This window comes from Azolla caroliniana, unplaced genomic scaffold, assembly GCF_043228905.1.
Source record: "Azolla caroliniana isolate FFs.n. ecotype wild unplaced genomic scaffold, voAzoCaro1.0.p SCAF_1, whole genome shotgun sequence".
Lineage (NCBI taxonomy): Eukaryota > Viridiplantae > Streptophyta > Polypodiopsida > Salviniales > Salviniaceae > Azolla > Azolla caroliniana.
The window spans coordinates 9,807,658-9,949,660 of record NW_028230436.1 but is presented as its reverse complement, the minus strand read 5'-3'; the positions used below and the strand labels follow the sequence as shown (position 1 = coordinate 9,949,660).

At 42.0% G+C, this 142,003-nt stretch overlaps 13 protein-coding genes and 1 pseudogene across 16 annotated transcripts in view; 5 read left to right on the top strand and 9 right to left on the bottom strand.

The window, feature by feature from the left end:
* Positions 1-3,393, bottom strand: part of LOC147868910 (nuclear receptor coactivator) — a 6,515-nt gene extending 3,122 nt beyond the window's left edge. The window contains exons 1-8 of the mRNA XM_087324581.1: positions 3,238-3,393; positions 2,342-2,442; positions 2,148-2,212; positions 1,980-2,060; positions 1,826-1,906; positions 1,517-1,696; positions 1,335-1,424; positions 63-1,234 (exon numbers count right to left, since the gene is read on the bottom strand). Of these exons, the coding sequence (XP_087180707.1) occupies positions 63-1,234; positions 1,335-1,424; positions 1,517-1,696; positions 1,826-1,906; positions 1,980-2,060; positions 2,148-2,212; positions 2,342-2,420 (1,748 nt within the window). The 5' untranslated portion in view covers positions 2,421-2,442; positions 3,238-3,393. The remainder of the gene's footprint in view (positions 1-62; positions 1,235-1,334; positions 1,425-1,516; positions 1,697-1,825; positions 1,907-1,979; positions 2,061-2,147; positions 2,213-2,341; positions 2,443-3,237) is intronic.
* A 4,303-nt stretch (positions 3,394-7,696) lies between these two features.
* LOC147868909 (phosphatidate phosphatase PAH1-like) lies at positions 7,697-12,658 on the bottom strand. The gene is made up of 10 exons (XM_087324575.1): positions 10,957-12,658; positions 10,798-10,871; positions 9,877-9,961; positions 9,450-9,536; positions 9,300-9,372; positions 8,793-8,836; positions 8,589-8,717; positions 8,403-8,501; positions 8,208-8,278; positions 7,697-8,132 (listed from the first exon to the last, which is right to left on the bottom strand). The coding sequence occupies exons 1-10, from the start codon at positions 12,514-12,516 to the stop codon at positions 8,096-8,098; spliced, it is 2,259 nt and encodes a 752-aa protein (XP_087180701.1). The 5' UTR covers positions 12,517-12,658; the 3' UTR covers positions 7,697-8,095.
* Positions 12,659-20,991: 8,333 nt separating this feature from the next.
* LOC147868908 (dynamin-2B-like) lies at positions 20,992-34,568 on the bottom strand. The gene is made up of 22 exons (XM_087324634.1): positions 34,379-34,568; positions 33,480-33,530; positions 33,219-33,339; positions 31,364-31,471; positions 30,967-31,028; positions 30,728-30,845; positions 30,313-30,655; positions 28,148-28,295; positions 26,352-26,453; positions 25,463-25,582; positions 24,351-24,434; positions 24,145-24,272; positions 23,240-23,324; positions 23,011-23,137; positions 22,792-22,868; positions 22,661-22,717; positions 22,402-22,564; positions 22,158-22,321; positions 21,873-21,986; positions 21,731-21,798; positions 21,498-21,655; positions 20,992-21,405 (listed from the first exon to the last, which is right to left on the bottom strand). Exons 1-22 carry the CDS (start codon positions 34,505-34,507, stop codon positions 21,176-21,178), a joined length of 2,757 nt encoding a protein of 918 aa, XP_087180760.1. The 5' UTR covers positions 34,508-34,568; the 3' UTR covers positions 20,992-21,175.
* A 4,303-nt stretch (positions 34,569-38,871) lies between these two features.
* Positions 38,872-40,657, top strand: LHCB3 (light-harvesting chlorophyll B-binding protein 3). Its single transcript, XM_087324565.1, has 3 exons — positions 38,872-39,076; positions 39,197-39,358; positions 39,960-40,657. Exons 1-3 carry the CDS (start codon positions 38,954-38,956, stop codon positions 40,467-40,469), a joined length of 795 nt encoding a protein of 264 aa, XP_087180691.1. The 5' UTR covers positions 38,872-38,953; the 3' UTR covers positions 40,470-40,657.
* A 1,384-nt stretch (positions 40,658-42,041) lies between these two features.
* On the top strand, positions 42,042-48,301 carry LOC147868906 (callose synthase 12 pseudogene; annotated as a pseudogene).
* Positions 48,302-49,186: 885 nt separating this feature from the next.
* Positions 49,187-50,920, bottom strand: LOC147868905 (pentatricopeptide repeat-containing protein At1g11290, chloroplastic-like). Its single transcript, XM_087318219.1, has one exon. The coding sequence runs from the start codon at positions 50,918-50,920 to the stop codon at positions 49,187-49,189; it is 1,734 nt and encodes a 577-aa protein (XP_087174345.1).
* Positions 50,921-51,903: 983 nt separating this feature from the next.
* On the bottom strand, positions 51,904-59,793 carry LOC147868904 (Major facilitator superfamily protein). 2 transcript variants are annotated; one of them, XM_087324560.1, is made up of 9 exons: positions 59,550-59,793; positions 55,889-56,136; positions 55,736-55,800; positions 55,500-55,662; positions 55,248-55,396; positions 54,377-54,649; positions 54,133-54,301; positions 53,957-54,049; positions 51,904-52,524 (listed from the first exon to the last, which is right to left on the bottom strand). In XM_087324560.1, exons 1-9 carry the CDS (start codon positions 59,776-59,778, stop codon positions 52,219-52,221), a joined length of 1,695 nt encoding a protein of 564 aa, XP_087180686.1. In that variant the 5' UTR covers positions 59,779-59,793; the 3' UTR covers positions 51,904-52,218. The 2 variants fall into 2 exon arrangements, with proteins under 2 accessions (XP_087180686.1, XP_087180688.1); XM_087324562.1 differs by having other exon boundaries at positions 55,736-55,793; positions 55,960-56,136.
* Positions 59,794-61,460: 1,667 nt separating this feature from the next.
* LOC147868903 (pentatricopeptide repeat-containing protein At3g26782, mitochondrial-like) lies at positions 61,461-64,141 on the bottom strand. The gene has a single exon (XM_087324552.1). It carries the CDS (start codon positions 64,026-64,028, stop codon positions 61,863-61,865), a length of 2,166 nt encoding a protein of 721 aa, XP_087180678.1. The 5' UTR covers positions 64,029-64,141; the 3' UTR covers positions 61,461-61,862.
* A 4,187-nt stretch (positions 64,142-68,328) lies between these two features.
* Positions 68,329-70,984, top strand: HEME2 (Uroporphyrinogen decarboxylase). Its single transcript, XM_087324532.1, has 6 exons — positions 68,329-68,598; positions 69,027-69,154; positions 69,246-69,356; positions 69,479-69,667; positions 69,793-69,918; positions 70,008-70,984. Exons 1-6 carry the CDS (start codon positions 68,448-68,450, stop codon positions 70,527-70,529), a joined length of 1,227 nt encoding a protein of 408 aa, XP_087180658.1. The 5' UTR covers positions 68,329-68,447; the 3' UTR covers positions 70,530-70,984.
* A 992-nt stretch (positions 70,985-71,976) lies between these two features.
* Positions 71,977-74,261, bottom strand: LOC147868901 (autophagy-related protein 18a-like). The gene is made up of 4 exons (XM_087324521.1): positions 73,375-74,261; positions 72,581-72,776; positions 72,362-72,488; positions 71,977-72,263 (listed from the first exon to the last, which is right to left on the bottom strand). Exons 1-4 carry the CDS (start codon positions 74,176-74,178, stop codon positions 72,170-72,172), a joined length of 1,221 nt encoding a protein of 406 aa, XP_087180647.1. The 5' UTR covers positions 74,179-74,261; the 3' UTR covers positions 71,977-72,169.
* Positions 74,262-82,967: 8,706 nt separating this feature from the next.
* On the top strand, positions 82,968-85,334 carry LOC147868900 (ferritin-2, chloroplastic-like). The gene is made up of 8 exons (XM_087324509.1): positions 82,968-83,407; positions 83,657-83,740; positions 83,850-83,910; positions 84,053-84,143; positions 84,483-84,544; positions 84,647-84,712; positions 84,822-84,885; positions 84,975-85,334. The coding sequence occupies exons 1-8, from the start codon at positions 83,052-83,054 to the stop codon at positions 85,004-85,006; spliced, it is 816 nt and encodes a 271-aa protein (XP_087180635.1). The 5' UTR covers positions 82,968-83,051; the 3' UTR covers positions 85,007-85,334.
* A 1,920-nt stretch (positions 85,335-87,254) lies between these two features.
* LOC147868899 (SNF1-related protein kinase regulatory subunit beta-1-like) lies at positions 87,255-93,033 on the bottom strand. The gene is made up of 4 exons (XM_087324496.1): positions 92,488-93,033; positions 90,963-91,126; positions 90,723-90,885; positions 87,255-87,789 (listed from the first exon to the last, which is right to left on the bottom strand). Exons 1-4 carry the CDS (start codon positions 93,013-93,015, stop codon positions 87,442-87,444), a joined length of 1,203 nt encoding a protein of 400 aa, XP_087180622.1. The 5' UTR covers positions 93,016-93,033; the 3' UTR covers positions 87,255-87,441.
* A 2,981-nt stretch (positions 93,034-96,014) lies between these two features.
* LOC147868898 (putative protein S-acyltransferase 16) lies at positions 96,015-102,049 on the top strand. 2 transcript variants are annotated; one of them, XM_087324730.1, is made up of 7 exons: positions 96,117-96,525; positions 98,923-99,015; positions 99,245-99,346; positions 99,491-99,601; positions 99,683-99,781; positions 100,248-100,343; positions 101,587-102,049. In XM_087324730.1, exons 1-7 carry the CDS (start codon positions 96,199-96,201, stop codon positions 101,689-101,691), a joined length of 933 nt encoding a protein of 310 aa, XP_087180856.1. In that variant the 5' UTR covers positions 96,117-96,198; the 3' UTR covers positions 101,692-102,049. The 2 variants fall into 2 exon arrangements, with proteins under 2 accessions (XP_087180864.1, XP_087180856.1); XM_087324738.1 differs by lacking the exon at positions 98,923-99,015 and having other exon boundaries at positions 96,015-96,525.
* Positions 102,050-104,219: 2,170 nt separating this feature from the next.
* LOC147868897 (sulfite exporter TauE/SafE family protein 4-like) lies at positions 104,220-109,257 on the bottom strand. Of its 2 annotated transcripts, none has more exons than XM_087324476.1 (13): positions 109,168-109,257; positions 108,170-108,910; positions 107,818-107,977; positions 107,296-107,481; positions 107,021-107,088; positions 106,856-106,907; positions 106,670-106,716; positions 106,277-106,357; positions 106,106-106,156; positions 105,728-105,979; positions 105,167-105,260; positions 104,703-104,843; positions 104,220-104,612 (listed from the first exon to the last, which is right to left on the bottom strand). In XM_087324476.1, exons 2-13 carry the CDS (start codon positions 108,473-108,475, stop codon positions 104,530-104,532), a joined length of 1,521 nt encoding a protein of 506 aa, XP_087180602.1. In that variant the 5' UTR covers positions 108,476-108,910; positions 109,168-109,257; the 3' UTR covers positions 104,220-104,529. The 2 variants fall into 2 exon arrangements, with proteins under 2 accessions (XP_087180602.1, XP_087180610.1); XM_087324484.1 differs by having other exon boundaries at positions 106,670-106,711; positions 106,854-106,907; positions 109,168-109,256.
* Positions 109,258-142,003: the final 32,746 nt, after the last annotated feature.

Genomic DNA, 142,003 nt, shown 5'->3' with positions numbered 1-142,003 from the left:
TTTCATGAGCATACCCCTAGATAAGAAATAGGATAATCCAGAAAATGAACAGCATCAATTACCTCTGTGCAATAGAAATTAGTGACACAAAATTATCGACTGGCTCTTTCTTTTGCCCTGTTACCATCATGCCTTCAATCTTCACAGGAGCAATAGAAGGCATGCTTGCAGTGGAGGGACTATTGACATTTGTAACACCTCCAGAATTCACAGTGCTCCCTGGAGATGCGATCCCAGTAACATTTGCTGAATTTTTTTGAAGTGGGTTGGCCCTACGCCTTGCCATTTGCTGCATCTGCATCTGCATCATTGCATCTGAAGATAATCCAGCACTCACTGCACTTGAAGCCGGCAGTTGGTCTTTTGGGTGGAGGATGGTTGATGAGGATGATGCAACTGGATGATTAGTGGTTCCAGCCACTAGTGCAGAAACACTCTGTGACAGCCCTGATGTGGACAAGTCATATGGTTGCATGAATGGCCTGCTATCAGGTTTTTGCTGCGCAAGGGCAATTCTCTTCCTCTGTAACAAGGCATCTGGTGTGCTTTCTACAGGACTCAAGCCCTGCCATGACGCCTTACTGATATCTTGCTGCATCAGCCGTTGGGCTGCAATATGAGATTCACCATTATGCCGTCCACTTTCTATTCCAAAACCATTTTTGTCATCCCGTATTCTTGCACCATCCAGTTTCTGTTGGTCTGCATTCATTTTCATATCAAGCTTGGTCTGCTCTAGGGAACCCATTGACTTATTATCTTGTTCTTGATTCAATTTCTGGTCAAACCTAGGCAAACCATTATCTGCATGCACGTCTAGTCTTGGTGAATCCTGTTTAAATTTCTTTATATCAAGCTTAGGTCCATAATCTCTGCTATCCCTCTTGCCAAGCAAAGATGACTGTTTCTCAATGAGTCCAGGCTGATCATGCCACCCATTGTCACCCACCATGTTTGCTCTTGGTGAAGGAGGAAATTGTGATGCAGAAGCCATAGATCCTAATATCATTGGCTTGAAAGGGGCCATCTGTATGCCATCTGCACTAGTCCCAGAAGCCTCGACATTTGGATGAGTATACCTCTCTAGTCCTGACTCGGGACCAATCTTCTTACTGTTTGCTACAGTTCCTGCTTTGGCCATAGCCTTTGCTGATGCAGCTAATCGCCACCTCCGGCTCAATGGAGCTCCTTTGTTTGTTCTAACATGTTTGAAAATAGATTGACTGGATCGAAGCTTTTTGGTTGGCATAACATAACCATCAGAAAATTTTGTAAGACAAAGGTTAAATAAACAAGACAACATAGAAATGAAGCTGAGAAACCATGACACATACCATTGATTTCTTTTCTGTATTATTAGTGGTTGTCTTCGGATCAAGCTGCAATTCTGGCCATGCTGTCTTCAAGATTTTAGATTCCACTTCCTACAAAACAAAATCAAAAGGAAAGATAAAAGCAATTGAGCACAGATACAGCCATTACACAAAATAGATGTTTATCTTGAACAACAACGAACCATGAGGTCCTTGTAGGTCCACTTCTCATCTAGCATCGATGCAACATCTTTTACTATACTCTCTGTTGTAGGTTTGAGTGTGACTTTATAAATAACTGGTATAACCTCTGTTGAGGATTTAGGTGAGAGTACAGAACTGACATCACCAGAAGAGGGAGCATTGCCACAGTAATCGAGAACCTGTAAGCCAGAAACAGACCTTATTCGAGGACAACAAGAAAGAACTTATCCCTCGAGGGGGAACTATCTATCACAAATCGATTGCCTAATAAGGGAGGTTTGTCTCGTTGTACAGTTATGGAAGCATACCTCACATGATACACAGCCATTTACATATGTGCAAGGTACATCATCGAGTAAATCTGCTGGAATCCAACCTCCATCAAGAGCCTATTACAAGCAAAAATATCAGCAGAATAATCATGGTTTTTTCCATCAAGGGCTCCTATTAGTAAATGTTTACCCGCAAGAAGCTTTCACTGGTACGATTGTATGGATATAGACGATCCATTGCTTCATGAATTGGTGGAAGCCCTCTCTTTTTCTGAAGAAAAAAACCATTGTTTTTAAACAATTTGCATATTCTGTGCGGGTGATATGGTATTCACGTTTCACACACCCAAACATATACCTCTAAAGGTTTTCCTATTGAGAAGCACTTTGGAAACAACCTGATTGAAAACGATGCCTCCAGCTCTGCAACATACACAATCAGCATACCAGAACTCTCAAATACACAATCAACATATTGCAAGTAAATTTTTCAGTGCAATCAGAAGAATAACCTAGCAGTATAAATTCTGACACAAGGAATATCATACATACCATGTAATGTTTCACATTTATCATCAGGAAGTTTGAATCTTCCATTATCTGGAAGATTGTGAAGTATCTCCACACTCATGGTTTTAAATAGATCTGCAAAACTGTTATAGATAGACCAGTTAGATTCAGAAAGTTCAAAGCGTTAACAAAAAAGGAACATTTCTCATTAGTCATATCTTGTTGATCAAAAACCACCCTGCAGTACTTTATATTCATAAAGTGTAATAGTCAGAAAAAATACGGCATACACAAGAAGCTGCCAATGCAATGTTTGATATTTATACACTAATAGTTAAACAAGAACTTTAATAATGTTATAGAGAGAACAATGAATGATGAAGATTGGAATGCCCAATTCAGAGGTGAAAACAGAACTGTGCGGGTGAAAACAAACAATATATCAAAGAGAGAACACCCTCATCATGTGGTATTTTAGGTTCAGAAGCTGTAATTATCGAAAGGAAAAGGCGTATTCAAGAGGTTTGTAAACGGAAATGAAAACAGGGAGAGTGGGAGAGCAAAAGAAAGCATGGTTTCCTTTCACATTCATCCTCGAGAAGCTTGAATCCTCCATTATCCACACTCAGGATTCGAGATAGGCGTGTCAGACTGTTATAGAGAAGTTTCGAAGGTTCCATAAACGAAACAGTAAAAAAAAAAAAAAAAAAACAGAAGATCAAAGTGAGTAAAACAATCATGCGACAGTAGTTCAGATTCAAACCCTGTAATCGTCGAAAGAAAAATCGGCATTTGGAAAAGGTTGATTAAGAATAAACAAACATGGAGAGGATCAGGAAAAGAATAGGAGGAGGAGGATACAGGGGAGGGGAAAGCATGAGGTGGAAGAGAACAAACACAGAAAAATAGAAGTAGTAGCACAGATTGAGGGGGGGTACCTTCAAATCGAATCGAAATCTGCACACTGGAGAGAGAAACAGAGAGGATCTGCAGAGCTAGGGCCACGATCGTCGCCTGACAAACCCTAACATCGAAAGACAGGAACGCAGAGGGAATTTGTGAACAAGCAAACCAAAGAACGAGAAAAAAAAGAAGGCAGAGCAGTCGTATCTCGCAACCAAGTCCACAGACGGACGGACGGCGAGACTCTTCTGCGTTTCGGCTAATTACAGCCCGTGCCCCTGCTGCTGGTTTCTCACAAATCCTCCAATTTTCTAAATTACCCGAAATACCCCCGTCACATTTCTTCTTAACACCCATTACTACTAGCTAGCCTTTCTTTGGCCATTCTTTTACCGAACAAGTTTCTTCTCTAGCTCCATTTTGCCTGAGCATGCAGCTCTCGTTCGTCATATCCATTTATTTCCCCATCGATTGCCACCTGAAACAGTCAGGCCGAACGTCAAAGATGCACAATTTCTCTCTTCGATTGAGAGACAATGAACGGATTATGTATTTCCTTTCGTCTACTTCCGGCCAAAACAAGCCTATGCGTCAAAGTCGTGATGACAACTATGGGTGAATTCATTCTGTTTATTCACGGACAAAAAATGAAAGCTCTAGGTTTCCTAAAGGTACATGGAAATAATGTGTGTGGTGAAACAATTATGGATAATAGTTAAATAAGCATGACATGAAAAACTAACATGTAGCGATTGGGTGTCGGTGAGGAAAAATCATATCCTAGGTTGGTTATAGTGGAATGCGGTACGACGAACTTCACCAAGTGCAGATTGGACATGCCAAACAATGATCCTCGCAATCAAGTGATGGTATGGCCCATGTGCCTTATCCTAGTACTCACTTCTCGTCGTCATTCATTTATGAGCTCTATGGTGTGGATGTGTGGAAGATCATGGACTTACTCTTACATTTTTACAATCTTGGGTGCTTTTTTACCACAAAACCACCTAGTGCAATGGCATGATGTTATAGACATATATATCACCAACATAAAGAATAGTGAGAATAGTTGTACCAAGATGTTGATTCCCTCCTTGTTTGTTGTATGTCATGTCGTCTACCTCTTCCATGTAGAGTCCAGTGGGAGTCCTTGCTTCACACTAATGTTGGTTGTGGAAACATATAACAAGTGCCTTGGACAACTAACTCATCATAACTCTTGCTCATATAGTGCATATATTGCCCAAATCATGTCAAAGGGATTTCGAGTGCGGTGAATATACGTGAGAGATGTTCCTGTAATACAATATGAAAGGCATTTTGGATAGCTTCAATTCCGAATCCCACCCACGTGCAATATGTCAACTTAAGAAGTTGCTTGAGCAAGCACATTCCATACATAACCATAATTAATCATGAGATAGGTTTTCCATAATCTCATGGTAAGTATGTGTGGGTTGATTATCAAAGGAACAAAGGGTACGAGTTGAATATTACGTGCGTGTTTAAGTGTGAACACACCATGGCCTAGGGTTTTTGCTCATATGTGAGGCTAGCTTCCTTCTTATTAGGGGAGGCTTGTCTTATGATGAGAATATATCAGTGTAGGTATGCCTCTTGTTAGCTAAGCATGTGCTATCCTTGAAGAACCTAAGGTTTGACTCGCATCACCCCTTGATGGTATGGGACATCAAGGAGGTTTTGATTTGTCTCATGTCATCAATAGGGGGTGATAATGTGGTTTGGCATGTACCTCTTTCCTTTCTTTGGTCTATACTTCCTTATGCTTCGCTTAAATATAGTGGCAATTAAATATCACATAATCCCTCAATATTATCAGCTTTTGCATGGCCAAGTCAAACAACTTCATCTACTTACGATTTGACTCCTAGTTCAATGGTTTAGGAGTTACAACTATGTGGGAACTCTATCAAAGTGATCTCCTCTTGACATTGGTGATCAAACTTATAGATAACTCATGGCCTTCTCCAACCAAGTGTCACACCAAAATGAAAATACACACATTATTTTACAACCCGCCTCGTATGGTAGAGATTTACCAAAAATTGAGTTGTTCTTGATATTCATATTTTTAATAACTCTCTTATATGAAACAAGAGTAGATGGAAAAGACATGCGACCACATGTGGTGATGCTTATGAATCCCATGTGAGAAGATGTAAGGCTAGCTAAAAAATAACACATTTTTTTTCCACAAAAACTATACTCCATTGGTATTAAAATTAACAATGCCAAAGGCAATCTTCAATTTGTACATAATAGTTTCCACTCCACAAAGTGTCTATACAAAAGACCAAATATAAACGATGGCCTTTGGCAAGATAAGGCTAATTATGTCCATGAAACCTCTCTTAGCCTTTGCCAACAAGACCCATTCTCAACCTATAAACAAATTCCTGCGGTCCAAGAGAATACATATCTTTACATATCTTGGTGGTAATCCTAGTCAACATATCCCAACTGTCCACCCTGGCTAGTAGTCTAAAAACTCCATGTATGCCTTTGATTCTACTTATACTGGAGTTGTTCACCATCACCTGACTGTCCACTAGGGTGATGCTATTTGACAAATGTTTTGTACACAATAATTGAAGACACCAAAGTAGTCCATGATGCACCTGATGCTTGGGTAAAATGTGATGGGCCGCCTTGGATAGCCCCCATGTATCATCTCCCAAATCAAAACAACCATGTCCTTCATCTCCACAAAAATTGAAATGTACTTGTAATAATCTCCCTATAAACAAGATGAACTATGTCATCCACACTTCACAATTGCTTCAATCCCCACACTTAATGATGAATCCTCACTATGACAAACAAATCAAGGGCAAAGATTGAGAATAATGCCCAAGTTTGGCATTGTAGACCTTAGGGAGAACAACTTGGCATCTTCTATAATGGTAATACTCAAGAAAATGGCAAAATATGAATATTTGTCAACGTTAGAAAGGAAAACAAAGCCATGATTCACAATAAGTACACAATTCCCTATATAACACATATTTTAGAATAGATAGCAAGAAAAGAACCTTACAATTTTATTGATGAATTTTCTAGGTACAATCAAATAGTGGTTGCACCAACAAATCAATATAAAAACAACCTTTGTCGTTGAACTTGGTACATTTACTTGATAGGAAATCTCATTTGGAGTGCTTTCAATACTTATTAGAGGGGTGTTTATCATATATTTGAGTCCAAATTTAGGAAAGGAGACTACTCTTATGTAGAGAACCTATGTTGTAACTTGCCGTGGGATGAAAATATCACCCTCCATAGAGTTTCTTTTTGGAAGAGTTTATACATACCAATGGTCCTTGAGTCTACTCAAATGCATGTGTTGACAAGCATGTGTTGACAATTGGATACTTTGTGTCCAAGGATGCCATCTCTACCAACAAGGCTAAAGTCAAACTAATTATAGACGTGCCTCATCTAGCAAAGAAGAAATATTTACAAGGTTCACGGGTTACATTCATTAAGATGTTTGTGGAGAAGGTGAGACCACTATGTGGACTACTTATGGACTTCAAGTGAACAAATGATTGCGTAGTCATTTGAACTTGTCAAAGAAATGCTCTCTAGAAAACTAGTCATTTGATCACTAGATTGGGACAAATAGTTCAAAATCTATATAAATGCATCCACTTTTGCAACATAGAATTTTCGCATGATCCAAAGTGGAAAAGATGTACTTTCCAATAACACTCACCATTTGACAACTTAATTCACCCAAAGGAAACTACTCTACAACCGACAAAGATGCATTGGGCAATGATTTTACAATGTCAAAAACGTTCGACAGTACATTTTAGCTTGTTAAAAGGTCCAAGATTGAATAAAATTTCGATTGTGATGAACCAAAGTAATAAAGTTAAACATTACAACCTACTAATGAACATTGAATATCCCATTTCACTGATGTCACCTTCTGTGTTTTTGAAATCATCAAGCAATCCACAGTTTCATGTGAAACCATTCCAACTTGCAAAACCCTCACACAAACTACATTTGGAGATGTTTTGACAAGTTACACAATGATTATCAAGTGATAGATGACTGATGCACCTCTCGACGCCTCCATTGATTCAAGGATCACCACTCAATTTGTTTCCTTTCAATTTACTAAGGTTTACAAATGTATATTGTAGAGCCAATTTGTTTGACAAAACAATTTGATGTGTGTACATGTAAGTGCGTGTGAATAAATTATTGATTTGAGTATCATAATTGGAAATGTTCTTATGTAATAACTTCACAAAGATGAGCGACTCACATCATCAAACATAATAGCCTGGTTCGCATCGATGCTAGGATGTCATCCAGTTTCCATTTGCAAAGGACATGCGTATATAACCAATTAAAGCAAATCACTTATGATTATCAGTAGCAATAAATGAATAATCAATCACAATGTTGCAGTTTGTGTCATGATGGGATGGCAGAAAATCTCTATTTACAAAGGGGAGGTTTATATAACCAATTCATGTGACAAGCTTAGAATTATAGATAACAATCACAACTGCAATCTTCTACCCCTCTAAACATAGAGAAATATAAAGATGGATAGTCATAGAATCAGAAACCACTTTTTACATGGTGGAAATTAGCACTCATCAGAGGGATGCCCTTACAAATGACCTCATAATTTCACAGAATCAAATATTATGGCTCTCCTGCACACTCAAATTATGTATTAACAAATGTATCCGCGAATGTACTGTAACGTCTACTCATAGAGCCCAATTCCTCTGGATTCAAAGCACCATGAAGTAGACGTATAATTTCCAAAAGAATGTTGCATCCAACTCTTCCAAGGGGGATGAATGTGTATATTACACAAAGATGAAATGTTTACCTCAAAACCAATCATTTCTTTGAATTGTGGTCTTTTCTCTTTTTAGAACTGCCAAAGAATTATCATACTCAAGAGGATGCCATTGTAAAGAATGCAAGGTTAACATTGGAACAAAACAATTACCTTTTCTCATTGATCTCATCTATCAAGTGCGGAATGGGAAGCTTCCAAAAGTTCCATGAATTGAAATCCTCCTGCAGTAAAAACGTGTTAGAAAACGACAATTTCTAATATCTATCTATCTATAGATATAGGTATCTAGCATCAACAAACATCACACTTTCAGAACCAAAGTTTGTAAAGAAATTCCATAGTCACCTGTTCAGATGAGCAGACAGGTGGGAAGAATCCATCAACCAATGCATGAATGCTTGTGTATGTTTTAACATGAACATGATTATTAACCATGACCTCGCCCTGTATCAGTAATAAGAACAAATCTATAACGGCAAGAATTGTAAAATATGGGCAAATAGTAAGATCACTGGTATTAAGGTGATATACCTTTGGATTTATCATAAAGATCTTCCCCCTTGGAATACCTACTCTACGGTAGCTTATCTCATCCGTAATGCGATTTCCAAATCCAGCATAAAAGGGGTTCACATGCCTTGGGAAAAGGTTTTTAACTTCCTGGTACAATGATCCAATGTTTTAAAACTCGCATGTATGAAATAAAGTTCAAGGGATAAACTAAACAAGTACTACCTCTAAACAGGATATCTTGAACTCATGAGGAGTTCTCCTTATAACTGCACAAAGAAAGCATATTATTCAGCAGTTCATAAACTTTTCTAAGAAAAATTAGTTAGATGTGTAAATTTGCAAGGTTCTCTCAAAGCAAGATCTGTGTCTGAGAGAGAGAACAGTCGCGTTATCAACTCAGCTGGACATTAATTTCATGTCCTTTGACATTACCTAGCTATAAGTCACCTTTGGTACTTACATTTCATATAGAATTACAAAGAAACATCTAGCATTAATTTCAGTTATTGTCATACAAGACTTCTTAGCAACTCATAATTTAACCATGTTTATTTGCAAAACCACAAAATTGAACTTGCTAGCTTGTAGAATATCCCATGGATTGCCATGAATTTTTAATGCAGTGAATTTACAAGCTCTCTAGTTACACATGATAACTCTTTTGGTTTATATATTGTTCGGGAAAGAGTACTCCCAGAAAATGTTAATAAATATCCATTAATATATCACCTTCCCGATAGAGTGAAGGAAGCAATCCATCAGGAGAAATGAAAACCGGACCCTCAGGAAGTGTTGCTCCATCCTTCAAAAACAGGAAAGATTGTATTATATTCATGATTTGACATTCTCCATCACTTTTACAAATCATGGTAGTCATACTTGTCTTAAATTTCCGAGGAAGTGTCGCGTAAGATAGGATTGTGAAATAGCACGAGCACTTAAGAACAGTAATTCATATCCATTTTCCTGACATAGCCAAACAAAGACTGAAAATATGATTACAGGTGCCAGAAAATCTTTGTCAATAACATGCAAAGCATCTTCATTCGAATAGTCTCGACAGCACAAATCAAGGCTCTGTAGTTATATATTCCTCATAAAAACATGAATGAAATCTTTTTATATTTGTAAATGTGTTTATTAATTAACACAATCTGTGGAGAAATCACTAGTCAAAACACAGCCTAGCTCCTACACATTATCCCTAACATCGATGAGCTTCACAGGACAGGATCTAAATCCCAACAAAATATTTGTTAGTGAGTAGTAAATACTCCTGTACAATGTCAGAAGCATAAATGCCTACCTTGATAGCAGAGAAAAGGCGTGTAACTCCAGAATGACTCCAATCCTTCCCAACAAAGGGCATAACTTGGCCCAAAACATCAGATCTGTCCATTACAAACACAACCTATGAACTTTGTGATTCAAATAATACGAGATGCTTCCTACCTGAGATATAACTGACAACTTTAAACAACTGATGAAAAAATATACAATGTAACTCTGGCTTCCAATGTGTAGAGATTCTGGGCTCCTCCAGAACCCTCAAAAACGACGTTATCTCACTTGAAGTCGTGTTCTTTTGTACTTCTGATTCCACATTTGACAACGATTTGATCAATTGCTTTCTACCAATCTACAGTGACACTTCACATTTTACAGAGAAATAGTGTCACAGACGCCTATGCTGGCATTACCCTTCAGATCAAAGTCAAAGGAAACACAGGAGAAAACCAATCGTGCAGCTCCACCATAAAAGTTGTATCCATGGATGTGGGAATGCATGGTATCACCTTCTGAGATGGCACAATGTCCAGCAACAGCAAGGACAGGATGGTTATGGCCAGAAGGAAAAAATCAGGAACATTTATTTGTTCCTTAACTACTTTCTCCACTCATCTCTTCCCATTTGTTTTCTTCACTTTGAGATATTTTTTACTCCACTCAATGTGACCATTTATAGATGTTTTAAGGGAAAGTTTTCTACTAGGTTGTCATTCATCATACACAAACTAACGTATGGCTTTCTATTATTCCAGCATAATTTAATATTCAACTGCATAGGTGTTTTTTATCAGATCAATAAACGTTTCTTAATTTGGCAAACACTGGATTTCATATAAGGGTTCATCGGGTTTCATTAAGTATATATGTTTGGGAGTTTATTGGCACTTGTGGACATATCACCAATGCACGACAGCTTTGAATGAATATATATACTTACTTGGTAATTGTCCCATCAACATCAGAGACCACAATTCTTGTATTCCATTTCCATAAATAAATACTTGCGTCAACCTAATTTAGCACAAGAGTATCCAATCAGAGGACAATGTACCATAAGTAAAAACCGCAGATAATAAACAAAACAAGAGACAGATACCTGTGCTTTTCTACGAGCACTAGGGAAGGTGAAAGTAACCTTATTTGGACCCTCCTTTAGTTTTAGAGATGAGATCTGGTCTGAGGTTGGTAAATACGATAGCACTTTCCGCTTTGGAGACAACTTTTGGTGGACATCCTTCTTTAAGGTTTCCTTACTCAAAGGATTTCCAACAGTTACTTGACTGACTATTGAAGTTTCGTTTTTGTAGATGCCTGATTTAAGACTAGATGTCTTAGTGGCTGCTGATTTCTTAAATGATAGAGGCCACCATCTAGAGGGAGGAGGTACAGCGACCACTGGAACTGAAATATCTCTGCTTCCTTGCATTGAAACCACCTCCTCCACCTTAAAAATGGCATCTTTCTCTGAACATATGCTTACTGTGCATGAGTCTTTAGTGTGCTCCACTAAGCATTTATTACTTTCAGAGGCAATGTTACCATCTAACAAACCATCAGAAATTGAAACATAGCGACCAACCTGATCAGCATCAAGCATTGATCTGTCATTTTCATCTTCAGCATTTACAATCTTGTATTCATTCCAAAGGTGTTCATTTGTGATGGTTGTATCTGACACTGCAAGGAAATCTCTGTCCATATCTACAGTTGGGATCTCCTGCAATGCAAACCAATCTTCTGTAATTATTGTGTGCAACATCGTATCACCTTCCACAGTATCAGATGGCTGAATATTTGAAACAAGTTGAGCTTCTTGCACCATTTTAACATCCATCTCGTTTGTCACTGCAAAATTTGACCGGTTATCAACAATTTCTACAGCCTCCTCTAATAGACGGACATAGGGTGGTGCCTCTATGAGTTCATCTGCTTTTCCATCCTCAATCAAAACTCCGCAAACAGATTCAGAACAGCTCTCTGTTATTTCTTCCATTTGGGCGTCTTGTTCCATCACCCCAGACAGGTATGATTCTTGATGAGATGATATAAGCATGGAAACACGTGATTCACTTGCACTCTCCTTATGGTTGACATTAGAGAAGGTGACTGATGTCTCCAATAACTTCGCCGACTTTTCTGCTGGAAATAGTTCAGTATCAATGGCTCGTGTTCTTCTGATGCCCGAATCATTCTGCTGAAGTAAAGATTCTCCCTGTAGGATGGGCATTCGTTGGGTGTCTTGGAGAAGAGATCCTTGAGGTAATGTCAAAATTTCTCCATTATCTTGGGGTAGAGAAGCTTCTCCTAACGCCAGTGTTTCCATCGATCTCTGTACCCCATTTGTATCTTCTACAGGTGAATTAGCTGCAGTGCTTGTCAAAGCCCCAGGAGAAGCATCCTCTTCATTTTCAAACAAAGCTTCTCCTTTGCTGTTGAGGACCATAGAAAAGCTGGCTTTGACATCATTGACCCAGATGTCAACACCCTTCTCCCTCCTACTGCCTTGGGGGTCGTACCATCTGACGTACCAGGGAGAGCTCCTGAAAGAGTCATCATCTTGCTGCACCACCACTATGTCGACAGCGCCTTGAAATGGCCTTACTACTGCAGAGACGCTCTGTGACACGTAATTGCCAAGTTTTCCAATCGGAAACATAGTTGGCACCACATCAATCCAGCCACATGCATCTACCTACTTCTGAGTCCTATTTCTTAGTCTCAATATCTCTTTTCTGGGGCATCAATTCATTCCATGGTGACTGTTACAGAGCCGCCATTTTATGATGGCAGAGCAGCATAAGTAGGAAAAATTTGCAGAGAAGAACAGGACTTACTTGGAAGGCAGACCTTGGCGATGATGACTGGTGATGGTGATGGTGATGACGATGAATTCTGATGAGAAGAAATACTTTGAGTTATTATATGTAATTATATAGGCTGAGAGAATTTCCAAAATTGACCCTCGTGTATGCAGACAGACAGAGAGAGCCTCCTGGTCCCCAGAAATTATGCCTTCTTAACATCAAATGAATTACACATATCTCAGAGCCACCATATCCTCATTCCAAAACTTGCACTTGGGACTCACAATCAGTCATCCCTTACACAATCTAGAGACCCAATGTCGGGCTCGTGTCTATTCTGCATCAAATCATAAAGAGGGCTGGTGAGGGAATCGCGGCCACAGACGGTGTAGGTCGCTTAGAGGAAGGCGCGTGCGATCTGCACCGTCAGATTTCGATAAGGAAGAACGCGCGAAAAAAAAAGTTGTCAGAGGTCACCCAACTCTGAGTCGATGGTCGCCCAACCCTGTCAGAGGTCGCCCAACTTTGAGTCGTTGGTCGCCCAACTCTGACTGTTGCAAGTCGCCCAACCATTTTAGGTCACCCAACCCTGACATTTGCAGGTTGCCCAACCGATTGGTCGCCCAACCGTTGCAGGTCGCCCAACCAAATGTATCATTTCGACCAAAATCTTCAAATAAGCTTGTTCATTACCCTTAAAACTTACAATAACATATCAAACAATCACAAAATCCAACCTTAAATTATTCAAAATAGACGATCTTTACCATACTTATGTTAAAACAAATAATCATATTAAAACATAAAAGTTAAAAGTTAAAAAACTTAAAACTTAAAACAAAGAACGTAAATCCACTTTAAACACCGTAAACCCAAATCAAAGGATGACATACTTGAATAAGGAAACTTAAAACATAAATCAACATATGACATACTCCCAAATGCACTCATAAATCAACATAAATCCACTTGAAACATTGTAAACCCAAATGCATCGGTCCGCAAAACCACCCAAGCTATGTTTATGGCTCATCCAGAGATGATGGCAAGATGCGACCACAATTCTTGCAACAATCAACATTTGAGTCCCTTGATCTAAAGGTCAAGGCATCGCAATGCAAGCATCGCATCTTCTCTGTTGCACATATTGGCAACTGCCTCCTAGCTCGACTTGCGCCTCTTTGCATTTTTCCTGTGTGTGCCTTGCAAGTGTTTGGGGAGCTACCAATAAGATCTTGTGAAATGTTGATTGATGCTCCCCTTTTTGCACCAATTGCTTGCTTACGCCCTATGGATCCACGGTCTTCTTCATTGGTTGGTTTCGGTGCACCTAGGTGATACACCAGCGTCTGACCTATTTCTTCAATGGACTCCATACATGCCAAAATTGTTGCACGGTCGAGGGATCATAACCCTTGCCTAAGACATTGAATAGCCCCCTCAACCGTTTGTATTTTCGACTCCCATTCCTCCATTTGTGATGTTATAGGGTTTGTTTCCTCGACTGGTTCTAATTCTGTCTCCATTTCCGTCTCTGTGAAATGGTCATTGCGCATATGGGTTGCATGATCTATAAAAGGCAATGACCCAAATAGATGTGGCATGTGCCTCTCAATAATCATCCTGATGCCGAGTATATGCTTACATTTACTCGTAGGGTCTTGGCAATCACAATATGAACATTGGAGCGATACATTATACCATACATTCGGTTTTGTCAAGCTCAATATTTTAAACCAATATCGGGGCTCGTCCACAATATGCATTGTCGCATCATTAGTTTCATACCTCTCTAATAGCCTTTCGGCCTCTTTAAGTCATGTTGTTTGATCCCTACAATTTGCACGTGGTGCAAATCTACCACTCTCACATATTTCTTGTCGTTGCTTGTACCATTCAATAACAGTACCCCCGATGCAAGTGCCAGTTTGACTGTCCCTGATTAAAACATGCACAAGATTGGTAATTGATCGGTTTATCCTCCCTCTTAAGGCAGTATATTTGATAAATTGCCAATGTCTCTCCACGAGATTGGTAGTGTCAACATGTCCGTAGTTGAACATTCTACCAAATTTGGGCCACAGTTTCCTCCACACACATGTCAAGCCACACCATCCTCCTTCTATATATTGCCAAACACCTGGCTTGTTTGCATATTCTACCTTTAACTCCTCACATTGGGCATTGAATGTGGATTCCGTAATGCATTGCATGAGTTGGCACATCCGATTATAAAGATGGTTTCTCTCAGTTGCACTTACCTTTGGCAAGAAATTGTCCAACCATGCTTTTTTTGCGTGGAAGTGACACAACAAAAGTCGACAATGTGTTTGCGACCTTTGCCCATTTGTAACTATCCAAGATAATCGGTTTGTTGCAATCACATTACTTATGGCATTATATGATGTCCAACTTTTATCGATGACTATGGCATTTGGCATCACATTGGGCATCCGTGCAAATATGACTCTCAAGCAAGTTTCTAAAGCTACTTGCTCATGGTTAGACCCCTTATCAGAACTACATATCATGTACCATAATGGGATACCAACTCCCATGGCATTTGGGGCCACAGCTGCATATAATGGCAAGCCAAATTGGTTTGTTTTAAACGTGGAGTCGATTGCCCAAGAGTTGTTTATTGACAATCGCTCACACATCTCTAACATCCATTCATCTTGGAGCACCAAGATGAACGGTTGCCTTGCGGGAGATCCATATTCACCAGGCAAGTAGGGTTGGACATGAGCCACCTTCCCAAGATCTCGGAGGGCATAGGCATCTTGCATCATCAAAGACCAATCAACCCCTGACATGGCACTCCCAATTTTTAACTTGTTGGCCATGTTATTGACCTCCTTTGGTATCATAAAGAACCTATAACTCACAAGGTCTAATGGACTAGCCTTGGACTTATGATATGCTTCCTTACGCATGCTCATTTGTGCCACATGTCGTGCGCAACCAACATCAAAAAGGTCATCTCTACAACAACTTATAACATTTGGGGCCACTGGCAAATAGTACGCATCTGGTCTACTTCCTGGTACATGACCCGTATGAGGTCCATATATTGAAACGGTCACTGTCCCATGGTCAACCCCGCCATTCATTCGAGCGTTCACATGAAAAGTACACCCACATCGAGATGAATGCTTTCTACGTCGAGTGCATGGATATTGCTTGTTGGCCACACCGCATCGGTGACAATTATACCTAGTCACATGTGCACCCCTTGTGATCCCTGTACGGAAGCGTGTGTGATACCTCAATTGAACATCTATGAGCGTATCATCAACCCTATGTGCCTCTATCTTGATCACTTCTATGGGTCTAGACTTTTTATATTTCACGACACTTGTCCCCTCCATGTCAGATGGAGTTAACCTCGACACAACTTGACAACCACATTGGTCAATCACTGCTTTCACATACGCACTAGGGATCCCATGGTCACGAAGGTCATTGGACCAAAGTCTCTTTAACTCTGACAGAGTACTTGTCAAAGAACGGTGCGATGCGCCACAATGTGACGCCAATACTATCTCCCTCCATTTCTCTACGTGCGTAATCTGAAGATGAGGCGATGCCTTAAGGTGTATTGCATTCTCATTTCTAAGCGTGAGACGACTCTTCATGCGCCTCCATGCATGTAAATTAAGAGGTGCACCCCTTGCGAGTGTGCTTAATATTTCAAATGTTACCTTAACTTGACCCAATAAATCTTTAAGCATTAAATCGTACATACCTCTAGTGAACGCAAAATACCTCGCCAAACAATACATGAAGGGATCAACCTCCTCCGCCTCTTCTTCAGATGAAGCCGACTCATAGTCTTCGGATGTAGACGAATCCAAGTCTTCATCGATGGTTGCGGAGTATGGTGATGCATAACCATCCTCAGAATCATACAAGGACGTGATGAAATCTATTTCATTTTGATTCATCTCGACAACTTGGTTTTCTTGTAGTGATTAATCAGAGGTAATTTAAGCTAGAGAATGTGATAAAGTAAATTTGATTAAGATAGAGACGACAATTATAAGAATTTGATTAATTGAACCTAATTAAGCTAGAGAATGTGATTAAGTGAATTTGATTAAGACAGAGATTATGATTAAGATAGAGACGATGATTATAAGAATCTGATTAAGCTAGAGAATGTAATTAATTGAACCTAATTAAGATAGAGAATGGGATTATAAGAACGTGATTAAGACAGAGAATGTGATTAAGTCCTTTTTTTAGACATACACGAGGAAGGTTCTAGGAACGTTGCTAAAGTCAATTGAAAGTCTTTTAGGAACTAGGAGCTGTGTGAAATTAGAATTTACTAATAAGATAGAGAAAGGATTAAGTAGATGATTGGTTAAAAAGTCAAATCTATTGGAGATCACAACTTGAGAAACTTTTAAAACAACAAATCAACTTTAGATCACAACTTAGATTGGTTGAAAACAACAAATCACCTTTAGATCACAACTTGTGATTGGTTTAAAACAACAAATCAACTTGAGATAAACACTTGTTGTAAACAACATTTCCATTAATAAGTAATCGCGATATACAATGAGTCGATTCTCGCTATACAAAATTTGTGTGGATTCCAAAATATAGTTATAACATCAGCTATATAGCAAAATTTGTGCTGAAAACAACATTCACAAAATTTACAATATGGAGCCACCGGTCACAGGTGCAAATCCTAGTACCCTTCGTGCCCACTCGTCCATATGATTCCGAAGTGAATCCACTTCGTGTTTGGTGAACCACATCTTTGTGCCCTGTCACCAAATATGTATAAGAACACATCTATACACAATCCACATGAATAAGGCATTGCAATTACACTTACTAAAGTCGGAGATATCCATCCTTGTAAGAACTCCCCCACCAACATTTGGATAGTCTTCATGACGTAATCAAACATTTTTTGAATTTAATACTCAAACACACACAATATTAAGTTTAAGCAAGCAAATCATTAAACCCTAATCCCTCACTTCCAAATCTCCCCATATGTTATATCCTACTTATCATGTTCCAAATCCCTAATTAGAGGAGGAGGAATATAATGATGATGGTGGTGACCATCCCTGTATGTAAGGATTGTGTGCAAAACAACAGATGAAGGTTAAATGATTTAGTAAATGTGGTTTGTCCTAAAAGGAAAAGTCGAAAGATTAGAATGAGAATGCTTTTGGTAAAACGTGGATGATCTAAGAAAGAGAAAATGAATGAAAAATGAGACATCTTCAGTAAATATTGGTTGATTAAGAAGAAGAAATGAAGATGAAGATGTGTTGCAGTGAATGTGGTTGATGTGACCTCTAAGAAAAAAAGATGAGGATGGAACAATGACAATGCTTTAGTGCCATTGTTACACATTATTGATGACTAAAAAAATGAAGAAAAGAAAAGATGACAATGAGATTGTTACACATTGTTGATGACTAAAAAAATTTGATGATAATGATATGAATGACTTCAGGGTTAAATCAATGCCATTCTGAATCAACCAAGGATTGAGACAGTTTAAACATGGCACAGAGCTGTCTCTGGGGATTGACAATAAAAGAGAGTTAATTGAATCAAAGCCAGAGTCTCTGGTGTTGGTAAACTAGAGAGAGTACAGGATTAAAGAAGTAAGAAGGTTTATGAAGAGGGGGTAAGGCTATTGATGATGGTATGGAACCATGATTATGATGATGAGTGAATGTGTAATTGATAGAACATAAGATAGTTTTCCTTTCGTTATGTAGAGGTTGCTTGCATGCCGCTCAGCGAAAAGTGTTACACATTCTCGAAGAAGATTAAAAAAATGTGGTAATTGATGTGGATGATCTTAGGGGGAAGATTGAAATACCCCTTTTTGAATCAATCAAACCAAGGATTGAGACAATTCAAATGCAGCTTTGTGATTATTATTACTATTTTTTCCATTTGTTTTGGGGGGATAATAGTGATGGCATATCCATGTTTTGTACCTTAACTATGTAGTTAAAAGACTCAGGATGCAATATCGAATACTGCTACCTTATTCAATGCATAGATTTCATGTCTGAGGTAGAGCCTTCTACATGATTTTAGTAATGAATCCTTATCCTTGTAATCCCTCAACAAGAAACAAAATCCCTCAACTACTCCAAACCCTAATCCCTCAACTATTCCTACCACATGTAAAAAAAACAGAAAAAGTGATGTGATAGGGTTTAGTACATACCTGGGAATAGTGATGGAGGAGATTGATTGTTGTGTATGTTGATTGCAGGCCGCCTAACGCCCAACTCTTTCCCGGCAAAAGAAACCTGTCAATCTCGTTTGAAAAAATGAGAGATAATGACAGGTTTTAGGCTTTTATAGTCATCGGTTGGGCGACCTACATCTTTTATTGGGTTGGTTGGGTGACCAACTCAATATAAACCCTAAAGCAGTTGGGCAACCTGCTTCAACTTGTCACCCAACCGCTTTAAAAATAAACGGTTGGGCGACCTACATCTTTTATTGGGTTGGTTGGGTGATCAACTCAATATAAACCCTAAAGCAGTTGGGCAACCTGCTTCAACTAGTCACCCAACCGCTTTAAAAATAAACTGTTGGGCGACCTACATCTTTTATTGGGTTGGTTGGGTGACCAATTCAATATAAACCCTAAAGCAGTTGGGCAACTTGCTTAAACTAGCCACCCAACCGCTTTAAAAATAAACGGTTGGGTGACCTGCATCTTTTATGGAGTTGGTTGGGTGACCAACTCAATATAAGCCCTAAAGCAGTTGGGCAACCTGCTTAAACTGGTCACCCAACGGTTGGGCGACCTCTGCACAACTTTATTTTTCGCGCCTTCTTCATTATCGAAATTCGACGATGCAGATTGCACGCGCCTTCTCTGAGCAACCTGCGCCGTCTGTGGCCGCGATTCCCTCACCAGCCCTCTTTATGATTTGTGTCATAATAGACACATCGCAATGTCGGCCACGTTATATACATACATACATACATACATACATACATACATATATATAAGGCACAACTCGTGAATGTCAGGAGAAGATTGTGGAGTTCCATGTGAATGGATGATGCTTACCTAATAATAGGTTTTAATGTTGAGAACGGAACCCATGAGATCTTTTTTTCGTCATTTATTAAGTTCCCTGATTCCATGCACAATTGATATTCCTTGGATTCGCATACATATTATCCTCTAAGGATGATTGCAATAGTATCACATACTATGATATACAATGTGATAAATACAAATGATCATGTATCATATAATTGGAAGGTCAAGTCACACAAGCATCATTAGGCCTATTTAAAATCGCCTATGTTTAATTTAGTTGAGGTATCATGTTGACATCAAAATACATAGTTCACAAATATATAAATGGAGCATACTCAAGCTTCCACAAAATTCCACAACATATCCAATAAGGATATCCCACTCAATTGTCTCTAGATCCAATGACAACTATTCACATACTAAGAGGTAGTGCTTGCAATGGATCCTCTATCACTCATCCAAATGAACCATGTGCTCCTAACGTTTATTTTGAACCATGAACCATGGGCTATGATATGCTTTAACTAGTGATTTAACATAGATAAAAACTAGGGGTTTCTTCAACACACTTGTAATAATATATACCTCTAAAGTTTAGCATGAATTGAGGGTACAATTAAGCACATAACATCATACAAAGGTCTCAAACATCCTCTATATGAAGCATGTAGGAGGATTTTAGATTTCCACTGTATTTTTTACTCAATAATAAAGCCCCAAATTGCACAATAACAATGAAGCAGGTAGGTCACCTAAAGGGGGGGAGGGGAATTCCAGCATTGGATTTCTGTACATGTTTTTCCTATTATATCAGCATTTACTGAGCACAAACATCCTAGAAATATATATTCATCCGTGCAGACAAGAATGGTATTGATGTAGACCTTGGATCAAAGTCGAATATCCACCATAGAAGGGTAGGAAACACTAGGTCCAAAGGAGATGTATGAGGCATTTCATTACAACATTCTGACATTAGCACTGGATGATAGTTTAGGGTTACAAGTACATTGGTCTCATGACTAATTAACTATACATACAGTAACATTTAAATCGGTAAAGAGCTGGAAATGATAAACCACAATGCAACATGTGGCCTGACACAGCCTCCCTATATTCCAACTAAGCTACATATAATAACATTGTACCACAGTTGCTATAAACAAATAGTTTTTTTTTAGTTTAGAAAGTGAAGTTAAAAAGACCATAGTTACAACGTATTGCCATCAGCTTTCAGCGCCTACTGAAACCTTTATTTGTTCCTCAATTTTCAAAAACCTTATATGGCAGTTGATTAGCATTCCAAAAAATAATGCAGAGTACAGGTACAAGAATTGCCCCTATGGACACATAATTGCATTACAGAAATGTGGGGGATTGATACAGGAAATTACCCCCCATATATAACTCAAAATGACAGGGCATTTAAAGACTGTAACCCCTTTATGAGACTAATATCTATACATAGATCCCCCAGAGGAAGACGGTGGGACAGGTGGTAAACGAGAAGGCGTTCTTCTATTGGAACTTACATCGCCATTATCTTCTTGGTCACCAAACCTCCGACTATATCCTCCATTTGCATTTATCCTGTTCTGTTCTGAAGACCCTCGATAACTGTCATTTCCAGCATCTTCAAATGCAACACGCCAATCCTCGCCCCTCGTCATACCATCACTCCCTGATCATGGTCCAAGTCCAATCATCATAAACAATTAAACAAGTTGTAACCAACCAAATTTCTGACTAAAAGATTCTGCAAATTTCACTTACCACCACTGGTAGCAGCCCAGCCCGCACGAGCTTCATGCACGCTTAATTGCCCTGTTAAGCGGCTAAGCAATGAAGCTTGTAATCTAGCTCGTTCACGCCGTTTCTTAACATCTTTATCCTCTTCCAAAAGCTCCTGAATGACTTCATTTGATTTTGCGCTGCAATATTCAAAAAAGCCTCTAAACATCTAATTCTAAAACAAGAAATACGAAGTGTTCACATCAAGAAACTACCTGATAGAGCTATAGAGTTGATTGAGCATTGCATCTTTTGCTCTCTCAACTTGACACAGAACCACTGCCTGCAATGACAAAATTAAGATCAAACACTACATATTACGTTACACATGCAGAACTAGTCCCAATAAGCACTCACTTTTGGGATATTCGCTGCTAAACTGTTTAATACAGCTTCAACATAATCACGCACTTCTTGAGCCATCAGTTTCAGGTCTTCATCCGGATCAAGAGGTCTCCTGATAGCATTATCCTGCAGAAATTATCAGTGACATGTTATATTAAACAAACAGAATTTCAGAATTGATATCCAATCAGAAAATCTGAACCTGGATCCTAGATAATGATTTTCTCTCCTTTACATTTAATGGTAAAAGGAATAACATCATTTTGACTTCGTGTAAACAAATACGTAAGCACATACAAGAGAACCATCTGATAAGCTTGTCCTCAGTGTAGAATCTACATCATTTGAAGAACCTTTCACCGTAGCAGTTCCTTTTGATGCCTGAGCTTTAATGAGTAATTTGGCAATCCATTCTTTTCTGTCTGTAGCAGTCTCAGCCTTGAGTATTATTGTATGGTGTGCTGCAAACAACCATTTTTCCTTAGAATGCATGCAATGGCCTCAAACACATCAATGCTGTATAGCAAGTTCACAACCACACCTTTAACAACGGTCTTATATGATACTTTGTTGCTGATTTTGAAGCAGAAGCTATCACTGATATCTTGGGTGTTGACTTTGTCTTTCTTAGAGCTCTTAGATTTTGATGGTGGTTGTGCCTCATCACCTGTATCCTTTTCAGACCACTCATCGACAATACACTCCTATATGTAGATAGCACAGAGAACAAAAAGATGAGCATAAAGGCATCTCAAACTTCAACACACATAAGACAAAGAATCATTTAGCCACAATCTTACATCCAAGCTGATAACTCCTCTGAAAAGCTTTTCATCTGAACTTTTGGTATAGCCCAGCTGCAGATACAAAATCCAAGGGAGTTGGTTCTTCTTTCCAAAAGCAAGAGTGATGTAAATTCTAATTTGATTACCTTTCCATTCTTCTCGTTCAGAACGAACCATCGTTTCTTCCAAGCATTTGTCTTCGAGCTTTTTTTAAACAAATACCCTGTACAAGACATCATAATAACAGAACATATTTGATGTTAGTATCAATGTATGATATGTTCAAAACCTGCTGCCTTAATATGGCTCCATGTTTGAAACAAAATCACGCATTTCAACAATTACACTATACAAAAAAACCCAACCTGCTGTAAGCTCTCCAGCAGATCCAGCTGTTTGCAATGATGATGTCTCTTTTGTATCCTTTTCTGATGTTAACTTGTCTTTCAATGATTTTAAAGTACTACCTGTTTGTGGAGGAGGTGTGGACGCCTAGAAAAACACAATATGAAATGGGTTTTTAACAAATATCACCCATGTAAGCACAGAAACAGCGACCCTGACCTAAGAGAATCAGATAAATAGAAAACATACTCTATTCAATAGAGACTGCTCTGCTTCTTGAACTTTTTTAGATGTTTTTTGCCTTAATTCATCTTCCCTTCGTTGTCTGTCTATTCTGTACAAATAATCACACAACATTATTAACAGAAATAATACAAACCACGGTATATATACACAAATATTTATTAGTTCAAATTACTTTGATATTATCTAAGATTGTTAAGACACATTATATGGTATATATAACAATAGATAAATCTTGGTTTCAATAATATTTTGTGTGGATATATCCATTCTGTCAAATGATATAACCACACAACAGATTATTAACAGAAATAATAAAAATCGCAGTATATATACACAATTATTTATTAGCTCAAACTACTTTGATATTATCTAATATTGTTAGGACACATATTATATGGTATATTTAACAATAGATAAATCTTGGGTTCAATAAAATGTTGTGTGGATATATCTATTCTGTCAAATGATATAACCACATGACATATTATTAACAGAAATAATACAAACCACAGTATATATACAGAAATATTTATTAACTCAAACTACTTTGATATTATCTAATATTGTTGGGACACATTATATAGTATATTTAACAGTAGACAAATCTTGGGTTCAATGAGGTTGCCTTTTCCCAACACATGCATAATCACATGGTAGCAGGACTGAAAAGTATTGCAGTTACGGAAACAAGTTTCAAATACAGAAGATAATAGACATCACGAATGTCGAACAAGCAGACTGCTGTTTCTAGATCTGTTTGGGAATATATATCAGATTTTGAAATTTTCATTTACCTTTTTACCTATACCCCTTCCCATCAAAAACTTTTGGAGCATGCACAGAGGGCAGAATATTGCTAAACGAACATGACAGTATAATAGTATCTACATTCACCACTCCAGCCACACCTGCGTTGCACAAGCCGAATGAAGTGTTGAGGCGGTATAAAAGCTCTTTCCATATCCACTAGAGCAACAACCATCTTTCTTGACTCAGAACGGTAATCATCAAGTGCAGCACTCGCAATTGCCACAACCTATATCAATCAGCAACAGTTGAAGATTCTATATGCCTATAAGTTGCACATACTAACAGTAATACACACTGATTTTACCTCACGCTTGAAGGGAGGATATCTTCCCAAACCTGATGTTGATGATGCAGCTGATGAAACAATATCAACTAGGATATGATGAACCTAGAAATACTTAAAATATCAGCTCTACTTTCTATGCAACAATATTCTACACAATCATAAACTTTTCAAAAATAAACAGAAGAAACAAAGTATTTAGAACAACAAAAATACGAATGACAACAAATAAGTTATGAGGGGGTCAACCTAAGGATCATGAAATTCATTTTGCAGAAATAATATACTCATTTTCTGTCATCTAGTACCAGACTATTAAGCACCAAGATGTTCAGGGAATTTCACAGGCCACATCAAAATCCAAAGTAACAAAATTTCAATGTCAGAATTTTATGTTGATATCCATTTCCATCTGACTGGCATATCTGTGCACAACCAAGATCGTGCATCTTAGAAACCTGTGTCGAATTATCCTTAAATTGGAATCACTAAAAAATTGCATGAAACATTTCCAGCATGAAATTGTAGAAAGTGTGTCACTTCTTTCATTCAGGAAACAACATATTTCATAATGACAGATGTGGGTACAAGGCCAAATCAACTCCATCCTTGCAAAATTATCCTCATCGAATGTACTGTAGGCTATGAAAAATATGGAGGCTTGACTCAACAGATGGCTTGTGAACTGTATGATAATTTGCAATGATTTGTCATTGATTTTGGTGATAGTACTATGATCACCTGACGACCAAAATTAACCACCCCTCATCCTTGAAAATGAATATGCACACATTGTCTATCAACTTTCAGGAGTGGTAAGGATTGCATATAATGGAGACAGTCAAACAAAGATGACATTGTGTCTGTGTAGAATACTATTTTCACATCTAACCAGCATTTTCCTCTGAACATGATTACAATAAATTGATATTCTATTTCATGTATTCTTTTTCGCCATGCATATAATAAATTGATATTCTAAATATAAGAGAAGACAACGTAGACTATCAAATTTCCATATTGACTTGGGATCCTACGATAACAACCACATAATAAATCACACAGAGGCCTTTTTGAAAATATGCATGGCAGCCATAATATTTATCTTCACAATACAGAACAAATTGTCTCACCTCATCAACACATTGCCGAGCAGGCTCTTTAGCTAATTCCAAGACCTTGCGAACGAGTGCTCTAAGACCTTTCTCTGGAGATATAAGGTAAGGAAGATATCCATCTGCTTCCAGAACAATCTGATACATGCACAACATGTGATTAATTACAGGAGGTCATCATTTCACATGTGCAAAACGCAAAGTATGAGTGTAACCAGATAGGAGTTAGCATATACAAGAGTTATGCTTTAGAGAATTAGATTATGGATCATAAACTTCAATGGAGTCAGAGGTGGCAAAGATGCCTTAAACCAACTGATATATTTCGTTTAATATATTCAAAATGAAGATTGACGATTTCAACTTATGATGGATAGATTTAGCTGTCAACAACATTCAGTTCCTAGATCATGAACATGCAACTGCTGTCAACTCATCATGATCAGTAATTTGAAGTCTCATCTCTGAAATTGGTGTTAACTGTAGCATAGTGCTCCTAGTTTTCTCTCAACCTCACAAAATGTTAAGAGTAAATTACAAAAGCCTCAGTTCAAGACTATACAAAAACTTGCTGTATTTCAATGGAAAAAAATTTAAATTAGATCAAATTCCATCATTCATGATAGAATCAGATCTATTTATTCTTCTTACAGCATTAGAGAATGTATACTGAATTTAGATACGCAACTTATTGAGTTTCAATTCAATTATGTAATTATTACGAATTCTTTATCAATTAGTTCAATGGCTTACAAGAACGTATTAGGAGCATTTATAATCATTTACAACATTTGAATATTCACTTTTGAAATACAAAGAGTCTGACTTCCCCAAAGTTATAAAACCCTTCTACGCTATACATACGTTCTTAACATTGGAATGTAGATTATATTTTTGCATAAATTACCTTCTTAACATTGTTTAGATCAAACAGGTCATTCAAAGGAAGCTGTTTTATCCTGTTGGGAAGTGCTCCTTCAAAGCTTGTAACGACTTTCCAACTTCCACCCTGTCATACATATTTGATCCAATTACAGAATATTAAAATTCATACAACTCCAACACATAGGTTTTGAAAATGACTATAAACTGTGAATAATTATTCCATAAAAGTATAAAGATTTGTTTTCTAGCTCCCTCCAAAATATAATAAATTCAAATCATGCAGATCTAGTTAGAGATGGAAACATTAGAGCATGCATTAGCAAAGCTCAATTCAGAAAATTTGGTTGAACAAATTCTTTCTAAAAGAATGTCCTTGACATCACTCCACAAAAATCATTGTTCGAATGCTCATCGGAATCACAGACACACAAAAAGATTCAGAACTCTCTCAGCTCGGTAAGGAGGTCTTCATAAGACGATGTAACTAGATTATATCCAATAAAAAAATTGATGTACATACAAGTACCTTGAGCATAAAGTTCAGTCACAAGGAGCTATGTTTCAGGGATGGGAAAGGGATGCAGACAGAGAAATAGGCATTCAATGGAGGGAGCTCAAACAAAGGTATGTGACAGGGACAATGAAAGGAAACAGCACAGGGGATGCAAAGCTGGAATAAAGCCATCCATCCATAGTGACTAATAAAAAAAATGCAACTAAACACCAAATGGAAGTTACAACCAAGCAAAAGCACAAAAGAAATTAGGACCACTATTACCTGTGGATTTCCACAAGACCTTTAATATGGCACCAAGAGAATGTTTCCTACAGAGACTCCATTCACTCAAAATCCTCCCTAAAATGGCCTCGGCAATATGTGCATTTTATGACAAAGCAATGGGGACTCCAAAGAGGTTATCAACGGTCATCACAAGCACCATTGGTGAAAAACAAAGAATGTTTCTTCCCTCATGCCTTCTTAGAAGTCCATGCGGAAATAAGTAGTGACATCACACATGTAGGAGGTGAGAAATTGATATATCAAGTATAAGAGAGTTCAAATGCGAGGAAAACTTTTGTGCCGATGCCCGTTCTACAAGACAGTATCAAACTCGTCCCGAGCACATCACCCTCAGACAAATGATGGAGACTCCTAATCACTGCCACTATGGCGAAGGCCTCCTCAAGCTTCAGAGCCATAGGGATCAAATTTTATATAGTCCTATCGGATGCCAAGACATTTGAATATATATCAGTGTCTTCTTCCAGAGGCTCCCACCTCAAGCACAGTGTGCCAATGAGTTGCCATTTCCAAGTGAAGGAAAATCGGCAACTGGTGTCAAGATACAAGACATATGTTGATACCACAAGTATATCATTTCACATGATGACAGTTGGTGTACTTCTTCAGAATTGCCTCAATCCAGCACACTGACCGACATCCGACATCAATCATGTCCCCTCACCATCACTCATCTCATACATAATAGTAGATATGAACTTCATGGCCCTTACTAAACTTACTGCTTTTACTTTACAGGTGGATTGCATGAAGTTAATCATATTATAATCATGATTTGTCTCATAGGTCAATTTCTGTCTCTAGTAAACATTAATATATATTTCTTTCTTCCCATAAAAGTATCATGTTGGCATTAACCTGAGGATTTTTAATAGAATCTCTCATTAGAGCTTACAGGCCATTTTCATGTCTTGTGTAACGTTCATATATATTGTTTTCTTCTTCACACAAAAATTGCAAGAAAAGAAAGGTCATACAAAAGAATGAAAATAAAAAGAATAGAATGCTAGACATACCTCCCCTGTATTTATATGCTGAAGGAATTTGTCCTCAAACTCTCTGCATAACTCTAAAGCAATGGCACGAATGCCTTCAGATGATTGCACCAATGATTCTCCTAATCTAACAAACTCCTCATTAACTTCTTGTGAGCGTCCTTCAAGCCTGACCAAAAAATTAAGAGAATTCATTTTTGTAACAAAAAATAGCAGCTGATAAGATAGAAAGTATATAAGATAACACACCAAACAAGCATTGTTTTCTCTTGTGATCCATAAGCACTGGACCAAGAGCATGATTCTACGCCATAAACCAAGCATAAGTCCCCAAATCTAAATGTACTTAGACAATATAAGCGTGTAGATGTGAGCAAATAGAATGGTCTAAGGGGATATGTGATGGCAGAAAAGGGTGAGAAGAAGTGGCAGCTGAGAGCAGCAGAAGCATTTATTAAAGGCATGATTGATGATCACACACGTTTCCATCGATAATCCCAGATTTATGCTTCAGATTAGTCACTCTCAGATGTGCTTTTTGCTTCTCTATTTGGGTGAGAGAATTGGGAAGAAGATTTCACACCATATTCGTAAAACTCTAAGAGTTCTTTATTAAATAGCCTAATGGTGTAAGAGGAAGTTACCTAATCCTCTAGAAACCCAAAGTTTCTCAAGTTCTATTTCTTTTGCCCTTGTAATTAGCATATACTGCACGATTATTTCAGTAGAAGTTTGTCAGCGTTCATTTTTATCTGTGAGATGTTATATATGATTACACTGATTAGGTTACGTAAACGCAAGATTATATAGCTATTGAGAAGCATTAATGAGATCAAGCATGAACTCAAGTGTTACCCTGGCTTGCCAAAAAAAATATGAACAAAATACATGTGAAGGTTGTACCTCTCATCTAGATTGGAGTGCTCAAAAGAACTTAATAGACATATGCAAAGTAGGTTGACTTGAAAAGCCGTAATATGCTTTCCTCTTGGCATTGACAAGTATAATAATTTAGTTTCAAGCATGAACTCCTTATGTTGCCCTCGTAGAGATGCCAAAAAGAAGGTTACACCTCTCATCTAAATTGGAGTGCCAGAAGAATGTCAGCGACATACACGAAGTAGGGCAACATGAAACACCAGAATATGCTCTTTTTTTGGCATCAAATAATTTGAGATTCAGTTTTCTATGAGGTGTTTTATATTATTTACACGAATCGGGTTAAGTAGCAGCAGGGGAACATAACTATTGAGAGGCACTAATGAGATCGAGCATGAACACTGATGTTACACATTTACATTTGCCAAAAAAAGGAGGGAAATAGCTAAATTAGAATATCAATGAAACGAATGTGAAGATTGCACCTCTCAACTAGATTATAGTGCCCAAAATCATTTAATTGACAACTGTAAAGCAGATAAACATGAATGCCCATAATATGCTTCCTTCTGGGGCATCAAAGACTTCAAGATTCAGTTTGTTTTGAGATGTTCTATATGAGTTACATGAATTGGATTATGTAAAGGCAAAGGACATTGCTATTGGGAGGAATTCATGAGATAATGCATGAGTTCATGCTGTTTCCCTTGTACCTCTGCCAAAAATTGTGGACAACAGCTGAAATAGCATATGAACGAAACAAATGTGAGTGCCCAAAAACATTTTATGGATGTCTGCTAAGTAGGTCAGCATGAAAAGACATCATATTCTCATGTATGTGTCAAAAACTTCATGAAAATTATGGAATAGACTAGAAGTAGTTGAGGGTTACAGATTCTTATACTTGCTCACCATCAGAAAGTGATGGGAGCTGAAGAGAACTGTTCAAGTGATACTGTAAACCAAAACAATTAACTGTTCACAATCAAGGAGACAAAGATCGTTCTATCAATTGTATTTGAACACATTTTAACGCTGTCTCAGGTACAACCGTCAAAATCCAGGTATGTCATTCGATGTCACTTGTGACACTGATATTTATGCCTACTCATACAACTTTAGTATCTTTTCCTAGATCTGAATCCACACGGAAAGAGCTAGTTAACACAGCATGCAGGTAATTGAATTATACAATGTAACACGCAATGCCGATTGCAGAAGAGAATAATTAGAATGTGGTGCTCACAGATATCCTTACAACTTGCTGCGATTATTCAAAAGTAGATGAAGTTAAAGTTAAAACTCACCCTGAAAGAATGCTTGGCAAGCGCAATTTCAGCCGCTTCTGTATCTGCTTTGCGAGTGTATCTACTAATGCATTCCTTCCTAGCTTAGACTGAGGAGCACTGGTAAGTATGGACTTCAGATTTTCCATTTCTGCTCTCCATGCTGTCTCTAATGGATTATCACTTCCAACAGAACCAGCATGAGCAGCTGCAATAGAAACAGATTGACCAATCAAAGCAACCCATGGGACATCTGACGTGATTGATGGTCCTTGGCCCACAAGAAGAGCTTGAACAGCAGCCAGATTCCTTGGGTCTGCGGCTGCTTGATCAACTTTGCTTATAACTCCAACAGTTCTTGAGCCTGCAGAAGCCAAAACTATCTGAAATACCAATTTCCCACCAACATAGAAACCAGAGCTTTAACTAGCACTACCATCAGGATCCATTTCATGTGCTAGCCGAAGACCCCGAGAGCTAGAAATTTCTGGAGCCTGGGATGCAGGAACAACTACAAGAAGGATTGAATCACTATTCCCTGCAAATTCATTCCCCTATAGATGCCATGCATACAAATAACACCACAAAATTTTCAACAAACTAAGAATGTTAAATCTTATATTCTTCTAATCATCACGTGGAAGGTTTTAAAAGCAGCACTTAAACTCTGCTCACCAAGGAATCCTCAAGAGCCCGTTGATCGAGACCAGGAAGATCTATCAACCTCAGTGGCGGTGCTGTGAAATCCATAAAAGAAGAACATGTCAAGATCCTGAGCATAAAATAACACACAAATCAAAACATCTTAGACACAGTCTGAATGTCCAGACCAATTAGACTCTGATTATAGATCAAATTCAGAAACAAGATTCGTCTTGTCAATAACGTAATTTAGGAACTGTAAATGCAAATTGATTCATGAAGTAATAAAAAATGTGTACAAAAATTCCATAGTTTTGATCAGGTAGAAGTGTTACTACACGGTAGAAAGATTAATTTTGAAATAAAACATTGAGAAAAGGATGTGCTTAAGCAATCTATCATTCACAAGATACCCTAATCAATACGTCACCTGTGCTTGAACGAAGCTTAAGACGAATTTCTTCAGGACGTGCTCTTCCTGAGGAGGACATTTGAATTGCTTTACTGAGTTTGTCCTGTAAAGAATGTCGAATAGCACCTGGGGTATCAAGCAAGAAGAAAAATCATGTCAAATAGGAAGTCTAAAAAAATGCTATGACAATAGCTGCCATACACTTTCACCTCAACCTGTACACATAAATATTGACATGATTAGAGTTGTAAGTACTTGCATAAGTTCCTGCATCCTTGATACAAAGATAGATATATGAAGCACATGTATATAAATACATACATGCATATGAACTTATATTCACATATACATGTGTAAAATCAAACATACATAAATAGAGACATGTATTATGCACATCACTACACTAACTGCATAAACTGATGTATTCTGATATTAGACCAGAATAGGTTGGGTTACAAATTAAGTGCATGTTAATGAAGGAAAGTGTGAGTTAAAGCAAGTATAATAAAACAGTTAAAACTAATAAATTCATTGATTAGCTAGATAACAAATGTATACAAGAAGGAAAGAGTAAGGGTGAAACTAAACTACGAAAATAGTCTATCTCAATGAGAAATTACAGTAAACACTTCATGCATGGTGTGGGCTAGATCGTACGGTATCCCTGCTCACATCAGCCACCAAGCACAGATGAAGTTTCATATATCAAGATCATATCGAGTAAAGTTAAACATATGAAGCGTTCTATCCCTTCTCCCAGGAATGATGAGCAAACTCAACCGTGAAAACTCCCAGCAGAAAGCACGAGAAAGGTCTAGTTACAAGCATATAAATAAAGTACATTATCAAAGATTCACTTGTATATCACTAATCTATGTAGTTAGTCAAAACATATTATTGATCTCCTCATTGCATGAAACTTATACCTGATGAGTTTGGATAACTAACAATTGAGAGTCCACATATATAAACTGATTCCAAGAATTCATATTATTTCAGCATTATGCTTAAAAGATTCGAGTTTCTGTAAATATACATGCTTAATAACCATGTGTTTGAAGTTAAGATGGAAATGAGTTTGGGTCATCATCCTTTGAACGTTAAGTGACAAGAAGACTTTGGGACTGCATAAATGAAAATACACTATTTCAACATGCATGAGACTGAAATATGGTAGATAGTTACCTCCAATTTTTTTATGTACATATTGCATATAAAGATGAACTGTCAAATATTACACCACTCCTCACAGAGGCATAAATATAGACTTTTCCTATACCTGACAGTGTGATAAAAGATGACGATATCAACAATCTTCCACAAGCATATGCAGTTTGAGCCTCTGCCTATAAGTGGTTTCACACAAACTTATTGGATAAAAGCTTCAACAAATCCGACTCATTCTATTCTATTGTTTAAAGGTCGCTAAATGTCACATGCATGGATATCAACACTTACAACTCACATTCATTTACAAGGCAGAAAGGAATCTAGATGAGTAAAAGGAAGAGACAAGGATAGAGATTAACCTCTTCTACAGGCCGAAATCGTCCTATAAGATAAATCACGATTACAAATGTGGGTGACTTCAGGTTATTCACACCGAAACAAAAATAGATGCTCTAGAGTTTCTACTGAGAGAGATAGAGATAAAGAAAGATAAGCAAAAGAATGTTATCAATTAATTAAGTAAATTGACACATAAGTTGATAAAAATAAGTGGATCTAATCTATCAGACTGTATATGGTTTGCCAACCACTACAGAGAATGCATGGAAAAGAATCTGGATGCACTGAAAGATGGTTTGTATGCTTAGCATTACTTTATATTATGGCAACTTAACTCACTTGCAGCTTTAGATAAGTTGCTTACTTGCAGATACTTGTTGTACTTTGTTTTCAAATTGTACAGCCAATCCTTTTCCAGCTAAAGAGTCATCACGCTCCACATCAATAACAATGGGAGCTCTAGTTACCCCATTTTCTCCGGTTGGCTGAAAATTCGCAAATGTATAGATCACAATCGAAGGCAAAGGATACAATGTCAGAAACTCAGGTCCCATTCATCAATATGTTTACTATTTATCAGAACATAGAAGTTGTGATTGCTTTAGCCATCAAGGAATTGGGTTACCAGGACAGGATGACCCATCAAGCTGTTCAGCACTGCTGACTTCCCAGCACCCTGTAAATCATGGACATTTAAAATTTAGAACAAAACATTACACCATCTGCTAATGGAAAAAAACATTAATGTTCGTGTAAAATGTGCACAATACATAAAGTCATTGTTGAACAACTAGAAGATGAGAAATTTATGACGCTTGAATTCATTTTTATCAAATCATTGGAAGCCATACATGCTACAGGGATTCGTCTTTGTCAAGGTGCGTACAGTATGTAAGAAGACTACTAAAATATGGTTATATTGAGATCCAAACACTTATATATCCGGGAAATAAGACAAAAAACTTATGTTGTATTGAGCAAAATAGGGCAATATGAGATCTGTTGATTCATATGGCCGAAATCAAACACAATCTTAAATTGGAGATATAGGCTGATCGTACTATGAGACCTAACCATTCGTATGGCTGAGAAATTGGATAAAGCGGGTGTATTATGAGATCTAAACATTCATATGGTCGAGAAATCAAACCACAGCTTTTATTAGATGAACCACGTCGGTAGTATTCTGACATCCTATCACCCATGCGTCTAGGCAATCAAACAAAATCTTACGTTGGATGGAGAAAATAGGGTCTTCATTTATATGACCGAGAAATCAAGCAAACCCTTCTATTGAAGGCATAAGGATGGATGGAGTATGATGAGATCCAGTTTGGCCCGGAAATGAAGAAAAAGCTAAACTTGGACATAGTAAATCAAAATGAGAGAGCATTGTGATATGTCGCCACTCATAAGGATGCGACGAGAAAATTAGACAAGAAGCCATAAACAATATTAACACGAGAAGCTGGCCCAGTGTCCGGATACCTGGAGCAAGTAATGATTTTGGAATTGGAAACATACCATATTTCCTAGAGCTATGACGCTGAGGAATGTGGACGCCTGTTGTGTAAGCGAGTCTTCTGGATCCTCGTCCGAGAGAAGAGCATCGGCTTGCCGCATAGACGCGGCCAACTGTATGAGGTTCTCCATATTCTCTCACAGAGCGATGCAGCAGCTATGAGAAGGAAGGGAAGGGGCAGGCAGCGGAGGGTTTAGATCGCGGGATGAAGGCACGAGAAGCTGAGAGCACAGAATGAAGGCGAGGGGAGGTGAGGCCAAAGATCTAGGAGCAGGGAGCAGACAGATGGACTGAGGCGGCAAGGGGGGAAAGGAATGAATCGCTGCTGGTGCCGTGCAGAAGCCGGGAAGACGGACTGAGAGAGAGACAGAGACAGAGACAGAGACAGAGAGAAGGGGGGTGGAGCGAGAGGAGACAGACAGAAAGGTAAGGAAGGTCGGACCGTAGGATTCCGGCGGATGGGCGGACGAATGGACGGACGGACGGACGGATGGGCGGACGGATGGGCGGATGGAGGGACGGGCGGGAAGGATTTGGGATTGCGATTTGAAGCTTCTCCACGCACATTTTACATACATTTATTTTTACATCTTTAATCCCCTTCCTTCCTTCCTTCCTTCCTTCCTTCTATTTTTTTGAGTACTTTATCATGCTTCTTCTTCTTTCTGTGAGACTCTCGGCAAACCTCGATCGATTCACCGTGTCCTCGTGTTTCTTTTTTTTGTCCAGATGCATTGCCCTCCCCCCTTCCCTCCCTCCATCAATGGGTGTGCTTTGACTCTTAAGGCCACCTCCGTCTCCAATACATATCTGAGAATAACACGGAACTCTCCCATTTCTTCAATACTAGCTATCTATATCATAAATGTTTTGTTTCATCGGATCTCATACATATATGAGTTTGTGTGCATCTTATGTGTGTTGGAGTTCCCTTCTAAATATGTATTGTACGTAGTTCTCCGCTCGTTTTGAGAAGCGTAGTTTGACATATTATCGTAAAAGCTTGCACTACGAAATGAAAATACTACGTGACCTTTTTTTTACTACCTAACGTATGCACACTCTCACACTTATCAATGAATGTGCAAACACACTTCGCATATTTTACCAACAAATAAATCGCTCAACATGGGAGGGTTATATTGCTTTCTACTTTAGATTAAGTGTTATCCACAAAGTTTATAGCCTCAAGATTTCATGGAGAATAACTCCATTATTAGCTAAGATATATTTTGCATTTCATTTGTGGATTTACCCTATCCAAGAGCAAGAGCACGAAAAACTAATAATTTCTCCTTAAAGTACAGCTTCATATATTCCCTATACACAATATGACATTTAGGAACAAAACCAATGCCTTTCGAAGGCAATACGTACTAAACAAATAATCAAATGGATCGTTGTGATCTATTTTTTTACTTCCTAGAATCCGTTGACTATATTATTTTAGATACATCTTGTTTTGGTTGCCTAGGATCACTCTGCCATGTTTGAATAATGGCTCTTGGCTCTATGCAAAGGAGTATGGGAGTCCCTTCTACATGTGAGTGTCACCTCAAAATACTGTGTGATTTTCCATTATTTCTAATCAATGTATTAATGATATGTTACACATCAATGCTTTTATGGTTACGATTAAGCCTAATAGTTTGCATTACAATGAATTTATAATAATGTTACCCACTGAAAACTAAATTAATGACTGCATGCTCCGATTGTCTATATTAGTGTACCGCATCCTTTTCATCGCTTCATGTCTAATTGATTCTAGAGCAAGTAATGAAATATTTTCCATAAATGAAGTTTCGTAAAAGCATTTTTGTGTCGTGGGTTTTCATAAAGTCAAAGATAAGCAATATCATCGATGTACAAATTCATCTTGTATAATTTTGTGTATAAATGAATAATGATGGAAGTGTCTTTTCTTTGTTACAAATAACAAAATTTTAAAAGGAAATGATATTTCTGCACAATGGAGAATGTAAACCCCGATTGAAATTTAATGCTATACTCGTATGAAAGTCATGGGATATAGCAAAGTTTGGTAGCATGCTACCTTGGGGTGGTGGAGGTAATATGTTCGAATGTGTATTAAAACAACACAATCACCCCTTGAACCTTGCTACATTAATGAATAGATTTACCGCTTGATGTTATTCCTCCTTTTGGGATGGCATTGTCTAGGACATGTGTATGTCATACATCCAACGCTAGTTGGAGTAGCAACTATCTTGATGGTTGGATGAGCTATGCTTCTTGTTGCGGAGACTTTAATTTGCACATATATACAGAAATACAATGTGGGACATAATTGGGAATTAGTACTCCAACACTTAACTAACGAGGTCTCTCACTCTCTCTTAAAACAAGATTTCAACCTCTTGTGGGAACTGAACCACAAAACTAAAACCGTTCAAACCAAATCATTATAAAAACTGAAACCATTAAACTATTAAACTGTAAAAACTGTGTTTTCGCGGTTCGGTTTCGGTTTTCAATTTTTATATTTTATATTTTTTCAATATTTCAAATTTTAATTTTCAAAGTATTAAAGATTTATCTTAAAATGCCAAGAATTGGCTTTAAAATGAAAATGTTTCCAAAAAAATATTTAAGAATATAATCAAGTGGCAACTCTAAACTATCAAACTGTTTAAATAGAACCAAACTGAACCGTTAAAAAACCTTGGGAAGTCATGCACATGAAGATATCAACATATATAAGATGTTTTATAGACATGAGTCTATATAACAACTTCAACGATAAGACACTGACTTGCTTCCCACGCAAATCTTGGAAGTCCATGTGGAGGATTTTTTTGAACCTTAGACATGTATTTGGCAACCTTTGCTATCGCCGTGATCTCATTTGGAAGTGAGAGAGACAAAGAGCATCCTAGATCAAGAGCTAGGGGTATGATGGATTTATGATTTGATTTCGCATAGAGGTTTGTGGTAGTATATCGAGGGCATGATATGTTGGGTGGAATAGAACTCATCAATCTCCTTCCAATACCAAAATGAGAGTTAGATGTAATCCACATGCTTTGAATGTAAAACAGAAGTCACGCATCTTAGGGACATTCCAAATACTATCATGAACACACGTGCTCGAATGGAATATACAAAACAAACCAATGAAGAAATCACAATAAATTCATAACCATTCGATCTTGTTCAATTTACATATTTTATTGAGTCAAGAATTATTGATAAGTCAATGGAAGTAAAAGAGCATTGCCCTAGGTTTAAAATTATATGTAGTGATAAGCTTTGCATTATGTATAGTGAAAGCTTCTCTAGGTGTAGTCCTATCATGTCACCAATGTTGGTTAACGATTATAATATCAACGAAAGAAGCAAGTGGCATAATGTGGAAAATGAATGTACATGATAGTTGGAATTTCTTTCATCCCATGATAAGAGATTGCTTGTCATAAAGTGAGACTGACCATCAACACAACCAACATTGATCGATTAATAGATAAATGGATAAACATACATATGTGCATTATTAACATCCTTGGAGATTGTTCAAAGCGAGAGATGAAGCATAGGTGTATTAATGTCACTAAAAGATGCCAATGTTGCACATGAAACCAAAGCAATACATATGCCATGCAACTCACTCACTTGTTCATGAAAAGGGACGGATACACAAGGAATAGGTAAAAATTTGGTCGCATAGCCCGGGGGGCTCATTCCAGAAAAAGAGAGAGAGAGAGAAGTATGTAAGTTAGTTGGACATCACATTCGTCATTTGGTCTGATAAGAAAGGTTAGGGGATGTCATGAGACATACCCATGGTTTGTAATGATATGCATATGTATCTCTCTATGTAGATATGTAAAGTTAACTTACAATAGGGGGTTTTTTTACATGCAATTAATATAAATTATAATTGTGTGATTTTACCAAAGAGAGAGAGAGAGAGAGAGAGAGAGAGAGAGCCCAAATAGATGTAGCTCAGTTGGTAAGGTTGCCCAATGGAGACCAGGTGGTCATGGGTTCAACCCCTACATTCCACAGTGGCATCTAGTGAATTAAGAGTATATGAAGTATATAACAGAGAGGTGAGGAGATTGGGTTTCGAACCCATGATGCGGTGCTTGTAGTGTTAACAACTTACCACTAGGGCAAGGTACTTACGAAAGAGAAAGAACGAGAGAAAAGCCTCACGTTGAGCAGACAACTTATGCAGTGCTGACCGGACGAGTCTCGGAAAGAGGTTCTCGGATCGTGTGGATATCGAATGCGAGACAGCGAAACCGCGCATGCCGAGATATAACAACCAATCCCAAACAAAGTTAAGAAGAAGAAGAAGGAAGGATGGAAGTGGTATGTGAATGTGGATGGAGAATCTGAAAGGAGAGAAGATGATTGGTGGGAGACCCAGCACCCCATATCCACTTCTTCCCCCCCCAAGAGAAAGAAAACTGTAGAGACACAGAGAAACAGAGAGAGAGAGACAGACAGACACAGATATAGTTCTTCTCCTTCCATCATCATCATCATCATCATCATCACCATCTTCTTCCTCCATCTGCTCTTGCAGTTTGAGTCCTTTCAGCTCTGCCATGGCCTCCATCGCTGCGTCCCTCTCCCTCTCCCCCTCCACTGCCCTGGCAGGCAACACCCTCACCAACAGCGTTAATGCATTACGCGAGAAGTCCCCCGTCTCCCAGTCCAGGCTCACCATGGTATTCCTTCTTTCTGCTTCACTAACATCATTTTTGTGTGTGTATTGTCCAAAAAAAATAAATTAGTCATCATCAAATATCCCCCCTTTTTGTGTTTTGCTTTGGTGGCGTGCTGTGCAGAGCGCTGATAAATGGTATGGCCCAGACCGCCCAAAATTCTTGGGCCCCTTCTCCGCCCAAACCCCCTCCTATTTGAAGGGCGAGTTCCCCGGTGACTACGGCTGGGACACTGCTGGCCTCTCTGCCGATCCCGAGGCCTATGCCAAGAACAGGGCCTTGGAGGTATGTAATGCTTACCCAACCCTCCTCACCTCAATTTTTGTACCATCTAATATGCTATCATCAGGATATGATAGGATATGATGTTACAGCAGTGTGGCGATGAATCAGCCAATGTATGCTAAGCTTCCATTTAAATTCATGAATCAGCTAATGTCATGTAGCAACCATCTAAAAATTCATGAATCAGCTAATCTCATGTAGCAACCATCTAAATTCATGAATCAGCTAATGCCACGTGGCAACCAGCTAGATTTATAAATCAGCTAATGTCATGTAGCAACCATCTAAATTCATAAATCAGCTAATGTCATGCAACAACCATGTAAATTCATGAATCAGCTAATGTCATGTTGCAACCATCTAAATTTATAAAATCAGATAATGTCATGTTGCAACCTTCTAAACTTATAAAATCAGCTAATGTCATGTAGCAACCATCTAAATTCATGAATCAGCTAATGTCATGCAACAACCATCTAAATTCATGAATCAGCTAATGTCATGCAACAACCATCTAAATTTATAAAATCAGCTAATCTCATGTGGAGGCGGTTTAATTTCTTCCTGTATTTTTGATGCACATGTCATATGTCTGACACAGGTGATCCACAGCCGATGGGCGATGCTGGGGGCACTGGGCTGCATCTTCCCGGAGGTGGCCGCCAAGTGGCTGCGAGTGGACTTCAAGGAGGCGGTGTGGTTCAAGGCAGGGGCACAGATCTTCTCAGAGGGGGGGTTGGACTACCTGGGCAACCCGAACCTGGTGCACGCCCAGAGCATCCTGGCAGTGTGGGCGGTGCAGGTGGTGCTCATGGGTGCCGTGGAGGGCTTCCGCATCAATGGCCTTCCCGGCGTGGGTGAGGGCGGCAACCTCTACCCTGGAGGCCAGTACTTTGACCCCCTTGGCCTCGCCGATGACCCCGACACCTTGGCTGAGCTCAAAGTGAAGGAGTTAAAGAATGGGCGCCTCGCCATGTTCTCCATGTTCGGATTCTTCGTCCAGGCCATTGTCACCGGGAAGGGCCCACTAGAGAACCTCTTTGACCACCTCGACAACCCCACCGCCAACAATGCTTGGGCCTATGCCACTAAATTTGTCCCCGGCGCTTGATGTTGTAATCGGTCCCTACAAGATTAATTCCATTCTTCTTCCTGTGGTTCTTCAATATGTCCATCTACATGTTAATTAAGAGCTCTTATTGTGTGTAACTTGGCAACCGACCAACTTTTGCATTCCTTAATCTGGACCTAATGTAAACATTCTCACTAAAATTAATTCATCTTAACTGCATTGCACTTCTTTTGCTAAGTTCGCATTTTATGTGGATCACTGCAATACAAACACCTTGCATAAAATATATGCCTACTCAGATTTTCAAGCCTTGAAGGAATCCTTCATAGGATGGAGGTACATTCAAAGCAATGTCATAGAACATCAGAACCTTCTAGAAATCAAAGGACGTAGTAACATTCCAAAACCTCAAGATCTTCCATATTGGTGGCAACAGTTGGTGCCAATTCTTCTTTATACCATGGCTTGTCCATTTTTCATTTTAATTTTCCATCTAAACCCTAATTCTGTTGTACAAACTCTCGGATGAAACCCCAATTCAATTCTTTTAGGGAAAGAGAGATGGTATATTTATTTACATCCATGGGGTGAATGCTTTCAAAACCATTTTGCTTTAGCATGTCGAATGTATTGTGGGAAAATTCTCAGGACATGCATGCCAACATTTCTTTCTTCTTGTTATTAATTTCATGCCTTTTGTTGGCCATATTTTACAACATATCAAAAGGATTGGGATTTAAAATGCAACATATTGTTCATTTGTGGCTGACAAAATTCCAGATCCAAGTTTAGCGTTCTCCACAGTCATTTCATGTATTTTCGATGGTCATGATTGAACACAATATTGTGTAGACCCATCACTTAGGGATTTTATGACACTTGGGGTTGTAGAAAGTGAACATGCATAGCCATGTTCATAGGAGAATAGTATTTCAAATGCTGCTTTTTTGACTATGAGCATAGCATTAGATCTATTATGTGAACCTATAACTAAACCTTAGCATCGCAAGATAACATTCAAACAAACCCTCATAAGATTGTTACAAAACATTTGATTTCACATTGCCATATTTCATTTGTTCTAAGCCCATCCCAACCTTATAGCCATCACCGAAATCTAATACAATAGCACATCCATGACGGATTCAAACATGTAAAGATATGGTAAAATGCATTATAGGTAAGGTTTTCCGATTAGGGTTGGGAAGTAGCAAGACTGTAACGCGAACATGTAGCCGCGGCGAATGTCAAAAGTAAAGGTATATATATATATATATTCGTGACGGATTCAAAGGGTGTAAGATCTATTCACGAAAGGCATGATAGGTAAGCTTTTCCACGACAGGTTCGGAATGAGTAGTTGGAAACCCGAAGACAAGCGTGTGAATATGATGTCCGTTAACGGGTACACATTCGAGACCGATTCAAATGTGTAGAGGTTGGCATGATAAGCAAGCATTCCAAGCTGGTGTTGGAATTTGCAGGGAATTAGCAGTTGATCCCTAAAACCGTGTTTGGTTGACCCCTCAATTGTCAAACTGTTCATTGTATTTGTCTGTTTCCACCACCTCTTTTTTCTTGCCATTTCTTAAAGAGAATTAATGGCAATTTGTCAATCTGCTCACAACCAAAAAAGTCTTCATTCACCATCATCCCAATCTCCATCTTGTCAAGACTTTCACCATCAACAACAAGAGCTTCAGATTGAGAGACACAGAGATCAGACAGACAGACAGACACAGAGCATCTTCCGTCTCTTCTTCTGTATCTCCTACCTCTTCTTCTGGTGGGTAATAATAGATAATGAGGACCTACATTAGATCATAAGCCGCATTGTCGTTTGGTTTCATTGTGGTGATATGAACCCGTACCAGCGAATATCCCTATCAAAGGATTCGGAGGACAATGTCAGAAGCTCCAATCGCCGAGAAAACTTGAATAATCCCCGGCACCCATCACTCCAAGAAGATGAGGTGGTGCAACAGAATAATATCCGGAACAGATCATCCTCCACCCGACCCTCCCGGCAGACATCAGCCGCCAGCACTAGTACATCCGGAAATCAGTACAACAATCAAAGTGCTAGGCAACCTTCCATCGGTGGTAGAATTAACAATGACTCGAATCGAGATGCCATGATAGAGGCAGGGATCACCGGAAATATCCAGCTGACGACTCGGCCCTCTAGTCTTAGTCCTAATCGTATTCAGACGCGGATGCAGCAACCTGATCAATCCTACACAGATGTGGAAGCCGCAGAAATCACGTATAACATCCTCCCTCTGCATGACATGCTGGCTGATCATCCAGCCGTGCAATTCCCCGAGGTTCGTGCGGCTCATGAAGCCCTGCAAATCAGTGAGGCCGACGATCTGACTGCCAGAGCATCACACATAATAGCTGGTGATTGGAGACAAGCAAGAATGGATATTCTGGACTGGCTCGGATCGCTCTTCGGATTCCAAGCAGACAATGTGAAGAATCAGAGGGAGCACATCCTCATGCTCCTCGCCAATGATCAGATGCGGCTAGCCCCTCATGCTTTAGATCAGCTGGATCCGAAGGTGGTGCTTAAACTGAGGAAGAAAGTGCTCAAGAATTACACCAATTGGTGCTCCTTCCTCGGCAAACAAAACAACCTGTCCTTCACGGGCTGCAGAGATGAAGAGCAGAAGCAGCAGAGAGAGTTGCTGTATGCCTCCCTCTACCTGCTCATATGGGGCGAGGCTGCAAACCTCAGGTTTATCCCGGAATGCCTCTGCTTCATCTTCCATAACATGGCGGGAGAGATGAACAAGGTTCTGGATCGTTACATCAATGATGCGGCTCAGCCGTTTCGTCCTGCCTATTCTGGCACACAAGACGCCTTCCTGAAGAGAGTGGTCACTCCCATCTACGAGATGGTGAAGGCAGAAGCGGGCTTGGCATCCCATGGTGGAAAGGCTGCACCGCATTCTGCATGGCGGAACTATGATGACATCAACGAGTTCTTCTGGTCTAATCGGTGCTTTACGCACCTTTCATGGCCGCTCAATTTGTCATGCTCCTTCCTGTCCCTACCCTCCATGAGCTCCCATGGCCGCAAGACAGGATTTGTGGAGCAGCGATCCTTCTGGAACATCTTCTGCAGCTTCGACCACTTGTGGACAGGATACATTCTCTTACTGCAGGCAATGATGATTTTGGCTTTACACAGCAACTCTGCACGCCCTTGGCGACAGCTTAAAGAGCGTGATGTTCAAGCCAGTCTTCTGAGCTGCTTCATAACATGGGCAGGCTTGCGCCTCCTCCAAAGTCTGCTCACCCTCATCATGCAGGCCAAGATCATCTCTGTGGATACCATACTTGTGGGCGTGCGCATGGTGTTGAAGATCGTGGTGGCAGCCGTGTGGATGTTCGTATTCCTAAGCCTCTACTTGAAGATGTGGGATAGAAAGCGCAGCACAGGAGGGTGGTTGGGTTCTGCCACCACTGCTTTTAATGAGTTTCTTGTGGCTGCCCTGGTCTTTATCCTACCAGAAATGGCAGCACTCGTCTTGTTCATCCTTCCTTGGATCAGAAACATGGTTGAGAAGTCCTCCAACCGGATCTTTCACATCTTAACATGGTGGTTCTACACTCAGTGCTATGTTGGCCGCGGTCTTGGTGAAGGCATTTGGGATAATATCAAATACTCTTCCTTTTGGCTGCTGGTCTTTCTAGTCAAGTTCTCTTTCAGTTATTTCATGCAGATAAGGCCCATGGCTGAACCCACCAGGGAGCTTTTGAAGTTGACAGACATTGATTATTCATGGTATCAGTTCTGGGGCACAGGAAGCAATAGAGTGGCTGTTGGTGCACTTTGGGCACCTGTCTTGCTTATCTACTTCATGGACATGCAAATCTGGTATACCGTTTTCTCCTCCTTTGCTGGTGCACTAGTGGGACTGTGGTCTCACATAGGGGAGATCCGGAACATGGACCAAGTGAAGCTGCGGTTCCTTTTCCTCCCCAGTGCCATGTCCTTCAGCCTAGCTCCGGTAGATGACTCACTCCAGGAAGTCAACCAGTGGAATACCCTGCTAATATATATCATTAACATGTGGAACCGGATTAGGATCAGGTATGGGCTTGGTTCAAATTACAAGACACTTACAACAGATTCCCCTCAGATAGGTAAGTTCTCTTTTATTTGGAACTACGTCATTAAATTCTTGAGAGAGGAAGATCTTCTCAGTGACAAAGAGGTGCAGATTCTTGAGATGCCAACCGGTAGCGTGTTGAACATCAGTATAATACAGTGGCCATGTGCTATTCTAAGCAATGAGTTACAAGTTGCCTTGCTCCAAGCCAAGGAATCGAAAAAATCAAATTCCAAACTTCTCTGGAAGAAGATTCAGAAGTATGAATACCGTAGATGTGCAGTAATAGAGTGCTACCAGAGCATCCGCTACATTCTCTTGGAGAAAACCATCCAAGAGGGAACCAAAGAACATCGTTGGGTGGAGGAACTCTTCTCAGAGATCCAAAATTCTTTAGACAATGGCACGTTTCTCGACAAGTTTAAGGTGAAATCAGCCCTCCCTGATGTTCTAGAGAAGATCCTCAAATTCACACGACTCCTAGCCAAGAAGCCCAAATCAGACCATCTCTCAGAGGTAGTACGGGCTTTACAAGACCTGTATGAAGTGGTAAACCGTGACTTCAGAGCAAATGGTGCCGAATTTATTGAGTCACAACACGCTTCTGGAACAAAGCTTATGTTTGACAGTGACACAATCGTTATCCCAGATGCAACTACCGATGCACCTTTCTTCCATCAGCTCAACCGCTTCATCACCATCCTTGAGACCAAGGATTCTGGGATAGACATCCCCAAAAATATTGAGGCTCAGAGACGAATCACCTTCTTCAGCAACTCCTTATTCATGAACATGCCTCCTGGACCTCCAGTTGAGAAAATGCTTGGATTCAGTGTCCTCACACCATACTATAATGAGAACGTCATATACAGCAAGAAAGACCTTAATGACAAGAATGAGGATGGAATAACAATACTTTACTACCTTAAGACCATATTCAATGATGAATGGCAAAACTTTGTAGAGCGTATGGAACACAAATTAAAGGATAAGGGCGTGAAGACACTCAATAAGGAAAAGTTTGAGAAGGAGCTTTGGGATCTGGAGGGTGCTTTACAAATAAGACTGTGGGCTTCATACAGGGGGCAGACCCTTTCCCGGACAGTCCGTGGTATGATGTACTACCATAAGGCACTCAAAGTGCTTTCATACTTGGATGGGGCATCTATGCATGACATCCAACATGGCAGAGAGCTTCTGTCTGCTCTGTCCATCAACAGGGTGGATAGAACTATCAATGTGGAGTTTGAAGAAACCTTTGGTACAGGGGATGTTGGAAGAACTGAAGCACTGAGTCAGCAAGAAGCTATTTCGGATATGAAGTTCACATATGTTGTGACCTGTCAAATTTATGGTGTTCAGAAACAGGAGAATAAAGTTCAAGCACAAGACATCTTTTTCCTCATGAAATCTCACCCTGGCCTTAGGATCGCGTATGTTGATGAGGTAACTATAAATAAAGATAGCAATTCCAAGCAGTACTTCTCTGTGCTTGTGAAATATGATACCCAACTAGAAAGAGAAGTTGAGATCTACAGGATACAATTGCCAGGACCACTCAAGCTGGGGGAGGGAAAACCAGAGAATCAAAACCATGCAATCATTTTCACACGGGGAGATGCTGTGCAGACAATTGACATGAACCAAGACAACTATTTTGAAGAGGCATTGAAAGCGCGTAATCTATTGCAGGAATTCACAGTACACCATGGATTACGACGACCGCAGATTTTAGGTGTCCGAGAGCATGTTTTCACTGGTTCTGTTTCATCCCTGGCATCTTTCATGTCAGCACAGGAAACCAGTTTCGTTACATTGGGGCAACGAGTGCTTGCAAATCCACTGAAGGTGCGCATGCATTACGGACACCCTGACGTCTTCGATCGTCTCTGGTTTATAACAAGAGGAGGCATCAGCAAGGCATCCAGGGTGATTAACATCAGTGAGGACATATTTGCAGGGTTCAACTGCACACTGCGAGGGGGTAACGTGACGCATCATGAATACATACAGGCAGGAAAGGGCCGGGATGTGGGCCTGAATCAGGTAGCCCTTTTTGAGGCCAAAGTTGCCAGCGGGAATGGCGAGCAAATCCTTAGCCGAGATGTCTACCGCCTTGGTCACCGCCTAGACTTCTTTCGCATGGTCTCGTTCTACTACACCACAGTGGGTTTCTTTATCAGCAACATGATGGTTGTGCTTACAGTGTATGCTTTTCTATGGGGAAGAGTTTATATCACTCTCAGTGGTCTCGATAGTTCGATTCAAGGTCAGAGTGTCTTTTCCAACAGTGCCCTCACAGCTTCCCTCAACCAGCAATTTTTGTTCCAGCTTGGGATATTCACTGCACTCCCCATGATCATAGAGAACTCACTCGAACATGGCTTTGCCTCTTCTGTGTGGGATTTCATCAAAATGCAGCTGCAGCTCTCCTCCATTTTCTTCACATTCTCTCTAGGCACAAGAGCCCACTTTTTTGGCAAGACTGTGCTTCATGGCGGTGCTAAGTACAGGGCCACAGGTCGTGGATTTGTGGTGGTACATGAAACGTTTGCTCACATCTATCGACTGTTTGCGAGAAGTCACTTTGTTAAAGCTGTAGAGCTCATGACTCTCCTAGTAGTTTACCAGTCCTTTGCAACGGTAGGTTCCAACACCACAGCTTATATCCTGGTCACATTTTCAAGCTGGTTCCTGGTGCTTTCCTGGATCCTGGCCCCATTCCTGTTCAACCCGTCTGGCTTTGAATCAACAAAAATCTCTCATGACATAGACAACTTTCTGGAGTGGATCTGGCTGAGCAAAGGCTTGGGCAATGCATCCATAGACAGTTGGGAGGCATGGTGGGAGGAGGAGGTGGATCATCTGAAGAGCACGGGCTTCTGGGGCAAGGTACTGGAGGTGGTGCTTAACTTAAGGTTTTTCTTCTTGCAGTATGGGTTAGTGTACAATCTCCAGATAGCCAAACGAAGCACAAGCATACTGGTGTACATCCTGTCGTGGGCCTTCATAGCAGTGGTAGCAATAATGATTTTGGCAGTGATGCTGGCAGGGAGGTATGCATCTAGAAGGCAGAATGTGTACAGGCTGGTACAGCTATTGGTTGCTATGTCAGCAGTGGCGGGATTGATCACACTGGCATTGAAGACATCTATCCAGATACCTGATGTGGCTTTCAGTTTGCTCGCATTTGTTCCGACAGGATGGGGTTTGCTGTCAATAGCATTGGTATTTAGAGAGTACCTGGAGAATGTGACAGGCCTCTGGCAAGTCATTGTCTCCATTGCACGAATCTACGAGCTCCTCATTGCCTTTGTTGTTTTCATCCCCATTATCCTGCTCACGTGGCTCCCTGGCTTTAACAATATGCAGACACGCATCCTCTTCAACACTGCCTTCAGCCGTCGCCTCAACATCTCTCGTCTCTTTGCTATCGTTCGCCGACAGGAGTTGCCCACTGTCGCTGCCACTGCCACACAAAAGACCCTCAAATGTGCCATTTGCAAACAGAATGCTTGTGATTTCAAGTGTTTGCCACCCAAAGATGCAGCGCATGGCACCAACACCTTCCAAGCCCCTCTCCTTTCTTATGCTACTCATTCACATTAATTATTCTTTATCGTCATTATCATTTGTGCAACATAAATGAATAAAAATATCACTCCAAAGAATAATCACGGCTATTCAGCTAATTAAAAAGCATAAATTGTATGATAAGGTCATTTAAATAACACCTTTTTTTCTTGTGTATACATTGATTGCGAACATGAACTTTGGAGAGATTATGACAGTAACCATCTATCATATTGAAATCACAGGACTAGTTTTTGACAATCTGTGGTTAGATTCATGGAATCAAGAAGCTGGTCCCCTTCCAATCACACATCAGAATACGTTGAAACCCATATGATCTAATTTTATAGTGCCCACCATCGATCATTCTCTCTCAGAAGACATCCCTAGGTGTGCCTTGGTTGTTATTTTTTCGTGTTTATTTTCTATATATTAAAGCGTCACATGCATAAGGGGATATCATGGGTTGGTTCAGAAGGCACACAGACATATTTAATAGAAGGGAAGTTTGTGCTCACTAAGAATGGACTCCCAAGTGATTACATCAAACCATTCTTATTCTTGGTTGATTCAGGTTCGAAAGAAATATGCATGCGGTGATATCATGGCCACTTCAGAATGCCCACACATTTAATTGAACCCAAGTTTCTGCTCACTAGGAATGAACTCCCAAGGGATTAGATGAAACAATTCTTATTGTTGATTGATTCTACACAAGTCAAATCATATGCTCATGTGCGCCAATGTAGCATAATCTACTGATCTCAGTTTTTTTATAGAAAAAACCTATCCACCCCACCATCCCCACAACCAGCATTGATTGACATCTTAACCCTGTTTTTTCTCTGGTTTCTCTTTGTGAACCCAGTCCAAGTGGCATACCCAAGGCTGTATGATACTTGAACACTTTGGATAGTCCAACTCATGATTTCAATTGCATCAAGCCACTTGATACAGAATATATGGATAGGTTCCATATTCCCCATAAAATGAAGTATATGATGATTTTTGTAGATATTTGCAAATCAAGGCTTGCTACACACATCAGTACCATTTAAAACACTAAATGCTTGTCAAACTGAAGCAGTTGTTGAGTTGGTCATCAAAAAAAGTGCAAGGTGTTGGAGCCACCATACACAGTAACTCTATTTCTGGGTTCAATTCAAACAGATGGTCAGCAGCATCTTTTCCTTGGCCCAAATTCTCATGGGTTTGCAAAGATGAGAACAATGCAGCCCAACAACTTGTGGTAGGTTGAATTGGCATGCAACTTATTAGAGTTTCTCCTGCTTTGATAAGCCCAACACGCCCAAGAAGCCCAACCAAGCAATTATAGTGTTCAACTGAAGGTCTAATCTTATAATGCTCACACATTTTCAGAGCATATTTACAACCTTCCTCAACCAGACCTGCATGGTTACACACAGATAAAATGCTTGAGAAAGTTACAATGTCTGGTGATACATTAGCCAGCAACATTTGATTAAAAACATGCAAAGCCTTCTCAGCTTTTCCCTGTTGAGCATGCCCAGCAATCATAGCATTCCAGGTCACAGAGTTGCGACAGGCCATGTTATTGAACACCTGAGCAGCTTCATGTGACTTTCCACATTTCCCATACATGTAGACAAGTGCAGTCCCTAATACAACGTCAACAAAAATGGCAGAGGAGATGATATAGAGGTGCATTCTCTTTCCCTCAGTTAATGAAGTTTCGAGAACACATGCATCGAGCATGCTTATGAATGCTACTCTATCTGGGAAAAGACCTTCTATCTGCATTTGATTAAAAAGCCAAAATGCATCTCGGCAACGTCCATGGTGCACGCACGAGGCCAGAATGGCTGTCCATGACACAACATCCCGGCCTATCTGTGTCCTGAACATTGCCCATCCATCCTGCAAACTCGAGCATTTACAATACATCGTGACAAGTGCATTATCCATTGCAATGTTGCTTCCAAAGCCTTTTTCTATGAATGCATTGTCCATGGTGATCTCTCCTCTAAATCCTCCTTCCATAATAATACAAGCATGAAGAAGCCGGCCTTCCATAAGGGCCAGTTCACATGCACAAGCATGTAAAAGGCTAGTATAAGTGATCTCATTAGGAACAAGACCTGAAGTCTGCATCTCTTGAAAGAGCAAGAGAGCATCCTGGCCATAGCCAGAACGAGAATAGGCAGAAATGAGGGTAGTCCATGACACCACATTCCGTTCTGTCATGGCATTGAACACTTTCCGGGCCTTCTCAAAGCTACCACATCTGCAATACATGCCAACCAGGGCAGTCTCAATAACCACGTTAATTTTGAGACCAGAATTTAGAAGGCACGTGTGCATCCTTGTGCCTTGGAGGCATCCATCACCATGAAGCATAGAGAATACGATGACAAATGTTGCGGTGTCTGGCATGACACCTTCCATATGCATTTGATGGAACATATCAAAGGCCCGTTGATGGTCGCCATGGTCTATCAAGGATTGGATCATGATGGACCAGGAGAAGACATTCCGGACAAGGTGGGATCTGCAGAAAACGTCATAGGAATCCTCTACAGCAGGTCCACACCTACCATATAAGAGCAGGAGAAGGTTGGAGAGGTAGTGGTCTTGCTCGCGGGAGCTTCTGAGGAGGTGGGAGTGCGCGATTCGTCCTTGGGAGAGGGATTTGGTGTGGCAGCAGAGGCGTAGGGCGGAGGCGTAGGCGGAGAAAGGCGGGGGTTTTGGGGGGCGGAGTCGAGTGAAGGCAGGAGGAGGAGGGCATCGTGGCGGCAGCTCGGGGGCCACCGCCATAGCTCGGGGTCCTCAGCTCAGAGTCTTCCACCACTCTACTCTCTCTTGACTTGACCTCTTCCTTCCTTCTCATTCTTTCACTATGTATGTATGTATGTATGTACATATGTAATATGTATACAGAATAAAGAAGGAAAAAGTCAAGGGAAAGTCATGCCTAACTAAGACTTCCCACTACTTCCATCCCTAGCTAGGTATGGTCTTCACACGGACCACCTCTATTTTATGTTCGTGTTAGAGACACTACACACACACATAATACAGAGAAACTCCTGAATCAATCTAAAAGTAAAGAACTTCTTTGACTGAAGACACATTTAATGTTGTCATGCTTAAGACCCATGTTTGACTAGGAGACCGTATGTGGGCATTTCCAATAATAAAAAAAAGGGGGTATTGTTTTCGATGGAAGACAATCCTTGCATTGTTAAAAAGGGAAGTGTCTTCAATTTCACCCTTTGTCTTAAGGATATTAGTTTCAATATTAGTTTTTATGATCTCAAACAAAGTTTATGAGGAGTTTTCATAGCAAATGGAACATCAAAGATGCAAATTTAATCTTGCACAACGCAAGGTCTACCACCACATCATCATATTTACATATTTCACCTTTAGCTTTTTACTAATGCAACTGATTCTATTATCAATAAACGTCAACAGTCTCCAAAATTATGTGTAAAGGCAATGCTTCCACATTTTGTTTTAGATCTAATATATTCTATCAGTGGAAACAAACATAAGTTTGGATTCCTCGTACTTGACTAAGTAATATAGTCAAGGTGTTGATTATGTGCGTATATATTGTCTTATCTACCCTCATTTGTTGGGTACCAAGTTTTAGAATTAGAATTGTTCATGCCAAAGTAGAGTTAGAGCATTGATGAACTTGTGAGAAATTAACTACTGTTCTTTGAATTGAAGAAACACATTTGCTATAATTGATATTGGTATAGATAATTAACAATGGGAACTGTGAATGTTACTTTCCACAAACATGTTTAAGGGAAATGAAGTGCTGTTATAAAACGGTTTGTATATATTTCTTTTTACATGACTGATGCATAAGAAGGGGTTCACAAGGACATCAAATGCCTATATAAAAAAAAGCTTTCTCCCAGCTTCCCTCGGGAGGGGGGACTTGACCGGGCATTTGGGGGGAGTTGTTTCCTCATTTGAAAAAATAATGTCATCATACAACACTTGGAAGAGACTATTGTGATAATAAGACCCCTGGTAAAACAGGCTATACATTGAAGCTTCAAGATTTTAACCGTGGTTGAATGTTGGCAAATAAAGAATTAATTATCTTTTGTCTCTGCGATATACGGCTGCTTTTTTGTCTCAGCATTAATTTCTGCTTCTGATGGTAATAGTCCCAACACAGGTATGGGCAGCAAAGACGTTACATTGCATAGAATTAGGAGCGAAGCCAGATTATCAAAATTTTGGCCTGTAATCCCAAGAAGCTGAGTAATCCATGCTCCAAAGAGACCACCACAAACACTCCCTCCATTAGATATTGACATCAGTGTAGCAAAAAGTGTAGCTTCGACACCGGGTGGGCATATCCGTGCTGCTAGAACAAGGACGGGCATAAATGAAACCTGCACCATCACCATCACCATTATTATTCTGCACCAATCCAAGTCATTATAGCAATATACAAATGGTACAGATCTAGGTTCATTAGATTTGTGATTTTCCATTTCCATACAAGGGAAAAGCAACTGTTAATTTAACATGGAAGCATTTAAGATAATGCAACTTTGGCATTGTAAAGCAGATTCCCAATATGATGCATGTGTTCTATCATCCCTCAAGTCTTCATAGCAGACTGCCTGGGTATTTGTACACAATGCCGGTTTCAGACTACATATACTAACCCCTTTTTCATGCAGCATGTGTCATGCAATCTAGATTAGAGGAGAGATGGGACCTGAGGGCATCTTTGTATTTTGTATTTTGTATTTTGTTCATGAATAATGTATATACTTAGATCTGCTGACTATGGGACATTACATTTATTTTTCACATTACCTGGCTAGTTTGTCATTCCAATTTTACAAGGTGGTTGCATTTCCACCCAATGAGCTATTTCTAAGATTGAGTTCACATGGATGAAAAAAGCGAATAATATTTGATGGAAAATATGCTTTCATGATCATGTGAAAGTGTCCATTCTAGTTGTTATTCTAAATGTGGAAGAGCATGAGTGCTCAGATATTTCCATTAGATAGACAGCTATTCTAAAGTCCATTTTCAACTTCTTCACTTAAATTCTTAGGAAAATTAAATTTGCCAGCAGTCAGCTCCCTCTTTCTCCTTCAGTTTAGTTTGTAACATTAGATAATATATACAAAAGTCGTCCAAGAAAGGAAGAAAAGAACCCAACTATGCCCAAATAGCTAGAAGCAGCTAAAAAATGTGCATAGTCCTCCTAGCAGAAATGGATCAATAGACAAACCTCATGGTAATGTAGTAACTTGTATAAATTGGACAAATTTTCCTATCAGAGGAACCCAATCTGGAAACAAGATAAGATCAATTTCAAACGCCTTTGTAACTATGATACTTTTCGTCCACAAATCTAACAGGGGAGTCCCACATATTTACATGGATGATGGGTATCACTTTACTTAGTCCCAGGAATCATTTCTAGTTGCAAACTCTTTCAATGCCCACTTGTTAAATAAAGCATATAGAAAGAGCATTACCAGGCCATTGATCTAAAATGGAAAACCTAAAACATCAAGTATAATAATTTAAAACCAAAATTTCGTCTTTATTTTCATCTTGGATTTTGTAGAAGCCTTCTATAGAAGATAAGAGAGTATTTCAAGTAAAAAAGGAAGATAAATAGCATATTGAAATGAATAGGATTTGAAACAGGGGAAAGGACTATAAATTCCAAAGTAATGCTCTGTACATCAACCCAAGTTGAACATTAAGGAATGCTTGTCAATGTCTGCTTATAATAATTGCAGCTATTAATATTCATCGATATTTCACACATTCATCCTTGCAAAAACAACTAACCTGGCCAAGAACAGTCAATGCAAGAGTGTCTCCCATTGCAAACCACTCATTGCTTATACCCAATCTCTGGTTAAATCCAGTAACAAGTACAAGCTGAAGAAAAAGGAAACAGCATTAAATTGGTGTGCAGAGATGGAAAAATTTAAAGACTCGTTGTTATGACATATGGATGTTACCTGTGTAAGAGATAATCCACAGCCAATTAAAGTGGTCCAGAAAAACATCTTTCTTAGTGGAACATTCTTTAGAAACCCATTATACAAGCCCACGCCAGCAAGTGAGGCAATAGAGGTGACAAGACGAACACGACCAAGGAACTCTGGGCCAAAGCCCAATTTATTTGTCCTGACTACAAGATTAGAAGCAAACAAGAAGTAGGTAGTATAAATCATTCCATAATGATAAGATATGAATACTTACGAAAAGAAAAACATTGCTGTATCAGATGTTGGTGTTGCTTGCCAAAGGAATATGAATATGGTTGGAAGAAAAATTGCAGGATCTTTGATTGTCTTCCAAAGGACAATCAAGTTCGCTTTTGCATTATCAAGAGCAACAGTGGATTTCTGTTTAATAACTTTCCCTTCTATTGTCAGGTTATTCCTACTTAAGGATGGCAATGGTTCCTCTGTGACAAATATTGCCACTGCAGTGGTCAAAAGAGGGAGGAGAGACGTAATAGAAAACACAAACCTGCACCAAATATTGATTGTTAACTACAATTCAAGTTCTAACCTATGTACATTCATACCACTATGAAGTTGATTTATGGATATGCAAAGCAAAAGAAATTCACACACCACAAGAGCAATCAATTCAATTTCAATTTCTTGACAGCCAACCTCAAAACAAACATGATAATCGACCCAAACAGTTCAAATTTAAACCTACATCAGCCATAAATTATGGTCACTTATGTTCAAGACTAGGTACAAGCCTAAAAGAACTGCATGGCTAAGGTGAAGTGAAAGGTTTTTGGAGCTCATACAATAATATCCCTGAATCTCAGCTATGGAAATGAATACTTCCCCCCATGTTTAGTCATACTACTTGGCTTAATAGCAATAAAGTAAAAAGTTGGGATTTTTTTTGTACATCAATATTCATGGAGATCATTTTCAATTTCCGATTAATAAAAGACATCTCATGCATATTTGAAAACATTAAAACTGGCATTGTACCTAGTTATTCCATGTCCAGTTCAAACCTAAAATGTTAATGTGATTCCTATAGAAGCTATGAATATAATAAAATTTTAAAGTGTGTAAAATATAATCTAGTTGTTATGCACCTTACACCATAGGTTTCAATTAAAGAACCACTGAAGTATGCACTAACAATGCCTCCCACCGCTGAGGAACCCCAACAGAGGGACTGTATTGAGCCTGAGGTGCTTTGAGCTTCACCACGGGCTCTCTCTACTGCCATTGAATCCACAACCTTTCAATGAAACAGATATGAATTATGAGGCATTCCTTAATTCTCATCCATGGAATCTCATAAGCATAAATATTTAATGTCTTGGTCCATCCTACAAACTTACCACATCAGAGAAGGCAACAGAAAGAGAGCTTAATAAAATTGCAAATGCTGCACTATATTTGTCCTCCACAAGCATAGCCATAATAATCCATGCAACCGCACCAAGAAGACCACAAAGGACAAGGTAAGACCTTCTTCGGTAACCAAAAAGTGGGATCCCATCACTAGCAAGACAAGGGAAAATAAGAAAATAGCAATGTTCACAACTTGAAACCTAAGGATAGCATTACCACATACCTTATAAAACCATACAGAGGCTTGATTAACCATGGAGCTGCCGAGAAGCCAGATATAACTGCACTCTACACAAAGGAGTAAGATAAGTGCCTGATACACATGACATGTGTAGCTAAGCTCCCATGTAGCTTGTATATGGTTAGGAAAATTCACCTCTGCTGGATCAAGATGAAGATTGTCTTTCAAAAAGAAACTTACAGCTAGTCGAGAGATCCCCAACACACCTTGGACAAAGTAAACAATAGAAATAGCCAATATATCTGGTGAGAGCTGCACACCTAAAATCATTCTTCCCTTGATCTTCCCTTTTTCAAACTGCAACATGGGTTCAGCCTTCTCAAGATCATTCTCTTGAACCTCTTCAATGTCTTGTCGTGCTTGACTTTGTGGTTCTTGTATCACTGATATCAAATAGGAACTTAAGGGTGTGAGATAGTTAAATTTGGCATCAAATAAATTATGATTACATATTGGAATATATATTAATTTGGTATCATGTTGACATGTTCTATAATGCCTACATGCATGTAGCTTTTGGCTTCATACATCACTTTGGCCATATAGCATTTGATTTCATTTCTCTCTTTTTTCTCACAACTGGTATTGAATTAGCAGAAGTTAATACATTATTCTTTCTTCTCTTCTTTCTCACTCTTTCTCTTCCACGTTCTTCACCAGCGAGAGTATCTCATGCCATTCGACAATTACAGCATGGCCCAGCCATTGATCAGTCAGGATCCTACTGAGCATCTTTTTATATCCTCATGAGACACTTGCCCTCTTTGTTGTGCACATCTTTAACCACAACTTCGCTGAAGGTGACACCACTGCACTGAGAAAGCAGAGGGCACCATGCATTCCAAGAACTACAGGATTGTGATTGGTCACAACTTAGACAAAATTTATGGCATATACCCAGAGGAAGAGACGTTTAGATATGCAAAGAGGGAGGAACTACGAACACTAGTACAGGCAAGCTTCAGATGAGAAGTTTCAACCATTGACCACATTGTTTCACTCAGATGTCTAATTGATCAGGCAAGAGTCCAAAAGAAACGACTAAATTGTTGTTTTGTGAACTTCCCCAATTTTCATGTACCTAAAATCTATGGAATCCCCATCAACATGATTTGGGGCATTTAAAGTTTCTGTGAGGAGGTTATTGGTGAACTACAATTCCCAGGACATTCATATTGACTTGGTAGTATGCTTGGAGGGAAACAAGAGTTTCTGTTGATATTTGGTGACTACATTACATCAGAGTCTATACTACATCACATGAGATGACAATGAAGGAATTGAACTTCCCGGTATGACTCTTCACATAATCCTCTATGCAGAGACCTTTTCCTAGTCATGAATTATCTAGAGGAATTGGATGACTTTTGTACACAGGGGATAGACAATCAACCTTGGGAGAACTAAGATTCTGATTGTCCATACATCTTGCCAGATACGTACACAGAGATCGTCCTAGCTGGTGCATATGTTGAGATTGTATGCACCTATGTCAACATGGCTCTCATTTTCACCGCCACGGTAGGATTCTTCTCTATGGCAGCATGAGACAGATTCACGAGGCTATACAATATTGGCACTATTAGAGAACCATTGTTATCAAGGAGCCCCAAACGCATTTTGACACTTTGTTCATTCCTATATTGGTTTATGCATAAGCAGTATGGCAACAAGATGGACACGATCAAGCTGGATACAAATAAAGCAATCAGAGGTCCTAATGCTTATTGGGATTATTCTTAGAAAACCATTGGTGCCTCGTGAATTGTGTGGTCAAAGTTTGCTACACCAACCATCTTGGCCAAAGCCCTCTTCCAAGCAGTTTCCTACGAAGATCTAGCAGCACAGATACTAACAGATTTATACAGAGTCTCTTGAGATTTAGTTGGTGCATGTTGATGTGCATAGGCTCATCATTGGCTCAAACATCTGACACAATGCTGTGTTGCAGTTGGCACATTGACTGAGCCATCATGAAGACGATATGGTCCACAGTCGAGAGTGAATGGACATCAGCTGAGGAAGAACAGTTGATATGTGCACATTACGAAGAGGTATTATAAAAATTGTAAATATCAAATATAAATTCACACTTAAGGCTAGAAGATAAGATAGATTAAAAAGCACACGCATGCTCTAAGAGCACTCTTATTGTCGTAAAAGAAAAAGCTTGAGATAGCCAAATGAAGGTTAAGTTAAAGAGAAAGCTAGCTTGAGATAATGAGGGAAAGAAAAGTATAAATAAGGTTACCTAGGAATTTTTGGTGAGAGAGCTATCATATTTTGGGGGCTATTATTTCATAATCTAATCACTCTTAAAGGCTATTTAACATTGGGTTCTTATATCGACCATACAATCGATCTAATATAATCAGTATTTCTTCTCTATTGGGCTTTTCCATAATCCTATGATCGTACATTGTAACCAAGCAACTCTATTACTAACATGAAATTCTCTTTTGTTTGTCGATTTTTTTCTTTTTTCTTGTTTGAAACTATCTAATATCTGGTTATTGTTTATCTTGCACTCATTCTTTCTTTGCCTCAATCCATCTCTTGGTCAAGAAAATTCTGCAGTTTCACCCTGGCATACATGATCCATAGTGGAATATGATATTCACAACATCAATTTGGTGAGCCCAAACTTGAACTGGTGGCAAGGAGATGGCGAACCAAGGTAAACAAGAGTATGCTTCAAGAGCAAAAGGTGATGGCAGAGACGGCGGAAGCTGTAAATTGGATTGTCAACCACAATGGACAATTTGATGGGCAAAACATCTCACACGTGACACTAAGTATAAGACTTGAAAGCTGAGATGCTTCAGGGAGGATTTGACACTGCAACTTCCAAAAGAAGACAGAATTAGCTGATCTGAAAAGAGTGAGAAAGACAACGGGAGATTTATCAGATGTTTAGAGTTCCCATAACCTCACTAGCAACATGGGGAGATTTATCAGCCCTGCCTTCTAAATTCTTGTTTCTTCACAGTAAAGACAGTTGTGCAGACTATAGATATGCTAAGTATAAGAAAGCACAGTCTTGTGACACTTCATATGCATAACATGTTTGAAGAATTATTAGCTCTGATGTTAAATAGATCAGCATCAAGTATTCCATGATACTCACATGTACCCATTATCAAGGGTGGAGATCACACTTTGTCAACACGTGTAGAGATCACACTATTACTGCCCATCATAGTTGGTAAAGTCGAACGTCTCCATACATAGAGCATTATTTGAGTTTATGGTAAGCAGTGCAGGATCTTAGAGAGCAAAGGAGGATTCTAGAGATTCTCCATAGTAACTCCCACATACACTTTCCCTTACATCATACAGCAGAGCAGGGCACATGGGAGGGGATAAAATGAACGCTTTTGAAAAAATCCCAGTTTTGGCTTCTGATCACATTGCAAGAATTACGATATGACAATTGGGGAATAAGCGGGGTTGTACAATACAGGTAAAGTCCCGTGCAAGCCAATTCTCTCTACTATCATGGGTGAAACACAAAGGTTCTCCACTTTCTCCAACAGATAAGATTTCAACGGACAACACACGACACCGAACAATACAGAGGTCCATCAGCTGTCCAGTAGTTGGATACCCCTCTTATTGGATGCATATGTCTCATCTCATTGCAGAAGCCCACAGATCCTTTACAAAACACTCTTTTTGCACAAGATAGTGGACATGTTCAGTTGAATCTTGGTATACGAAGGGCATGATATTGTTTTGACAGTAATACCAAGGTGAGCTTAAATTTTAAAACAAAAGGGGACACATACGAGCGTACCTGAGAGACGTGACATGCTCTTTCTTCCGATGGCTCTGTTCCTAAACCTTGTGGTGTTGGTAAAACCAGCAGGTGCTGCAGATTCTGATGTAACCGCAGGTCTGCGACTTGAATGAGGAATCAGGGGACGGAGATGGAGATGGAGATGGAGAGAAGGAGAAGACGCAGCAGCCAGAGCAGAGCAAGATCGCAGGTGAAGGAGCGATGATGATGATGATGATGCTGCCATCCAAATCAACTACTCCTCCGTCTTCTTCCTCTGTCTGTCTCTCCCTCTCTTTTCTCATGAATCAACAAATCATGTATGTATTACTTAATTCTGGAAATGGCCTACATACATACCGATACCACACAAAACATACATAGCATCGCATCGACTCGTGAAGATTATGATCTCGATTAACACTTAACGATCCGGTGTGTTTCCTGGCCATGGCGGCATTCCGCTTAATTAGTAATTAATCGGATTAGTAACCCGCAAGGTCTAATGAATCATAGGTCTCTAACCTTAAGATTAGTAAGTGTGGACTAGTTCTTAAGGAATGATGGGTATGGATTGAGTTATTCTTAATCGTATAATTGGAGATATGGGAGATAGCTTTTGAGTATTTCGTCACTTGACTGAAGTGGTCAAGTGTGAATAGACAAGGACCTAAGGTTTGAGACTATACAAGAAAGCTAGCTACTTCCATGAACGTGGAGACTCTGTTAGTATATTAACACTTTAGCTACATATGCTTGTTCCCCTTCAAATCGAAGACATGATTCATGTCCATACTCGGTGGTATGGGACACCGACAAGGAAAACTCAAATCCATCTCTCACCTTCACAAAGGGGGGTTATCGTGTGGTCTACCACCTTTCTTCCTTATTTCCTCCTTAATTTTAATGAGTTTCTTACATGTAACCTCTTGATTCAGCTTATGCATACAAACTTCTTGCTAACTCTCGATGCATGCAAACACTTGATGTTATAGAAAGGTGGAATTAAACCTTGAAGGTGGCTTATGTAAAATTTGAGAAAAACAAGAAACTCAACAATAATTGAATTCAAATGCAAGTGGAAATGATTTAACATTGTCATACCATCTAAAAACGAAGAAGGATAAGGGCAATATGCAACAATCAATGAAATGGTGGACATCATGGGCTCACAAAATCTAGCTAAAACACACACCACCTCAAGATGCCAATAACTAACATGGTCAACGTGCCTCTACCAAGAACAGTTAACTTGTTGCAAAGAAATTGTATACGACACAATGCTTGTCGAGCAAAAATGATCATCGCAAAACAATTCAAGCACGCAATAATAAAAGTGGGCATAGCTAAATTGTGCAAGGGTTTTTGAAGATTCCATTATCGATGTGTTTACAATCCAAATTCCATTAGACTTTATATGATCCTCATTAAGGAACCCTCATATTCCTTAGTGTTGGGTAGGCATTGGAAGAGTATGAGTGACGCAATAATGGAATTTGGATAATGAATCACATAGAACAACATGAGATGCTAATTCATTCTTTCTCAAGAAGATGATGAACAACTTTCTAGATAAAAACTCAAGAATGATGAGGAGAAACATATGAAATTTATGAAGACTAAAATAATTAAAGTTCCCTTGGGCACTATCAATGGCACATATCAAGAAAGTGGAATTGACAAGAGCAAAATAATTTCAACAAATTTTCATGTGGCAAGGGTTTCTTTAAGTTATTTATAAAACACAAAGTCACGGGATATAAGTTATTTGGCATCACATAAACCATACACGTCATCATAGTAGGTGTGCTTGACTGAGAATTGATGGCATCCTCAAATTTTGAGTATATGATAAACCCCAAATGTTTTGGGGTAATAATCTACAATAAAAAACAATTAATATACATTCCCAAAAATGTACATACACAATCATGGTAATAGTGATGCTTCTCAAAGGACCACTATTAACATAAAGTTTTCACAGAATTTGGTAAGCCCAAAGGGAACTTTAGAACGTTTATGTGGGTGAAACTCATCGATGAAATTAGCCCAATGCAACTTATTTCCTAGTTTATAAAAATAGCCCAAACCCAGGTTAATGTGTATTACTGAAGAGGAACACAATCTATTTTATGAGACCACCAAACACCATTTGAGTATTTGTATGTGCTTGAATTACTGTGATGTCTCATAAAGGACGACCCCTTCAGATTGTAGGATATTGGGCACCCATTCCCATCTGAACTCCCAAGCTTTGATTGATTAATTCCTTAATGGTGTTCATCATCAAGAGACGATTCATATCCAAATTATGGGGCTGCCTACATGGTATTACCAATCGTCTCCACAAGAACATTTTCCATCTTTAAATATATGGATGAGATTTGCATCTCTAATGGAGATTTCACGCTTTTCTAACTTTGATAAAATGGACGTCGCGGAATGACAATCGCCACTTATTCGCATGTTTGTTTCAACGTGTATGGGAGATCCTTTTGGTGCATTGATGAAAGCACATGCAATGGCTAACATTTGACTGTGTGCATAAAGGAAATCTTTGTTTGCTTCACCTAGGAGACTTGGAGTATATCCTTTCTTTAACATTTTACCGCCGATCACTTTGAGTTTTGCATAGATACGCTTGCTTTGAGAATGCTCTGTATCCCCAACACAGAATGAATGAATCTTTCCGGTCTCATCCATCCACCACGCACATCCTGGCTTCTTCCCTGCTTCGTTGTGTGCTCTCAGAGCCTCAATCTTCTGTGCTTCCTCATTCCTTCCTGCAGCTGCATAGATATTGCTCATGCAAACATAGATAGAAGGCTGGTTCTTGTCTATCTGAATTGCATTCTCAAATGCCCAAATTCCAAGTTCCAGATTGTTCCATTTCTGACAAGCACCTAATAGGGCAGACCAAACAGCAATATGCTTCGAAGATGGCATCTCGTTGATAACTGAAACTGCCTTTTCAAAATGCCCTGCACGTCCAAACAAATCAACCATGCACGTGAAGTGCTCTACAGTGGGGACTAGCCCATATTGTGCTCTCATTCTTGTGAAATACATTTGGCTCTCATCCATTAAACCTGAGTGACTGCATGCATTAAGAACACATGAAAACGTTTTTTCATCCGGAGAAAGACCTTTCTTTTCCATGCGCTCAAAGCAGTGGAGCACAGAATGGGAATTCCCATGCAAAGCATGTCCAGCAATAAGTGCCGTCCACATACCTGCATCCTGGCAGGGAAGCCTCTCGAGAACTTCTTCAGCTTTAGATAGTGCTCCACATTTGGCATACATATCCACTAAGGCATTGCCAAGCATCACATCCTTCTGGAGCAACCTTCTGTTAAGGATTTCATCATGTATTTGTTCACCCTTTTCAAGTGCCCCTATGTTGGCACATGCTTTTAAGGCACATGTAAAGGATATTGAACAAGGAGATAGTCCATCTTTTCTCATTTGTTCAAAGCAATCTAATGCTTCCTGACCATTCCCCTGTTGAACATAGCCAGCTATTAATGCGGACCATGATATTGCATCTCTGCGTGGAAGTTGATCAAGCACTTCCCGTGCATTTGTCAATGCACCACATTTTGCATACATGTCCACCAGAGAGTTACCCAACACAATATCTCGTCTCAAGAGACCCTGTTTGGCAATTTCTTCATGAATTTTCTTCCCTCGGTCCAGGGCGCCTATGCTTGCACATGCTTTCAATATACATGTATACGTTACTGCATTTGGAGAAAAGCCATCTTGCCGCTGCATGCGATCATAGCAATCCAATGCTTCTTGGCCAGACCCTTGTTGGGCATATCCTGCTATTAACGAAGACCAAGAAATTATATTCCTATCGGGAAGCCCCTCAAGAACCTCTTGTGCTTTTGCCAAGTCACCACATTTCACATACATGTCAACTAAAGCATTTCCAAGCACAACATCTTTTTGCAGGAAAACCTGAACATCAGCATGTAGCGCTCTGCCCTTTTCGAGATCGCCTAGATTGCCACATGCTTTCAAGATACATGCATAGGTGAACTCATTCGGGGAAATGCCATCACGTTGCATTTGCTCGAAACAGTTCATGGCCTCTTGGCTATGCCCTTGCTGCGCATATCCAGAAATCAATGCTGACCATGAGACGACATTTCGGCAAGATAGCCCTTGCAGCACTTCTCGGGCTTTGTCGAGTGCGCCACATTTGGCATACATGCTAATTAAGGTGTTGGCGAGGAGCAGGTGGTTCTCTGGAAGGAGGCCGGCTGATCGAATGTCGGCATGTATATGGGTCCCTTGATCGAGATCGCGATTCCTCGCACACAGCTTCAACGACTCCACGAAGGGTGCAATCTGCAGGTACTTGTCACGTTTCTGAGCAACCTTGCGCTCCCGGTCCCCTTGGGGGGGGTTCCCTCTGCCTCTGCCTCTGCCTCTGCCACTCCCTCTCCCTCGGATTCCAGAGGCAGCAACAGCCTTCCTGGACACGTTCATTCCAACTGCTGCTGAGTGCAATTTGAAAATCAGATTGAAACAAATCAAAGCTTGTATGCTTTGCTGGCGGCTGCTGCTTCTGCTTCTGCTGTTGCAGGAGGCAGGGCACGCTCAGAAGGTTTACTTGCTAGGCAGTGGAACATGTGTAGTAGTACATACATAGTTATATAACCTGAGACATAATTGGAGTAGTGGTAAGTTGTAACTAGCTATTAGTAGCTAGGTATACAATGTACATACATATATCATATATGTACATATAATGTACATATGTATGTATATATATGTAAATTTGTAATAGAAAGGAAGGGGCCACACTATCAAGGCATTCTCCAAAACCAACACGACCCCTATGCACGTGCCGACAAACCTTCATGTTGTCATAGCACGCAAAACTTTGTGGATGCTCTCTCTGATCGTTGGCAACTTCGGCTTGGCTTTAGCTATTCGGGATGGACTCGTGAACAAGCGTTATACACCATTACTCGTCACACCTTCTAATTGTTTCTTTGGTATCCAACATCGTGAGTTGTGTGGGCAGACGATTCGATCGTAAATAGCGCCTTTCATGCTACTTTACCTTCTTTTGGATGAACCCGTGAGCCAATTTAACCCGTTTATTGGCTTTACTTTTTTGAATGGTAAAAAAAGACATACGCATTAAAAATAATGATAACGTTATGCCTTCAAAACCCTCCAAAGCGTCGTCGTGATATCTCTTACCTAGCCCCTTCATGCCTTGATGTGTTTCTTTGCACATACGCACGCACGCACCATCGAGATCATAACCTTCATCAAAATGGGTTCAAAGTGATGTTTTCTGATGATTTGGTACCTTTGAGAAACGAATGCGCAAAACAAGATCATCACTTGCCTCTCCTCGAGCACCATTTCTAAATCATTTTGTACCTAAACAAATACAAAGATATCTCCTTCCTTGAGCACCCAAATTTAGGCAAAGTGTGTCGTAAGTGCATCTTAGGTAAAGCCACACCAAAGATGCACTCAAGAGTACATGATTCGTAACTTCCAACCTCCTATTGCTTCATAATGACTATCTCACATTTGTGTTGGCAATATAGCACGTGTACACACAGACAAAAGGCCATAATGTATAAAATAAGACGTAAAATAGTTACAATAAATATGATTTAGGTAGATATAGTTCTAAGTTAGGATGATAGCAATAGTTGGTCAGTGAGCAAACATTTATGTAATTAAAGCTAAACGTTAGGATAGAGACCCACTAGAACATGTGAAAAGGTCGTCATGACTCATAAGGGTGCACAATGGAACAACAATTGAGATATATCAAGAAAATCGGGTTAGCTCGTCGAAAGATGCTAGGGGGCTCATGTCACTACTTTTTGAACCTAGAAGTTGGTGGCCTGGTAGCTGTGAGTTGTTACAATAGTCAAAATCTTTTAAGTTTAGCATCCATACAAGTGTTTGTTATATATGTGTGTTGTTTATTGTGTTTTTGTCTATGTTTGTCATTTAACCAACATGTTATCTAATTGTCAAGTGTTATAATATATTCACACCTTCTCGTGAATAACAATAGACTTTTGTCACTAAACAAGTCCATGTCCTATAGCCAAGTTTTGGTTGAGTATAGGTAGTGCTCAAAGAGTTATGGGTAAGAGATTTGAGCACAAGCCTTTAGGTTGAACATTGCCCAAACCTTCCTTCATACAACAAGCAACATTGGGTTGCCCTATACTAGACTAACCGTCATTGTCTCTATATTTATTTGTGTTTGTTGGGATTCAAGATCAAAGGGTTCTCAAGATGGTAGGTCACCATAGATAGCTAAAACACATGGCATCAACCCAAGAAGGATCAATAACACTCGACAACCATGATAAGCAACTCTGTGCATAATAATAGCATGCACATGTATGTACGTATGTATGCATGCATGGACGATGATTACAATGCTCAAGAAAACCTTTACAATGACCAAACCTTCATTAATTGACTAGCAACCTGGGCATCTTTTTATGACAAGGACAAGTCAACATGTGTATGTAGTCCCCCATTGTCTATGAGCCATTTGACATGTGTCGTGCAATGGTTCAATGTGTTTAAGAGGCCGGTCCATACACAATTCCATTGATGCCAAATAACTTCCAGAACTCAACTATAACACATGAGGAGGACCTATGAAATTGATCAAGCAACAAAAAGAATGGATTTAATGTGCACTCACCTTATAATGACATTTCTTCCTAAGTTGGCCCAAATAACCCAACATTGAAGAACCTTAATAGCTCCACTTCAACTTTGACGACATGCACTGGCATCCACCCCCCCCCCCCCCCATCTTGTTTGCCTTGCTGGGGCTTGAGAGAACGTACCCATATCCCAAGTTTTGTGAAGGTATCAATGTCGAGGAGATTGCATATTCATTGTCCTCTTTGCATGGAATGACAATAATTTAGCCCATCTCTTCGTCCACCTCACTCCCTATATCATATATCTCTTTGTGATGACCTACATATGCAGTAATATCTTTCTGTTGTAGTTGTAAACATGTACAAAAATAGATCGTGCTAATATTGAAACAATTAGATTACCATAATTAGGAAATAGAAGTGAAAATAAGTCATTCAATTTGATGCTACAAAGACACAAATGTTAAATGTTGCATTTTGCTATGATATAGTAGTAATTGAAAATGAAGTGGTGCTTATTTCTAAAGGCAATATCATGACAATCTCACGAATTGTTATTGAAATGGATCACACAATATGCATGACGGATGAGACCATGAAACTCATAATAAATAACACCATATATTAAATATATTTATAATCTAGTGTCCTATAGAACATGCAATGTAAAGATGAAACTACAAGCGACATATTAAATGGCACCAATAGAGATTGAAGATATTCATTGGCACCTAATCAACATCAACATTAAACAAATGTAAAGAACATACAAAAGCATGGGGATAAATATTTCATGTGACAAATGGTGGAATTTTCTTGATTTTAGATATGAATTATGTCATGCAAAAGCTTCTTTCAACCTTTCAATCATTATATAGGATCTTCTTTAAATTGGCCATGAAAATGTATGTTATTTGTGATGGTTTGAACATCTTCAACCTTGCCTAACTTTGATCTCTCAATTTGATTTTCTTGTATTTTTTATGCTTGGATGTGTTCTCTTCATATTTGGAGTTTAGGGTTTAGGCTCGAGCCCTCCTTAACTGGTTTGAGCTCGGTTTGGGATGGCTCAAGCCACAGTGAACCGATTTGGGCCAAATTGGTTAAGGCTTAATCGGCTTGGCTAAACCAGTTCAAGTTTGGAAACTCAAAAACTGGTTAAGGTTTAACCGGTGGTGTGGTTTGGACAAGGCCAAAGTGGTTAAGCCGAAAACGAACCATTGCCAATTCTAGTGATGAGTAATAAGTTTGTGAATTAAATTGTTTTCTTGCATATAGATATTGTTTATTTGTTTAAACTCTTGACTTACCAACATTGGTCAATGTTAAGGTATCATGAGGGGGTCTATTTCTATAAACTTGTATGGTATGCTGGCATGAAACAATAGAAGTCTTGTATTGTGAAATCTCCAATGAATCGTTAACTTGAGTATATTTGTCGTTGTTGGTTCCTTGCTACTTGATTCACCATTTCAACGTGTGCAAAACTTGACTCTCACAAGGGGACATATTATTGAACAAATGCTTTGCTTTGAAGCACTTAGTGTCATGGCAAAACATGATAGCTTCTTAAATGGAAATAATTTTGCACACCACAATCCTTTGTGTAGGCATCCATCACATCAACATTGGATCCTACACCTTCCAATTAACATTATGATGAGCTTCAATGTGCAAATCCGTTTTTTATTTATAACCCAAAAGGAATATGCATTACCAATAAAAAAGTCTGGTGCAATATTTAGCAAACCATGAAAACGGATCCTGGAATGAGATGCTGACGACTTCAGTCCGTTACGAAACGTTCGAGATTAGTCTATCATCATTATGCACACATGGCACTTCCGAGTTCATGGAACGTTGTGCTTGAAGCTGGGCCGGACTTTGTCGTAGTAGCTCATGGGACTCATAGGTTAGGAAGAGCAGGCGGAGTTTGTCGTTTTTATAATGGCCGGGAGGGGTAGTCGACGATGGCCGGCCGCCCAGGAAAATGGATAAAGAATGGGATGAGTTGATTGGCCCACAAGGCCTATCTTCATCTCTCTCTTTCTCTCTCTGCCTTATCCTGTTTATCTATGTCTGTATGTATCTCTACTTCTTACTTCTTACTTTTGTGTTAGTTTTTTGGTGATTGCAGTTTTTGTAGTAGTAGCAGAAGAGTTGGAAGAGGAGCTCAGGTACATAGGGCCGAGCCGAGCCGAGCCGAGCCGATCAGAACAGGGCCAGTGGCCAGGCAGCAGCCATGTCTTTCCTCTGCAGCCCTACTATCCACAGCTCATCATCTTCTCCCACCCCTGTTTCCTCCCTTCACCATCATGCTGAAACCCTAGCTCCTCTCAGGCTCTCACGGCGCGGCAGTAGCATCGTTTCCCTTGCTCAGACCCTCGCAACAGGTACTCCTCCTCGGGCCAGTTCTCGTCTCTTCTGCACAAAAGAGATGTTTTCATGTGTCCTGCTGTTTTAATGTTAGGGTTTTTGACATCATCTGTTTACAAAGCAAAAGCACTCATTAGTGATGAATTGTGAAATTTGCCTTGACATCACATTCGTCATTTGGTCTGATAAGAAAGGTTAGGGGATGTCGAGAGACATATTCATGGTTTGTAATGATATAAATATGTATCTCTCTATGTAGATATGTAAAGTTGACTTACAAGTTGTAATAGGGTTTTTTTTACATGCAATTAATATAATTGTGTGATTTTATCAAAAATAAATAAAAAATTGCCTTGACATCATTACGAGAGGTGTCATAGCTTAGAAGTCTAATACGTCCTAATTTCTCATGGGCAAATGTGTTCTAAATGTTCTAATTGCTCAGAGTCTCTGGGCACCGAGAAAGTTGCTGTAGCACAGTCCACAGACCCTCTGCTGTTACGAGCTGTCAGAGGCGAGAAGGTGGATCGACCGCCTGTCTGGTTGATGAGACAAGCAGGCAGATACATGAAGGTAACTGGCTAATTAATTGGCGGTCTGGCTCTCAATAATCATATATTTTGCTATTTCACCAGCATCCATTGATTCATGTTTATGGGGATAGATATATCGAGATCTATGCGAAAAGCATCCCTCCTTCAGAGAGAGGTCCGAGAATGTTGAACTTTCGATTGAGATCTCTCTGCAGCCATGGAAAAAATTCCAGCCTGATGGAGTGAGTGTACAGTATTGAAAATATGGTAAAACAATGTGCTGAAAATGCTTGTAAGGTCCTGCACCTTTGTTTAACTAATTTCTCTGGTAGCTCATGAAAGACCCTCCTTGGTTGTTACACAGGTGATTTTGTTTTCTGATATCCTCACTCCTCTAACTGGTATGAACATTCCCTTTGATATAATCAAAGGTAAAGGCCCCATTATCCACAAACCAATACGAAATGCTGAAGGAGTTGCGGAGGTCACAGATCTTGTTCCAGAAGAAGCTGTTCCTTATGTTGGTGATACACTCAGGGCTCTTAAGGCTGAAGTGAGTATGTGCATCTTGTGTGTGCATGTGCTCACATGTCATATTGTTTCTGTGGTGATGATGGCAGTAATAAAATGGAAGCTGGCTGTATAGTCTTATTTATGTGTGCTCAATCTCGATCACAGGTTGGCAATGCATCTACAATTCTAGGGTTTGTTGGTGCTCCATTCACATTGGCTTCTTACATCGTCGAAGGCGGCTCCTCGAAGAACTATACACACATCAAGCACTTCGCATTTTCAACTCCAGAGGTCAGTTTGTGTTATGAAATAATTTTCTGTTCAGTTGATAGTTTGTGGAAAACTTGCTTTAAGACTTAGTTTATGTACTGCATGCACAGATTCTTCATTCCCTACTACAGAAGCTCACACATTCAATCACAAGGTATATTAAATACCAAGCTGATCATGGAGCACAGGTGGTTCAAATCTTTGACTCGTGGGCAACCCAGCTAAGTCCAGCAGATTTTGAGGTTTTTAGCTTGCCTTACTTGAAGCAAATCATCACTGAGGTTAAAAGGACACACCCAAGTCTCCCCATCATTCTATATGCAAGTGGAAGTGGTGGCTTGCTTGAGAGAATGGCATCAGCAGGTGCAGATGTTGTGAGTGTAGACTGGTCTGTAGACATGGCTGAGGCCCGGAAGAGATTGGGTTCTGAGGTAGCAGTGCAAGGTAATGTTGATCCAGGCGTTTTGTTTGGCACAAAAGATTACATTACGAAAAGAATCCATGATACTGTGGCCAAGGCTGGACAGGAAAAGCACATTTTGAATCTTGGCCATGGTGTACTGTTGGGCACCCCTGAGGAGAACGTGGAACATTTCTTCAAAGTGGGAAAAGCTATTCGATACCAATGGTAATGGTGTGGGACAGAATTTTTGAGACAAATAATAATGAGATATCTTGCGAGCTGCTTGGGCCATCATCATCTTAAGCTTTATTCAACTGCAAAAAGCACAGGAAAGATGATTTGTCGCTTGCATGTGCATCAGCTTCAAATGTAGAATGATAATAGTTTGTGGTTTTCACTCATGACAAACACTTCTGATTGCTCCTTGGCCCTTGGACTTTGAGTGCATATATTATTGGTTGGTTGATTGGATGTGGAACAGGTAAAAGAGAAGAGAAATGGTTTGCCTCCCAACATTGCAAAAAATCCTTGTGGACCTTTAAAACTGATCCATCCATGAATTGGCTAACATTCAGCACCTGTTTCAATACAATTCATCTAATTAGTAGTCTATGTTGTATTACCTAGACATTCAAGAATGGAGATTTGAATGTTTTCAAATGTGAAGATTTCAGTTATATGTTTGCGTCGTTGTTTATTTAAATGTTTTGGACTTGCATTTAAAATGTTTTTCGAGACTGAAGTGGGAACAGATGGCAGATTTTACTCATGTTTTTGTTTTCTTTGTGTCCGCTTTAAAGGTGTTTTATTTACTAGAAAAACCTCCATCTCGATGTTTTCAATATCTTCCAAGCATGCCTATTCCACTGTCAATCCCAGAAAGAGAGAAAATGATGAATTTACCAATTAATTGCCTAAATAGCACGTATATATCCAGAATAGTTGGCAAAGTGGGCACTTGGGGAAACAACAAGACTGAAGAAAAATTCAAGATTTACCTAGTTATATATAATTTAAAACAGTTAAAAGTTTTGGTACTGTTATCCGCTGCAGTCAACTGACTAATTTTTTTTTCCTGCGTCAATTCACTCCTGTCACTGTTTTTCAACATTTCACCTTTTTTGGTAAGATCATTTGTGTACTAAGGTGGATGTAGTAACCTCTACTAATACTACTTGACATTTCCTGCTACACACATATGCACGTACATATATTTAGTATGATAGACAGTTGAAGATGGCATTTAAACCATGCGAGGACAATGTAGTATTTAACTGATGCAAGGCATACATTGTGTGACCATGCATTCAAGCAGCCACGCTTGTCACTTCCCAATATGTAGTAGGATCAAGCAACGAAGGAAAGAATGGAATGATTGTACATAAAATAATTTTTTCTTAGTGCATGAGAAAACACTGGCGGCGAATATTCTCACCTGAAAATGAACATATTTTGATCATTAAACAGAGCAAAGCCACATAATTTGTAAATCTGCAATTGCTCACAAAACTGTTATGCCAGTCTTCTTGAATACACCTGTCCCTCAACATTTGGTTGCATGCTGTAAATTGACAACTTGCTTGCAAACACTAAGTGTAGAATTGCCAACAAGAAATGACAAGAAATGGATGATCGGGAGGTAACTCACACCAAGTTGATACAGCAACTCTAATACATATAAAATCACAATTATATTCATTTCCAATTAAATGAATTTCTTTTTACAATGCTCACTATTTACAAGGAGGAGAAGGATCATATACAGGATAGGGAGGATAAGTTGAGCACCACCATCCCATAAAAGTTTTGTAAGGTTGAACAACACATGGACGTTAAATGTATTGGTAACTAAAAATAAACCATGGATCATCATCGTATCTCATTCCCAAGCTTCAGAAATCGTACGTACTCCTTCGGCACCATCTCTCCGCCATTCACAGGGTCAAAGACACACTTGTAGAAGCTACATATTGGAAATACACACATGCCATGATTTAGCTCCAAAATCAGGCAACCACACAAAGCATCAATATTACCGAGACAAGGAAACCAGCATTTTACCTGCCATCAGAACCTACAATATAAAGACAATGCTTTTCAGTTCCAAATGCTACAATCGATTTGATTTCCTCAGGAAGCCTAAACTGAGAAAACGACCATTCTGAACTAAAATATTTGGGTAGTACACCTGCAAAAACAAAAATGAAGATGATTAGTCATGTTGATCTAGTTACGCATTCATAAAAAATACAGAAACCTATATAAAATGCCATAACTAACCTTTTATAAATGACAATGAGGATCCGGGATTAGCATTCATCAGTGCTGCAGCTACATTTTTGCCATTGGTCTGAGTGTTCTCATAATGGAGACCAAATACATGGACAGTACCCTTGTCACTCGAAACAGCTAACCAATATGCATTCCAAGAAAAAGCAATGCTGTAGATTTCCGCCCTTTCGGCACCTCGGCGAAGCTGGGAAGGAAAAGAAACCGATCAAATTCAGTGTCTTATCTACTTTCAATAGAAACATCATGTATGTGCCTGAATAAAATTGCTAGGTGTCGATAGGTGACAGTCCATGATGATATATCAAACCGGTTTAGCAAATTAGCCTACAGGGTTCCAAGTCCTCTATTATGAGTTCCAAATGTTTACCATATCCATATGTTTGACCAAACATGCACCACAAATGTACACTAAATTTTCAGATACAGTACTCTGCAACTTCATTCAAGGAATAGTGTTGACTTAATATTCCAGCTTCTTGCACTTCAAGATATAGACCAAATGGCTCCTTTCCCTATCATAGACAATCAATACCCTGAAGGTCACATTTGCTCCATCTCAATACCACAAACTATACATGAGACACTTAATTCTTGCATTTCAACTTACCCTCTTTCAGGCATAGGTTTTGGCTCCCTAATAATGCTTTACTTTTCTGGTTACATAACTTATAAAAAGTTTGCCTTCACATCAATGGTGAGACCATCTCCTACCACACTAGCCCATTGAGAGTTTCCACACAGACTTCGTGCCTTGCAGGGATACAGAGGGAAGAAACATATACCTCTTGAAGATGAGTGCCATCGAATGTGCTAAAGATCCTAATAAGGGTTCCCTTGTTGCTCGCAGTGGCAAGGAGGCGCCCGTCGACACTGAGAGCAATGCACGCAAGATGTGAATCATGTGCAGCAATCATGGTGGTATCCCTGGTCATCTTCTTCTCGAGCTTCCGTGGCCGAAGCTGCTCCACTCGAACCTCGCCCTTGCACATTCCTGGGCAAGCAAAAACAAAGGGGGAAGAAGTAGCAGCTGAGAGAGCACAGAGGCCCTTGGGATTCGGCAGGGTTTCTGCCGAGAAGAGGAGGCCCAGAGTTTCGAAGTCATACACGAAGACCTTGAGTTCCAGAAGCACGATCAGTTTGTCCATTCGCAGCTTGACGGAGCGGACAGGAGACTTGAAGCAGAGCTCACCCGTGCACCGGCCCTGGCTGAAGTCCCACATCATGACCTTGTGAGGAGGGTATGCAGGGAGGGTCCCTCCCCCGACAAGGGCTGCGAAGCCGCGATCATACATGAGCTCCACTCTTCCAATCCCTCCTCCGCCTCTACCTCGGCTGCTCTCAAATTTCGCATACTCTCGGATGGGGCCTCCACATAACTCGTAGACCCGGAAGCCTCTTTCTGTGCCGCACGCCAGGCGGGTGCTGTCCTGGTTGAATCCCAGGAACAGAGGGGGGATCTCTTCGTCCGGATCGTCGTCCTCCTCCGCATTCCATGTCAGGGGCCTCTGCTTCAAATGAGCTACGTGGCCGTCGCGATCCGTACCTCCGACAGAAACCCTGTTCTTGGGAGAAGGAGAAGAAGCCATAGCCAGGCCCCAGTCAGCGTCAGACAAGAAATCAAGACGGCTACAGATATTTATACAGAGAACAGAACGCAACCTGCAAATTACAAATCTATGCCCATGTTTATGTGGATGGATGCATGCATGTATGTATGTATGTAGCTCGTGACTAACTGCTACCAAAAATATTAAAGAGGGCAAGTGAGGGAATCGCGGAGAGGGACGGTGCAGGTCACATCGCTGATGGCACGTTCGATCTCCACCGTCCAAGATGGATAAAAAGCTGACAACGTCTGTCAGAAGGAGCCCGACTCTACGAAAAGGAGCCCGACTCTGCCACAGGGAGCCCGACTCTGTCAAAAAGGAGCCCCGCTGTCAAACAGCCTATGCAAGAGGGAGCCCGACTCTGTCAGAAGGAGCCCCGCTGTCAGATCACATTAGTAAGAAGGAGCCCGACTCTGTAGCAACAAACATCAAAAACTCCACAAAATTGTAAGTGTACAACAAATATTTTCCATGAAACTGACCATAAAATTTCTCAAAAAAACGTAAAGGTTCAAATAACAAGTCTTACATAAAATATTAAAATGTCAGATGTTGACAACCCTAAATTGAAATATACATATTAAGATTATGGCTCATGTCGGGATGATTGCAAGATGCAACCACAATTTTTACAACATGTAACATTTGAGTCCCTTGAAGTCAAGGTCAAGCCATTGCAACGCAAACACCGAACCTTCTCATGGTCAACCAATGGCAATCTCCTCCTAGCCCGACTAGCACCTCTTTGTAATTTTCCGGAGTGGGATTTGGAAGTGTTTGGGGAGCTGCCAATAAGTTCTTGCGAGATGTCTATTGTTGTTGCCAATAAGTTCTTGCGAGATGTCTATTTTCGACATACCTTTCCAATATTCTCTCTGCTTCTTTAAGTCGAGACCTTTGATCCCTACAATTCGCACGAGGTGCAAACCGACCACTCTCACATATTTCTTGTCGTTGCTTGTACCACTCTATTACCGTTCCTCCTATGCAAGTGCCAGTTTCACTGTCCCCGATTAAGACATGTAGAAGGTCGGTAATTGATCGGTTTATTCTTCCCCTCAAGGCAGTATACTTGATAAACTGCCAATGTCTTTCCACAATATTGGTAGTGTCAACATGTCCATAGTTGAACATTCTACCAAACTTGGGCCAAAGTTTCCTCCACACACATGTCAAACCACAAATGTGTTTGGGACCGTTGCCCATTTACAACAATCCAAGATTGACGGTCTGTTGCAACCACATTAGTTATGGCATTATATGACGTCCAACATTTATCGATCACTATCGCATTTGGCCTCACCGTGGGCATCCTTGCGAATATGACTCTCAAACAAGTTTCTAATGCCACTTGCTCATGGTTTGACCCCTTATCAGAACTACAAAGCATGTACCATAATGGGATCCCAATTCCCATGGCATTGGGGGCAACTGCAGCATATAATGGTAGCCCAAATTGGTTTGTTTTAAATGTCGAGTCGATTGCCCAAGAGTTGTTTAGGGTCAACCGCTCACACATTTCCAACATCCATTGATCTTGAAGTATCAAGATAAATGGTTGTATGGCGGGAGATCCTGGTTCACCATGCAGGTAGGGTTGAACATGTGCCACTTTCCCAAGATCTCGGAGTGCATAGGCATGATGCAAGATCAAAGCCCAATCAACCTTAGTCATGGCACTCCCGATTTTTAACCTTAGTCATAAGATTGACATTGAGTCTTATTATGTCTTTGAAATGGATTGACATTGAGTCTTATTTATGTCTTTGAAATGGATTGACATTGAGTCTTATTTATGTCTTTGAAATGGATTGACATTGAATCTTATTTATGTCTTTGAAATGGAATGACATTGAGTCTTATTATGTCTTTGAATTGGATTGACATTGAGTCTTATTATGTCTTTGAAATGGATTGACATTATGTCTTACTATGTATTCTTTACGTAAGGACCGAAGCACTCTTTCTATATACTTACTCTTTATTGGCCTTTCTCAAAAACCATTGCCTTCACTACTTGTCAATAAGCTATTAGTCTTATTCTTTTGACACCCAAAACAATTCCAATATACAACCAAAATGATTTTCATATACAACCAAAATGAGATTCATACACAACCAAAATGAGATTCATATACAACCAAAATGCGATTCAAAAATTGATTCATATTCAACCAAGATGAGATTCATATACAACCAAAATGAGATTCAAAAATTGATTCATATTCAACCAAGATGAGATTCATATACAACCAAAATGAGATTCAAAAATTGATTCATATTCAACCAAGATGAGATTCATATACAACCAAAATGATTTACATTGAGTCATATACAACCAAAATGATTTACATTGAGTCATCTACAACCAAAATGAGATTCATATACAACCAAAATGATTTACATTGAGTCATATACAACCATTGCAAAATGACTCCACGTAGTCATATGCCCAAAGTCCTTCGTGCCCATTTTGCCATGATTTTCCGAAGGAGCTCCACGTCTTCGAATCCAAACCATTGCTCCTTACCCTACAATTGAAGATGCCATCAACAAAAACAAAAACAAATGCTCAAATTCAAATCTCATAAATACTTACAAATTGATCGGACTCAAATCCTTGAATCAACTCCTCGACCAACATGCGAATTGTTTGCATCACGTAATACCCACAATCGGTCCAATTAGGTTGGGTTGGGATACGCAATTCATGGAATTGCCCGTTGTTGATGATGCAATGGTCATGTGTCCGACTCGAGATATGTCGTATAGCCAAATCACCCAATGTCCGCACCCTGGTAGTCGGATGAATATTTAGTGGATCACAAAATATAATTGGGCTCCTCACCTTGGCATCGAGACCCGTAGGAGTTTGTCGCATCTTCAACCAAAGCACCCAATGCCCTGCGTTCAATATTGGAATGAAGACATAATCCCTTTCAGGAACACGAGTGAGTACGTCTTTCAGGAAGAGGGTTATCATCCATGTGGATGCCATCTCCCCTACTGTGATCAACGAACATAATTGTATCTCCGACAAGAAGACCGCTACATCCAGTCGTCGGCATGCCACCTGATACCTGTTTATTAGGCTAGATTAGTAACTACTAAACAAACATGATGTTAACTATTGATATCATGCCCCCAGCATAACAACATACCTGGTGAACTTATTTCTTGCAGAGTTATCCCATGTTTTCGAGATTGTCCCTGGACCAACAAAGACAATCCCAATGTCTGCATCCTCATCTGTGTCTGATGATGTAATGAACTCCGAATTACATGGGTCCACTTCTTTCCTGCGGATTTGGATTTTCGGCCTCCTTGCTTGTTGCATTGTCGATTCTGACAGTTGGTCTTGACCACCATCGATCTCGACATGTGCCTCATCCTTTGGTATGGGAATTCCATGACTCTTACACTACAATTCATACATAAGATTCACACATAATCATAAGTTTTAAACTCACATAAGATGCACACAAAATCATAAACCATACTTACATAATCTTTAGACGCATCCGCAATCTTCAACCTCACTTTTGCCATCCTATGCTCCTTTCCCTCGTCATACCTGGCCATTTGTTGGCTAACGAATTGAGCAATGAAATCAGCCTCCTTGCATGTTCGAAGTGAGTCCGGAGTGGCTTTGAAGATTTTTATTGCTCTTGTCCTCAACTTCCTCATGTGTGATTGGCGTGATCTATTATACTTGAGCTCCGGATCCAAAAAACGATTTATTGATCGTTGTCTTTCGTATTCGCTGAAGAATGATGTGGCTGTACTCCTCATGGAGGTCGATTGCTCTTCTTCGTCTATCTTTAGCCCCCGAGGCAGTATTACATGGATGCCATGTGCCTTCTGTAAATGGGCCTCCATGTCCGCTTTTTTTCGAAACCATCTCCCCTCTTTTCTACACGAATCTCCCACAATACAGGTGCGACATTTGATACCTGTTGAGTCTCTTCCACACTTGAAGAGGGACATAGGGTCCACTACAACAATGGTGTCACATTTGCATTAGAAAAACCCAAAATATGCTTACATCAATAATGATTATAAGAATGGACATAAACTCACCATTTACTTTGATATCTTCAACACCTGGACCCACGTCATGCATGGGGTTCGTATCCATGCTCGAGTCTTGAGTAATGATGTTTTCAGCCTCCGTATCATTGGATTTGGGGCACCTAACACCCTTTCTTACATAAACCCTAAACCAACATTCAAGTTAGCACACAAACATTATTATTTATACACAATATAAAGTAGAGAAATGATTCATGCCATACCTCCCTTCATAGGGTATTGTTTCACCCCAATCTGCATCAAAGTCTATGAAGATCTTGGACCGACTAGCCATCTGTACAAAACATTTTTAGAAAGGCATTCATTACATTACTATTATTTAGGGAGAAAAAACGCAAAGAATGTATACAAGATTTTAGATTTGACATTCAAATGTGGGCATAAAAAAGAGCCCAATAATGCATGAATCACATGGGCAAATTCAAGCATTCAAATGTTGGCATTTAAATGACATTCAAATGTTGGCAAAATCAAAATCATACATGTATTCAATCATACACAGCCCATGGGAGATCTTAAATGCACACATACATGTATTAAATCACAGCCTATAGAAGATCTTAAATACACACAAACATGTATTCAATCATACACATGCACACACATTCGCAGCCCATGGAAGATCTAAAATACACAAATACATGTATTCAATCATACACATGTATACACACACATTCCCAAATAAATGTATTCATCATACAACAAACACACACATTCACAGCCCAAAGAAGATCTTAAATACACACATACATGTATTCAACCATCACACACACAAATGTATTCAATCATACACACACAGAAATGTATTCAATCATACACATGTATACACACACATTCCCAAATAAATGTATTCAATCATACAACAAACACACACATTCACAGCCCAAAGAAGATCTTAAATACACACATACATGTATTCAACCATCACACACACAAATGTATTCAATCATACACACATACATGTATTCAACCATCACACACACAAATGTATTCAATCATACACACATACATGTATTCAATCATACACACACAGAAATGTATTCAATCATACACATGTATACACACACATTCCCAAATAAATGTATTCAATCATACAACAAACACACACATTCACAGCCCAAAGAAGATCTTAAATACACACATACATGTAACCCTAAACCCATCACACACACAAATGTATTCAATCATACACACACAGAAATGTATTGAATCATACACACATACATGTATTTAATCATACACACATTTATGGTACCTATTAGAAGCAACCCTAAACCTAATAGAAAGAATATGATACCTAATAAAAACCAAAACCTAATAGAAGGAATATGATGCCTACCTCTGGACTGCAGGTGCTCGCAGTGCCTCACCGGAGATGTTTGCAACGAGTGATCGCAGACAGGTGGTGCGCCTCGCTCAAAAACCCTAAACCCTCAAACCCACGAATGACAAAAAATGACAAAAAATGGGTTTTTATACTTCCTTGAACATGAATGAGAAGGGCTCCCTTTTGACAAAATGGAGCCATTCTTTAATGAGTCGGGCTCCAAGGGAGCCCTTCTTTAATGAGTCGGGCTCCATTTTGCCTGAATGGGTTTTTATACTTCCCTGAACATGAATGAGAAGGGCTCCCTTTCACAAAGTGGAGCCCTTCTTTAATGAGTCGGGCTCCATTTTGCCTGAATGGGTTTTTATACTTCCCTGAACATGAATGAGAAGGGCTCCCTTTCACAAAGTGGAGCCCTTCTTTAATGAGTCGGGCTCCATTTTGTATGAGCCGGGCTCCCTTTTTACGTGGCGCGCTTTTTCGCGCCTATTCCACATCCATCTTGGACGGTGGAGATCGAACGCGCCATCAGCGGTGCGACCTGCACCGTCCCTCTCCGCGATTCCCTCACTTGGCCTCTTTAATATTTGGTAGTAGTTAGACACCACGATGTATGTATGTATGTATGTATGTATGTGTACATTCCCAATAAACCAAGTTAGTACTAGTAGGCCTAGAATTAGTTGATTGCTTAGATGATCTGGACACACAATGAGTTATGCTGACGCCAAATTGTCCCGGTGTCCATCCAATGCACAAGCGAAGTGCTGAATTAGATAGATTGATAAGACTTTCAAGGACATATTCGGAAAAAAAACAATACTTCCTATCACCACTCTCGTGTGAAGAAGGGAGCATGTGAGGAATTTACTAATTGAGAACCAAACTCATTTGGTAATGCCATGATTTCGTCTTGGTACGAACTTGCAAATACTTTCAACGATGGATTCAATACCTATTGTTGTGGACCTGTTTCGAATTATGGAATTATATGGCCATAATTGTGAACTTGTATGGTTTGTGTCTCAATTTGGCATTTCTAAACAAGTGCTAGTCTAAGGAAGGATGCATGGTGGTAATTTCATAATTTGACTTGTGCCATGTTGGTCTTATCGTAATGGTAAATGTCAATGTCATGAAGCTAGTTTTCAAGATCAAAGCAATAACGTGCATGAGCTTACGAAAAAAAAAGTGTAAACAAATTCTTTTAATATTTGCAACACCTATAAACCCACCCCACATCCAAAAACAATGTTAATTAAGAAAAGGAAGGACTCTTTGTTGATATATGTATACGAAGAATAATAGTACAATGACAATTTCCAATGTGATAGCCAAAGAGTTGTGTTAAATTTGAATATGTTGTCAGCATTGGAATTTCCCTAAACATGATATTTCTAGCTATGTAGATGCTTGCCACCTAGCACATTCACCACTTGACCAATGGCAAGCATGTTCACCACTTGACTATCACATGAAATACGACAATAACTATTTGTTGTACAAAACTACAATATATTGTCATTTGAATTGTTACAATGCTACGTATAAAATGTTGCAATGATTTATGATGAGGAAGTTAGGATTCAAGACCCCCCAAGTGATGATGTATGACATTTATGCTCCACCATCATATTCCCCTTTTTCAACAACTAGTTCCAAGCTACAATGCTTGAATTAAAACCTAGTTTATAAGGATTATCAAAGATTAAAGTTTGTTCTAAGAGCCATAGTATTGACAAAATTTTGGGTAGGTTGCCAATTTTGGCCACCACTAAAATATTGGAGTGTTAACATAAGTTCAACCTCATACTCTAGTTTAGCAGTTTGATTTGCACGGTGAGGAAAGAAGGGGCTTCATCCTAGTTGATCTCAACAAAATCAACATCAATCTTGAAGTTGAATCATAGCTTTGTCTTACATTCCTCTTGCTTTGTTGTTTTGTTCACACCCCGTTGCTCATCTCCTATCTCGCTTTGAGGGTTGCATCCTAAGATCGTTACATAGTTTGCACTAGTCATGTCTACTAACTCACGGTGGGCGTCCATAAGGCAGTGATTGATCAATTGGCCTTCTTCAAGAACAAAGCATGGCCTTTGATTCCATGGTAATTTAACAACATATAATTCATCCACCCTTTTTGATAACTTTGGATGGGGTACTATATTGTTAGTGCTCGGTCATATACATGCTAACATAATGTTCTGGAATTTTTTATTGTAGTGCCACACGAGTGGATTCTAGCATTCGGAACTACAAGAATTAGTTTTCATATACCTCTTGGTCATGATCAAATTAGGGAATCATGATCAATTTTGTACATTCTTCTAGCACCTATCCTAGATTTAGTGGTAGTTGAAGGTAGAGAGATTGGTTATTAACTTATTTGATAGCAAAAAAAAGATAATTGTGCACACCAATGACATCACTGATAAGTTGTTGATTGAACATAGACCTTGGTAGGTGATGAATATGTAACATATATTACGAATGTCAAGAATGTTTGATGGTGGTGTTGAATGTTTACATATAATCTAATTTTATGACATTAAAAAAGGGTTCACTTTGCCATACCAATGCGCACTATTGTAGTAGGGGCAACATGGTTTTTGGGATTCTCATAGTTGTTTAAATAAATGTACACAACTTTTACATGTGTGCGTACGTACGAGAGTTGGTAAATATCTTTACAATGATGGATGGACTGGTGCGGTAAAATGTATTAGTGGACTCACACATGAAGGATAACAACAGGTCTTTGATGGAAACACGAACAAACTCTGACCGACAAAAGAGTTGTTTTTTGGAATGTTATATATTATTACGTGCGTTAAGTTTTTTTCTTCTCCTATGAAGCCCTTATTTCCTACGCTGTACAGAGGGTAATCGCTATAGAGATCAACACGATGTCCATCATCTAATATGGGCCCATGTCTTTATCTAGAGAAATTCTAAAACCCGGGAGCGACGATTTTCTGAAGGCCACAAGTGTGAATGCAGGATGGGTGGGTAATCCGGACGAAGAAGCAATAAGTGTGTGGATGCGTTGAGAAGAGGAGATATTTTTTAGTGGAGGAGGAGGAAGGAAGGAAGGGAGGAAGGGGGGGGGGGGGGGGGGAGCGGCAAGAAAGAAAGAAAAAGCGCTTTCTCTTTCCGGAGGCGCGCACACACCACACACGCTCCCAAACCCTATCTTCTGGTGACGTGTCAGGCCCACTGTTCGCTTTCACACTGGCCACTCCGCTGGGCGCCCACCCAATTTGCCAGGCTGGAGGCGAGGGGCGCGTGGCTCCTATAAAAAGAGGCGCGTGCCTAACCCTAATCCTCACCTCCCTTCTGCTTTCCTTCTCCATCTCTTGCAAACCCTAATCCCCCTTTCCTCCTCCTCCTCTAACCCTAACCCTAACCCTAACCCTAACCCTAACCATCCAGTATGCTTCTTGCGAAGGCCTCCTCCTCCTCCATGGCTCAGCACAGCTTTTGCTCTCACCCGCCCCTCCTTCGAGGCGCTGCTGCTTCTGCTGCACGCCTCCACTCCTCCTCCTCCTCCTCCTCCTCCTCCTCCTCGTTTTCGCTTCCGCTTCTTCGCCTGACCCCCCCTTCGTCTTCCTCCTCCCTGCGCATCGCCGCTTCTGCTGACTTGCCCGATGCCACCCTCACTGGCGTCCTCTTCGAGCCCTTCCTCGAGGTCCAGGAGCAGCTTGTTAAGGTCTCCCCCTCCAGCTCCGTGTCTTTGGCTCGACATGCCTATGCGGAGGCCAGTGAGGCCGCTGTCAATGAGCAGATCAAGTAAGCATGCCTCATCTTTTACTGGTTTTCTTGTTTGTGGTTGTTTTCCAAAGCCAATCCCCTTGAGGTTTCACCTCATTTTTACACGATTTATGTACATCCGCACTGAACTATTTTAACATAAAAATTTATGCGAGCTAGATTATGAATGTGATGGAGTGGATCTGCGTTTTGTTTGTATGTGTTTAATAATGCTGATATGGTTTGCAGTATTTTTAACATTTTGGATGTCGTTGATGTGCTTTGCAGTATTGAGTACAGTGCGTCCTACTTCTACCATACTTTGTTCGCCTATTTTGACCGAGATAATGTGGGCCTGCCGGGATTTGCCAAGTAATCAGGCGCTTCATATCCTTGTCAATTCTCTAGCATTAATGTTAAACATGCCTCAAATCGTATGTGTTTAATTTAATTTCGAGGGACTGAGAATCTTCTTTTGCAGGTTCTTCAAGGAATCCAGTGATGAAGAAAGGGAGCATGCTGAGAAGCTCATGAAGTATCAAGTGAGTTGCTGAAATCAATTCCCTCTACTTTACTTCATTTCTACCACCGGGTTACAAAAAGCTCCCTAAATTATATGTGCAGTCATAGGATAATAACAATAAATAAGGCTTATGAGAGTGTATTTCTGATTTTGTTTCCCAGAACATGAGGGGAGGCAAGGTGAAACTCCAGTCTATATGCAGTCCATCGCAGACCGAGTTTGATGACGAAGAGAAGGGAGATGCCCTCTATGGTATGTATCATTGTATAAGGATCCATACTTGTCTTCTTTACAAAGATCTTTCTTTCTCGCATCTAATTGTGTAAAGATCCATATTTCTTGTGTCCTTTACAAGATTGTTGTTTCTCGCATCTAATTGTGTAAAGATCCATGTTTCTCGTCTCCTCTACAATGATCTTTCTTTGTCTCTTCTAACTGTATATAAGGATCCATATTCAATGTGTCTCTTAGAATGTTTTTGTTTTGACTTTCTCATCGTATATATCTTGTATCTCTTACAAATATCTCTCTTTGTGGTTCCTTTTGATCTATTAATGCCTACTTTCTTTACCCTTTACAATGTTTTTCTAGCCATGGAGCTTACCTTAGCAATGGAGAAGCTTGTGAACGAGAAATTGCTTCACCTTCATAAGGTAAGTGTATTCTCAACTCCATATATCTTGGACGTGCCAACTGTTGCGGTTAGATGAAGTTGTTTAGAAAACTCACATAATATGTGTGTTACTTTATTGAAGGTTGCCGAAGAGGCTGGTGATGCGCAATTGAGTGATTTTGTGGAAGGAGAGTTTCTGAAGCCCCAGGTATGTATGGAACTAATAGCGTTTGGCTAGGTTGCAAACTATGGAATGTATTAAGATGTGATTTTACCAGTCAAAATCTATCTAAGTAACAAAAAATGTGGTGTCCCAGGTGGAGGATATAAAGAAGATCGCAGGATATGTTTCTCAGCTCAGAAGAGTGGGCAAAGGACATGGTAAGTTCCACAGCCTGTTTTGCTAATTTATGTCTACCGGAGATGAGTGATGTATACTCATATTATGGTTCTTGGTTTTATTTCTGCAGGAGTGTACCATTTTGATCTTCAGTTGCAATGAATGTGAGCTTCCTGTCTACTAGTGAAAAACAAGAAGATGAAGAGATCCTGATCAAGAAAAGGCAGACAATCCATGGTTTACCTAGCATTACAGATAGATGTATAGTATATCATATAGGAAGCACCAGTTGTAGACCAAACCTAGCTTGCTAAGTTTCGAAACAAGTCATTGGTTGTGGTTCTGATCCACACCCAACACTGTGGTTTAAAAAGCAAGGCATTAGATTTCCAGGGTTAAAAAGGATTGTAGGCGTGGAGCTTCGCCATTCTTGGTACTTAACACTATGTATTATTTGTTTTCTGAGATATCTAAGTCTTTGTTCATGCTTTGAAGAGAAGTCCCCTAAAGTCTTTGAATTCTATATTTGTCCAACCAAGTTATTAGTCGAGTTTATTGCGCTTGGTAATAAAGATGTATATGACACATCTCCCAATACGTCAGTGATGATATATATGAACACAACTGAGATGTGTAAGTAGAGGATGAGTATGAATCTTGTCTCTTTTGTTTCTCTAAAAAAGTAGACGATGACTGATTTTGACCTAACTGCTAACTAATCCTGACCTTTCATAGACTCTCTTTCTTCATGGCATGGTAGGCCCCATAATAATTAGCACTTCATCATGAAGTGCTCATTTTGGGTGTCTTCATTGTCCTACGTGTGAATATTCAAACGTTTATTATGGATTTGTACAACAAAGCTACTAGAGAGGGAGAAAGGAAGAGTCCCTGACTATGGAGATTTATTTAGAACCTTGGATGTATGAATATGGAAGGTTGAAGCCTGTAAAACATGAAGAGTCTGGCCCATCCTTCATCACGGGATATTCATATATTGCACATGCTGATAGGTGAAATCATGGCTGTTGGAATCCAAACTATACTTTATTTTGCAAATTCATTCAACCTTTTGATTGACTTTATAACGAATCTTTGGTCTTTCTTCTTGTCTTGAGGGATTTGTGGGAACATGCTCGCAACTTTAGTACGTAATATTCGTGTTCGTTAGACCAAGCGAATGCGTATGTTATTAAAACATTCTTGTGTTTTTTTACACTTTTTACCTTAACTTTCTTACCCTAAAAATCAAAACTTACCCTAAAAATCAAAACTTTCTTACCCTAAAAATCAAAACTTACCCTAAAACATACTTGAAGGGTGTTTTTCTTACGCAAATGATAAGAATGTTCGCAAATGCGAATGAACAAATGGTGTGTATGATTCATACTATGCTCGAAAGGATTCGAAACTTTGAGCATATCCAAACTAACAAACATCTCCCCCTTGTGTTCGCATTTAAATCAATTTTGTACAAAGCTTGCACTTGTTCTCCTACTGTTAGAACTACTAGTGCCATCACCTGATTTTGGGTTCACCGAAAGGACAATGTGCTACTAGATGGTGTAATAAATATGAATCTCCTCAATGACAAATATGTGCATTCTTTTGTAATGGTAGTAAAGATATTATTCCATTTTGTTTAATGATGCATGGAAAATCATTGTGAACCCAAAAGAAGGGAATATTGTAAGTTGTAACCCTCAACCATTGACATAATGTCAACAAAGTGTTTGAAGACAATTTAGTGGAAAGGGATCAATGTAGTAGCTTTGTTTTCTCTTTATTGTTAAATCATGACAAGCAGAAGTCAAATACCAATACTTTGCATAAAGGAGACATGAAAATGCCATAATATTCGCATTCATCTTATGTAGAAGAACCAAAAGATTTGAACTTACTTTATACTTAGTTTTTTTTACATTATTTTCACGCTCCTCAAATGTAAAAGACATTTTATAACCCATCTATGCACTACTCTTTTGTAGGATATCTGTTTATATAAATATTTGCATTGAGAGGAAAAATGCTCTTTCCAAGTCTCTCAAACCCATCATGAACCCCATTCATTGGGATACTTCTCGAGCAAATATCTGAATGACACTCCCAATCCCACATCATTTCCCTGCCTTCCCCTAAGAGACAGATTGTCACTACCCTCTGAAGAGCCCATATCCAAAACCTAGCCACTGAGGGTGGAATGGATGCAAAGAATGCTGATGTTGTGAGATCGGGATGAGAAATGCTTCACGCTCAAAATGCATCTCAATTTCCAAGGTATGCGGACAATGCAACACTCTCCCCCTCCAATTATCATGCAATGCAACACTGTCCAAGAACTTGGAACCCTCCTATTGGAGCATATAACTTTTCAAAAAAAAGCTTTCTAACAGAAACCTAGCACAACTAATTTAAAGCATAATCCAAGGTACAATTAATTGTGATTATCATATTATACAACTCACAGGTTATTTTCAACCAGAAGGTTTGAAACAGAATTCAGCCCCTGAAATCGAAGGCTTTTTTGTTGCAGTAATCACCACGTGTATTTTACATGGTCTTTGTGGTAAGCATGGCCTCTTATGGTGGCCAAAACCTCATCTTCGTAGAGGCTTGTGAAGAATAACAGTAATATATTTGCTGCGAAAACGGTGAGTGAACCCAAGCGTCAGAACTGGGCTATGTGCTTGTTTTCTAGTCTCAAGAAACAAATGATTCAGAATCACGTGATCTGGCCTGGGTGAAGCCGCAGTACTTGCATTGAGTGATGAATTTGGGAATTGGTGTAAAGATTCAAGTTCAGTGTTCAAATGCAACTGAGAAGGGAGCAACGGTGGATCCTTACTATAGTCTTCTGCACCAGGCAAATAGTTATCATAGCTGGAGTCAGGTGACGGTGGCGCTTCAAACTCGGCCAGTCCATCCAAGCTTTCTGGAACATAATCCTGCGATACAAAAAGTTCTTGGGTAAGCTACATTTTTCTCAATAAGTAGGGAATAATATCACCCCTGGGACTAAGAGGAACAAACTAAAATATGGCATTGTTTTTTGCTTTGGAAATAGTTCAGCAGCCAAAATCCTCCCATATAAAGTGCAGATAGTCATTGGATTCCGACAATCATGGGTATAGTAGGAGTCTAAGACCTTTGACATTAGTGCTGGCATACATTATTTATACCTTTCTTGAAGTAAAATAACTGGAATACCGTTTCAGCAAAATTTCATATAAAGACACTGTATGGATACTTATAGTTCATTTTCTGTGGTTTGATAGGAGAGACAATATCTTGTAAAGCTGGATATGCCATCTTTTGTCTTTTAGATACGTCAAGACAGCACCATATATGATACAGATGGCATCCACTATACTTTCATTGACAAATAATATTGGGTCTATCCAGATTGGATATTGGCGGTGCCCATTACTATACATTCTTTGAGAAATAATATTGAGGCTATCCAAATCAGAACATCAGCCATGCTCATAAAATGCTATGCTGCACTATTTTGACATGTCCACTCTTGAGAAATGAATATCGCTGTTAATCACAGAATCCAGACTATCATAAACACCTTAAAAACATTGGCAGTATGAGAGATGCTAAAGGGAATATTTAGACGAACATCTCTGCCACATTGCAACTATCTTCAATCTAAATATTTCATATTGTTCGATTAGAATGGCTCACCAAACAGTTTTTTCTGTAAGTTCTTGGATGAAACCTACCTGGCACCTTGATCTCAGTTTCTGAGGACATTTTTAACAAAAACATTCTAGAGACTGAGGATCTCCTAGGTACTTGGGATCTTCCTTGACACAAACCTGCCTTTCACCTCATCATCTATCAGGAAATTCGACCTTTGCTTCTATCTAACATAGCTGTAATATCCTACATTATGACAAAGCGCATAACTGGGCAAAGAATCATCCCTTGTTTCAAGGTACTGATGACATATTCCCCTCTTAGTTTTCTTGCTTCTCTTCCTGCTGAATGTACAACTTCAGTGATATGTTGGCCTCTTGATCCCCAATACTGATGAGTATCATCTTGCTCAAGACTATTTGAAAACATAACGCCAAACTTACTATCTATAGACTATTTGGTTATCCTAATCTACTAGGGCTTACCAACCACCCTTGCTGAATGAACTAAAAGAGTAGATGATTGAAGGAAAGGCGGGCCTATTTATAGGAGCAACATTGAGTCAGCAAAAACACCAAAAGTCGTTAGGTAGGCAGAACACAAAAGCTACAGGGTAGACAGACATCAAAAGACAATCTCACATGACTTGTCAGTGTATTCAAGAATATACACTTTAGAAGATCATAATTCGGGACAGCAAGAAACCATAATGTTCCATAATTTGAACCCAATGACTAGCCCATCCTTAAGTATCGACACATTTAATGTAGTAGCATATGAAGAGAGTGAACATAATGATCAATGCCACACCAATTAAGATTATGAAGGCCCATCCTGTCCTGGTGGAAGGCTCCTGGAGCACTAACGAGGAGGAATAGACCACATATGAGGAACTAAAGATACAGGGGAACTGAAGATACAGGAGAACTGAATATGAGATGAATAATGAAAAGAGCAAAGATCCCACAATAGTGCAGAGCTCCAAGGAGCACCTGAACACTAAGAAGGAGAAATAGAATTTTTATAACGAACTGAAGATGTGAAAGAATTGATCTTGATAGTGCAAAAACAGCATGGTGTACATGATATCTACGGCCTACACTTAAATGTCAGAGATGCATAATACATAGTACTTGGTTGCCCAAACAAAGGATGAAGCAGAAAGGATATATTGATGATGTTACATCATCTAAGATTGCTGAACACGCCCCCAATACAGTGCAACAAACCAAGTAGACAAAGATATAGGGCTTCAGGATTACCTACTCCACTCCATGATGGTGAGACTTTTTATCAATAACTGAAGATGTGGGGTATTGATCATGCGATGAGTAACAAGAATAACAAAGATCCTGCCATGGTGAAAGGCTCCTGGAGCACTAAGGGGGAGAAAGACTCTTATTAAGAAACCAACTGTAGCCTACACTTAGATGTCGGGCTTCATGCATATAAAAAATGTCTGTCCTAGAAATAACAAATAGATAGGACAGTGCTGAATGTTGCACACATTAACATTACCAACTGCACCTACAATTAGAAGACCTGATACTGAGTAGACAAAGATGTAGACTCCCCAAGTGGTTGTAACGGGCTTTAGCAGAAATCCATGATGGGCTTCATGCATATAAAAAATGTCTGTCCTAGAAATAACAAATAGATAGGACAGTGCTGAATGTTGCACACATTAACATTACCAACTGCACCTACAATTAGAAGACCTGATACTGAGTAGACAAAGATGTAGACTCCCCAAGTGGTTGTAACGGGCTTTAGCAGAAATCTCAAGAAATTAAAGTTGGCAACTTTCCTTTTTTCATGGGATTCCCTGGTACTTTCAAAACCATACAACGTTAGTGCATGTTTCAAGGAACCAGAGTTTTAACAGAATGCACTAATAGAGTGCATGGCGTAAATTTTGAAACCTTGGTCAACAGAATGCACTAATGGAGCCCATGGCGTAATTTTTCAAACCTTGGTCCTGTGATTTATTAAGGTTCAAACCCCTAAAGCTGCAAGGTAGAGATGACAATGAAAATGAGCAAACGTGCATGATAGGGTACTGACAATGAAAAAACAAGAAATACACCATTTTTTAAATTGTAGTAAATCATGGTACCATCAAAAACCTTCAAGTTGCAAATTGATCAAACCATATCATCTTATTATGGATCAAGAAAGACAAACGTTACTTGGAATTCCTATTTATCTCTTACTTAAATTATTACGAAATTACCTGTATGTCAAGGACATTCATGGCTTTTCCTTTATTGTCAAATATATATGGCAACTCTGGTGCATGTCTCAATTCTCCATCAACCACAAATCTATAATGGTACACTCCTTCAACGAGAATCTTGACAATTGTGAAGACCTTTCCTGACTTTTGTAATGGAATTCTGATGCATAGATCAAGAGATCCCATAAGTAGAGCTGCAAACAAGTTTTCTAAAGCAAAACTCATTATGTAATGTACCTTGAACTCCAATCATCCCAAGATCCTTCGACACAAACATTTGATCCTCCATACTTCCACTCGATCAGTGTAGCAATCGTATTCTCAGGTGCTTGACTTGTCTTTTCAGATACGTACACATGTGATTTCCCCAAAACTTCTGAATAAGCTGGAACCTGTGGGTGCTGCACACAATCCACATTCAGAACAGCTTAGAACCATATTGACATACAATGTATCTTCATAAGTCTCAGGTTTTAGAGCTAGAGAACATGAGAGTTGAAACAATTTTATATTATGTATCTTCACAAGGTGAAAGAACCCAATATTCTCATAACACCTCTCTCTATGAGATGATGAGAAGTACGACATATAAAAACAATTGTGTGCTGATCAAGCCATAATAACCCAATGAATGATAAGTTAAAGGATGCAAGAGAATAGGACCATTATTTATGGAAGACGTGATTAAATTGGTAGAATGATCTGAAATGAAATAACTGTTTATTCCAATACCATATACAATGTCATTGCCATGCTACTGATGGCATTAGATAGGACATGATTCTGTAAATTAAAAGTAAAAAGTTTTGTCAATCATTCTTATGGTTATGTGTGTGACATGATTCTGGCTGGGTGCTTGACATTATGAAATGATTTAAAAGATGGGGAGTAGAAAATCAATTGAAGCTTTCAGGTCATGTTATGAAGCATGTATTCATCACGGATAGACTACAAGCGGCACTACTGATGAAGTGGCATGATGCTAAAATGTCAAATTTAGAAATTTACATTGCAAATGTTACCCCAATACAAGATAAGAATGTTGGGACATGCACAGCCGCATCTTACCATCCTGATAGCCTTGACTCTAATCTGCTCTAATCTAATTCTCTCTCTCTCTGGAACTTAGACATAAAATTTGGGAGCAACAAAAGTCCACATGTGCCAAATGTATATATAGATATTCGAATAGTTTGTGTGTGTGTGTGTGTGTGTATAAACAATTTCCCTCTCAACTCAAGCCATTTCCAAATTTCGGCTACAGCTGTTTCCAAGCAACTCCATGCATGCCGAGTCATTTTTAACCAGGAAACATTTGGCCTGATTTTGGTTATCAGGTCAAATGTTATCAGATGCCTACGACAGATCTTGTGGCATGTGAGGACGCTTATGCATTACAAACAGCTTGACAATTTGGCTAGACCTCTATAAGGATACTTCACAGGTCTAGCCAAGATTGCTGACATTTAATTCATGTCGAGCTGCAATGGTGTTCTGTATCCTACCGCATGGGTTTGGCCAAAATCTGGAGATGGCTTCAGGTTTCCTTAACTCATTAAGAAAAAAAGATTGGAATATAATTCCTCCAGGATAACCAAACTTAACTTCACACATGAGACACTTGGAAGTGTTCGTTTTAGACCGAAATTCATAGATATCCAATATCTCCATCAACGAAAACCTCTTAATTAAGTGAGAAAACATCAATTTGCCTGTTTGTTTGATTGTTTGGCGTACACAAATTAGGCCGGAGAGAAATTACCTGTTCAGTAAAGATCAGGGGCGAATGTGTGGCTTTATCTGGCTTTCCAGTTGGCAAGATGTTACTAGGGGTTGATGACTCATGATAAGACGAAGGTGCGCCATGAGTTGTATTAATACCATTTATAACAGAAACTCCTCCAGATCCGACGCCTGCACCGGGCTTCGATGTGGCTGCTGCGATCATCTGGCCTGAAATTTGCTGACAGCGAGAAACTACATTTGCATTGTTGCTGGTGGAGGAGCTGTATAATGGGCTAGTGGCACTGGACATGGTGCCATGATGAGCAATCCCTGCATTTGTGACATGCACACAGAGCCGACCATTAGAACTTGGCGGCGCAGGTGCAGGTGATGATGAAGCCGGTACACAAGTCTTATCATTAGAAGCTGCTGCTGGGTCAGCGACGCTCTGATTCAGGGGGCTACAAGAAGGGGGCTCCAGGCCATCGTTGGGGGCAGTGGTTTCAACGGACGATTGCGGAGCTCCATGGTGATCGACTCTCATGGTCGCGTTGGCATTTCCCATTCAAGAGGCGGGAATCGAGAGAACTGCGGGACGAGGACAAGGACAAGGCGGAGCGAGGTTTGCGCCAGGGGTGGGAGAAGGACCTGTCTAAGCCATGAAGGGAGCAGAAATCAGTTGCTGGGAGAAGGGGAGGGATGCAAGAATCGTCAACAAGAAGCATGCACCATGGAAGAAGAAGAAGAAGAAGAAGAAGAAGAAGAATCATGAACAACAACAACAACAAGCATGCACCATGGAAGATGATGAAGAAGAAGAAGAAGAAGAAGAAGAAGAAGAAACAGGAGGCTGAAGCGCCAAAACAAGGAGGAGGAGGAGGAGGAGGCTGCTTTCCATGTCCAAAAACCTAGGGTATAGTGGCTATGGTGGCTATGGCCATGGATGGATGATGGATAATGCAAAATAAAATAAAAGCCTCTCCTCTGTCTCCTTCCTTCTGGAATCTTGGTGGTAAAAGGAAGTGGATAATGGCCACGACATCTTCTGTTGTTGTTTTGTGTGTATGTGTATGTATGTATGTATGTATGTATGTATGTATGTATGTATGTATGTATGTATGTGTATGTGTGTCAGAGTGAATGATGATGCTTGTGATCACATGTCCTTCTTTGCATATATGTACATTATGTACATACATAACATAACATGTACATACATATATATATATATCATATATGTATTTTATATACATAACATAACATTACAGACATCATATATACATGTACATACATACATATACTTACATGTACATACATCTGCTTACATGTACATACGTAGACTTACATGTACATACATACATAACATAACATAACATAACATGACATAACATAACATAACATAACATATATACAGATACCTTTAGATAACATTCATGTGTTCCCGTTTACTCTTCCCATGACAACGATGGGATGGAGATAATACATTCGTGCGTGCTCCCAGTGGGAGTCGCATTCACATGACTTGCAAGTAACAGTCAACAATGGTTCGGTTCCGAACCGCGGTTTAACGGTTTAAAAGGTTCGGTTCAGGTTCAAGTTTTTTTTAAAAACAGTTCGGTTCAGTTTCAAGAGTTAGAAACCGCGGTTTAAACGGTTTAAGGGATTTATTTTTTTACTTTTTTTTTAAAAAAAAAGTTTTTAAACCATCTTTTCATTTTCAGGCCTTATTCTCACATTTTAGGAAAATCTTTAAAATTTTGAAAATTAATATTTTAAATTTTAAATTTTGAATTTTGACTTAAGTTGAAAACCGAAACCAAACCGTGAAACCGTGGTTTGAACGGTTTCGTGGTTCAGTTCAGGTTTCAAATTTTAAACGGTTCGGTTTTGACACTCTCAAACCGAACCGAACCATTCCCGATTGTTACTTGCAAGTTAAACTTTCGATGACCTCGAATCACCTCGGCCTCCTTTTGGTTGAGGTTAGGCTCTGATTGTCCCCTTCCACGAATAAGAGTGTGTGTATGTTATGAACTCCAACCCCACCATTTCACGATAAAACTTTGGGTTCACACGACTTGTCATTCGTATGTTCGCATTGACCATCTCAGGGTCTTTCAACACAAACCCACTTTGTGAATGCAAATTTAAATGTAGGACTAGTTGAATGACTCTTCTCTAGATGTGTTGTGGATGTTACCATCACTATCACAACGTTCCTTAAGCTTTGATGTTATGCCGCATAGATTTAGGAAAGCTCTAACTTCTAACAAATCAAAGAGAATCATGTGATTGGAGTATGTGAGGCAAGGAGGGCACGTAAGCGCAAAAATTCGAGGAAGCTTGTCCAATAACGGAACAACATGAGATATATTCAAGACAATGCAAAGAGCACAAGGAGCCTCCAAACATTGAAGATGACGGCAAAATGTAGGTGATGTCAACGATAACAATGATGCCGAACCCCCCCCAACAATGTCCACTTCACCTCCTGACACTCACGCTAACCTCATTACCACCAATAACACTATTACAACTAAATAACACTAACTCCTCCACACCCCTCGATCATAATGCTTGCCACCCCTTTTATCACAAATCTTGCATGATGTTTTATTCTTGACATTCAACCACCACTAACACTCTTTGTTCGAAAAAAATTTCCCAATGCGATGCTGCCACACCCATCTTCTTCTACAACCTTGCCAACGATCACAATTTATCCTTTGAATGAATACTTTATCCAACAATTCAAGAAGACGTTTGTTTGTTTTGTTTTTTTACTAAATGGCCTCTCTCTTCCACTGCAATGTCATGCCCCAACACAAATGTGACTACGTAAGGAAATCCCATATCACATTCATAACTAAAATGCCACCTTGCTTGAACTGCTCCGTCTCAAGCCATTATGTGTTTTAGGGAGGACAAAGACAAAGACCGAATTGTTTCCCCCCCCCCCATGCCCACCAGGCGCACCTACACATGATTTGGGCATGGTTTGTCTTTCCACAACACGGGACCGAAGTGAACAACACTATCGTTGTTTCAATCAGTTAGTCAACCTTTTATAAAATCCTCACCTCCAACAAGTACCACCAACTTTTTTCGCTCAAACTCAACGAGGCTCGAATGGCTCACTTGCGACACCCGTAAATCCCTCATGAATCCACGATCACAACTAAGCCTTTTAAGAGTCCCAATTCCTGCGCACTCAACTACGTTCTAGCCTTGCCCACATGCCCAGGCCCAGGCCCTTGTCGTCACATGCCATTCCAATGAGACTTTTAAGTGTTTAATTAACACATAAGAGTATAGGATTATCAGAGCTTAAAGAGTTTTCCATTTACTAATCCCACTCTGTTGTGTGTCAATCAAATGGATTGAGCCCTAAGAGTATAGGATTATGAGAGCTTAAAGAGTTTTCCATTTACTAATCAGAGCCCTAAGAGTATAGGATTATCAGAGCTTAAAGAGTTTTCCATTTACTAATAATCCCACACTCTGTTGTGTGTCAGTCAAATGGATGCTGCTGCTCCATCTCCTCCTGCTGCTTGGCCCTCTCCTGAATGAAGATGATGATGATCAGATCGGTTTCTTACGCCACACGAATAATTAGCGCTCTATATTTTCTCCTGAACAGAGATCATCTCTCCTCCATCGGTTTTTGGCCTTCACAATTCTCATTTTCTTTTTCTCTCAGAGATTAATTTAAAGAATTAAAGAGGAAGACAGCGGCAAATCCGCTGCTATGGGGACAAGTACAAGGAAAGGAGGCTTGCTATTGATCCCGCGCAAGTGCTGTGCCTCATTACCTGTGTTGGGCGTCACAGCGTTGACATGCTTTGTGTACTACACGGTGGTGTTCCTTGTCATCCGGGATGATTCGTGGAGCAGGAGGAGGAGGGGGAGCACCTTATTCCATGGTCTTCTATTTACTTGTCTTACCTTCATGGCCATGCTCTCTTATGCCCTCTCCATTTTTCAAGATCCCGGCACTGTTCCCCGTTCATATGTGCCCGACATCGAAGTAAATCAGCATCAAAATACCCCAAATCTTCACCAAGTTATGCGCAAGGTATGATCATAGCTACATGAATACATGCATGCATGCATATTCACACACAAATACATTCTTAAATTTCCCTATGTGCAGTTTTGGTTGTCAATTGTTCATACAATTGATTTATCACCAAGCTTTTATTTATTGATTGATATTGCTATGATCTTGTTATAGACATTTCCAGGTCTCAAACACCAAATCGAGTTCCATTCTCAGTTTTTTCAATAATGAAAAAGACATTCATATGGGTGTTCAAAAGGGTCATAACCCTAACGTTGCATATGAAACTTTAAATGGTGATAATTTCAAGCTCCAATATGATGATTTCTAGGAATAATACGTAAGGTTGGATGAACATTGCAATGTAAAGATATAAAAAATGATATATTTGTTGTCTCACCTTAGCAGAACCATTCGGCCTAAGATAGAGGACAAAACTTGCTTTTTTCTATTCTTATCTGTAGCCCTTGGAGTCCTGTAGTGTATATGTTAGGTACACTGTGCTACTATCCAGAACGATAACTCTTTTCGTATCATTTAAGATTGTCAAACAAATGGCTCGCCATGATTCTTCTTCTGACCTCTTCTAACCGACTCGATATGCTCCATATACCATAACATCACGTATAGCAAAGTGATGTTCAAAGAAATTCTGATGTTTTCTTTTGGTGTCTTCTTAACAAGAATGTCTCTCCATTTTGTCACGATTGCTTCTTTTGCCGCAAGGCTAGATTAGTGATTCTTTCTTGGCTTAAAATTTTCCATTTTGGTCTTTAGTTTCGAGCATCTGATTATCTTGGGTTTGCAATGTTATTTTCTTCTTTGTGAGTAACTCCTCTTTTAACTATTTAATTTCCATGGCTTGCGAACCCACCATAAGTTAAAGTATCATTTCCCTCTCATTAGGAGTATGTTTGGGTACCTGGCTCTCTAGATCTATTAAATATTACTAGCTGATGTATTGAGAAATAGCAATCTTCTCGAATGTGCAAATTCTACATCTCAGCTCTTCTATATCTTCAGCTATACATTTTACAGTAGTATTTTTACCGTGTTTGGATAAAATGGAGACAAAAATAGAGGTGCATTTGTCATTTATTATAAATATCGAGCTTAGTTATAACTAAGAAAGTGTATTAATCTCATCCTTCTCTATGAGGCCAAACCTATAAGTTTGCTGGGAGATGGGAGTTGTCTCTCATTGAGAAACACCCACCAGGGGTTGCAAAGATCACTCCTAGTTATAGATATGATGTGACTACCTCCACATTGTTACCTGCATATGTGGTATGTGTTCCCTTTCTGGCTGAGTCCAGTGTATAAAGGTTCTTGAATTTGGTCTCACCAAAGTTTAACTGAGAGCACTTTATTATTGTAAAACTCCTCAAGGCGATGACATAATGCTGGAGTTCCATATGTGAATCAGAGTATAGAGGTTAGCACTATGTCATCAGGATATAGTAGCATGAGATCAATGTCCTGACCAATGTGTACCAACCACTGCCTTTATCATGAGACTCTCAATCTAATCAATATATATCCAAATAAAGTGGGGAATGGTGGGCAGCTCCCTCTTCATTCCCGTTGTGCTCCTCAGCACATCTGAAACTCCTCTGGGGCATCTGATCTTAGCAATCACATGATCATGTAGAAGTAATGACCCATATCATCTCCAAAGGGATCAAAGAGATACTAAATATGACTGGTATGGGAGACTGTCAAATGCTTTGCCGAATTCCATAAATCAACAATAAAATCTGTTTATCGACTGCGCTTGCTGAAGTTGGTAATGTAAATATACAAATGGGAAGTGGAGAGTTCATGCCCAAAGCCAGCTTATCATCTGGCTTGCCTCCCACTCAGTATGCTTGGACCATCCCCTCCTATAGCTTCCTGGCTGCATGGAACCCACTGGCTGACTATAGCTAAAACACAGAAGAGAGATTAGAGAGATGATCTGCTCTGTTGCATTGAGCCTCAAAGCATAGTTTGAGAGATTTTTTTACTTCTGATCTTATGTGTATTTATTATTTATATGAGATAGATGCACCTTTCCATAATTTACTATGGTAAAGAGTTTGATAGCTGTGACTTGATAGCTATGCCATATAGAAAATACAAGCTAGAGCCTTACTAATCTTTCTAGGGTATTCTTGGAGTTATCATTTCCTAATGAGATTTTGCATGAATTAAATAAAGATTCTACTAAAGAAGTGTGGAATGAAGTCAGTTTGTTGCTTTTCAATAACATTTGTGCCTTCATTTTAATCAGTTTCTGAAATTTCACTTCTTCCCTAGGATGTTTCAAAGCAATTGAATGTGATCTGTGATTTTGAGGAAATGTAATTTTCTGTAAAGAAATTTCGGGATATTCTGTTTCAGCAAATAATTGTTTATCCTAACTTATTTCAGAGCGGTGATCAACGGTATTGCCAAAAATGTGACCTTTACAAGCCTGCTCGGGCTCATCATTGTCGTGTATGCAAGCGATGTGTGCTGAGGATGGTATTATTATAAGCATTACTTAATTCAACCATATGGAATTGTATACTGGAAAACATAATTTACTTTTTTGCATTGAATCTCGTTTGATGTAATGTCCAGCAGCTACCGTATAGATACTGCTTCTTGACATATGGCGAAGACCCATTTTCTGAATTGCATACAATGTCTACGTATACAGATTTAACAGAGATTTTAATTCTTATGAGTCATTTTCTGACTATGTTTTCAGGATCATCATTGCACATGGATTAATAATTGTGTTGGTCACAATAACTACAAGGCCTTCTTTCTTTTTGTCTTTTATGTTGTTTTGGCATGTAGTTATGCCCTGGTAAGTTGTGTTCATTTATTCCGTATGTTTGTTTAAACCTATTAATCCATACACAACCAGAACTATGGTTTAGACTTTAAGAGAACTATTTTCTTGTTTTCTGGTTAAACTATACAAGTCACAAGGTTTTTCTTGTGACCACAGATACTTATTGCAAATTATACGTTCGACTTTCTAGGGGATAATGATGAAAATAGAAGAAATTCAACTCAGCAGCCTGTTAGCTCTTTTGTTTCAACATCAGCTCTTCTTAAAGTAATGCAGATGATCTGATTGATGTTTGGACTTGTAGAATATCTTCCAGGTGAATTGATTGATTTATTTTTGTTTTAACAGGTAGTCTGTGCAGCTATTCTTGCTCCTCTTACAATGGTTCTTATTGTTCTTCTAGGATGGCATGTATACTTACTCTTGAATAACAAGACAACAATTGAGGTAGAAAGCTGCATCTCTTCTCTGTCTTTATATTTTTTCTGCCAATTGGATGATTTTTATGTCTTAAGATGTTTCATGTGTGGTTTTTTGTCTTCCAGTTTGCCTTTGTTGTGGTTCTAGTGTACTCACACATCTGTATACCCTGAATATTTTAGGAATTTGGTTTATGATTTCAGGGATATTTCATGTATGCAGAACGTCCCTGGAGTTCTACTCTCACACATCTGTATTCCCTGAATATTTCAGGAATTTGGTTTGTGATTTCAGGGATATTTCATGTATACAGAACGTCCCTGGATAGAACTTATTAGAATCTAACAATGAAATTCACTCTTAAGTTATGTTGCAACTTGTATATGAATATTTGTGCTTACGAGTTGCAGGACATAATGGTTTGTCAGTTTCACAATGTAAGCAGTGATTGATCAAAGTTTAAATTTGTTTTAATTGTTTTTGTGCAATACAGTATCATGAGGGTGTAAGAGCTCGTTGGCTTGCAGAAAAAGCAGGGCAGATCTATCGACATCCTTATAATATTGGATATTTTTCAAATCTTGTAATGGTAATAAAGTGTCGTCCCCTTGGATTATTAATCATTTTTGTTGCAGGCTCTTTGACTTTCTACTTTCATTTTGAATTGGCCACGAAAAACTTGATTCTTAGTTGATCAAGATTCCTCTTAAACATGATTCAATTATATTTATCTTGTTTTAGCTAGAATAAAATGAATATGTCTTCTTGAAGGGCGTTCTCATAGGGGCACTTTAGAATGGATGGACCGAATTCAGGTTTGAAGTAGGTGCTCAAAACTATTTACCATGAAGGAGTTGGTGAGGGATCCCCCAATGAGAAGGAATGCTGACCAATACAGGTTGGAAGCTCTGGGTAAACTGAGAAAAAAATCTCGGGAGAAAGAGTGACTGGGAATTGGGGGTTCACCTGGAAAGAGGATGCACACCGAGCATCCTACTAATCAAATGGGGCCTGCAACCATTCTCTCATTGAACCACGGTGATGGTTACTTGTCCAACATCTGTTCAATATGCACCACAACGCAAAAGGCTTAGATGCAACCAGTACCATGTGTGAGCCTCCTCTGGGTAGCAAGTGCAATGCCAGGAAATAGGTTGGGCAATCTGCAGAAGGTCTCTGACCAATGTTACTGAGAGAATGAGAGCTATAAATACTTCCTTTTTATGACCATGTTATGGTTTCTGTACTACATAGGCGTAGCCTGGAGAGGAGCTAGGAGTGGGTAGGAGAGATGATAGCAATGGGGTAACTGAAATGTTGAACGATGAAAAAGTGGAATGTTTTTGCAGGTTGAAGAGAATTGTAGCGTGTTATGTTTCTTTACATGGGTGTGGGTGGTGTTCGAGGCCTAGCTATAACGTCTAAACTTTAAACATTAACATATGCTTAGTATTTATGCTTCAAGACCTCTAATTTTCTGTGTGAGTTTGAGAATTCTACTTGAGGAATTATATCTCTTGAATCTGTGGCCCACACTACACAAGGATCAATCTTTTTTCATTGTTCGTCCTACATATGCACTACTACTGTATGTGCTTTTAACACCCTTTTGTGATATAAAGTCATATACCTCATAAATGAAATTTCCCCAAATTTTAAGCAAATTACTTGGTCTTTATCAACAAATCTTAATCTAAGCGAGGCATCTCTGCAATTCATAAGGAAAAGATTCTAGAAGCGAGCATAATCTGAAGTCTGCTGGAAGAAAAGAAAAAGCATGATTTAATCAATTGTATCTGATTTGCCCTAAAATTTACACTTCAATTTTGCAGATTCTGGGTCCCAATCCAGTTAGTTGGCTTTGCCCAACCTTTATTGGTCATATAGGTTCAGGTTTGGAGTTTCCCAGTTTACATGATGGCAGTGCTACTGAATAACATTGAATCTCCAATATTTGTGTACGTGAAAGCCTTGTAGACAACATCACTTTTAGAATCCCAGCTCAAAGTGGGTGGTAGATGGAGATAAAATGTTGGTAAATACCAGCCGATTCTATATATGAGCAAGAAACTAATATTTAACAAGCATCGTAACATATAGGTCAAAGAAAAATTTGCTATGGGGATTGAATCATCTTCTATTCTTGATTCTTTCGAAAGCCTATTTTTGATGTTTTTAATGTTCTGGAATATCTCATCACATGTATTTAGATGGCTTGGAATTACAAGCTGCATCTGAAAGTAACCTCTATTTGGTACCAGACAGTTGATATAATTGGACGACAACTTTACATGATATCCAAATAAGTTCATGAGCATGTTGGGGATTACAGTAAAATTTAATATTTTTCGGCCCATAGACTTACTCCCAGATGATTAAATTCTCATGTGGAAATGCCTTTCAGCATCATTTACATTGTGATAAATGTCTGGGCCTTGAGCTCTCTTTCTAGAGTTTGATATTTTTCCTGTTGCTGTGGAAGACTGTTCAAGCCTATCTGTCAAGATCACAAGGATGAAATGCCTTGAAACAGAAGAAATTATTTGGAATGCTAGCAATTGAAAGTTAATATGAGATCTTCACTTACTACTAATGATACAATGTAATAAATAATGATACACTTTGAGAGATTTCGATTGCTTGTGGTCAATGTGCCTTCATTAGTTTTAAATTGCTAGTAACATAGTTGTTTACTGTTAGGCAAAAGTCTTGTGCATAAAATATGAATTGAGAAAAAACTTAATGAGAATATAATTACAAATATTGGAAACTTATTTCAATAGAGTTGAACAGATGGAGCATTTCATCCTGGGGCTGCAATTGTTTCAGGATTTTTTTTGAATGCGTTTGAAGATTTATTCTTTAAATGATACTTTATATATACACACATAAATAGTGAACAAACATTTATGCTTTTGCCTTTGGTTAACCTATTATTGATTTAGATTTGATTGAATTGACATTCATTGTTCAAGTTCAATGCCGGAAGCATATGCCTAGTTTTGAACATGTAACTAAATGCGTTGTTGGCTTCATGACTTTGCATGCCTACAAAGTGGAACAATATATGCTCAATGAGTGGTAGACGTATGAGTTGGAGGAATTGGTGTCATTGATCAAGTTACGATTATAGGGGTAGTACTTCGTAATTTGCTATTTTATGTTAATTGTGTTGCACTAACCTAATACATTCAATTGAATTATGCTAGGGGATTCCAATTCAAGGTTAAGGTCATTCATTGCATCAAAGTGTGTATATCTCTTTAGATTTATGAAAATATGCATGAGTAAAATTTGCCATAGTACTAACATTTGGGTTGGTTGGTGTGTTAGTTGCTAACTCAAGTAGAAACAACAATTTTGTTTGCCTTTTGGCAACTTACCATATGGTTGAGTGGACTTGGGAACATGCACCTCATTCTTTGCAACAAAAGGGATGTAGCTTTGACACGTTGGTAGTTTGAGGATTTTCATCATGCATGCTAGATTGTTGGCCAAGAGTAGGTACTAGGACACAATTTGTAGGAGTTTATTAGTAGATCTTGATAATTTTGTGGAGCTGATTTCATGATGCATGGAGGACTGTTTCCTTTTGATAGAGTAGAACACATGGAGAAGTGTTTCCCTTTGATAGTGTAGAACAAATGGAGAAGTGTTTCCTTTTCATGATGCTAATGTTGGTCATATGAGGGGTATGAAACAACCATAAGGCCATTCTATAAATAATAAGAAAAATTGACATTTAAGCGAGCCGTATGGCTAGTTTTAGCATGACAAGTGGCCCAATGATAGATCTTGAGAAGCTAATAGTCATGTAACAAATATTATAATTTTCTTGAGTGGTGCAATTGTAAGTGTTTGATTGTTGATGGATTGGTAATTGAGGCTTTGTATAATGCAATATAATTCCATTGCTTTCAAACTTCTGATGATTTGATTATCCACGTATAATGTGTGATAAAATCCCACTTACATTTGTATATAGTTTTTTGTGGTATGTGTAGGTCACACACGAGAGGTTGTAGGGAAGATGTGAAAGTTGAGGTGTTGGGAGGTTGAATGTTACTCAAAGTAATGGGTCACCCTCTTCGACAACAACAGAGGATAAGATTAGGAACATCTTGGGTGGTATAAATTAAGCTAATGTTCAAGTGCAATAACTTATTTGATTTCCTAGGTTGTAAACTTGTATGTACATGATACAAAGAGCAAAATAGGCACCGATAGGTTAAATTAATATGCAAAACTAAAACTGAGGGTGGCACACGTCAACTATCCGATCAATAGAAAAATTCAACATCACAAGAGAGTGGTAATCACTCGATAATAGAATGGGGTGTAGAGTGATTGTTATAGCTTGCTTGTTGGGAGGACACTGGTACCATTCAGTACCTTTAGGTATATCGATAATGTAGTCTTCGATTCTGTAATTATGTTTATCCTTAAGTGTTTTTTAAACTATAAGTTGGTTGCAATAGTGAACATGTATAGAAAACAATTAGGAACGCAGAATACATAATGCTTTGAATAGTGACATTACATAGCCATAACTGCATAAAAGCAGCATCAAGTATTGTGATTGCTCAAATATCAAGAATGGATGAACCCATTGCCCAAAAATGCATCTCAAATTTATTACATGTCAAATATCTCAACAGGAGATACTTAATAATATAACATTGAAGTTATAGTTGACATAAAAAAAACATTATTAAGTTATATATGCTCAATGATGGAAATCATTCAACCAATTGATATATATGTGATATGTGCATTCAAGAAGATGTGCATAAGTTCACGAACCCCATGTAGTCACCAGCTTGTAGTTTGTCCAAACTGTCGAGAATTCCATACCCACCTGTATTCATGCAATTGCATCCAAAAGAAACATTAGGAAATAGAGTGCATTTAAAAAACAAGTAGACAAGCCTTGCAATTCACTTTTCACCTAGGCAAATCGCACTGACGAAGATGACGAATGAAACAACAAAGATGATCATTGAAGCGCGTCGGAAAAAAATGATAATCCGTCTAAGTACTATCTGGGCCCAAAACCCAGCGATCATGTTTACTGCAAAGAGATAGAGTGCTGCAAACACATATTTTTGCTAGTTTGTCAAAATCAAAGCCAAGTAGTGTGGATTAGAGTGTGTGTACATATCATATATGATCGGTCATTGAGATTAGACAGCCTAGTTAATCAAAAATTACAAAACTTTTGGGGGTTTATAGTTTTGAGCTTCCAAAAATACCTCTCCTATGAAAGAGAGAAGCTCATTACTTGGGGATTGTTTGAGAATAACCAGGAATGGGGATATATTTTGGAATTTCTCGAAAGATGAGGGGCGTTTTGGTAGACTTTGCTTATAAAACAACCTCCTAATATTAATGACTCATTGATTAGGAGCATACCAAATGGAAAAGGGAACCTATGGAGTAACTGGTATTGAATAACGGACATTGATGAAGAGAAGAGCATGACAAAGCTTGCAGTCGCACTTCCAATCTATAATCAAGTTTCCAAACATACATAGATGACTTTATAAGTAGAGTTATACATACATGGCCACCAAAATAAGTTGGAACAAATCTACTGTAGGTATGCATTGGTTATGTGGCAAGTTCTCGAAAGTGCCGGGGTATTGCGGTATGCAAGCAACAAGTTAGGGTACAGTATTCAAATCATATGTTTTTATAGATGGAATTATATGCACACAAAATGCCCACAAGATAACTTTATGTATGTATGGGTGCAAGTTTGTTTTTAATTTGATGTGTATTCAAATCATATGTTTTTATAGATGGAATTATATGCTCACAAAATGCCCACAAGATAACTTTGTGTATATATGGGTGCAAGTTTGTTGTTAATTTGATGTTCTGCCTAGTGAACTACATACAACTACTTGAGATATCTATAAACAATATCTTGTATGCATGTGTGCTCAATGTGTGTTTGAGAGTTTGTTGTACCTCAGGTGGGACTCCCATCTCAAGATATACGGGCGCAAGAATGAATCCACCTCCGAGACCAAGCATACCCCCCACCGTTCCGGCTAGAAGCCCGATCAGAGCACACATACACAACATGGTCATGCTCCATTTTATATTGCCGTTTGTCGGTTCAAGCGTTTCATCTAATTTCGAAGCTTCTGCCACTCTCGCAGTGTTCTTGATATGCAAGTGGAATGCTTTACCCAAGAAAACTGAAGCCGCAATTGGGACCTGGTTAAAGTGAGTTGTGGGCATCCACAACTAGTTAGTTATATATCTGAAAATTATTGATGATGATGATGATGATGATGACTTAGTGGTTATGAAAGATCAAATATAGTAGATTATATGACCAACTTGTAGTATGTTGAGGATCCAGTAGATGGTGCTACATGTCCGCGTATAATTCTGTTGAAACATCATTAGACATTAATCAGTTATGTTTTTTATTCAAATTGCCAACTGTTTGGTATATAAGCTTTTCATGACAAGGAAATGTTGCTACTGCGATCAGTTGCATAAACACACCTTCACTATTTGTAATACGAGAAACGAAACCCACACATAACCTAACACTAACAAACTTTTCCAGTTCCTTCTCATCGAATTCTGTAGAAACATGTCATGACAATAGTTGAGCCATCAGTAAAATGCCATCTTATATAACTTATAAGCTTATTATATACAAGATCAATCATAGCAAACATAGATCTTATTAACGCAATATTGGTTTGGTCACCACTAATAAGTCAATGCCTCCATTAGTATGCCAAATACCGTCGATACAAGTTGTAATCTGATTCTCATCACTGCTAAATTTACTCAACAAGATTCTTAGGGCCTATATACTGTTGTGCCATCGTGGTGTACTTGCATAATCTTAAACTGTAATTTTAAGGAATCCGACAGGGTAACAATTACCGATTCATCAAAATGATGAGGTTCTAATTCCGCATACTCTCCTCCACCTGTTGTTATTATCAGCCATGTTCAAAGAGGTTCAGTATATATAATACAGTTGATTTGTTAGTTACATGTACTTATAACAAATTTAATATATTTACCAATGAAACAATGCAGGTATATATTTAGATAGTTGCAATTTACCTGCTTCGACAGAGCCAGATGGCCATGGACTTCCTTCATTACAATGCTTAAACTGCAAGATTAATGTATTTAACATCATCACTTTCGTATATATTAAAGTATACTGTAGAGTAAAATTGGAGATACTTTATTGTAACTACTATATGGAGACAAACTTCTGATTACCATTTGGTTCTCAATTGTCTCCCTATTGTAGAGAGATATAGCCTTCACAAAACTCTTTATTGAGGTTCCTTTGTGCAGATCATCACCATAAATGCAAAGCACAGTTAAAATTCGCCTTTTCTCTTGATCTTAGACTACTAGTAACAATGTTAAATGGTTTTTTCTCGACATAACGAATTTACCGAGGCCAACACTAGCCCTGTAGTCGATAGAAATTCTTCGACCCATATGAGAGTACATTTAAAACAATGAGACAGTCTTGTAGAAACAAGTACCTACGAAAAGCACGAGGAGCAAGATTGTGACGATCCAATTGGGGAAAATCACATTGAAAATAACGCCGATGCTAATACCGAGCATCAGCATGGGTTGGAAAACCAAGGCAAGATCATAGTCGAGGATCGGGGACTTGAGCCGGAAGTTGTACCATACCGATGCGAGCGAGGCTCCCATAATCATGCCTATGCATGCAATGACACAAAGAGCATCATCACAAACTTATTTATGATAACCTTTGATCCATTGATCATACCATGCTCTATTAAGCCCAAACATTATGATTATATACACAACCAAAATTATACCAAGTACAATGACGCGAATCATGATGCGCTTATGGTTGAAACATGAATTAGCCTACTCTGTGTAGTGAGACAAAGTGCATCCTAAGACATGGTCCCGTGCTCAATGTCACGAAACAAATTACCAACAAGGCTAATATAGATCTTAAAATTTGAGTACATTGTACATAATATATGAGTTGTATGATATTATGATGGATATATGAAACTACTAACACTTTGAAAGGGCTGTTGCCGACTTTTGATCGAATCCTATGATGAGAACTAACATGGGAACGAAAATCCCACCACCTCCAATACCGCCTGCACACCCCAAGGACCCACCAACAAAGGCAACTACCGTTCCCATAGCAACACGCCAGTTCAGCTCCAACGCCTACAAATGAATGCATGAATGGAATGAAAACAAATCCGAATATATCATCCTCAATTTTAACATTGTCATGTGATGATACATTTACACGATCTCACAAATTAATAGTATGATAAGTAGGAGTTACAATATACTTAAATGTATACAAAGATAGGTTAAATCAACAAGGAGTTTTGGATTAGATGTTGAACTTACTGGCCATATTTGTTCAGACGATATGCTTTCGGGGATGGCGATCACATTGTCACGGATGTGATGATGTATATATTGGCGGGGGAGGAGTCTCCGATAAAAATCCTTAAGTACACTCATTCTAGACCCTCTTCTAATATCCAACACTCCATTCACAGTGCTATTACCCCTTGCCCACGGTATTGGCGAAATGTTATTCTCCTTTGCAAGGTGTGATATTGCATCACCACTAACATGAGAAACCATCATAATCACCATGATTATTATAAAGTGAAACATTGCCACTGGTTCACTCATATTTGCCTTCATTTTGTTTGTAGAAGTACAGTGAATGTAAATTAGAAACTATGTATCTTATATAAATATTTGGCAAGCTTTATTTGTGATATCAACTCTGCTTATACCACAGATACAATCTAGTTATCAGCTTCTTGTTCATACTAATATCATAAGGATTTCTTAGGATGAAATTGTTCGATGCCTGCGAATCACCAGATCACGAATCGAAGAAGAAAAACAAATGCATTTGCATATATGTACATATATATATGTGTGTGTATAATGATCTGAGAGTGTCAGCAGATCGAGTAATATAACTTCCAAGGTTCACGAGGTGTGAACCTTGCTTGAATATTAATCCAAAGTTCACAAGAGTGTTGTCGGTCGATCGAGTAACTATATAACTCCAAGGTTCACGAGATGTGAACCTTAATTCCAGAAAAATTAAAAACTTATCTCATGTACCTGAGTAAAAACAATGTCTCACATTAAATTATATATAGAGAGAGAACAATACAATGTTTTAGATCAAATCATAGTTAAGGAATGAATTAGCTACTTCAGAAATACACATGTATGTCATAGCAGAATTTTACAGTGCTTGGATTCTTCAAAAATACGAGCTCCTATCTTTCTAGAGAGTAGTAGTTTATAAATTATGGGAACAAAGTACTATTCTGTTCTCATGTTGAAGACCCTAGAACAAATTTGCATATACATACATAAATATCCATCCACAATATATATCATTTAAGCTCTGCACCACGCTGAAGAGATAGAATCACCTGTATGTATTATCTTATAGTTTTACTTAAACTTCTTTGCTCATTATATATGCCCCAAAAAAGAAAACCTCTTCTATAAAGGCCTCTAGAGTTCAGAGTGGAGTCTTCCACTGCCATGGCCCCTTGCTTTCCTTCACATTGACACATGGACATCGGTCTAGTCTCGCAATTACAGCTAATACTAGTGGGCCTCGGCTAGATCTTGCGGATCCGAATGCTTCGTCGCAAACATGTCATCGTACATGGTGCCCCACCCCAGTACTACTACTACTAACTAGAGGCTCCTCCGCCCATCCGATAATGACAAATTGCAATGACTGCACTAACCTTCGTCTTTGAGCCCAAGATTGTTGTTTGGCTCTACTAGTTATGAAATAACACATGAGTCATACACTTGTCCTATGCCCACTTAAAGATGGACATTGTATAGAATATTAGATAATATAAAAAGTTGATTACGATACGTGTCTTTTCGTTGTTGTCCCATATGCAAACACATTATATCTACGACGACAGTTGTGGTTGTCATTTATTTCATTTCTTTGAATAGACCGTGAAGGATGTAAAAGAAAGGAGGAAAGATAGGACTAGACGTCCATGAAGACAACATAAATATCTTAGGGTAGAAATATGATGGTGTGTTCATGAATAATTGAAACATGATAGACTCGAGGTTAAGCTTGTGCCCTTAATGAAATAGTAAGGTTGTTGGTCTAGTTTACCATAGAAAATCTTCATGTATCTTGTTTGTGTTCATGCACACTTAACAACTTGCTTCTTAAAAGTTCGTCTAACAAACGATTCATGCATTTTTCACAATATAAAATCTTCATATCTCGTGTTTTGTGCTCATTTTCTCGGAATAGTTCGAGATTGGAAAAAAAGTTATCCATATATTTTTGTTTTTTTACCCAAAAATATCCATATATTTTTGTACCATGTTCTTGTGACGATTTCCCGTAACCATCCTTCTTGAAAACTTGGTGTTTTGAAATCCACCTTCCATTGAAAGGACATTCCACCTAGCACTTTGAGATGAGACATAGTAAAGTTTGCTTTTACCCTCTCCGAATTTGCCTTCCACCAAAAGTGCATTCAACCTATCTCTTTGAGAGCGGGCATAGTAAAGTTTGCCCGTACACTTTCCACAACCCGATGGTTGAAATGATGATTCTAGACACAATGTTGACAAACTTATAGTTTTTTTTCGTTGAAAATTGCACCCTTCACGTATTAACGCAATTTGTGTGACTTACAACCATTCTTCCTCCTCCCTATCAAGCTGCGTATAAAGAACCACATTTTTGTTAACATTTCCAAATCCTCATCATACCTCTGAAAATGTGTTGTATGGTTATGAAATAATGAGCGTTATGGAGTTGCTAAATATTATAAAGGGTTGCATAGAATTTATGGTCTATCAAAGCTCATTGAATATGGTAAATTGGGCTAATATTTCTAAATTTCACACTGTCTAGCATGTTGTGGCTAATGCTATTGAAAGTCTTTTTGTTATTGAAATATGGACAAATCTTTTAAACTTTTGGTTACAAGAATTACGAGAAGGTTACATATCCTTGAAAATTAGTGCATTCTCAAGTAAGTGACACTTTTTACCCTTGGTTTTATGAATACATCAACATGCACACATTGACACCCAATTATGTTTTGTGTAGGATTCTATTTAGTTTTGTTTGCATACTTGTCAAAGGCTATGATGATTTTAAAGAGTACATATTTGTCCTTGTATTTTGTAGCGCTGGATTCAAATAATTTCCTAAAACAAGTAGAGTTATTTGTCCAATATTGATCATAGTAGACTCATGAGTTCCCATTTTTTCCTTTGCATTTGCATAGATATTTGTCATCAAATCCCTTGCCAAATGTTATTGGATAGATTAAAATAAGGAACATCTTATCGCAAAAATTTAGTTCAATCTCGTCTATATATAAGGTTAAGTAGATGGAATAAATAATATTGAAGCTTATTTCATTTGCTTTTTTTTTTTTTTCCAAAAACATCTACTTCCATTAGTTAAGAATGTACAAAGGAATCATTTACAACTCATATCTTACAAGACATCTTGCATGTCAAAGGAAAACAATGTGTAGATGAAACAACATAAAAAAACAACTCCAAAACACCACATCATTCTATGTGTATAGCATTACTCGAACACATATTCTCCACGTGAGCCTCATACAAAACAGAATTCAGCATAGATGTCCTCCATTCGCTCCTCATACAATACCATGCAAGATTTCATTTGCTTATTGAATTTTGTCAATGTTGTTTACATGTTGCGAAGCTTTATAACATGTCTAGCACCAATAGTCTTTTAGACTCTTTGGCTTTTAACATGGTATTGAAAAGCTCTCTCCTCCCATTAGGAAATATATGAACTTTACGGGAGCGAATAAACTCCATTTTTGTAATATTTTTGAAAGGACTAACCCAAATTTTGCATGATAAATTTTGCATTTCTAATGTTTTCCAAATTCTCGCATATACATGTTTTATTCTTCTCTCATTATAACTTTTGATGGTCGAGGATGGGCCTCCCTTGTCCTAGGCCGTGTGATTGCTTTCTTGGAATATTGGAACAACATTCCATAGATCTTTTCAAGGCCGCATCAATTACAAAATTTGTTAGGATTTCGTTTTCTAATTTCTTTCAAAGTTTTTGTACTTTTCTTTGTGACGAAGATATTAAGAAGAATTCCTCTAATGTTTATTTGCAAATCTTAAGAGGCATTGGAATCCTTACAAGATGGGTGGTGACTAGAGTTGATGACATGATTTATATTCGCAAGCAATAACGTATATACAACATTGTCAGTGTATAATTTCCTCTCAAAAGCATAAAGTCATATACTCCTATACTAGATTTAAGAACGTGCGACCCATGATTCTTGTGCAAATGGATCAAGTAGTAGAATCTAAATTGAGTGCTCTCAAATTGAAGATTTAGTATGGATGGCATTTAATAAATCCTAAACCCCTCATTCAAACCCTAAACCAAAGGAAAGGAGGATAGAAAATAAAGGGGGAAATAAAATAAATAAGAAAAAGGTAAAATATAAATCAATGGTATAATAATAATAATAAGAAGAAGAAGAAGAAGAAACAAGGGAGCCATTATTGGCACAACAAAGCACCCAACTCTACATCAAGTGTTTCAAGAATCGGAGAACCAATATTCAAATTTCCTTCAAACCACCTCTCTAACGTTCTTGACGAATGGGTTAGTTTATGTATCGTTACTGGTTGTATGAGGGTAACAATCTTGTAATGATCATCACTAATGGACTTGCTATTATAAATTGTAATATGGATCTAGATTTGCATTGTGAGGGACTTGTTTTATGTGAGGAAGTGTTGGAATCATCAACCCAAATCATCATAGATTCGCGTGACTTTGTCCTCTTTCCTTTTCATCGCCTTGATTGTAGTTTCCCGTCCCATCTCAGAACCCCACTATACTTCCTTTAAAGCTTTTCAAGTTCCAACATAGGTTTTCGATTGTGTTTGGAGCACAATCAAATAATAAAATAGCTTTATAACTCAAATCAGCTTTTTCGTAACAACATTTAAAAATGAAATCCAAATGTAATGGCACTATTGATGAAAGTGGAATATATGAAATATACAATGATATTGAAAAAAATATTTATTGGAATGCAAAATGTGGTTACCTCAACAGATTTGCTATTGCAATCTTTTTATTGCTACTCTTACATCTCCTTTTCATCATCATCCCAAAATGTTTTTCTTACTACTCTTAGAACCCCCTTTTTCACAATGTACTTCTCATCACCCCAAATATTTTTGTGATACCCTTATAATCAACCCTTTTTTACCATGTTTCTCTTTGCCTGCAACCTTTTTGTTCTATTACCCAACTTACAACTCCATCAATCACAATCATTGCTCTTCATGCCCCCACCAACCTAAATACATGATGCCTCCCTCACTATTTTGTTTTTGGCAAGTTATTAGGTTGTCAACGCAAGGTGGTGGTGTAACAAAGATGTACAAAACTAAGGATTTGACCTCACAACCTTCGATTCATAGACAAAATGGTTACAATTGTAATTCACATTACGATAAAAACAAAAATGATAGATAATGAGCACTTAGTTAATTATGACAAACTTGTGGAAGATTGCTAATTTTACACTAGTAAAAGGGTGATTAGCAAGGAACCTTGTGATGCAAGCATAATTAATAACTTGTGATGCAAACATAATTTGAGTTTGATATTGTTGTGAGTCAGCATGGCTAACATAGAAAGCCTTCAAAATAATCCTCAAATTAAATCTCAATCATTGGTCACTACACCACAATGTGTGATGTTGTCCAGAGAACAGAAAGGTAAAATTAGGAAATTAGCAAACGCCGAGTCCGAGTATCACGGGCCACCGACGGCTCGACAGTGTATTAGGGGAAAAGTTATTTAAACGAGGACCAGTACCTCAGAGAGAGAGAGAAGAAAAATATAGGCGGAAGCACTAGCTTAGTACTTCGTAATTAGATAAACTTGTAAGGTCACCGGCCATAGGCCGTGTTCTGTAATCTTTGCTGTCATAGTAATATATCTGATTTGTGCCCATTTTGCTCTATGAGTCTGTGCTTTGATCCCTACCTATGAGTTCAACGCCGCCCACGTCTATCAAGACCTCGCTAGTGTTTTCGCTCTGAGCCCTGTATCTCTCTCGACGCCTCTGTTACGAGCCTTCACGTACCACGCCCTTGAAGAACGATAGCCGCAGATCTATCGAAGGTGTTCACCCAAAGGAACGGGTAACACAATTTGGCACGCCTGGTTACAGCTGTGAGTGCACAGTGAACTTCGTTGAAGGTAACCACCAGCCGCCGTTACGGCGCCCTCTCGCACCACGAGGTCTCGGCCACCCGCCCGACGCCCTGAGCCAGTCGAAGGAACTTCCGACTCGGCGGTCACTGACCAATCCTTTCCCGATCAATCGGAGGCTTGTCCAGTGCAATCGTCGCCACCGGACACTCGATCATGAGTTGATTCACCACCAGAACCCCCGTCGAGCCCTCCGGAGGTCAACCAACCGGAACTAAACCCTTTTCCGGTGCTACCAGAAGACCCACAGTACGACATCATGCCGTACCCATACCCACGATACACCGACGAACCAGACGCAGAGTCACATGTCCGTGCCTTCATATCCACGTGGCAGGCTAACCACTCCACGCACCGCCTCACGCCGGCCGAAATCAATGCCTCGGAGATTGCCGAGTTCACACTCTCCCTCGATGGACCGGCCGCACGATGGTACTCTCGCCTCGAAATAGGAGAGGCCACCACTTTCCAAATCGTGCGCACGAAGGTCCTTGAACTTTTTCATTGCGAGGTGCCTACACCACCCACCTAGGCACCCACAATTTTAGGAGCACCCCTCGCCACCGCTCAGTTAGTACCTATTTAAGCACATGCATGGCACTAGAAGCACACCACTCACCTTCAGGACACGTGGTGCTAGTCACTTATTATGGCACCCACGACTCAGAATCTTCAGGATTCGCTTCAGGCACAAAACCCTAGGAGTAAGTTACTAAAACCGTTTCCAAAACGCAGCACAGATCATTATCGCTCCCCATCTCCATCGCTCTCAACCTCAGAAACCCCGTCTCGCCCTCATCACGCTAAACATTCTTGCTCTCAAGCCCTCTTTCACTCTCATAACCCCTCTGCTAGACTTCCCCTTCCTGCTGTTCCTCCTGTGTCTCGCCCTCGCCTCATCACTCTTCTTCACGCTTCCACACAGTCGAACCCCGTCTCCATCTCCACCATGTCGAGCCCTCCGGAGGTCAACCAACCGGAACTAAACCCTTTTCCGGTGCTACCAGAAGACCCACAGTACGACATCATGCCGTACCCATACCCACGATACACCGACGGACCAGACGCGGAGTCACACGTCCCCACCACCACCACGAAGGCAGAGGGAGAAATTCGTTGCCATCAGCCACGAAGCATGGGAGGAGCCCACATCGCCTTCACCTCCTGCGACCGACCAAAAAACCGCATCTGCACCACCACCCGCCCAACCCCAACAAAAAAGGGTAGTTTCCGAGACCTACCAAGAATGGGAGGAGGAGGTAGCCGCGGAAGACAACACGACCGATGACGTCACCATTCGACAGCCAACGTCGCGCGCCTCGGTAACATCCCCAGAACCTAGCCCACGCCCCAACACATAACAGGTTGCACCACCACGACCCCAGAAAAGGAAGCAGGCGGAGGAAACGACACTACCGGCCCCAGAACCCCAAACACAGCCAAGCAAGAGAAGACGAGTCAACAGCGAGTCCTCAGAAGAACAGAAAGAGCCACAACAGGAGCAAGCCTTAGTTGTCCGACAGAGCAACCTGGCCATCACCCCTGAGGAGGCATTGCTGAACCAGGGAACGATCGAGCATGGGCAGACAACGCAGATCTCGGAGGATGAAGTCCTCGGATATAAGGACCTCCCTGCGGAGGCTTACGAATTTAGTGCGCTCCTACGCCTCGGTACGTCATTCGAGCTGGTCGACTTCCTCGCCAGAGCCCAAGTCGCGACAGCCGCCCGAATGGCGGAGGAGCACGCCGAAACAAAAATGATTCAACGCGCGCTAATAGGTGAAATTGAGCCCCAGGAGGACAGGGCTTTACAAAAAATCGGGAGGAAGAAGCAGGCAAAACAGGCCGCTCTCCTCATGGAGGTCCCCGAGTTGAACACGGCCCTTATCGAGGCATATCGGGACCTGGATCGCACTACGCGGGCAGCCAAAGACATGGCCTGAAAGATAAAAATAGCCCAAAAACAGGCTAAGATGGCTACAGAACTATGGCACACTATGAACCAGAAGCTGGCAGCCTGGGAGCAAAACCAGCCGGAACAACAACTCTTGAGCCTTCCGGTAACGACCACCGAGGCCCTCCCAATGCCTCCACGCATAACAATGATGGATGAAAGCACCATCACCGACTCAATCCTGACGGTGCAGGCCAGTACACAAACAGACTCGTTACAAATGGTCGATGCCTGCACAACAACCGAGGCGCCCACGCCCATGGAGAAGACTGAGATACCACCACCTCGTGCACCCAAGGAGGTGGCAACCCAGACAGAAACCCCACTCCGGGATTACCGTGCGGAGCTTAAAGAAGAACAACGGCGAACCGAGAGACACGAACAACAGCATCAAGAGGCGATGGCTCGCCTAAAAGAAGAAGCTTCCAAGCAGATGGCCGAGATGAGAGCCCAGGCCGACCAAAGGATACACGAGCAGAACGAAGCACTGGGCCGGGTACAAGCGCAAGCCGCGGGGAAGGAAGCCGAACTCAAAAGCAGGCTGGAGGAATACGCAGCCACAGTGGTGAAGAAAGAGAAGGAGGTTCTAGACCTACAGGCCGCGCTCGACAATGCAAAAGACTGGAACCAACGGCAGGAGGAAAGAAATCGCCAACGGGAGGAGAGGATGATCGCGGAGAATGCCGAGCTGCAGAGTCAGCGTACGACCCTTAAAGAAATGGCTGACGAGTTTTTCATCAAATGCAAGCTACTTTCGGAGCAAAAAGACACATTATCGGATTCCTACTTCGCCCTACAAGAAGAGAGAATCGTCGAACGGGAACAAATCTGGGCCACGTTGTCGCGTTACTACCCGCGTGCGTGGAGAAACGAGGCGGGACCACCGGGGTCTCGAACCAAAGAGCAGGTGATGGAAGGGGAAAGAGAAAGAGAGAGACGCTCGGTTACGTATGAGCAAAGAAACACAGGGACACGACCTTGTCAACGTAGAAGACACGAATGGACACAGAGACAGAGAGACACGAATGTTTGTATATTAATGAATGACAAATAAACAATAGAGCATGCGAGCGGTTACGACCGAACAGGCCGGCGAACAGATGCCGATGCCTGCTCGTTTGCGCACGAAAAGGGATAGGATGGAAGTGCTGCCGGAAGCACACGGGCGTTCCTCGAAGCAGCGCGAGCCTTCCGAAAACCTGCAGAGAAGAGCGATGGAGAACGAATAGAGGAGAAGCGTTCGGTTTCGGTCAGACAACACTTCGTCCTTTTCAATAATGCAATGCCCCTATCTCCCCGCGTCTCCCTCTCTTTTATAGCTTCAAGAAGGGAGCCATTTCCCTCATTAACTTCCTACCTACCGGATCTAACTACCTAGGATATTCCTTTGTACCTAATTCTCTATTATATACATTAAAGGGCGCGTACGCGTGAAGAGCCGGTTCACGCGCTGTCGTGAAGAAAACCGTCCCCTGGCGCAATCGGTGAATAGCGCACATGAACCGGCCCTTCACGTGTGCGCACCCTTAATGTATATAATAGAGAATTAGGTACAGAGAGAGATCCAGGGGCAGTTAGATTCGGTAGGTAGGAAGTAAATGAGGGAGACGGTTCCCTTCTTGACGCTATAAAGGAGAGGGAGACGCAGGGAGAAAGGGATCGCGCATTGAGGAGGACGAAGTGCTGTCGAACCGGAACCGAACGCTTCTCCTCTGTCTGTTCTCTGTTGCTCTTCTCTCCAGGTTTCGGGAGGCTCGCGCTGCTTCGAGGAACGCCCGTGTGCTTCCGGCAGCACCTCCATCCTATCCCCATTTCGTGCGCAGACGAACAGGCATCAACATCTGTTCGCCGGCCTGTTCGGTCGTAGCCGCTCGCGTGTTCTGCTGTGTACTTGTTATTCGTTAATATACAAACACTTGTCTCTCCCTGTCTCTGTGTCCATTCGCGTCTTTGTGTTGACGGGCCACGCCCCCTGTGTTTCTTTGCTCATACGTGCCCAGGCGTCTCTCTCCTTCTCTTTCCCCTTCTATCATCTGCCTTCGGTTCAAGACCCCGGTGGTCCCGCCTCGTTTCTCCACGCATGCGCGTAATAACGCGACATATTTGGTGAACCCGACGTGAAACAGGCGGTAGAGGAGCAGAAGATGAGGGGGTCGGATCTTGCAGAGGCCATGGCTTCGGCCGTGGACCGGATAGTGAGCGCGCGCGAGGGCACCGGCGCCCTTGACAGGGCTATTGAGGCGATCATCGGTATGATCGGCCGGTTCAGTGGAAAGGATGCCACGAGTTATTTGGCGTCCTATCGGGCGGAGATGTTGATGAGGGATATTCCGGAAGAGAGGCGTCTTGCCGGATTCCCTCGAGTGGCGATGCCAGGCATCCATGCGGATGTACTCGAGGTCCAGGCGGAGAGCCGGACCTGGGAAGAGTTCGAAGGACGGCTCCTGGAGAAATACGGGCTGGATGACGCGCTTCGACTTTCGAAGCGGGGCTTCATGGAGTGGGTGGAGTCCCCCAACAAAGGAAGAAATGCGTCGGTACTCCTCCGGGAGTTTGAGGAACGCTTTGCGCGCCTTTCGGCGCTCGATCGGACTGTTCTGGACACAAGTCGTGTCCTACTGTTTGTCAAATCGGTTGACGCACGGGATTGAGGGCAAGTTGGCTCCTTACTGGAAACCGAAGACGGGCTGACGACCGACTGGGCCGCGGTAAAGAGAGTCTGCGGCCGTTTTGACAAACGGTGGGAGTGGGCTGATACAGAGGCGACCGGGGCAGGACCTGTCGCAGCAAGGAAGCTCGAACCGATACCGCAGGCACGAAGGGAAGAGACCCGGGAGTGGCTCGAAACCGGTTCGCCTTCGACCGGCGTGATCAGAGGCTCGTTCGGGGGAACAACTCTAGAGGAGTTGACACGAGCGGTAAAGGATCTCCAGATCGCCCAGGCTCGGAGGGAAGGCGGCGATCAGGCTCGTGACCGATGGCCTCCGGCAGGAAGTAGGTGCATGTGGTGCGACGAGGTCGGCCACATCCAGAAAGACTGCGGGGACTTTATGGAGGCTTTGAGAAGCCAGGTAGTGTACCTGTGGGAAGGTCGCGTGCACGCCAACGATACCCGGAGGGCCCTGAACCGAAACGACGGAAGAGGAGGAATGAAAAGGCTGATGGAAGAGGCGGCAGCCCGACACGCGGAGACCGTCCACTACTCAGCGTCAGCCGGTGTTCGGGTCGGGGGCAGCGGGGCCTGGAAGGAGAGCAAAGCCGAGTTCTGGCCGACGGTGCTGGAAGGCCTCGCTGGTGCCCGACTGAAGAGGGACGAGGCGGACCACGCGGAGAAGCGGGTCCAGGAGGTAACCGGGTCAAAGAAAAGACGGGTTTCGTCGAAGCAGCTTGCCAGAACTACGAGGCTCTGGTTGAAGACAAACGGGTGGGTAGAAACGGAGGGACCGGACCCTCACAGAGATACGAAACCCGATTCGGGCCGAAACGGAACGAGGTCGGTGAGTCCAGTGCCCGGGATAACCACAAGAAGGGCGGATACCGGTTGGGCACGGAGATCGAAAGGACCACGGACATACGAAAGGTCCTGGAAGAACGAATCCTCGACAGCAAGGTGGAACTGTCGTTGCGAGAGGTGCTCGGGATAGCCAAGAAGGAGTTCCACGACTGCATCGTGGACTTGGTGAAGAGGAAGAGGCTGTCGACGGAGGTAGAACCGGAAAGGCCGGTGGAAGTGCGGACGGCGCACATAGAGGACATGGCGTTGGAAGACGAGTGGGCGGAGAGCCACTATTCGAGGCCATACTGGGCCCGAGCAACCACGGAAACCCCGGTGAAAATCGGAGATGTTCAGGAACCGGTGGTGGCACTGGTGGACCACGGTTCGGAAATAAACCTTATGTTTATGGACTTCTACAAAAAGGGGAAATGGCCAATCAACACTAAGCACGGGTGGAAGATACGGGCGGCGACGCGCACCACCGAGGAACTACACGGGGCTTGCCCAAACGTACGAGTCAAGATCGGCGACGTCGAAATAGACCAACACTTCTTTGTGCAGGAAACGTCCTCGCACCCGGTCATTCTAGGGGAACCGTACATTACGGCGGCGCGAATGGAGACCAAGGTGCTGGACAACGGGTCGGCTTACGCGAGGGTGAAGAGCCAAGACGGGCGTCATTCAGTCCAGTTCCTGACGGTACAACCCAACCACGAGCGAAACCGCGAGTCCCTCGGTGGCGAGAACCGAGAGGATTTTTAGAGAGGGCTGCCAAGGCGTGGGGCCGAGACAGACCGGACACTCCAGGAAAACCCCACAAATGTACGATAAAAGCGAAACCAAAGAATCCTTGTACCATAAGTAGGAAGTTTTGTTTCTCCGACAACGGAGGGTGTACGATAGTCGGCGTCGTAGGCTGAGAAAAGACAAGGGCGGAAGAGCGACTTCGGGCGTGCGGAGTTCTCGGGCCCAGCGAGGAAATCAACGGAGCCGTGGAGGCGGTCTCCTTCGACGATACCTTGGGAATACTACGAGAGGTGGTCGGAGAGGGCCTTAAAGAGGACCGGACGATACCAGTTTGTTCAGAAGAGATGTATGAAGTCATCGCGGACTTCAGTCGGGGGCTCGAGTCGGATCGGACGGCCCGGGTTAACACGAAGTACAAAACTGTGGACCGGAAGGTAAGGCCAGTCGCGGCACTCCTACCGGAGGGCAGCGAGTTACGAATCAAGGGGGTCGCGTCGGACCCCAGTTTACGTGATCCGGCATGCATAGGACACACCTTCACCGACAGAACGCTACGGGAGCTCAAAATCGGTGGGGCCGGGTTCCTACTGCCGGCGGAAGAAGACTGGTTTCGGAGAATGCTCGGAAGGCACGGGAAAGCCTTCGCATTCTCGCCGGAAGAAATCGGGTGCGTAGACCCGACAGTCGTGAAGCCGATGGTGATATTCACGGTACTGCATGTACCATGGAATCTCAAACCAATTTCAGTACCGAGAGCTCACATCCCGGAGCTGATGGAGCTATTAAGGCAGAAAGTTGATATGGGCATCCTCGAACCGTCGAGTGCCCCGTACTCGAACCGGTGGTTTACTGTACCGAAGAAGAACGGGACGTTGCGCTTCATTCAAGACCTGCAGCCGGTCAACAGAGTGACCATTCGGAACGCAAGAATCGGACCAACGATAGACGAGTTCGCGGAGGCCTTCGCCGGAAGGTCGATCTACTTGGTCGGTGATCTGTACTCGGGGTACGATCAGTTCCAACTAGCCGTAGAGAGGAGAGACATTACGACGATGCGGACTCCTCTCGGCCTAGTGCGGATGTGCACCCTGCCGCAAGGAGGGACGAACTCGGTCGCCCACATGGTGAACGCGATGAACAAGGTGCTGAGGGATTGTATCCCGGACATCACCATGCCATTCTTGGATGACATCCCCATCAAGGGATGTCCGGTGGAGAAAAAGGACGAAACGATCGGACCGGACGAATGCCGGAAATTCGTGGCAACACACGTTGATGACTGCGAGAGGGTGCTGCAGAGGCTAGAGGACGCGAGGCTCACCTTCTCCGGGGAAAAATCGGCCTTCGGGCAATCTGAGATCATGGTCGTCGGACATCTATGCGGACCGTATGGCCGGAAACCGTCTCCAGCAAAGGTGGAAGCCATTCCGCAATGAAGCCCGACTGTACTCGGTCACGGAGGTATGGAGGTTCTTGGGAGCATGCGCGTTCTACCACATATGGATCCCACATTACGCCCACGTTGCCGAGCCGCTATACGGGTTGCTAAAAAAGGGGCGAAAATTCGAGTGGCGAGACGAGCATACGGAGTCGGTACGAAAGATGAAGGAGGCTCTTGCTGTGGCTCCGGCACTCCGGAAGGCTGTCTACGAGAAAGGCACCCCCATCTACATGACGGTAGATACAAGTCCGACCGGGATCGGATGGGCCGTCAACCAAGAAGACGAGGATGGCATCCGGTTCCCAATCCGGTTCGGCGCGAAGGTCCTAAGCGAGCGACAGCGAGGATACGCCCAGGTTAAACGCGAACTCTGGGTTATCGTTTCGGCGGTAAAGGCCGATAAAGACTATCTGATCGGGACAGAGGTAATTATCGAGATGGACTGCCTGCCGATCCTCGGCATGGTTTCCGGATGTGCAACCCCAGACCTGGCAATGCTCAGGTGGATAGCGTACATCAAGTCCCTGGATCCGGAAATACGACACATTTCTGGGAAAGACAATGCCATGGCCGACATCCTTTCGAGGGCGAAATTCAACGACGAGGACGACATGGTTTCGGAGGACGAGGAAGTCGGCGTAGACTTCTTCGAGGCGGCTTACGTAACAACCGAGGGGGGGAGCACTCCGGCGCTCAACAATTTTAACGAGAGCAAGTACGACGGGGAGTGGTTGCAGATTGGGGGATTCTTAAGGACAATGATGCCGGATGCATCGTGGACAAGGGACGAGGCCAACCGGATCCGGAAGAAAGCGTACCGATTCTTTCTCCGGGACGGATGCTTGTGGAAGCACCCGAAGAAGAGGAACGGCATCCTGCTCCGAGTAGTGGCGATGAAGGAGGAACTGTTGAAGGCCTACCACGACAGCCCCTGGGCTGGACACCGTGGGACGTGGGCCACGTTCGAGAAGCTAAAGGGGAAGTACTGGTGGCCGGGACTGTACCGGGACGTGCATAAGTTCGTGACAACTTGCGAGAGTTGTCAGATGCACTCCATAGTCCGACATCGGGACGAGCTTCACCCTACTTACCCTCCGGCCATCCACTTCAAATGGATGGTAGATTTGGTGATGTTGCCGATGGGCGTAGGGCAGATGCGATATTTGGTGCTGGCCCGGGAAGACCTGACGAACCAGGTGGAAGGCCGAGCCCTGCAGAACAAAACGACCGCGGCCGTGTGTCGGTTCCTGATCGAGGACGTGATATGCCGGTACAGGTGTGTCGGAAAGATCGTGGCTGACCGCGGGGAGTTGGACGCCGAAGAGGCCGAGGAGCTGTTCAACCGGTTAGGGGTCAAGCTCTCGCTCACCATAGCGTACAATCTGGAGGCAAACGGGAAGGTAGAGCGTGGCCACGGGCCAATCGTCAAAGCGCTAGTCCGGGCATGCGGAGACCAGGTCGGGAACTGGCCACGGCTGTTACCTTACGCCCTGTGGGCGGACCGGACAACGCACAACTCGGTAACCGGGTTCATGCCGTCAGAGCTCATGTTCGGATAGAAGCCGATCATGCCGATGGAACGGACGATCTCCTCTTGGGTGACAGTAGACTGGAGTGATGAAATGAGTCGGGAAGAACTGCTAGCGGCGCGTATACGGCAACTCGAGCGGAGGCCAGAGGACGTGGAACGAGCGGCGGAGAGACTTTGGACGGCGAGGATGAAGAACAAAGCCCGGTTTGACCGAACGCACCGGCTCAGACCAAAGAAAATCGAGGAAGGCGACTGGGTGCTAGTTTACGACAGCAGCCTCGACAACCAGCACCGAGCAACACGGAAGTTCGCGAAGCGGTGGTTCGGGCCTTACGTGGTAACGAGCGCCAACGACAACGGGACGTATCACCTGGCGGAACTCGACGGTACGAGGATGGCGATGCCGGTAGCAGGGAAGCGGGTCAAAGCGTTCAAGAAACACCACGATGACGAACCGGATCTAAGAGGCCTGGACAACGAAGACGAACAGTCCAAAACGGAGGGTGAACCGATGGACAAAGAAACGGGACCCATACCGGTTTTCTCCAACGAGAAACCAATTTTGGCGCATACCGGTGGATGCGCGGTTAGGTGGGGGCGGATGTCGTGAAGAAAATCGTCCCCTGGCGCAATCGGTGAATAACGCACATGAACCGGCCCTTCACGTGCGCTATTCACCGATTGCGCCAGGGGACGGTTTTCTTCACGACATCCGCCCCCACCTAATCGCGCATCCACCGGTATGCGCCAAAATTGGTTTCTCGTTGGAGAAACAAACACTAAACCCTAACCCTAAACCAAAACCAAAACCAAGACTCAAACCCTAATTCCTAAACCCTAAACCTTTTCTCTATAACTCTACATCTTACATATTGCACCCACCGATGGCCTACCGTCCGCACTCCTTGTTTCGACTTCACGGTCCAATTGAGAATACATCATGCTTTCTATGGAGGCCCTTTCAACGGAGAATGGCACCCACGACGGTCGTGCATCGACACCCATCGAGCATCCGTTTCGTGACGAGTTCCCTCATAACACGTTGATTCGCATTTGCAACGGCGACACCGGTTTTCTTCTTCCATCCCAACATGCAACACTGACACTCATTACTCGCCCCTTTTATCTCTTCTTTGTATTAATAGCACGGGACTACACATGGTAGCCGTGTGTGCCCACCTCTCCCTCTTTAACTAATGCTCGGGACTACATGTTGTAGCCGGCTTATATGCACAATCCTTATCACTCCCCCTCTTCTCCTTGATCTCTACAAAATTGTAAAAATGCCCCTCGTCTGTTTAACTAATTGTCACTCTACCCCTCTCCCTTTTCATGTTTTCACTCAAAACCCCCCATTTCTCTCTTCTTTCTCTTTCTCTTTTAATTTTTGTTACTCTTTCTCTATCTCTACCCTTCCCATTTTCTTTTCCTATATTTTACTCTACCCTCTCTCACCTCTATTCGTATACTCTACCCTTCCCCCTTTCATTTGAAATCACACTCTACCCCTCCATCTACTTTTCTCAATTTCATTATACCCCTCCCTCTACTTTTCTCAATTTCATTATACCCCTCCCTCTATTATTTTGACATTTTTAATTCCTACCCTTCCTCTCCTCAAAATATTGGATACCCCTCCCCTTCTTTTCTCCTAAAATTTATTCTACCCCTCCATCTACTTTTCTCAATTTCATTATACCCCTCCCTCTATTACTTTGATATTTTTAATTCCTACCCTCCCTCTCCTCAAAATATTGGATACCCCTCCCCCTTCCTTTATCCTAAAATTCATTCTACCCCTCCACCTACTTTTCTCAATTTCATTATACCCCTCCCTTTATTACTTTGACATTTTTCCTGCCCTTCCCCGTTTACTATTTTTTCCATACCCCTACCTCCTAGTTTCACTCATACCCCTAATTCCTCCTAGTTTCATTTATACCTCTCTCCTACACTTTTATTAAACCTAATCTTTAGATTATATTCACCCGTTGCCCCTCTCCTCGATTTCTATATATTTTAAACGTTACCCCTCCCCTTAACCTTTCTTTTTAGTAGCTTTTTATTTAGGATTTGCCTTACGGCTTTGTGAGGAGTGCGGGTCGATATACCCTTTCTCTCTTCTCTAACTCCTACCTCTCTCTCTTTTCCTTTAGCTTTCTTACTTTTTATCCTCTTTTCTCTCTCTCTCTCTCTCTACGTTTCTCTTATCACAATATACCCTTTCATTTTCATATTCCTTTTTTAGTCTTCTACCCTCACTGATCTCTCACCTTTTTTTGCTTACCTTACCCCTCCTCTTCCTTTTTTCTAAACTTTCCCCTTTATTTTTCCCACACATGTCTCTCTCCCTTACCTCTCTCCTCTTTCCTTTCTCTCTCTTACTTTTTCTAGTTTACACACATCTCTCTCCTCTCTCTCCCCTTTTGCTCTCTCTTAATTTTTTCACGTTTTCCCACTCTCTCTCCTCCTAGATCTACTCACTCCCCTTATGTCTACTCATTCCCTCTCTCTCTCTCTCTCTCTCCTTCCCTTCTCATCATCTCACGTAAGCCTTGTTTCCCCCTCTCTCTTAATGCCCCTTATATTTCCTCACTTTTTACATTTTATATCCTAAACTCTCCCTTTTCTTCTTATCCCTCCTATTACAATATAACCCTCATACCAAAGCCTTCCCCTTATCACATTAAAGCCCATAAAATCCTCTTCCTTCTTCTCCAAATCTTTCCCCCCCTTTCAATCACATCCATAAGCACAACCCCACTCCCTATTGTCATTTCTCTAAAGCCACTCCGAAAACTCCTTATATAACCTATCCACCCCGAATGGTCATGGTAGCACTGATGAGCCCCGTAGGGGGCGAAACTAGTTTGCTCATGACCATTACCCATCGTATTGTAATTTTTCCTTTTTCTTAATGAAAATTAGTCTCCTTCTTAATCTCTCTCTCTCTCTCTAATCTAGACTATTTAGCTTATGGTTATGTTTTAACTTGTTTCTAGTTTTAATGTTAGTGATTAATCCCTCGTCTCTCTCTCTCTCCCCTTCCTCTATCTCTTATTATGCCTCACTTACACCAAGTTTGTCAAATAATTTGGGTGTGCTCAAATTATTCTTGGTGTTACCTTTCCCCTCTTGCACTAAACCCTTTTATCCTCTAAACCCTAAGCCCGAAACAAACACTAAACCCTAACCCTAAACCAAAACCAAAACCAAGACTCAAACCCTAATTCCTAAACCCTAAACCTTTTCTCTATAACTCTACATCTTACATATTGCACCCACCGATGGCCTACCGTCCGCACTCCTTGTTTCGACTTCACGGTCCAATTGAGGATCCATATGTGGTAGAATGCGCATGCTCCCAAGAACCTCCGTACCTCCGTGATCGAGTTACAGTCGGGCTTCATTGCGGAGATGGCTTCCACCTTAGCTGAAGACGGTTTCCAGCCATACGGTCCGCATAGATGTCCGACAACCATGATCTCAGATTGCCCGAAGGCCGATTTCTCCCCGGAGAAGGTGAGCCTCGCGTCCTCTAGCCTCTGCAGCACCCTCTCGCAGTCGTCAATGTGTGTCACCACGAATTTCCGGCATCCGTCCGGTCCGATCATTTCGTCCTTTTCCTCCACCGGACATCCCTTAATCGGGATGTCGTCCAACAATGGCATGGTGATGTCCGGGATACAATCCCTCAGCACCTTGTTCATCGCATTTACCATGTGGGCCACCGAGTTCGTCCCTCCTTGTGGCAGGGTACACATCCGTACTAGGCCGAGAGGAGTCCGCGTCGTCGTAATGTCTCTCCTCTCTACGGCTAGTTGGAACTGATCGTACCCCGAGTACAGATCACCGACCGAGTAGATCGACCTTCCAGCGAAGGCCTCCGCGAACTCGTCTATCGTTGGTCCGATTCCTGCGTTCCGAATGGTCACTCTGTTGACCGGTTGCAGGTCCTGAATGAAGCGCAACGTCCCATTCTTCTTTGGTACGGTAAACCAGCGGTTCGAGTACGGGGCACTCGACGGTTCGAGGATGCCTATATCGACTTTCTGCCTCAACAACTCCATCAGCTTCGGGATGTGAGCTCTCGGTACCGGAATTGGTTTGAGATTCCACGGCACATGCGGTACCGTGAATATCACCATCGGCTTCACGACTGTCGGGTCTACGCACCCGATCTCTTCCGGTGAGAATGTGAAGGCTTTCCCGTGCCTTCCAAGAATTCTCCGAAACTGGTTTTCTTCCGCCGGTAGTAGGAACCCACTTCCACCGATTTTGAGCTCCTGTAGCGTTCTGTCGGTGAAGGTGTGTCCTATGCAGGCCGGATCTCGTAAACTGGGGTCCGACACGACCCCCTTGATTCGCAACTCGCTGCCCTCCGGTAAGGGTGCCGCGATTGGCCTTACCTTCTGGTCCACAGTCTTGTACTTCGTGTTAACCCGGGCCGTCCGATCCGACTCGAGCCCTCGACTGAAGTCCGCGATGACTTCGTACATGTCTTCTGAACAAACCGGTATCGTCCGGTCCTCTTTAAGGCCCTCTCCGACCACCTCTCGCAGTATTCCCAAGGTAACGTCGAAGGAGACCGCCTCCACGGCTCCGTTGATTTCCTCGCTGGGCCCGAGAACTCCGCACGCCCGAAGTCGCTCTTCCGCCCTTGTCTTTTCTCGGCCAACGACGCCAACTATCGTACACCCTCCGTTGTCGGAGAAACAAAACTTCCGTCTTATGGTACAAGGTTTCTTCGGTTTCGCCTCTATCGTACATTTGTGGGGTTTTCCCGGAGTGTCCGGACTATCGCGGCCCCAAGCCTTGACAGCCCTCTCTAAAAATCCTCTCGGTTCTCGCCACCGAGGGACTCGTGGTTTCGCTTGTGGTTCGGTCGCACCGTCAGGAACTAGACCGAATGACGCCCGTCCTGACTCTTGACCCTCGCGTAAGCCGACTGTAAACGTAAGTGTTTGTGGAAGCGTAAAACAGAGAACAACACAGAGAGAGAGAGAGAGAGAGAGAGAGAGAGAGAGAGAGCGAGAGAGAGCAGAACACTATTTCAAAATTATATCAAGACTCTGTATATACACTGTGCTAAGTAGCACTATTTATACAAGTCCTCTTGGGACTGACAGAAGTACCATGTACTTCAATGCTCACACGAGCATCTGACACTTACTACGAGACTATAGCTACCTAGTAGTCTATCCTGTACTAGGCTTCCGATTGGACTGCCGGTTACGGATTGCACCCGGCCTCCACTGCTTGCCGGTTCGGTTGCTCACCGTCATAGCGATCCGTTTCGCCCGCTCCGTCTCACTTACCGGCTCCGGCTTATTCAGCCGATCCAGCTCCGGTTGAGCTTGCCGCTCAACACCGACCCATTGTCCAGCACCTTGCTCTCCATCCGTGTTGCCGTAATGTACGGTTCTCCCAGTATGACCAGGTGCGAGGACGTCTCCTGCACAAAGAAGTGCTTGTCTATCTCGACGTCGTCGATCTTGACTCGCACGTTTGGGCAGGCCCCGTTTAGTTCCTCGGTGGCGCGCGTCGCTGCCCGTATCTTCCACCCGTGCTTGGTGTTGACCGGCCATTTCCCATTCTTGTAGAAGTCCATGGACATCAGGTTTATTTCCGAACCGTGGTCCACCAGCGCCACCACTGGTTCTTGAACATCTCCGATCTTCACCGGGGTTTCCATGGTCGCTTGGGCCCAGTGTGGCCTCGAATAGTGGCTCTCTGCCCACTTGTCTTCCAGCGCCATGGCCTCTATGTGCGTCGTCCGCACCTGCACCAACCTTTTCCCGGTTCTGTCTTCGTCGACAGCCTCTTCCTCTTCACCAAGTCTACGATGGAGTCGTGGAACTCCTTCTTGGCGATTCCGAGCACCTCCCGCAACGACAGTTCCACCTTGCTGTCGAGGATTCGTTCTTCCAAGACCTTTCGTAGGTCCGTGGTCCTTTCGATCTCCGTGCCCAACCGGTATCCGCCCTTCTTGTGGTTATCCCGGTCACTGGTCTCACCGGCCTCGTTCCGTTTCGGCCCGAATCGGGTTTCGTATCTCTTTGAGGGTCCGGCCCCTCCGGTTTTACCTACCCGTTTGTCTTCAACCATAGCCTCGTAGTTCTGGCAAGCTGCTTCGACGAAACCCGTCTTTTCTTCCACCGGGTCACTCCACCCGGTTACCTCTTGGACCCGCTTCTCCGCGCGGTCCGCCTCGTCCCTCTTCAGTCGGGCACCAGCGAGGCCTTCCAGCACCGTCAGCCAAAACTCGGCTTTGCTCTCCTTCTGGGCCCCGCTGCCCCCGACCCGAATACCGGCTGATGCTGAGTAGTGGACGGTCTCTGCGTGCCGGGCTGCCGCCTCTTCCATCAGCCTTTTCATTCCTCCTTTCCATCGTTTCGGTTCAGGGCCCTCCGGGTATCGTTGGCGTGCACCCGACCTTCCGACAGGTACACTACCCGGCTTCTCAAAGCCTCCATAAAGTCCCCGCAGTCTTTCCGGATGTGGCCGACCTCGTCGCACCACATGCACCCATTTCCTACCGGAGGCCGTCAGTCACGAGCCTGTTCGCCGCCTTCCCTCCGAGCCTGGGTGATCTGGAGATCCTTTACCACCCGCGTCAACTCCTCCAGAGTTGTTCCCCCGGACGAGCCTTTGACCACGCCGGTCGAAGCCGAACCGGTTTCGAGCCACTCCTGGGTCTCTTCCATTCGCGCCTGTGGTATCGGTTCGAGCTACCTTGCTACGACAGGATCCGCCCCGGTCGCCCCTGTATCAGCCCACTCCCACCGTTTGTCAAAACGGCCCCAGACTCTTTTTACCGCGGCCCAGTCGGCCGTGAGCCCGTCTTCGGTTTCCAGTAAGGAGCCCACTTGCTCCCGATCCTGTGTGTCAACCGATTTGACAAATAGTAGGACACGACTTGTGTCCAGAACTGTCTGATCGAGCGCCAAAAGGCGCGCAGAGCGTTCCTCAAACTCCCGGAGGAGTACCGACGCATTTCTTCCTTTGTTGGGGGACTCCACCCACTCCATGAAGCCCCGCTTCGAAAGTCGAAGCGCGTCATCCAGCCCGTATTTCTCCAGGAGCCGTCCTTCGAACTCATCCCAAGTCCGGCTCTCCGCCCGGACCTCGAGCACCTCCGCATGGATGCCCGGCATCGCCACTCGAGGGAATCCGGCAAGACGCCTCTCTTCTAGAAAATCCCTCATCAATATCTCCGCCTGGTAGGACGCCAAATAACTCGTGGCATCCTTTCCACTGAACCGGCCGACCGTACCGACGATCGCCTCAATAGCCCTGTCAAGGGCGCCGGTGCCCTCGCGCGCGCTCGCTATCCGGTCCATGGCCGAAGCCATGGCCTCTGCAAGATCCGACACCCTCATCTTCTGCTCCTCTGCCACCTTGTTCACGTCGGCTTCACCAAAGATGTCGCGTTACTACGCGCGTGCGTGGAGAAACGAGGCGGGACCACCGGGGTCTCGAACCAAAGAGCAGGTGATAGAAGGGGAATGAGAAAGAGAGAGACGCTCGGTTACGTATGAGCAAAGAAACACAGGGACACGGCCCTATCAACGCAGAAGACACGAATGGACACAGAGACAGAGAGACACGAATGTTTGTATATTAATGAATGACAAATAAACAATAGAGCATGCGAGCGGTTACGACCGAACAAGCCGGCGAACAGATGTCGATGCCTTCTCGTCTGCGCACGAAAAGGGATAGGATGGAGGTGCTGCCGGAAGCACACGGGCGTTCCTCGAAGCAGCGCGAGCCTCCCGAAAACCTGCAGAGAAGAACGATGGAGAACAAACAGAGGAGAAGCGTTCGGTTTCGGTCCGACAACACTTCGTCCTCCTCAATAATGTAATGCCCCTATCTCCCCGCGTCTCCCTCTCTTTTATAGCTTCAAGAAGGGAGTCGTTTCCGTCATTAACTTCCTACCTACCGGATCTAACTATCTAGGATATTCCTTTGTACCTAATTCTCTATTATATACATTAAAGGCCGTGCACGCGTGAAGAGCCGGTACACGCGCGTTATGCACCGATTGTGCTAAGGGACGGTTTTCTTCACGACAACGTGTCAAAAAGAACGGGAGCAGGCCACCGAAGAACTCACCAAGCGTTACAAGCAGGCTCTCCAGCTCGTAACCGCGGATGCAAAAAACACTCAAGCCATCTATGAGCTAAGAACACACAAGATTCAGGCCGAGGTCGACGGCTTAAAACAGGAATTAGCAGCCATCCGAGCACAGCCCGGCATGGATGAGACACGCATCAGAATACTGATCGAGAAACAACGCCAACAACTTACCAAAAAGGTCGAGGAAACATTAAGTCGCGCAGGAGACGAATGGGCAGCCCAAGCTGCCGAATTGCATATTTTACGCGTCGACGCCGAGAACCGACGGAAGGAGGGGCGCGGCTTCTACAAAATGGACGAAGCCAGCATATAAAACCTCCGTGCAGATTTAACCGAGGATTACCAGTCCTTGGCAAAATCTCACACCGTGGCAATCGAGCAAATAATGGAGGACTTCAATGACGGTCAGATGCTGTTTCGCATGGAAGCAGAAGCCTTCGAACGAGAATGACTCGCAGCCATCCCCACCAGCCCTCCAAGGGCCACAGAGCAGAAGGAAGAACCTTCCAGCAAGGAGATCACGGACACGGCACAGGAGGAACTTGCCCCGGCCAACAGACATCCCATGGACGCCCACACGGTACCAGATCCTGTCGAAGTAGAGGTCAGCGCCCACGAACCCACACCCCCACCAGAAGAATCGGCCGCACCTGAGGCGGACGTCCGAGAAGATATGACACCCTCGGACCAAACTCAACCCCCGCACCGACAGTCCAACCAGACCACCTTGCCACCACCCCGGACCCCGAAAGCATCCTCGACATCTTAAAAGAGGAATGAAACGAGGATCACGCCTAAAAGGCAATTTTTGTAATATTGTTAGTATTTTGTAAGTCGTGCACGCCCGTGGGACAAGACCTTGTCCATCGGTCTTGTCCCTTAATGATGATTTGCACGGTTGGGTTCTGAGAATCCATGAGTGGTGGACCGGTTCCTGCTTCGTCGAGCTGTACCGGTGGCGTCACGGGCTTAGTATTGGCCTGGAGTGCCGCCAGGGTGTCCCGAAATCTCGGCATGAGTGGTAGTAGTTTATGTAGGGGCAGCGAGATGCAGGAGTTGGTAAGAACATCCCATAGCCGGTCGTCCTCCGACGACGTGGATGGTGTCGAGGTTTGTGGTACATCACTGGGCCCGTCCCTCATGTCAGTTTGCATGCGTACGACATTATTTTTGTTGGCTGTGACGATCCATTCTTTTGTTGCCTGACGTACTTCATCCTGGATTTGCCACTGAGTAGTCTGCGCTTTACTCCGGGTAGTGACCATTTGAACATCGGCCATGATATTGTTCACTACGGGTGCCTTGCCATGGTTGGTTGTCGGACATTGCGTGGCGTAGTGGCCTGGTTGATTACATTTAAAACATGTCACGTTGGCCGAGCTGCTGGTGTCCGCTTGGTCTGTGTGTGGAAGCTGTTGTAGTTGATTCTTGGTCTCGTTTGGTGGTGGGTTGTTCCGAGGTGCGTTGGAGTTGCGCTGGTCATTTTGAGGAGCGTCCCGTCAGCGGTTGTCATTAGGTCTTCTATTGTTGCGTGTGTTGCGGTTGCCATTTCGCCGATCAATGCGTGAGTTCCGTCAGTCAAACCGGTCATCGTGATCGTCATCATATCGGGCATAATCGCCGTGCCGGTCATCGCGATAATGATCACGGCGGTTATCACGTCGGTAGTCGTCGTCTCGGCGCCGTCGATCCGGGGATCGGGGTTGGTCGTTATCCTGGTCTCGGTAGATATATCGCTCGTCCTGCCGAGAGTATGTATTTCGTGGCTCGATCTAGCGGACCGGTGCCGCCGTTGTGCGGTTCAGCATATTATATTCGCACTGCTCGACCGTGTGAGCTCGAGACTGACAGATCGGACACTGTGGTCGGTGGGGACATTCGAGGGCCAGGTGCCCTGATCCTGAACACGCAGTGCATTGGAGGGCTTGGCGAAAGCGATTGTCCTCTTGGGGAAGAGCGTTTGGCAAGGATGTCATCGAGAAGGCCGTGCCGTGCTGGTTCCGATCAAGGGCGAGAACGCGCGCTATGACTTGTTCGATAGTATGGTTGGCGAAATTTGTAAGTGCGAGAGTCGTTCGTAGAGGCTCTCGTAAACTGGATAGGAAAGTGTCCGGTATATGTTGTGCCGAGACATCATCGGCCACTTGTCTGTAGAGATCCTGGAACCGGATCGTGAACTGCGCGACCGTTTCGTGCTGTTCCTGGCATATAGAGAAGAATTGTCGGAGCAGTTCCCGTTTAGGCACCTCGCGATGAAAAAGTTCAAGGAACTTCGTGCGCACGATTTGGAAAGTGGTGGCCTCTCCAATTTCGAAGCCAGAGTACCATCATGCAACCGGTCCATCGAGGGAGAGTGTGAACTCGGCAATCTTCGAGGCATCGATTTCGGCCGGCGTGAGGCGGTGCGTGGAGTGGTTACCCTGCCACGTGGATATGAAGGCACGGACGTGTGACTCCGCGTCTGGTTCGTCGGTGTATCGTGGGTATGGGTACTGTTGAGAATCAACGCTTCGATTCACCTTCTTCTCTCGGCCACAACCGAGTAATCGCGGATCAATGCAGCAGAAAATAGGAACCACACGAAAAAAACAAAAACGCGACAGATCGGACACTGTGGTCGGTGGGGACATTCGAGGGCCAGGTGCCCTGATCCTGAACACGCAGTGCATTGGAGGGCTTGGCGAAAGCGATTGTCCTCTTGGGGAAGAGCGTTTGGCAAGGATGTCATCGAGAAGGCCGTGCCGTGCTGGTTCCGATCAAGGGCGAGAACGCGCGCTATGACTTGTTCGATAGTATGGTTGGCGAAATTTGTAAGTGCGAGAGTCGTTCGTAGAGGCTCTCGTAAACTGGATAGGAAAGTGTCCGGTATATGTTGTGCCGAGACATCATCGGCCACTTGTCTGTAGAGATCCTGGAACCGGATCGTGAACTGCGCGACCGTTTCGTGCTGTTCCTGGCATATAGAGAAGAATTGTCGGAGCAGTTCCCGTTTAGGCACCTCGCGATGAAAAAGTTCAAGGAACTTCGTGCGCACGATTTGGAAAGTGGTGGCCTCTCCAATTTCGAGGCCAGAGTACCATCATGCAACCGGTCCATCGAGGGAGAGTGTGAACTCGGCAATCTTCGAGGCATCGATTTCGGCCGGCGTGAGGCGGTGCGTGGAGTGGTTACCCTGCCACGTGGATATGAAGGCACGGACGTGTGACTCCGCGTCTGGTTCGTCGGTGTATCGTGGGTATGGGTATTGTTGAGAATCAACGCTTCGATTCACCTTCTTCTCTCGGCCACAACCGAGTAATCGCGGATCAATGCAGCAGAAAATAGGAACCACACGAAAAAAACAAAAACGCGACAGATCGGACACTGTGGTCGGTGGGGACATTCGAGGGCCAGGTGCCCTGATCCTGAACACGCAGTGCATTGGAGGGCTTGGCGAAAGCGATTGTCCTCTTGGGGAAGAGCGTTTGGCAAGGATGTCATCGAGAAGGCCGTGCCGTGCTGGTTCCGATCAAGGGCGAGAACGCGCGCTATGACTTGTTCGATAGTATGGTTGGCGAAATTTGTAAGTGCGAGAGTCGTTCGTAGAGGCTCTCGTAAACTGGATAGGAAAGTGTCCGGTATATGTTGTGCCGAGACATCATCGGCCACTTGTCTGTAGAGATCCTGGAACCGGATCGTGAACTGCGCGACCGTTTCGTGCTGTTCCTGGCATATAGAGAAGAATTGTCGGAGCAGTTCCCGTTTAGGCACCTCGCGATGAAAAAGTTCAAGGAACTTCGTGCGCACGATTTGGAAAGTGGTGGCCTCTCCAATTTCGAGGCCAGAGTACCATCATGCAACCGGTCCATCGAGGGAGAGTGTGAACTCGGCAATCTTCGAGGCATCGATTTCGGCCGGCGTGAGGCGGTGCGTGGAGTGGTTACCCTGCCACGTGGATATGAAGGCACGGACGTGTGACTCCGCGTCTGGTTCGTCGGTGTATCGTGGGTATGGGTATTGTTGAGAATCAACGCTTCGATTCACCTTCTTCTCTCGGCCACAACCGAGTAATCGCGGATCAATGCAGCAGAAAATAGGAACCACACGAAAAAAACAAAAACGCGACAGATCGGACACTGTGGTCGGTGGGGACATTCGAGGGCCAGGTGCCCTGATCCTGAACACGCAGTGCATTGGAGGGCTTGGCGAAAGCGATTGTCCTCTTGGGGAAGAGCGTTTGGCAAGGATGTCATCGAGAAGGCCGTGCCGTGCTGGTTCCGATCAAGGGCGAGAACGCGCGCTATGACTTGTTCGATAGTATGGTTGGCGAAATTTGTAAGTGCGAGAGTCGTTCGTAGAGGCTCTCGTAAACTGGATAGGAAAGTGTCCGGTATATGTTGTGCCGAGACATCATCGGCCACTTGTCTGTAGAGATCCTGGAACCGGATCGTGAACTGCGCGACCGTTTCGTGCTGTTCCTGGCATATAGAGAAGAATTGTCGGAGCAGTTCCCGTTTAGGCACCTCGCGATGAAAAAGTTCAAGGAACTTCGTGCGCACGATTTGGAAAGTGGTGGCCTCTCCAATTTCGAGGCCAGAGTACCATCATGCAACCGGTCCATCGAGGGAGAGTGTGAACTCGGCAATCTTCGAGGCATCGATTTCGGCCGGCGTGAGGCGGTGCGTGGAGTGGTTACCCTGCCACGTGGATATGAAGGCACGGACGTGTGACTCCGCGTCTGGTTCGTCGGTGTATCGTGGGTATGGGTATTGTTGAGAATCAACGCTTCGATTCACCTTCTTCTCTCGGCCACAACCGAGTAATCGCGGATCAATGCAGCAGAAAATAGGAACCACACGAAAAAAACAAAAACGCGACAGATCGGACACTGTGGTCGGTGGGGACATTCGAGGGCCAGGTGCCCTGATCCTGAACACGCAGTGCATTGGAGGGCTTGGCGAAAGCGATTGTCCTCTTGGGGAAGAGCGTTTGGCAAGGATGTCATCGAGAAGGCCGTGCCGTGCTGGTTCCGATCAAGGGCGAGAACGCGCGCTATGACTTGTTCGATAGTATGGTTGGCGAAATTTGTAAGTGCGAGAGTCGTTCGTAGAGGCTCTCGTAAACTGGATAGGAAAGTGTCCGGTATATGTTGTGCCGAGACATCATCGGCCACTTGTCTGTAGAGATCCTGGAACCGGATCGTGAACTGCGCGACCGTTTCGTGCTGTTCCTGGCATATAGAGAAGAATTGTCGGAGCAGTTCCCGTTTAGGCACCTCGCGATGAAAAAGTTCAAGGAACTTCGTGCGCACGATTTGGAAAGTGGTGGCCTCTCCAATTTCGAGGCCAGAGTACCATCATGCAACCGGTCCATCGAGGGAGAGTGTGAACTCGGCAATCTTCGAGGCATCGATTTCGGCCGGCGTGAGGCGGTGCGTGGAGTGGTTACCCTGCCACGTGGATATGAAGGCACGGACGTGTGACTCCGCGTCTGGTTCGTCGGTGTATCGTGGGTATGGGTATTGTTGAGAATCAACGCTTCGATTCACCTTCTTCTCTCGGCCACAACCGAGTAATCGCGGATCAATGCAGCAGAAAATAGGAACCACACGAAAAAAACAAAAACGCGACAGATCGGACACTGTGGTCGGTGGGGACATTCGAGGGCCAGGTGCCCTGATCCTGAACACGCAGTGCATTGGAGGGCTTGGCGAAAGCGATTGTCCTCTTGGGGAAGAGCATTTGGCAAGGATGTCATCGAGAAGGCCGTGCCGTGCTGGTTCCGATCAAGGGCGAGAACGCGCGCTATGACTTGTTCGATAGTATGGTTGGCGAAATTTGTAAGTGCGAGAGTCGTTCGTAGAGGCTCTCGTAAACTGGATAGGAAAGTGTCCGGTATATGTTGTGCCGAGACATCATCGGCCACTTGTCTGTAGAGATCCTGGAACCGGATCGTGAACTGCGCGACCGTTTCGTGCTGTTCCTGGCATATAGAGAAGAATTGTCGGAGCAGTTCCCGTTTAGGCACCTCGCGATGAAAAAGTTCAAGGAACTTCGTGCGCACGATTTGGAAAGTGGTGGCCTCTCCAATTTCGAGGCCAGAGTACCATCATGCAACCGGTCCATCGAGGGAGAGTGTGAACTCGGCAATCTTCGAGGCATCGATTTCGGCCGGCGTGAGGCGGTGCGTGGAGTGGTTACCCTGCCACGTGGATATGAAGGCACGGACGTGTGACTCCGCGTCTGGTTCGTCGGTGTATCGTGGGTATGGGTACTGTTGAGAATCAACGCTTCGATTCACCTTCTTCTCTCGGCCACAACCGAGTAATCGCGGATCAATGCAGCAGAAAATAGGAACCACACGAAAAAAACAAAAACGCGAGTACACAGGGATTAACGTGGAAAACCCAGACGGGAAAAACCACGGGAGTACAAGACTCCAACCCAACACTATACAGAGAAGTATACAATGGCGAGCTGCAAGGCGACGACCTTGAGCTCGCTGTCCTCGCCACAGGCGGCGGAAATACACAGAGGCATCTACCTCTTCCTCTCTCGCGCTCTATCTCTCTCTCTCTCTCTCTCACGGCTGCTTACACTTCACTCCTCTTGAGTGGAAAAACAGAAAAATGAGAAGCAACAACAAAACTGTTTGCCCTAAGTCATATTTATACTTATATGACTTTGGGCTATTTACAACTGTAGCCTCAGGGGCCCATAGCGAACATATTCACGGATATGTCCCTGCATCCGGATCGCTCTCCGGGTACATTCGTCATCCGGTACCGAAACCGGGGTCTTCGTCATCCGGATCCGAAACCGAAACCGGGCTTGTCGGCATTCATCTCCGATATCCGACCATCCCATGCGAAGGGACCGTAATCACAACAAACTCCCCCTTCACTTCGGCATGGGATGTCTCTCCAATCCGATCCTCTTCCGGCATGCTTCCAGCTTGTCGGGTGTGAGGACCTTGGTCAGCATATCCGACCCGTTCTCGTCCGTGTGGATCTTTGTCAGCACGAACTCCTTGTCTTCTATCCTTTCCCGGATCCAGTGATATCTTCGCTGGATGTGCTTCGTCCGGGAGTGATAGGCCGCGTTCTTCGCAAGGTGGATTGCACTCTGACTGTCGCAGTAGAGTCGGTACTCCTCCTGTCGGATACCGAGCTCTCTAATGAAGTCCTTCATCCATATTATTTCCTTGCCGGCTTCAACAGCCGCCATGTACTCCGCCTCCGTGGTTGACAGCGCAACCGTCTTCTGCAGCCTCGACTGCCATGAAACAGCTCCCCCTGCATACGTCATCACATACCCTGATGTGGACCGGCTGGTATCTGCATCAGCCGACATATCCGAATCGGTAAAGCCGTCGAGTTCGGGCTTTCCGGAGCCGAATCGGAGGCACACGTTTGCCGTGCCCTTCAGGTATCGGAGTATCCACTTGGCCGCGTTCCAATGCTCTTTGCCGGGATTGCTCATGTACCGGCTCACCACTCCGACTGCATATCCGATGTCAGGTCTCGTACACACCATGGCGTACATCAAGCTCCCGACGGCTGAGGCATACGGCACTTTCATCATATCCTCCTTTTCAGCCTTTGTCTTGGGACTTTGCTTGCTGGACAGCTTGCAGTTTGTCGGGAGGGTCGATCCGACCGGTCTTGCTTCCGACATGTTGAACCGTTTAAGCACCTTTGTCACGTACTTCTCTTGTGACAGCCACAACTGCTTCTTGCTCCGGTCCCGGATAATGTGCATCCCTAGTATTTGTCTCGCCGAACCCAAGTCCTTCATTGAGAAGGTTCGGTGAAGAGCCTTCTTCAGCATCCGTATCTTGACCTGGTCCCGTCCGACGATCAACATGTCGTCCACGTACAGGAGGAGTATTAGAAGGTCTCCTCCTTCGAACTTCTTCACAAACACGCAGTGGTCGGACTGCGTTTTGAGGTACCCTTCGTCGGTCATGAAGGAGTCAAACTTCCGGTACCATTGCCGGGGAGCCTGCTTCAGTCCGTAAAGGCTCTTCTTCAACCGGCATACCAGGTGCTCCTTCCCTTTCTTCTCGAATCCTTCCGGTTGCTGCATGTAGATCTCTTCATCGAGGTCGCCGTGAAGGAATGTCGTCTTCACGTCCATCTGTTCTACCTCGAGGTCCATGCTTGCCGCTATGCTCAGCACCGTCCGGATGGAGGTCATCTTCACTACCGGGGCAAATATCTCGTCGAAGTCGACGCCCTTCTTTTGCTGAAACCCCTTCACCACGATCCTGGCTTTGTATCTCGGGGGGTTTCCGGCATCTCCCGGTTTCAGCTTGAACACCCACTTGTTTCGAAGTGCCCGCTTTCCTTTCGGCAACTCCACAAGTTCATATGTGTGGTTCTCATGCAGGGAATCCATCTCGTCCTGCATGGCACTCAACCACCTGCGGCTCTGGGTGTCATGCTTTGCTTCTTCAAAGCTCTCCGGCTCCCCCTCGTCGGTTAGCAGCACGTGCTCTGGTTCCGGAAATCTCTGGGGGGCCCTTCTCTCTCTTAGAGGATATCTCCGTTCCGGAGCTTCGGTAACCGGTTCTTCCGATTCTTCTTCATCCGAATCCATTTCGGGATCAGGGCCGGTTCCGGTATCGTTTTCATCTTCTTCGGCCGGTTCTGTTTCTTCACCGTCTTCGGCCGGATCCTCGAGTGCTAACCGGTCCCTTGCCGGTCGGGGCTGCTCCTCGTAGAGTTGATCCTCACCGGTCGACTTGGAGCTCTTCACCTTCTTCTCCGACTCCCAGTCGGCGAGTGTCTTGTCCTCCATGAAGATGATGTCTCGACTCCTGAATATCTTCTTGTCGACCGGGTCCCATACTCGGTAGCCGAACTCGTCGTCGCCGTAACCGAGGAATATGCATGGCCGGGTCTTCGGATCTAGCTTTCCTCTCCGGTCCTTCGCCACGTGCACGTATGCGAGACACCCGAACACCTTCAGATGCCGGTAGGATACTTCCCTACCGGTCCACACTCTCTGCGGCGTGTCTCCGTCCAAAGGTACTAAGGGTGATCGGTTTATCACATATGTCGCCGTCGACATTGCCTCAGCCCAAAACCCCTTGGGTAATTTCGCATGCGCCAGCATACTCCGAACCCTCTCCATTATGGTCCGGTTCATCCTCTCGGCCAGCCCGTTCAGTTCCGGCGTCTTCGGCACAGTAAACTTGAGCCGGATTCCCTTCGAGCGACAGTACTCCTGGAACTGCCCCCGGTATTCCCCTCCGTTATCCGCTCGTATCGCTTTCAGCTTCTTGCCGGATTCCCTTTCCACTCTCGCGTGGAGTTCTTTGAAGACGCACAACACTTGGTCCTTTGTCTTCAACGGTGCCGTCCACAGTCTTCGGCTGTGATCATCTATGAAAGTTACGAAGTACTGGGCTCCGCCATGTGACTTCGTTTCTACCTGACACACGTCGGTGTGCACCAACTCCAATGGTGCGCTACGTCTCGTCGGTGGCCTTGAGTGGAAGGAGGTTCGGTTCTGCTTACCGGCCAGGCAGTCGGTGCACTTCTCCAGGTGCACATGCTTCACCGGAATAAGGTTGTCTTCTGCAAGCCTCTTCATCCCCTTCTCACTCATGTGGCACAGTCTTTTGTGCCACAGCTCACCGGCAGTGTCGGCTGCCACATTCAGCTCTTCCGGACATAACCGGGCATTCATCAGGTACAGTGTGTTGACCTTCCGGGCCCGAGCCATTATCAAGCTCCCCTTGCTGAACTTCATGACACCGTTCCGGATGCTACCCGTGTAGCCTTCATCATCTAGCCTCCCGGCCGAAATCAGGTTCAGTCGGACCTCCGGAACGTGTCGGACATTCTTCAGCAGCATTTTGCATCCGGTCGGGGTTGTCAACCACACGTCTCCTATGCCGGCAATCCGGCACGTACCTTCGTTTCCCATCCGAACACAGCCATGCTCGCCGGCTGTGTAGGATGAGAAGTATCTTCTCTCCGGGGTCAGGTGGAACGATGCTCCGGAATCGACCACCCAGGTCGTCTCATCGCCGGCAATGTTTAGTTCACCTTCTTCGGTGATGAGCATGATCTCCTCTTCACTTGCCGCGAGTGCCGTCGTTCCTTTCCGGTCCTGTCCTCGCCGATCCGAACCATTCCGGTCCGTGGCTCCCCGGTATGCACCGTTTCTCTCCGGTGACTTCTTCGAATCGGTGTTGTCGGTTCCATTGTCTTTTCGGTAATGCCGACAATTCTTTCGGAAGTGCCCCGGCTTCCCACAGTGGAAGCATGTGGGCCTTCCTCTTGACTGCGACCGGGTCCCCGACTTCTCCCGTCTTTGCGGACTCCGGTTCCATTGTCTTCCCCGATCCGATTCGGTAAACAACATCTTCGGGTCGGAGGCCGGTTCCTTATCTCTCCGACGCGCTTCTTCATTCAAAATACTTGTCTTTACCGTTTGTAAGGACAAGTTATCTTCGGTGCAGGAGGTGCTGAGAGTCACCACCAAGTTCTCCCAGCTTTCTGGCAATGTACACATCAGGATGATGGCTTGCATTGCATCCTCCAACGGGAACTTAATCGCCGCAAGCTGGTTCACGAATCCCATGAACGTGCTTA

Coding starts and splice junctions, on each gene's coding strand:
- LOC147868909 (XM_087324575.1), bottom strand. CDS start 12,516: ATGTTTCCGATTGGAAAACTTGGCAATTACGTGTCACAGAGCGTCTCT. Junction 10,872..10,956: donor GTGCTCGTAGAAAAGCACAG/GTATCTGTCTCT, acceptor GTGCTAAATTAG/GTTGACGCAAGTATTTATTT. Junction 9,962..10,797: donor GTTGATGGGACAATTACCAA/GTAAGTATATAT, acceptor TGTAATGGACAG/ATCTGATGTTTTGGGCCAAG.
- LOC147868908 (XM_087324634.1), bottom strand. CDS start 34,507: ATGGAGAACCTCATACAGTTGGCCGCGTCTATGCGGCAAGCCGATGCT. Junction 24,435..25,462: donor CTCGGCAATGTGTTGATGAG/GTGAGACAATTT, acceptor AAGTATTTCTAG/GTTCATCATATCCTAGTTGA. Junction 23,325..24,144: donor ATTCGGCTTGTGCAACGCAG/GTGTGGCTGGAG, acceptor TTATTTGTACAG/AATAGACAGACAACGAAGGG.
- LHCB3 (XM_087324565.1), top strand. CDS start 38,954: ATGGCCTCCATCGCTGCGTCCCTCTCCCTCTCCCCCTCCACTGCCCTG. Junction 39,077..39,196: donor CCCAGTCCAGGCTCACCATG/GTATTCCTTCTT, acceptor CGTGCTGTGCAG/AGCGCTGATAAATGGTATGG. Junction 39,359..39,959: donor CCAAGAACAGGGCCTTGGAG/GTATGTAATGCT, acceptor TGTCTGACACAG/GTGATCCACAGCCGATGGGC.
- LOC147868905 (XM_087318219.1), bottom strand. CDS start 50,920: ATGGCGGTGGCCCCCGAGCTGCCGCCACGATGCCCTCCTCCTCCTGCC.
- LOC147868904 (XM_087324560.1), bottom strand. CDS start 59,778: ATGGCAGCATCATCATCATCATCATCGCTCCTTCACCTGCGATCTTGC. Junction 55,801..55,888: donor TTCATCTTGATCCAGCAGAG/GTGAATTTTCCT, acceptor TCCTTTGTGTAG/AGTGCAGTTATATCTGGCTT. Junction 52,525..53,956: donor CATTGACTGTTCTTGGCCAG/GTTAGTTGTTTT, acceptor GTGATGGTGCAG/GTTTCATTTATGCCCGTCCT.
- LOC147868903 (XM_087324552.1), bottom strand. CDS start 64,028: ATGAACGTGTCCAGGAAGGCTGTTGCTGCCTCTGGAATCCGAGGGAGA.
- HEME2 (XM_087324532.1), top strand. CDS start 68,448: ATGTCTTTCCTCTGCAGCCCTACTATCCACAGCTCATCATCTTCTCCC. Junction 68,599..69,026: donor TGCTCAGACCCTCGCAACAG/GTACTCCTCCTC, acceptor CTAATTGCTCAG/AGTCTCTGGGCACCGAGAAA. Junction 69,919..70,007: donor TCGCATTTTCAACTCCAGAG/GTCAGTTTGTGT, acceptor CTGCATGCACAG/ATTCTTCATTCCCTACTACA.
- LOC147868901 (XM_087324521.1), bottom strand. CDS start 74,178: ATGGCTTCTTCTCCTTCTCCCAAGAACAGGGTTTCTGTCGGAGGTACG. Junction 72,777..73,374: donor ATGGCACTCATCTTCAAGAG/GTATATGTTTCT, acceptor TTTCCTTCCCAG/CTTCGCCGAGGTGCCGAAAG. Junction 72,489..72,580: donor CTCATTGTCATTTATAAAAG/GTTAGTTATGGC, acceptor TTGTTTTTGCAG/GTGTACTACCCAAATATTTT.
- LOC147868900 (XM_087324509.1), top strand. CDS start 83,052: ATGCTTCTTGCGAAGGCCTCCTCCTCCTCCATGGCTCAGCACAGCTTT. Junction 83,408..83,656: donor GCTGTCAATGAGCAGATCAA/GTAAGCATGCCT, acceptor TGTGCTTTGCAG/TATTGAGTACAGTGCGTCCT. Junction 83,741..83,849: donor GGCCTGCCGGGATTTGCCAA/GTAATCAGGCGC, acceptor CTTCTTTTGCAG/GTTCTTCAAGGAATCCAGTG.
- LOC147868899 (XM_087324496.1), bottom strand. CDS start 93,015: ATGGGAAATGCCAACGCGACCATGAGAGTCGATCACCATGGAGCTCCG. Junction 91,127..92,487: donor CCCTGATCTTTACTGAACAG/GTAATTTCTCTC, acceptor GATTGTGTGCAG/CACCCACAGGTTCCAGCTTA. Junction 87,790..90,722: donor TGAATGTCCTTGACATACAG/GTAATTTCGTAA, acceptor TTTGTATCGCAG/GATTATGTTCCAGAAAGCTT.
- LOC147868898 (XM_087324730.1), top strand. CDS start 96,199: ATGGGGACAAGTACAAGGAAAGGAGGCTTGCTATTGATCCCGCGCAAG. Junction 96,526..98,922: donor TTCACCAAGTTATGCGCAAG/GTATGATCATAG, acceptor AACTTATTTCAG/AGCGGTGATCAACGGTATTG. Junction 99,782..100,247: donor ATAACAAGACAACAATTGAG/GTAGAAAGCTGC, acceptor TGTGCAATACAG/TATCATGAGGGTGTAAGAGC.
- LOC147868897 (XM_087324476.1), bottom strand. CDS start 108,475: ATGAAGGCAAATATGAGTGAACCAGTGGCAATGTTTCACTTTATAATA. Junction 107,978..108,169: donor CGTCTGAACAAATATGGCCA/GTAAGTTCAACA, acceptor ATTCATTTGTAG/GCGTTGGAGCTGAACTGGCG. Junction 106,157..106,276: donor TCGTATTACAAATAGTGAAG/GTGTGTTTATGC, acceptor ATGTTTCAACAG/AATTATACGCGGACATGTAG.